This window comes from Pyrgilauda ruficollis, unplaced genomic scaffold (genome assembly GCF_017590135.1).
Source record: "Pyrgilauda ruficollis isolate IOZ18807 unplaced genomic scaffold, ASM1759013v1 scaffold29, whole genome shotgun sequence".
NCBI lineage: Eukaryota > Metazoa > Chordata > Aves > Passeriformes > Passeridae > Pyrgilauda > Pyrgilauda ruficollis.
Genome location: NW_024524266.1, coordinates 2,607,837 through 2,752,015, shown reverse-complemented (window position 1 = coordinate 2,752,015; position 144,179 = coordinate 2,607,837). Strand labels below are relative to the sequence as shown.

The 144,179-nt window shown below is 36.6% G+C and overlaps 1 protein-coding gene across 2 annotated transcripts; it reads left to right on the top strand.

The window, feature by feature from the left end:
* The first annotated feature begins 42,597 nt into the window (after nucleotides 1-42,597).
* On the top strand, nucleotides 42,598-98,442 carry PRKX (protein kinase X-linked). Of its 2 annotated transcripts, XM_041472446.1 has the most exons (9): nucleotides 42,598-43,043; nucleotides 68,246-68,414; nucleotides 72,506-72,769; nucleotides 79,418-79,537; nucleotides 85,327-85,422; nucleotides 89,074-89,131; nucleotides 91,211-91,288; nucleotides 94,133-94,281; nucleotides 94,688-98,442. In XM_041472446.1, the coding sequence occupies exons 1-8, from the start codon at nucleotides 42,860-42,862 to the stop codon at nucleotides 94,256-94,258; spliced, it is 1,095 nt and encodes a 364-aa protein (XP_041328380.1). In that variant the 5' UTR covers nucleotides 42,598-42,859; the 3' UTR covers nucleotides 94,259-94,281; nucleotides 94,688-98,442. The 2 variants fall into 2 exon arrangements, with proteins under 2 accessions (XP_041328380.1, XP_041328382.1); XM_041472448.1 differs by lacking the exon at nucleotides 94,688-98,442 and having other exon boundaries at nucleotides 91,211-91,359; nucleotides 94,133-94,245.
* The last annotated feature ends 45,737 nt before the right edge of the window (nucleotides 98,443-144,179 follow it).

Genomic DNA, 144,179 nt, shown 5'->3' with positions numbered 1-144,179 from the left:
TTTTTTTTTAATTTTAATTTCTTTTAAATCATTGCAGGATGAAATGTCGCCTTTTGGTGACCAATTTGCAAAGCCTTTATGGATACACATACATTTATGCATTTATACCAAAATAATTTTGTTTTAAATCCCTAAAGTAAAAAGAAAATATCTGTGCTCAAAAGAGACAAAGAATATTCCAGTTTTAGAAAATAGGCCTTGATTAAAAATCACTTATTTTGATGCTCTTTTTATTGGCTTAGGAGAGTTGTGAATCCTCTCTTATGGAACACATACAACTGAGACTGACTTCAGGAACATTCACATTCTCTCAGTTCAGTGCAGCTCTGCCTTGCTTACATATGTGACCATGTTAGTTTTTAGGAGGAAAAATCACATCAAAAACACCCCCAAACTATTGCTCTTATAATTCAGCCAGCATTGGAAGGCAAAATCAGCTTTTCATGACCCCAAACTAATTTCCCTGGGAGTTCATAGAAAGACTTGGGACTTCTCAGTGGTCTTTCCATCAGATGCAACAGCTGTTCAAGTAGAGCCTCCTGCTCCCTGGGCCTCATTCATGTTCCCCCTTACTATGTAGTTCTCCTGATTTTAAGACTGAACACCAAACTCTGCCTTGATTTTCTCAGTTATTAAACTAACTAATTAGCATTAAATCTGCAAGGTCTTCTAGTAGAAAACACTGTGTTAGCATAGTGTACTGTTATCTAGTAGGAGGAATTGCAAAATAATTGTCCCTTAAATATGAGTTTAACTCAACGATGATCTTTTGAGATCACTCTATATCTATATATATATATCTAAAAGAGATTCTAACTATAGATAGATTTAATGGAAAAAAAATTTTGCAGGGTTTTATTTCAAGCTTTTACATACAAGTCCTTGAAGGTGAAATGCACAGTTAGGCAATCACAAGGCAAAGATTTAATGTCCCTCTAATTAGGAACATGACCACTTCTGTTCATTTACCTGAAGGAGAAAAGGCTGTTCAATGGAGTGAGCATTAATCTGAGCCTCGGGAAACTGCAGCTCAGCCCCCTGCTTTTCCAGGTGTCTCCTCTGCGCCTAGGTATGAATCATATATACCCAGATTCTGACAGGTATTTCATTGTCTGCCATTAAAATCTAGCTTAATTTCAGTCAGTTGCCTAATCAAAGAACTAAAAATAGCCCTATGAAAATAATCAAGGATGTTTGATATCTCAGAATATTCCCTATCTCACTTAAAAAGACCATCTGTATCTATAGCATTGCTTACTAATGTCTCCTTGGTGTTGCCACCTGCTTGATCTGCTTTAATACAAAGCTCAGTTCTTTCAAAACCTTATTCTACTACTTGCTTACTCTTAAATCCTCATTTCTGTGCATCAGAACTAAAATCTTCCATGCTTTATTTATTCACTCAGGAAATGGCATGACTTTAACTAAATTGTTGCAAGAATGAAAGCACTTAATTCTGAGAAATTTATATTAATGAAGTTGAGGTGGTGAAATCAATGCACTTCATATTTGAAGAGCTTATGTGAATAACTAATCAAAACTAAGCACTAAAATTCAGGAAATTTACAAATAGTCCACACAAAGTAACTATCTGAAACATTCAAGCAAAGCCAAGTAGTAGAGGTTTTGGAATAAATAAAATTCTGTTGATGGCAACAAATAAAATTTTTCAAAATACAATAGGATATATTACTCCATAGAATTTTATGAGGAAAAAAAAAAGGACTAATTAATTTATGTTATTCAGCTTTATTTGATTGTCTTCACAAACTCTGTTACAGTGGTTGAATGTGAAAATACTATATGCAAAGGACACACCCCAAAATAACTATACTCTGTCTACTCATCAATGCTCAGCAGTGACATTCTTTTCAAAATTAATCTCTGGAAAAAGTGTTACAGATGTTGAAAAACATGAAGTTTAAAAGCAGACATAACATCATGTTTCCACAGTTTTTAAAATTTATAATTCAAAGTTCATATTTTCAGTAAAAACTTCCTTTTTCAGATTCAGAATATGATTTTTAAATTTAAATTTTACATTTATGAAAAAATGTAAATACCTAGCAAATTTGGAATTCAGGACTTTCAAACAATCAAAATGAAATATTGTATTGGTCAATTACAATTTTCTGATTGATTACTGGATCGTGCAAATTCTTGGAAATTTGATTTATTGTCTTGGTGGAAATATTTATTTAAGACTTGAAGTATGAGAGAAATTTTCTTCCTACTTTGCCTTCCTAATAACAGTTAAAATTGATGTTTTGTTTTTTTTCACTAGGAAATACCAGGTTTGATTTATTTGGCAGCTGGCATTCAAATGGCAGTTTAAATTCAGCAGCCTATTGCACAAATTTTGGAAAAGCATGTCTACCTTTGTCAATGCTCCATTTCCCACAACAGATTTTAAAATTTAACACGTGAGTTAACAAGAGAAGTCTTTTTCTATTTCTTGTCAGCATTTTATAACAGAGTAGGAATGTTTTTTTCTAAAATACAGAATTTAACATTTACTGTGGACTAAATTTGTTCAGCTGTAGCTACATCAGGCAAAACAGAAGAATCAGGACCCTTTCATCATTGTGCATTACAAGACAAGGAGTTTGCACTGTGACTTCATTCCCCACCACCTCTATAAGTGCCAACTCCGTTCCTTACTTGTGTTCACCTGCTTTTTAATTAGCACCTTGCAAATCTGCACACCTGCAGCAGCTCTGTTCTCACCTCACTGCACATTGCCCATTATGTTTCCACAGCACACCCTACGCAGAAATAATTTTGTCACTACATCATTACACCTCCTTCCCTTTCAGGGAATATCAGCAAAAGTCACCCGCTTATAATGATGTTGTTCTTGGGGAATGAGAACTATTAATTTTCTTTTTAAAAAACATTAAACCTTTTCACATAAAAAATCTTACATATCCAATACCAGTTTTGCAACGGTTAAAATCAGTGTAAGGTGTTGGAAAAAAAAAACCCAAACAAAACAGAGAGTTTTCTCTTTGGACCTCATTAGCAAGTATGCCAAACCACAGCCAAAGGTTTTGAAATGTTCCCACTGTTGAAACATATAATTTTGCATTAGGTGTATTTCTTGCAAAGTCACACCATCCCTGTTCTATTGGGTGGTTGCTGCTGATGAGGGGTTCTTTTACTTTTCTATGTTGCGCCACATTTTGTGTAAATCACATGCACATGCAAACACATATCACACTCACCCATGAGCCCAGCTGCTCATGAATAACTTAACTGAGAAGTAGCTCAGCAAACCCCAAAAACCTTGAGAACTTCAGGGGAGTCTGATGCTTGGCCACATTTTGAACTGTAGCAAGGAACACTGTTTTCTTATGCATTTCCTTACAGTGGAAGAGCTGTGCTCCTCTGAGCCTCTGCCATATGACAAACACCCTGTCCCAGAGTGTATTTTCCTCAGACAGGCGTGCACATGTACATTTGTGAGTGTATATCTGCAGGAAGTGCAGAGAGTGATAATCTGCCCTAATACTATTTAAATCACTGTGATTATAAATGATAAATTACATGCAAAATGAAACTTCTTAAAAATGTCACGGTGGCTTTGTATTCATAAATAATTTATATGGCCTCTCCACATATTATGTCTTAATTAAGTAAAAATACTGAATATTCTGTGATTTTTAATCCCCTAGAGCCTGTAATTCTGTTTCTAAGTGTTCACTTATGTATCTTTGAAGCAAGTAGGACAGGATGCTAAGTGCTACCCAAGCAAAACTGTCATGTATCACTATCATTTTGTGGTCATGTTGCAGAGTTGTAAATAATTTCACCAAAGCTAGCAAGGACTTCTTAGACACTCATATACACTTAAAATCAGAGTATTGCAGTCTTTACAAAACACAGTAATGGAAAATTGTGGTGGGGAAGAAACTGTGATCAAAATTACTAAAATGAATATACCTACAAAAAAACAAGGAACAAGGTTTATGTGGAATGACATTTTTTACCTGAGCCATATCCTTTGTTTAGCAGGATGTGTTTGTGGTACAGTGGTACATCACTGATATACCAGCTAAATTCTGTGCTGTTTACTGATATTTTTAAGAAAGGACTTTTGCAATTAAATGCAATTGATCTTTGTAGAATAGAACAGTCATAATTCATTTAATTTAATGGCAAAACAAAGTTAGGACTAAGAAAATATACAAACAATTTAAGAGCAAAAACGTCAAGGAAATTGCAGAGTATTTGAGATCACAGCTTTCAGCACTGAAAAATCCTTTAAAAATTAAAAAGCCTGTTGAGGGGTGTAAATATGCAATGAAAGTTAACTGCCATATATCTATATGCAAAATCCACAGACATTTGCAATGTAGATATGATGTTGCATGCTTGCAACTCAACAATAATCAAATATTAGTTTCACAATGTGCTTCTTCTAATAACATTTCTGTGAATTAGCATTAAAGGATTTCTGTCAATGAAGTACACTTAGTTAAAGCTCAGGTTGGTCATATAACATAAATATGTGTAATGACTTAATTTAAAATATTATTTTTAATATTAAATGAAAATAAAGGTAGAGTGAAAAATATAATGAATTTGGAATTTATCAATTGAAAAAATATCTTTAGAATGGGAAAACTCCATTCCATTTCCTGTCCTAATTCTTGTTCTAACTTGCACAGAATATTTTGTTCCAATGATTGCACTACTTAGCAGATACATTCCTGCCCAAGAAACCCAGCCAAGTGTTGAGATTAAATCTTTATTTAAATTATAAGATAAAAATAGTGCCATGTGCTTTTTTTTTCCTCTGTACCCTGCGGTATTAAGACCTAGATATCAATCTCTGTAACAATGAATCAGTGAAAGAAGCCATAACTCTAAAATCCTGTTGAGAAAACACACATCATGTGGTCCCAGAGTCACAGAATGGCTGGATTTGAAAGGGACATCTTGTGGTCATCTGGTCTAATCCCTCTGCCCTTGCAGGGCCACCTAGAGTTGGCCCATATCCAGGACCATGTCCAAACAAATTTTAAATACCTACAAGAATGGAGACTCCACAGCCTGTCAGGCTGTGCCAATGCTCAGTCACCATCACAGTGAAAATTGTTTCCTGATATTCAGAGGGAGCCTCCTTGTTTCATGTTGTGTCCATTGGCTCTTTCTCTGTCACTGGGCATCTCTGAAAAACAGCCTGTGTCTGTCTTCTTTATATCCTCCCTTCATATACTTATACATATGAACAAGAGGCCCCAAAGTGCCAATTCAACTTCATGTATCACAAAGTTTAGCCCAAACCTGCTTCGTCACTCAATCAACATTTAAAGGCTGGAGCAGCATGCAGACAACTATTGCAATACCTAAACCATGGACATCTGTCCTTAGGAAGGTGAGTCCTGATGCACCTAAACAGGTGGGACTTTTTAAACTTTTTTCTTTTTAACACTGCAAATCATCCTGACAGCCCCTCGACATGCCTTCTTGGTTAGTCAGTAGAAAAGCTCAGTACCAGTTTAAAAGTGGCCCTCGCCCTGTGTGTTTCCAGACACCTCAGAGAAGGAACAAAGTAGCTTAAATATATGTACTCACCCATATTGTCACGACTTCAAACACAGTTAGGCCTCCATACATACAAAGAGTTAAATGTCTCTCATGAGGCACTTCAGTAGTTACTCACACTGACAAGGAAACACTAACAAGGAAAGTGCCTGAAGCTGCCTGGTAGGTATGTTAAGCCTGTCCCATTTGGTGAATCCAAACCAGAGTGATCTCTTGGTCTTTGCCCCAAAACTAGCATGGGGTCATGCTTTGTAAAAAGTAGGAGAATGTAATTTTGGCATGCATGTAACCATTCAGTTTTTCTCTACCTAATGGTTAGAATACTCAGATGAGATTCTTGTCTTTTATCAGTGATGTCTTCTAGGGAAGTGTCAGAAACCCAAATATAGATTTGACCAATAGAGAACACTCTTTTCCTCTGTCTTATGGACAACTATATAGCCAAGGGACAAGAGCAGTTATTTTTCTTCACAAACATTTCTTCTGTTACTCTATTGTTATTAATCATAAAAAATATTGTTTAATTATACTAATCGCATATAATTAAATAAACTACTTGTCAATCTACCTCTATTCTTCGTTCTTTCTTCAACAAATGCATTCTGAAATGTTTATATGCAGTCTGAGAAAAATTGCTTCTCATATGTCAAATAAATTAATCCTATAGAAGACATAGATTATGAAAAGTATCAAGCACACATAAATACTGCAATGAATGTGCTTATTTTGCAGTGCCAATGCAAGTAAGTCCTGTCATTTTTGCATACAGCCTTGGGAATGACAGCATCAGTTATCATCAATCAGAAGAAATAATAAAATAAATACCAATCTGTATAAAGAAAAATAATCTGCACTGTTCTGACCACTACCACAATAAAACACAATGGGAACATAGGTCATTTATACTTAGAAGACTTACAGGCTTATATACACAGAGAATTTAGCCTTTTAGCTGAACTTGATTGATTAAAAATCATGTCCCAGTAATTAGTCAAGACCTGTACTCTGAAAATTCACACATGGTATCTATATAAAATATATTAGCAACACAACTGGGATACTAGTTCTTAATAAAATATTTCTTGAAAGAGCTAATCTGCTAATGAATTACATGCCACATTCTCAAAATACATTTTTTCTCAAATGCTTTATTACCCTCTACCACCCCAGATGAGGGGTGGCAAGGGTGGGGGTTAGATCTTGCTGAGTCAGAGCTGACAATGAAAACTTGTGAGGAACAATTGAGTGTTCAATCTGTTACATCTTTTGGCCACACAATCTGGTTTCTGAATTGTAAATGGAAGATTTCATAGTCCCTGTTTGATTGAATTCTTACACCTTCAGGCATAAAAAAAGATGCCTTGAACACCAGTGCAAATAATTTCACAATTTATGGTAACGACGATTGACTACAAGATACTCACACACACAAAGATGAGAATTTTTCTGTCAAAAACACAGCAAACCGTTCTCCAGCACAGAAACACTTGAATCTATTGAATGAACTCATAATTTTAAAATGTCATTCAAGTTTCTCTGGAATCTCTGAAAAACTTGTTGAAGAAAATATGCCTAGCACCTGTGGGTTTTTTGATATAACAGACTATGTTCTACAGAACCTATGAATTACAAAATTTTTACAGGCTCTTTTCATTGTTCCTTCAGCCTCAATATGGTTTCAGTATGTCTGAAAATGTACTGGTATATCCAGGCTCCCCTTAAAAATATATGTAGTTTGGGTTGTTCTCGTTTTTTAGGCTAGTGTTTTACAGCTTCTCTGTGAAGTATCTTCTGGATGTTCTTCATATTTTAGTTCTACAGAGTCATAAATACAGAAAGGAAAATGATAATGTAAAAATCCATGGATTATGGACATATTTCTACAAACTTTCTGCCAGTCAGTAGCAGAGCTGCTGCTGCAACTGGCAAAAAATGGGTATGGTACTCCCAGGTTTCAGCCATACAGAATGGTGTACTTACATGCTCTTAGCATGAAAGTAGTTTTAAACCAGTTACCTTGGCCAGAGAAAATAGAAATTTTATTTTCATGAACATAGAGTCACACAATGAAAAAAAAAATCTATAGAAGTCTATATGTAGCATTCCAAACGTGTAAAAAACTCATCTCCTAATCTCCTCAAAGACTGCTGATGGGCAAATATGTAATTAAAATATAAGAGTTTCTGTGATTTTACTGTTTGGGAGGACCATTATTTTCTTTTATTATTATCTTACTGTTCTTACAGTGAAAAACTATTTTGATAAGAAAGGGGCAAGCAAAACAAAAAATTTATTTTATTTTAAGAGTATTTCCTCATCTGTGAAACTGTTGTAACTAGTTGCTTATTCAAGAAGAACATATTTTATCTCTCCCAGTTTAAATTAGTGGTATTAATATTTATTGGGTCAGCTAAATATATCATTGCATAGTGTACAGATCTACCCAATGTTTGGGGCTTTTTTATTTAAGGAAAATGAATTATAGCTTCACTGGTCCTTTAACACTGTAGATTCATGTTCTCTACACACCAGTGTGTTGGGGAAGTGTAAGATGCATTGTGTCTCCAGAAGAGCAAAATATTTCCATATTTCAAATCTGTGAAGTTTCATGGATGAGCAAACAAGAATAATCATTGCTGCACACATTTGTGGCAGACAGCCTTATGGATACATATTTCTGCTGCTGTAATCTTTATTTTTTTAATGTGCCAGTTTATTAGATCATGCACAAGGCAAAGTACTTGAAATAATATCTACTAAGCCAAAATAATTGTGGCCATTGCTCCCTCTTAGAGGTCTCTTTGTGGGATTTTATGGTTCCTGAAATATAGCTGTAGTCAGAAAAAGGCCATATCAATTATTTCAAGATATCTCCTAAGAAAATGCATTTACATATTACCACAAGAACAGCTGAACAGATTTAGAAAGTCTAGCTTTTGGGATTAGGATGGTTGAAAAGTATTTTGAAATGAGAAGGCCACCATTTTGTTACTATGGAAAAACAAAGAAACACAGAGGGTTCTACTGGAGCAGCACAGAGGCTGAAATGAGCTTTTTGACTACAAAGCAGCCAAATAAACAAACAGAAAACCCAAACAATCATTTGCATGGCCCTGTTCAGAAATGCCTCCCAGCTGCATATATTCTTATGGGAGCTTAGAATATGTGGAATGTAAGAATTAATCAGTGTTTCATTTAGGAGCTTGCTTTGGACTTTATTGTTTATAAATAAATCAATCTGTTTGTTTACTCCTTAGTGTACTGTGCCTTAGAGCAAAACCTGATAAAAATGTCTTAGAAATTAAGTATATGTGTTTCTATGAATGCTAAACATATTTTATAGCAGTTATTAAATCAGTTCAGATTTAGTAGATAACTGTTTCAGCCAAAAAACAAATTGTGGGATGGTTTAACAATCCTATACTAAATGATGCAATTCCATTAAATTATGTGGAAAATGAACATAAGGAAGAGAGTCAGCAGAGCTGAATTTCTCATACATTAAAATCCAAGTGTAGAATTTTTTGGTGTTTAAAAGAAACAATAGGATTACTATGCAGAGGTCATTTTTCATTAAAATGCTGCACATGTTAGTACCTACTGTACATGGATTAGAGGTGTTCTGTTGTTTAAAGAAAAAAGAAATCCTACTGATTGAGGATTTTTAAAAAAACATCTGTCATGCATATAAGGCACAGACGATGAGTCCATAATAATATGCATTGTCATGAAAATGTTGTAACAGCTGTAAGGAGTTGTGCTGCCAGTTTGGCAAATGAAAAACAAAACCTATTTCAGAGCACAGAAGACTGAAAAATACAGCAGGCTCTGGCATGCACTATGCATCACATTTTATACTTGGATTGGTCAAATGGATACTTGCCCTTACTTCATACAAATGTCACTGAATTAAGATTTTTGAAGCAGTGAAATAAAGGAATAGTCTGCATGCAGACTCACAAGTAAGAATATTCAATATTCATTTCCTCCAAATTACTGAAATGTGCATATACTCATTTACAGCAGCAGGAAAGGTGCTGAACTTTTATTATGCCTTTTCCTCTGAAAAATGTCTTTGGACATAGATGGAAATTTATAATTCTGCTTTGCTTCTGTAAATATCACTTAATATGGTAATCTCAGATTATTGCCTATTTTTTCTGGCATTGTTTTTACCATTAGAGGTCAGAATATCTCAATTCAGTCAGCAGTATTGTTGAAAATTTATCAGATTTTGCTGTATTTCAAAATAAAGATTAACAGTATGAAATACTTATCTTAAATACTTTCAGAAAAGGATAAAACAAGAGCACACAAAATCCAAATAAATGCACCAAATAAACAGTATCACACTATCACTGTAACTGAAATATCCCACTGGGATGTAATTTTCCTCTAATGACTGCAACACTCTGCATAATTTTAGCTTGTATTTCAAGACCTATATTCATCCTTAAATATTAGTCTGAGGCCATTCTTTTTTTAATGCAATGTCCAAAATAATGTAACACCGCTTATGTAACATCAGCCAATACCTATCCATGGAGGTTCAAACTGCTGATGAATTAGAGCGTGTCCAACTGCTTTTTCTCACCTGTCAGGAACAATCCACTGTCCCAGTCTTAAATTCCATCTTTTACTTTTATTAAAGAAGTTTACTTTTAAGCTACAATAATTTTTTTAAATATCTTCAATATAAAAATTTAAGCAGAGCTTTTATTCAATAGCTAAAAACTTTGATATATAAGTTTTCCCACCTAGTTTGTGCATGTCAAGGTCACTACAACTGGTAACTGTGGAGATGTAACATGTATCTACTATTAATTTAAGAGAGCAGGGGCAAGAATGGAGAAAGGAATGAGGGGGAAAACTTCTGCATTAAACTTTGTAATAAAACAGAATTAGGATTTGCCTTGTTTAGAAATACAGCTCTGTGCTTATTTAATTAGAGACAGCATTACATTTCACAAGCAGATAGAAAATTGAAGTTATAGCAGCCTACCTTCATCACCGCCTTTTCTACTTTGGAGATTTATTTTCACTTCTTATTCTCTGACAATGAATTTTCATTGTCATTTTCTCTGACAATGAATTTTCATCAAAAAATGTTGTTTGTTTTTTTTTGTTTGGTTTTTTTGTTTGTTTTTTGTTTGTGGGTTTTTTTTTTTTTTTTTTTTGCACCAACATGGAGTGCTGTTACATCCAGTTTATTCTGTGCTGAAAGCAATTTGGAGAAGCAATAAAAATGAAATGTCATCTCGTAAGAGGTGACATAATAATGAAGCAGGCGTCTTCTACCCAAGGACTTCTTGCCACTCAGACATAATTTCTTTCCTTTAAATATCTCTTTCTGTGACTGCCAAATCAGCAGGCTAAAATCTTGTATTCCAGAAAGACAGTTATCCCTATACCATAAATCAGTCACCTTTCAAAACAGAATTAGAAAAAAGAGATCAATTATCAGCTTGGCAAAAGGACACGTACAAAAAACATTGAACAGCTTGGGATGATTCCTGTTTCATACACACGTTTAAAGAATGGTCTCATGGCACTCTTTTTACAGACCTCAGGACTGGCAGCATACTATTGTCCAATTACTAAATTTTGTAAGAGAAATTCCTGTGCTGCAGAGTTAAGTCCCCAAGTACTACTTCTTTGAAATAGTCTTTTGAACTACATAGCCAAAGTGTCCCTGTCTGTGGTCTCGCATGACTGAATAAAGGCAACACCATTCTTAAAGCTGTAGAAATAGTTGGAAAGAATGATCAGCAAAAGTAGCAGAACACTATTTGTTAGAAGACTAGAATGCTAGTTGGATAGCAATGAAGAGCAAATACAGAAGTAGCTAAAAAAACAAAAAAACAAACAAAGAAACAAACAAAAAAACACCCCCCCAGAAAAAAAACAAATAAGCAAACCAAACCAAAATGAAACAAAACAAACCAAAAACAAACAAACAAACAAAAAAAACCCAAAAACACCAAACAAAAAAAAAAACCAAAAAACAAAAACCAAAAACCAAAAAAAAAAAAAAAAACACACAAAAAAAAAAAAAAAACCCAAAAAAAACCCACAAAACCCCTCCTGTATTAAACCTGTATTTAAATGTCCAGATATATACATAGTTGAAAATGTGGAAATGTGAAAAGTCTGATCATTAGATTTCTTATTTTGAAACGATGAACACTTAAGAAATACACACACACATACACATATATATGTGTATATATAAGTGCATATAAATGTAAGCATGAATGTAGAATGGAAGGGAACTCTGGAGGTCCCAAATCTGTGAAGTTCTGAAGTGGGTGTGGTAGCTCTGGTTTCATCCAGCCCAGGTTGGAACAGCTTCATGGGTGGAGAGCTCAGAATCTCTCTAGGCAGTAGGTCTGGTCTTATGTTCTTAACCTCTCTGAATCCACAGACATGTATTTATTATTCATCTGTTATTGAAGTATAAGACCTTTATGGCAGAGAAAAACCATCGCTGTTGTCATAGGTATTTTCTTTATAATGCATTGTTTATTTTTACATAGAGAGTAGTTAACTCCTTGTAACACAAACTGAAGAAACTAATAGACACTATATAGGAAAATCTTTCTTTCCGTAGTTAAGAGTGGAAGGATTTGACCACAGAAGATTGTACTGATATTTTCCCAGGTACTGACAAGAATGAAAGCTTTGTAATCAGCTCTTTTTATCTAGCACTGTATAATATCACACTCATTGCAAAACTGGTCTCCAGTATCACAAGGGCACCTTGAAATCCATGTTCCTCTGAGCTTAAAGAAGTCCCTGCAACACTAGCTGCAATCTGTAGCAATAGTCCAGATATACACAAAAACACTCTGGGACAGTCTAACCTGGATTCACATTCATGACTTAAATTGAGGCGATTTTTGTTCAAATTGCCCATCAGTCCATTTGTGTACATACTAAAAGAAAACAGAAATTAAGGAAAATAATTAAAACCAAACACAGAAAAGTTATATAAAATAAAATTTGAGGGGTTGAATAGGATCCTGATCTAGAAAACTTGGGGTTTGCATGGTCTTTTTGAAGGGGCAGAGTGGAAATTTATCTACACATTATCAGTGTGTAGGTGTCTGAAGACCATGATGAAAGGGAATTTATTTTTAAAACAACATGCTGTCAAACTGGCATATGCAATTTGATCAGGGACTATTTAATTACAAAGCCTTATGACATACGCTAGTACAAAAATATCTATTAGAGTGATATTATCCCTTCTTAATTCATCAGGATGGCAAGAGTTTTTGCCTAAAGCTTTCTGAAGAGCTTCCAATACAAAGTTAATCATGTTTATAATCTATTTCAGAATTAGCTGGATTTGTATTATATTGTAACACAAATGTTTTGAAAATATTTTGGAAAGCATTTCAAAAGACAATCCAATTCTGTCTGGCAGTGCATCCACATGCTGAACCTTGAAAAACCACATTACTGCATGAGTCAAATTTCTCTCATCCTTTCACCTAATTTTGTTCTCTGATTTTTATGCCAGTTATAAACTTAGAATTATTTAGAGTCAGTGTAATGTTTAATGGAAAAATCACTTTTCTATTCTAGTATATTCAGTGATTTAATTGTTTTCTTTTATACACAGACAGAATAAAGCAAATTCTTCACATAAACTGTAACACAAATGTTTTGAAAATATTTTGGAAAGCATTTCAAAAGACAATCCAATTCTGTCTGGCAGTGCATCCACATGCTGAACCTTGAAAAACCACATTACTGCATGAGTCAAATTTCTCTCATCCTTTCACCTAATTTTGTTCTCTGATTTTTATGCCAGTTATAAACTTAGAATTATTTAGAGTCAGTGTAATGTTTAATGGAAAAATCACTTTTCTATTCTAGTATATTCAGTGATTTAATTGTTTTCTTTTATACACTTCACATAAACACTTCAATTTTGATGTTAGTGAAGGATATAGTTAAAGACTTGGATGACTTAAACACACTCTGAGTACCGTATCACTGATTTTTTTCCTTCTTGTGACTAGAAAAAGGCATTTAGAAGTGTCAAGACCAAGCAGTTCCTGTTGATTTTTCTCTCAGGCAGCTGCAAAATTACACGAGAAGAAAAAAAAAAAAAATTGAGTGTTATATTGAGAAATGTGCATGTTCGTGCATGAAGTTCAAACAAAATATGCTGGCAACACAGAACAAAGTTCACCGGCTAATTCCAAATACATTCTTTGGGTAATTTTTCAGAGGGCAGTGATCACAGAGTTAGCATAATAAGGGCTCTTTCAATAAGTAAACTTCTAAAGGAGCTAAAAATTCCCTTCTCTTGAAACATAGATGCAATGCCAAGCCCCTGCCAGCACATTGCCTTTCTGTGTGTCTGATATGTTCTGTATGCCTGCTACTCTGCTCCACAAGTTCTCCTGACCTGCTTTTTTCTGTTTGCTTGGGTCCCCTGTGCAATTTCTTTCCTCTCCATGCCACACCTTGGAGAAGAGAGGGTCATCTACTCTGTCAGGCTGCATCCTGATTCCTGTTAGAGTTCCTTTGAATAATAAGGATTCTCCTCATACACCACTTCTGAAGGACAAGTCATATGCAGAAAATTTTGAGTTGCTGGAGTGCTCTCATTGTATTTCCAGGTCTAGAGGTGTGGTCTGGGAAGTGAATGTATCTGGCACTGGCAGGATCAAGATATGCAATTTAGTTTAACCCCCTTGAAGACCTCAAAAAAAAAAAAAAAAACCTACACTAATGCAGAACCCCAAAAGGAGAAGGAAGTTTGGAGATGTCCTCAAAAGGTAAGCCACCACCATAAAAATTAGAGAATGTGACTGATGCCATCAGGATTCAATCTCATTGGAAATGCTGATATAACAAAGAAAAGTTAGAGTTACACTGGGAGGTATATCAGAATATGCAAATTTATGCTAACAGAGTTTATTCTGGTACTAAACTGGAAGGAATAATGCGTGGAAATATGTATGTACTTAAACAGTCACCCTCATATCTTAACAGGATGACCATGAACTGATCTGTATTGCACCTCTGATGTGGTCTACCTGCCTATACCACGCAGCTATTTTCTAGATGACAATCTACACATCATGAATTCAAACTTCCCTCTATTTGAGTACATTTTCATCTATTTTTGACTATATTTTGCATAATTTTTTATATATTCTTAATATGCAGTTTCTTAGGTCTTCCTGCTTTAATCCACGCAATAATAGTTAGACCTAAAAAAAGAGTATCTGGTGGTAAAGATCCACTGTACACAAAGAAAGCTTAAAACCAAAACACATACACGAGATGGAGAACAGCTCTACAAAATGCTTTTCAGTAATTCTCCATAGAATAGCCATAAAAAGCATTAAGTGTAGAGATGGGTGAACACAGCTGTGGATTCTTCTGTGATCCTGTATCACGGGCTGTTCTGTGGATAATCCTTTTAGAAATTCTCTTTGACCTGAGCCAGCATGTGCCAAGTTTCTGCATCAATCATGACATTCTGCCTTGCCCAGATAGAAGCCAGTCAACAGCTAACACGATTACATGGCCAAGAGAATTTTTAACAGGAAAATGGTTTAGAAACTTGAAATTGGATTTGAACTGATAATTCCTTGATTGAAAGGTAGCTTTTCATGTACTGATGCTGAATGACTATTTCTAGCAATGAAAACAGAGGACATAAGTAAAAAACTATTTGGTTTTCTCTTTTTTTTTTTTTTTCCCTTAAGGCTTCAGTTTGTTAAACTACATGTCACTTGGTTTAGAAGTCATTTAGAAGTCAAACATGTCTCTAAATACAAAGAAAGATCAATGTGCAGTGGACATATGCTGATTGTCAAGATATTTACAGTAAATGGGCTGTGAGCTTTGCAATCCACATTGCAGCTCAATTAGAACAATCAAAGACATCCATGAAAGTGTAATTACGGTATAGTGAAGATTATCCTATTTGCAGCTGAAAATTGCTTATTAACTGCATGGGAAAATGTAAAATATTATATCCTAGTAGTTCTATTCTATTTCATTTTAGCAGAATTAATTTTATCTCAATAACCAAAATTCATTACTTTAGACCACAAGCTGAATGTAAATCATACTAATTCGCTAATTGTTCCATTTCATTCAACTTGTTGACTGATTTCCCTGTCACGGGTTATTTCCCTGTCATTTTTTCTGAGTTTACTATGGAAAGATAGGAAACAGACCACGAAACCTGAAAGTTTTGCCTTCTGAATACAAGGGCCTACCCCAACACTGAGTTTTAACTGTCTCACTGATCAAGCACAAATTGTAAACTCGATTGGAGCATTTAGAAGGCACTGTAAATCCAGAAGAAGATGCAGTATGACGATGACCCAAGTAAAAACATGCAGAGCCTACATTTGCTTATTTCCTTTTGCCTATCATAAACAGCACTTTAAATGGAAAATGTTGGAACTTTTCCTGGGTCATCTAACTACAATTTATCAGTTAGCAAGTTCTTGATAATTTCAGTTAATCAATATTTAACTATTTTTGATCTCTCTGCAATTGCAAGCACTTGCATTTTACCCACATTTCTAGCTGTGAGAACCTCTTAGGGAGTTAGCTGGCTGCCTGTGATCTGAGGAGCTTTAGTCCTTACACATACTTAGGCTGACGCTTGTCTGACTCTCAGTATATCCAGGCTATGGTGGAACATTGTGCCTTCTCTGCAACACGATACATAGGGGAAACCCCTCATATTCAGTTCCATTCCTGTCTAAGGTTGGATTTATCTGTTGCTCCTTCATCACTGGAGAAGACTAGAGCTGTTTTTCTATGGTGGCTATCTATCCGTTGGACATCTCAGCATTCCTTGCTCTGCTACTGATATTAATACTTCTTTCTTCAATGAGTTCGAGGCAAGTATTTTTCCTACATTTTTATGTAGGATTTTTAATACTCCTTACTAGGTTATTCTCTTTTTAACTATTGCCATTAAATTTATTGTTGGCAAAGAGGTTGGATTTTTTTGCATTAAAAACTTATGTAATCTTTTTTTTTAATAATTTATTAAGACAAACCCCAAGAGTACCTTAAAAAAACCTGAAACCATACCTCTTATGAACATACCACACCTACATCCACAAATGCTGATCACTCTTCTTACAACCTCATTAGTGTATCTAAGCCATCTGCAGTGCCAAAGTAATGTATGACCAAAGATTCAGCCAAACACATGTCAACTCTAAGTGTTTTTGTTGATTTGCATCAGACCTCAGACTACGTTCAAACACGACTGATAAAAATGGGTTACCTTTTCGTAAGGAGGGGAAGGTAGCAGCAATGTGCAGGATTTTTCCTCCCAGAACGCCACTGGAGATTGCCTCAAGATATAAAGGGAGAAATGTGGGCTCAAATTGAACAGGGTAGGTGGCTAGTCCTTAAGAGAAATTAATCAGATTTAAACCTCATCAAAAGTTTCAAAGGGCTGGTTCACATCCAAGAACTCTGTTTTGAACTGTGCCAAAACAAAACAGGGATCTAAAAATAAGACTGCATTGTGTCTACCATCATCTCCCTTGTTTGTTTTTTTCCCAAATAAAATTGCAATGATACAATCCATTAGTAAACAAGGAAAATGAAGGAGTTTTTTAGACCCTTTCCCAATGAACAAAGAGGTGATTCTAATGAGAAAGGATAAGCAGACAACTGATTTACAGTCCACATAAGCCAAAGGAAGAAAGAAAATAAGTCAAGTCCATCTACCCTCCTGGCTTTCATAATTTGTTAATTTAAAAGAACAGAGAAACAACCAAAGGAAAAAACCTCCTCTAACTAAATTAGGTTGGTTACTGAGGATGCCTGTTTCCGAGATCATCTTAATAATTTTTATTTTCATAATTAATTTTGAGAATATTAACATGAGCTTTAATGTCGAGGTTCCTACTTCTTTGTAATCAGATTAAGTAATTTCAATGTCTTTCATGTGTTTTCTAGCTCTCCTTTCAACTGCTTTTATAACTGCTTGCTTCTATTTATATTTCTCCTACCACAAAGCCAATGTCACTAAGATACTTCTGTTCTTGCTCATAATAAATCTGCTATTTTTGGAAAGAGGCTCAGCACCATTTGTGCTGATTAATTGCTTTCATTTCTTTCATCCTGTCTTCCAATTTCCATCTCTTTTATTTTGCATTAACCCCTTCTCTGGACGGACATCTAGTGGAGCCAGGCTATCATGATGCTGACAGCTCCTTAACAATAGCCAGAGATGCTGGAGTATTTCAGCGTCACAGGCTGAAAAAACACCCCCACCTTCTTGATATGGCCACATTCACAGATAAGCTGTGATGAGTCCCATGTTTTTCTTTCACTACTTGTTGCAGACTAATTGAGCAATGGCAGCAGGGAGACATTTTTCTCTTAGCACTCATCAAGATGTAATAACAGGATTCCTATTGTTAAGCAGGCGAGCTTAGCTTTTGTTGGCACCAATAAGAGTTTTAATGTAAACATCAGCCTCAAAAGACAATATACTGATCGTTAACAGAATACAAAAATGTCTAATAAAAACATAGCTTAATTTTGAATTCTGTCACATGATTCTGAGATTGTCAATATTTTAAGTCATAAACTTAACATAATAAGTTAGAGCAATCCTATAAAAGGCACAGGCATCAGAATACAAAGTGGATTTCCCACCCATAAAGCTTGTTTAAAGGTAATAGTGAAAACAGCCAGAGCCTTGTCACAAAGAAATAGATGTAAAAATAAAGGTCAGGAACCTGGCTCTCTCTGCCTCTGCCTTGGCCAAGAGAACCAGTCCAGCAAAGACATGGAAGCAGCTCACTTTTTTCTTCTGTAATCTACAAAGGGACAGAAAGGGACAGAAAGGGAGACATTGACATGTCACATGTAACCAAATACAGTGCCTCCTGTTCTTTGGTATTAGCTATCAGACTTCATTTTATTTTACTCCAGGCCTGCGGGTGTACAAAACACTTCAAAAGCTCCTAGTCCAAAACTCCTTTCAGCGTGGTATATGCTGTCTCTACTCTACTTGTAAAAAACAGACCTCAATAAAAGATTTATCATTATTTATACCTAACTATTAGTTGTTTAACAGTGTAAGTCTACCTATTACATTTTCTACAGGACAGATAATTTTAGGGGTAGTCAGAGGTGACAGTAAGCTTTGGTATACTGGCCTTCTCTCTCCTGGTTGCAGAAAATTAATGGAACAAAAATGTCACTTGATATTTGGTCACTACTATTGTTTTGATCCGCCAGAGCAAAATTATGCCACAATGAAATGCTAGGCCAGAAATAAGTTTAAAAAGCAGTTCTAAAATGTCAAACTTGTGCACCTAACACCAGTTAATTAGACCCATGCTCAGACACATAACAAACCTGATCACCAGTTACTGAGGTCACAGGACCTCCACTGAGCCAAGTGTCTATTTTGCAGATTTTGGTTCTGGCTTTCAGAGAACTGTCCAAACATAAAGCTTTTCAAAACTTTACTTAGTTTATTAAAAAAGTCATCAGTGGCCTGACAATACTTAGCCACAAGATCCACAATATCATTAGTACAAGAGATGCTGGTCATAATGATATTAATTTTTCTATTGTTCACATAAAGCCAAGGGTTATGACTGCCAGAAATAGCCTATCTACTTTGCCTAAGTCTTAGTGCCAGAGAAAGTTTATAATATGATTACAGATCTGAGCACATTGCTGCATTATGTCAGATGCTTTTTTTTTTTCTAAAATGCCACCTTCCAGATTCATGATTTATATTCAAAATGCCTCTAGTCCCAGGGTTGTAAAACATAAAATGACTGTGGAATCAATGAAGAATGTCTCTCCGAGTTTACAGTCTGGAACCATGGCTTGAAATAGCACAAATTGCCTTGTATTTCCTGGAGGGCTGTTATTGCTGAAGTCTGGTGACAATTCTCTTAACATCAATTATTCCACTACTGATTCTACCATGTCACTACTAGGTAATGACCCACACTGGATGTACCACCAGCTTTTGGCAAATGTTTGCTCTGAGTTTAAAGATATTTACTGCTTTTCATGGTGCCTACCATACAATTTGAATGCAATTTGCGTGACAAGGCACTGTGTACCTGTTGTATTTAAATTGTCAGTGATAGCCATGTGTTATTCTGCACCAGAAGAGGTTACTGCTGGGTCCAGAGAGACAGAACATAAATCTTCTTCACCTCCCCAGAAAGCTTTCCAGCTTTCTACTATGCAATGAATTCTGCAGCATAAAGACAATGTGCCACAGTTATCTTTCTGTTTTCTGACAAATTATGACCATGCTTTCCTCAAGAAAAGTTGAATAGGTTACTATGTTGTCTGGAGAAAAAAAAGAAAAAACCAGAAATAGTATTATTTACTAAAAACAGATGCTATCACCTTCCTGAAAATCATTTTGTTTCATTTGTTTAACATAAGGAAAAGAGGGGGGAAAGGATGGAGCAAGCAATGTAGAATAAACTGTACCCTGCCCTCTGAAAGTTGCATTTGGCACACAGACAACTCACTAACCATTTCTTAGTAGTGATAATTAGCAAGTCAACTTCTGTCTGTTTATTGGTTTTCCTGTTCAGTTGTTTTTGCTATCATGGTACATTCAATCACTTTCTTTCTTCCCACACAGCGAATTTACCAGTAAATGAATTATTCTGGCATATATATATATATATATATTTTTTTTTTTTTCTTTTAACTGTCCACAGGGTTTTGATGTAGCTATTTTTTGTAATATGAGTGAAATTGCATTTACACAGAGTATTTTTGATCATTTCTCATGTCACATCCTTTGCAACCCTAATACTTCTGTTTGGTACATTGAACAAAGTAGTATACAAGCTAAATATTGTCACCAAAATAAAGCACTGGCTCATGATTGGAGCAGACTTCTGGGATTACAGTTCCAGTCCCATGGTAGTAGCATTCCCAGAGGGCGGAGAGATGTTCAGATGAAAGAGGAAGGCAATAAATCTTGGATACGACGGCTTCTTTTTACAGCTTCCAGAGAACAGTTCTTTTTTTTTTTTTTTGGCTTTTTTTTACACTTTCCAGAGAAACGTTTTTTTTTTTTTTTTTTTTTTTTTTTTTTGCTAGGCTGTGTTTCTGATTTACCTGTATTGTCACAACAGCTCCAAGGACATATCATGACGGATTTTCCCCCAGCTGTGTACACAAGAAATGTTCAGGAAAAATTAAAATTAATGTTGCATTCCGCAAATGTTGAGGCCTCCAGATATCAGAAAAGCTCTTCTATTCCCCCTCTCCATGAGACACCATCTTTTCACTAGGTTTCTTTCATTTTATTTTCCTCATCTGCACTCTTACTTTCTACTTGTTCTTACATTTTAAAGGAAATTTTCATTAATTTCTGCTATCTCTTCAATCAATTATACTTTTTTTTTCTTTCCTTTTTAACTGAGGGGATATGATGAGGGACTTTTTCTGCTAAATGTACAGATAGATTGCTTCTCTCTTCCATGATGCTAGGAGGGCAGGTCAAGGAAAAGTAAAGACCATAACTGAATCAAAAATATGTGCTTTGCACTCATGAATACAATCAAGATGCTCATTTCAAGTACAACTAGTAAAAACTCTGTAACTAGAGCAATAAAGCTGTAAGAATAATACAAATCAGACACTTAGGCAAAATTGCTCTGCCAGACAGAGTGCTCTGGTGAAACTTGAATGAGAAAGCAGCTTGTAAAACAAAGTTTCCTCTTCAGCATAAAAAACGCAACAGTTCGACTGCGGAGAGATATTTATCAATGATAATTCACACTTTTCTCAGGCAATTTTAAACTGCTGAATCTAAGGTCAAGGCAAAGAATAGTCCACGCTAGAAGAACTCAAAGGACAAAATCAAGTTGTCAGAAAAGGCCAAGGAATTACATTAAGGTCAACTCTGCCATCCTGATTCAGTCTTCCACCATATCATCTGCATTAGCATTGATGTTGTTACATGTTCATTATTCTTTGGCTACATACGGTGTATAACTGCAGTACATAGTGTAGATGGTGTTTATTTAATAGAGAGAAAGGCAGTAATTTTTCAAAGGCTTCAGCTGCAGTTAAAATAAAACTTAAGGCACTGTGAGGACAATTGCCTCCATTACAAGAGCACACCCATGGGACCAGGTCCTGGGTTATGCAAATAAAGGTAATACGTTAACATAAGACACAAGCCTCTGCTTGGTACCTCTTAATTTTGAGTACTTGAAAACTTTGTATTTCCTTAATGTGTAATTGTCTGCGTGTATTTTCTAAAATGTAAACTGAAGCAACACAAAATAAAACAGAAACTGTTGCACCATGGTGATGGTCTGTTGAGGTCATCAGTAGAAGGTTGATGACATTCGATGTGTGTCTACTTCGACATTGATTTCTGAAGAAGAGCACATGACTGTGATCACAAAGCCTTTTGCTGTCTTTACCCACTACTTTCCTCCTTCTCCAATTTTTCCAGACCAGGTTTTTCCCCATGAGTTACCTGTTTTTTCCTTTTCAATTCTCCTTGACTCCATAATGATGATTTCTCCCTTTCAGCATCTCACTCCCAATTTGTCCATTTTGTCTCAATACTTCCCTGATAACCTGGTTTGTCCCTGATGATCCTGGCTGACAAGTTTAGGTTCCTCCCTACACTGGCCAAGGTCTGCTGAGCTCAATATCACAGTCTCCTCCTTTGCTTCCCACTGACAGTCCAGGACTTTCCACCTCTGTATCTGAGGCCAGAAGTCAAAGACAGTTTTTTCAGAAGACTATCCTGTTTCAGAGAAGAGGCCTAATACAGACATTTTCTCCCTTTATTAACTACACAGAATTTTCCAATTAAATGCCTTCTTATCTTGCAAATCTAATTCTAGCTGGTAAATGCATCATCTATAGTGCCAGAGCAGTGAGAGAAATGATGGGAATTCCCTTATTTATCCTGTGATAGAATCTTAAGTTTTTTACTGATGAAATCTGGGTAATCTACCCAGTGGTTGTATATGGCAGTCCTTCAAAACCTAAAATGTCTGGATTTTGAAAGGGATAGCAAAATATGAGGAAAATTTAGCACAGTGCACTACCTCTATTTTCATAAGCAAATGTTCATAAAGGAACATTTTGAATATTGCTATTGTATTTAAACAATTAGCCATGCATATAGGTGGAGCGCCTGTAGGAAATAAATTTTATAGTATTTTAAGGATAATCTCTTCTTATTACTTTCACACCCTATTACTAACAAATGTATTGCTTTTAAAACGTCAGTTATTTATCATAAAAATAAATGTCCCTAATGTTTTCTTCTACATGACAGATGTTAATGATTAAATTATCCTAAATATGTATTTTAATGTGATCTTTCCCCATATCTTATACAATAAGAGTGCACTAATATATCACTTATTCCATAAAGACCTCCACTCTATGAAATTATAATTTTTCCATTTATTCAGAGCAAAGCAACAATTAGATCCTTGTATTAATTATAACCCTGGCTATGTGCTGGTGGCTTCCATTGTAAAGTGCTAACTCTTGAGTGATGGCATCTCAATAACTCATGACTGATATTTACTTGATAGGGAGATGTAAGCAAAATTTTCTTTTTACACTGAAAATATTTAAGATAAAGAAGGCTCTAGAGTTCAAATTTTCAAAGAATTTTCATGAAATTCAGTCTCTCTTTGATATTTAAGGTGTGTGAGGTTTTTTTATTTAGAACATTATCTGATCACCAAAAGTATAATGTTATATAGCTTTATTTATATCTAAATAAATTAAAATTTATTTCTGATAATTTCCACATTTGCTCACCATGGTTCAAATAAGATTGATAACGTATCACTCAAAAGAATAAATTTTATTTGAATAATTCATTTACAATTTGAATCTGAAGGTAGGCACTCCAGTAGACATTACTTAATTTTAAATTGTGAGCATCAATGTGAACTACCATAATTACAAAAATTTTCAAATACCATGATGTAATTGAGCTATGTGATTTCATAGTACACACTCAGTGTATTTTCCATCTGATTATGTGGCTTCTGGTTATATACTATATCCCATGATTTAATATAAAAGCTGGTAAGAGCAAAGGAGGCATAAAGCTCACTCATGTATTCTGCCACTCCATTTTCCATGTATTTGAGCTAGTTTGTAGATCCACTTTTAATCATATTGACCTCCTTAGGAGGTAAAACACTCTCCAAAGTCCAAAGTGTTACTGCCATTAATTAAAAAAAACCAAAAAAAAAACCAAAAAAAAAAAAAAAAAAAAAAACCCCAAAAAAAAACCCAAACAAAAAACAAAAAAAAAAAAAAAAAACCCCACCACAACCAACCTGGAAATATTAGAATGGTGTAAGAACAAAAATGTTACTGAGTTTATCTTCCTCTACTGAAGGAGGCTGGACCACTCTTAATGCAGGCTTTTCTACACTCTCTTTCAAAACCTCTAATAATAGAAACCCTATTTATACACTAGGCAGTTTGTTCATGTTATTAATTATCAATGTGTTTTAAATACTATCTTTTCCCATTTAACTTAACCCTCTCTTGTTGCATATTTAGTCACTATTTTCTTTGTCCTATGGTGGACATGGAAGATAGATGAAAACCACAATGAAACAGCCCGTATATACTGGAGGATTTACCCCTAAACAGTCTTATTTTCCTAAATGAACTCAATGTTTTCTAATTGTCCTCTGAGATCATACGGTCTAATTCATTTGGCATTTCTAGCTCTACTCTGAACTTATCCTAACTTGCCTACATCATTCACATCAGAGAAAATTCCTAAAAGTAGACATGCTATTTTAGCAGAGCCCTCACCAGATCTGGAAAAAGCAGAAAAACTACTATCTGTATTATGTACAACACAGCTGCTAATACCTCCTAGAATGAAATTTGCTTTCTCTTTAACCACATCAAACTATTGATTTACATGTATTATGCTGCATATGCAATCTCTTCAAAATGCTTCTCTGCAATTCTTCTGCCTAAAGAGTGATTCCTTATTTTGTCTTTGTGATTTTTTTGGCTTTGGGTTGGTTTTTTTTGATCCTCTAGTGTCTTACTATGCATTTTTCTTTACTGGATTTCATCTAACTGACTTCAGATAATTTCTCTAATTTATCATATGCATTAACGACTCACTTTTTTTTTTAATTGAGATATTTAGCTGTAGAAAACTTTAACGAATTCCTTAAATAAAAGTTATAGCTTTCTACTATGACAGTTATCCTTCTTTCATTCTATCTTCCCATGAGATCCTACCTAACAACACTGAATTTGCTATTTTCTTTGCTGAAGTATACTTCCATCTTTATCCTCCTCTTCCATACATGCAGCCGCTTCCTAGAATCATATCATAATCATTTGCATCAGCATGTCTCCTGTCTTTAGATTTTCAAGTGGTATTGTCTGGCTAGTTTGAATCACACCTAAAACTGCTGGAACCAACCATTTATTCGAATAAAAATATTGTGTCCATCTGACTAGTTATTATTCCTTGTGTGAAAAGCAAAATTACTCTTTCAAAGATACAAGCTTAATTAAAACCATCTCCCACAACCCTGCTATTTTGATGCATTACATAGCTGCACAAAAATAGCCTCATCCACACCTACTCCTTCTGTTTGGCAGTTTATAGTATATCCTTACCATTAAATTAACCTTGTTTTTTTCTCCTTTCATCTTCACCCAAGTATCCAACCACACTGCCTCCTCCTGAACTTCAGAGCAGGTATGTGTACATTCTTGCTCCACAGAGCAACAGTTCCCTGTGTTTTTCCTTCAGCATGGGCAGGGTTTCACCCTATATTTAAACTAGACAAGAGCACTGTAACTATTTCACATAAACTTGCCTGGGTGCTTTTCAGGGAAAACAAAGAATGACCTGTTGTAGTGACCTGTCTGGGTGCCAGCCCAAGAACAATGCAGGCTAGAAGTGCATGCAAGGAGAAGCTGGCTGGGTATGGATTAAAATGGTTGAACATAAAAAGGCAGTATTTTATTAACACAACAAAAGGCCGCACAGCATAGCCAAGCGAGTAAACAAGAAAAATTGTTACAGCCCTATAATTATCATGTAAATTGAAATTCATAATAGTAGAAATACTCATCTCATGCTCTTCTAATCAACAAATAGTAGATTACAGGGTAATTAGTAGGGAATTTATATATGATTATTAAGCTCTAGATTACATAGTGACTAATTACAGTAGCAATGTGAAGGCCTTCCATGCCAAGGACCACAGAATCTTCTGGCAAAAATACATAAATTAAAGGTGGAACATGTCCTACAATTGTATACATGATCAGACATGGGTATTAAAAAAAAAGAAAAATTATCTGCATCTCTAAAATAAGGCAAAATTAAGGCATCTAAATAATTTAAATATTAATTAAATATTAACAATTTTTTAAAAACACAGTAACTTATCAACACAAGTTTTAGCATAAAATGCTAGTAATGATTTATTGAATAACTGTGATAAAAGTATCTGCTTTATTTCTGTTAATTTGAAAAAAGGACAATTCAGTGGAAATTTTAAAGCCTAAGCAGTATGATGAACATGGTATTTTTGCAAGTGTCACTTCCACTTAATTCCAATGACCACTGCATAGGACCATCTCTCTCCAAAGTGGTCACATCCTTAAAAATTTAAGCCCAGTGTGAATTCTTCCTGAAAATGCAAAAATAAAATGTAAGAGATTTTCTATTTCAATCAAATCTAAAACCAGCTTCCTATGTCCACATAGGAACAACAATAATATGATTTTCTGGTGTTGCACGGTATACAGCAACTCTCTCGGGTGGAACTGACAGACACTGAGCATTAATAAAACTCAGACCTTAATTTAGGAGCACAAAGTGAACTTTCAGTCTTAACTATAGCAGCCTTAAAATCAACCCTCATAAGAAATTACCTTAAAGCACTATTTTAGTACAATTATGTTAAAACAAGGATAACTTATTCTGTGGAAAAACCAGAAGAGTAGATAACTTCTAGGCTTTAGGAGGAAAACATGTGTCCAGCCACTGTCATAGCCACTCCATTTATCAGTGTCTGCTTTCTACTGCAATCCAAAGCAGTAACAATGATCTTAAAAATCGATCAACTCTGTGACAAGTGTGAAAATAGAGCAAAAGAGGAAATGGAACACAGCATTAATTCAGCATAACTTAATCAGGAGAATATAAAAGTTAAATGCTAGTAAAAAAAAATCAGGTCTGGGGGAAAGAACACCTAATTAGAAATAATATTAAAAAGTCTAGAACACTCTTGCAGCTGCCTAAACCAGCTTCACTTTTAAGTTCTAGTTATAAATGCTAAACAAGATCAAAGAATTGTTCTTAAGCAAACAATTTGACATAGGCTTAATTCTTATATTAATAAGGACCTGGGAATCTGCTAGACAATGTTAAACTGTCCCGTGCTGCTAAGCCCTATGGAAGATGTGTAAGAAATTGTGCCTGAATTGTGCCTGAATTCTGCTTTTCAATTAGCAAATTGAAAAGTTTTGAGAAATTTTCAATTTCTCAAAAACTGTGAAGATCACTTATAAAACCAGTAAATATATAATTTGATCTGTGAATCTTCCATTACTTCAGGCAATAATTATTTTTGAAACCCTACAACTTCTTGATTTCTTTAGAATAAACTTGGGAGGATACCTGGCATGTATATTTCTACCCCTGTGCAGTGCACGAGACTAGCTTTGTGCTCCTCTGACGTCATCCAGCCTCCTTAATTTGGTACAAAAATGTCATAGTCAGAGGAATCCCACAGAAAAGAAGAAATAATTATTGAGTAGTCCGTTCTCTCGTGATTCAGGGATCAAAAAACCAGGGCTGTTCTCAACATGAAAAGAAGATTAGGAAGCCTGAAGCTCTTTCTCTTAATTATTCGTATCTTCTGTGCAGGGCTGTTCTTCAGGGATTTTTGCCAGACAAAGCTTAGGAGTGAGGACTCCAGTCTTGTGAAGAACACAGTGAGGCCAGAGGGGGAAATGGATACCTTGGGCTGCAAGATGCACTTAAAACAGCTGACTTTATAATAACTCACATAGCTTATAGCATACTCTGTCAGCATATTCCTACTCTTCAGCTGAATTTTTAATTAATATAATTTTAATTAAATAATGATTAAATTCACCTGTTGAAACACAGAAGCAGCATTGCTGCGCTATCCATCATTGCACCACAGGTAAAAAAGACCTGTCAGTGGGGTACTTGTATGTCTTCACTGTGTTCAAAATCTTGATTAAGGGTAAGTATGGATTCTCTTTCATACTTCACAGCGAAAAAAAAATTTAAGACTTCTGTATTTTTATACTTTCTTGGAAGACCCAGCTGTATTGTATGCTCATTTATCATCAATCATAGCAATAATTAATCAACCCATTAATCACTCAAGGAGAATTTTGCCAAACATTTGAAAAAAACCCAAAAAAAATGGTTTCAGTTGATAATATACATATATGTGAAATAGATGAGGACAGAAAAGGACCAGGGCATAGAACTCCTGTTAAATATTTATATTCTTGCAAAATAACTAAAATATTGAATCTTCATTATATCAACACCTTTTAAATACACATATGCATTACAAAAACTGATACAAATGCTACTACAGAAGGTGAAATAAATTTAAATCAGCAGAAGGAAAAACAGTTGTGAGTGGGAATGAATGAAATATGCCAGAAATTGTTAGGGTTTACAGAACTGAAAAATAGATGGAATGCAGGGTACTTTAGTTTTTAGGCTACTAAAAAACAGTGACAAATAGGTCTGCAACAAAATGTTTATATTCCAGAATAATGAAACAGATGAAAGTTAAGGAGAAATATAGAGAAATATAAATGCCAAATATGTCCTAAGGAAGAATATAACCTAACAATTAAGTTCAGATGGGTACCACGTATTTTAAAATATAGAGAAATATAAATGCCAAATATGTCCTAAGGAAGAATATAACCTAACACAATTAAGTTCAGATGGGTACCACATACTTTGGTCTTCAAACCAACAGCCATGAGAGATTTCATATATTATGTTCTGCTATGTTATGTCATGTCATGTTATTATAAATAGTGACATGCAATTGCAGAAGAAAAGAGGTTGTTAAATAGAGAAAAAACAGAGACATTAAATAATGGAAAAAGATTGAAAAATGTCAAAAAACCCACAGGAATAGCACCTTGATAATGAATGTTGAGAAATTCATATGGATATCTGTCCAATATTTGTGAAAATGTGTTTCAAAGGAAGTTAGTAAAGAACTATGAACAATAAAAAGAAGTCAAGATTAGCAAAATCTTGAGTTAAATTTGGCTCTAATGAGATACTGCTGTAATAGCACTCCAACAAAATAAATAGATGTAAAAATGTGAGTTTTCTTTTTCAATGACATGAAGACAGGCTCTTTGCAAATACTTTTGACAATAAGGCTAAAATAAGAAGAAAAAAATAAAACACCATGTCTGTGTTGCAAAAGGTAGATAATGTACCAGAGTAATGCAAAAGAAATACAACACAAGTGAAATCACTTGGAATGAAACCATGGAGTTTATTGTCAAAGACTACAGTTCATAATTCAACTGTGAATACAGTCCTAAGAATGCTAGAAATCACTAAAACCAGGTTTCACTACTTTTGTGTCTTTTCTGACTATCATTAGTTTTGATGAATGAGATTATTTCCTAGGTACAACAACCAATTTTGTAACCACTGTCAATAAGCAAAAATAAGGTGTTCCGTTTTTAAGAACACTGGATCTTAAAAACACCTTTGGTTTACATCTAGATTTAGAACACAGGTGTTCTGCCTCCACTATATCCTGTAGTGGGTCAATGGCAAGACATAATTTGACAAAAATGGTCTGTTAGGTCATTATTTTATGTGGGTTTCTTCAGCTGCAGCACCATCACATGTGGCTCACCTACCTCCTCTTTTCCTTATCACCTCTTCCATCTTTCTGGGAGAGCTATTATTGTAAAAGTGTGGTGTCCCACACCAAGGAACTAGTGAGGCTGGGAAAAGCTTTCCCTTTCAATGGCTTCACTTTTCAGTCTGATGGCTCTGCCAGGACTGTTCACTGCGGTTGCACAGCTGAGGGGAGAAGTGGAAAGGAAAAAAGAAACAATTAGCTGACAACTGCTTAACTTGGCCTGAATCTCATTTTACACCAATGGCTGAGATGACAAGGCACCTGCATTTCCATCTTGACTTTGTATACTAATAATTTGCTGATCAAACGTAAATTCTTACCTTGTCCACACCACACTTGCCCTTGCCTCCTCTGACCTGCACTCCCTCATAGATGACTACTAGTTCCTGGCTCAGCACACTGGGGTCAGCAACTCTGCTTTCAGTATTTTGTTAGTGTAGTTAGCAGTGCTAACACTTTCTTCTTTTTATGCCACAGAAATAATCATGTTCTTCAGGGAGAAACAGAGAGCATTTAAAGAGGAAAAATAGAAAACAGGTAATTCACACTCACAAAGTTGGGGGTTTTTCAGAAAAATGTTTTTTTATATGAAATAAATTCAATAAATTCAATTTTCCATGAGATTTCTAAAATATAAACAAAGACACATCCTGGCACTTTAGATCATAATTATGTGGTTTTTAAAAGTGGAATGCATAACTCAAGAGGCACTCAAGTAATTAAAATATATTCAAAAGGAAAATATTAGAGCCTTAATAAATGTTTGGTTTAAATTTGAAACATGTCTGCAACATGACATTCTAAGTTGTGATTCTCATCTAGTTTTAAAGTTGCCTGGTTGGGTAAATGAACTACTTAGAAAACGTCTAATTTTCACTAGCACACACCTAGATAAAACCAGGAAAACTGAATGAGAAATAAATAATTGGTATACTATTTTATGTCCATGCTTACATTTTACAAAAGCAAAAATCTAAGAATAAAACCATGAGTTAATAATTTGAGTTATTTTTTGGAGGCACATATAAGACTCTCACAAAAGCTATGATATAAAAACTTTTTACTGTAATGATATACAGCTTTGCTAAATAAAGACAAACAGAATTTAGCAGAAATCTTTCTGTGGTATATGATAAGAGGTCTTGAAGGGCTCCAAAGGGCTCCAGAGGTCATAGTATTCCCCATCTTAAAATAATTCCAGACTTAGGATTTATGAGGCTTTACCAGAGTAGGTATTCTCATGGACTTGACAGATTGTCACAGCTTCAGCAGAAACACTTAATGGAATTGAGGAAGACCTTCATCTCATGCAAAGAATTTTTTCAGGATATTTTTATACCTGATGTTTTATTTTGAGGTATCTGATTTATAATCACTTCTATTGACAAATTACATTATACCTGTAATAAGAGGGAACCAATTCTTTTAGATTATATTAATGTGTGAACTAATAGAAAATATTTTAATTATCTGGGAGGCCTTAGCACAGATATCTATATGTACCAGTACCATTTGCCAGCATTTTATTTCTGCACTGCACTGTAAGGTTCATTTGGCAAGAAATTAATTCCTATTTTCAGCAAATCTATAAAACCACAGAAATACAAATTTCTAATATCATATTTGCTTTGCATCAATAGTTTGACTTTTTTTTACTGCTTTATAAAATCAAAATTTAGTACTCCTTTGGCAAATAATAAATTGGGGTGGTGCAAAGGGAATTTTTTAGTTTGCAGCAATCCTGTGTCATGAGAACACCTTTCCCTTAATCATTACGTACTGTCAGAAACCATCAGTGTGGCACTTTATTTCTATGAGATATTCCTTGCTCAGTGCTTATTTCATGCTTTTTGGATTAGCAAAAAACAATTTCACACCCAGTGAAATTAGCGCTACATGTAATGAGGATCTGCAGTTTGAAGCTTCATTCTGCTGAATTGGCCTGATTTGGTACAATAGGTTCCTAGAGAGCCATACCTCTTTTTTTAATGGTTCAGTGAGATCAAAGGTAATATTTTTTCTTCTTTCACTCTACTCTCATCACAACTGGCAAAAACATTAGAAGAGTTTTGTTGTGGTGTGGGCGACCAGACTTGAGGAGCAGTCTGGCAAAAAGGTAATTAAATAAATAAATAAATAAATTACCTGAAAGGTAACTTATTAAGGTGGATAACAAAAACAGAAGCCAAACACAGTAGCCCTAGGAGGTAACACCTTGTGGGGGACAGCCAACAGAAGACCAATATTACAGGGAATAGAACATTTTACAACCTTGGTAACAGAACGAAGAACCTATGAACAACAACATGACTATATATGGTAAACCAGCTAACCAATCATTAACACATAACCTGATATAGAGACTACGGCTTGACCTATATTAACATAACATAACGCATAATCCCGTGCTTTTCACCATAACATATCTAGATGTTCTCTTTCTTAGCATTCTGCTTCCTAAGTAGGCCTTAAGTTGATGCCTTCTGCATCAGCTTAAGGGCTAATTCATTGCTGCTTTCTGCCTGACCTAGTCTCACAGAGTTTCAATTTAGTAAAGCACTTACTGTTAAGTGTATGCTTAACTTTTTGTTAGTCAACAAAGCACTTTAACCTTTCTTTTGTTCCTACTGACTCCAAATCACACACAAGCTTAAATGGAAAATGCATATAACTGATTTCATAAAACAAGACCAAACTGCGAAACACATTTTAAATGGACTTATCCAAGAAAAGTTGTGATCTGATTCCATTACAATTCATTAAAGATTTTTCCTTCTTAAGGTCCCTGGGTATGGCTTGGGAGATAAAATTTTCAACCTTTGAACCTGATCTGAAGTTAAAACCTTTCTCTCAAAAAACTTTGAACAAGTATCAAAGTTTTCATGTTATGTTCAGCAAATCACTACTGATTTTAAGAAATAAAAATCCTCTGTAATGTATTGAGATTAAGATAGGCACTATTTGTAATATTGCCAAATAAATGCTATCCATTCTCTTCAAATCATCTAGTGAAAATCACTTCTCACTGAATCTTGAAAATAATATCACCAAGTATTTTCACATTTCTTCTCAAATGTGTAAGTTATCTTTGGGCTTTTTTTTTTTCACAATCAAACACTAAAACTGAAACATTTTTAATAGAACAGCCCATCCAAGAGTAAACATCTTGAATATTTATAATGAATGAAAAAGGTACCAGCAGCAATGTAACTTTCACTCCATCCCAAATAACAGAGTAGAAGAGTACTGCAGAAACATATGATGTCTCCATCGTCCAACTTAGCCACTATCTCTAACACTGTCACAATACGATTGTCACATTTTCAGCTTTTAAATTCCTAACTTCTGAAAACCTCATGCAGGCCCCTTCATTAAATTCCTCGCTCTTCCTACGTAACAGTCCCTGGAGGCACAGGCTGGGGCAGTCAAATGTTACTAGTGATAGAAAAATGAGGTGATCAGCTGTCCAGACTAAAAAGCATATGCTCACTCGGAAACACCTCACCTGTGTTACAGTCATCTGCACCCTAAAACTTGTACTTTGGCATTCTTAGGGAAGCACTTTAATGTCATTATTGTGAAATCCCTATATCACCTTACCCACATTTCTTTCTGAATTACAGTAATTTTCTTCCTTTCACTATTCCCCAAGTTCCAGCTGTTCAAATGCAGATACTAAAAACAACTGATGAAGCTAGCTAAATCATTGCTAAAGAACTTTACATTTTTCCCATTAGATTTAGAAACAGATTTATATAGTCATGCACTACCACATGTGCATTTATTACCCATTTCTCCTAAGGTGCTGGAAAAGGACAGAACTGTCCAGGAAAGTCATGGCACAAGCCATGATATGATCAAATCCAATTTCTGTTTTCAGTGGTTTCTGTAGACTGGGTTTCTCAGTCCCCAGTGAAATGTAAATCTGCTGTCCCCCCAATCAGAAGTTCAGAAGGAAGCTGAAAAAGGAAACTCTACAAACACTCTCCTTCAAAAGGCTTTCCCCAAGGCTCAGGAACCCTCAGCAGATTTCTTCCTTAGCCATGATAGCTGGAAGTGCTACCCCGATCCCCACTATCCTGCCCACCCCACATGGCATTCACTTTTCCAACAAAAAACATTCTTTCTCCTTGGCCTATATGTCTGCTATTACTTATTATTTACATATTTCATTTTTCATATATTGTATGTTCTTATAATGAATTTGGGAACCATTTGTAATGGAGAATATGACAAAGGTGAAGATATCTGGCAGAGTTTTCTATTAATTTTTGAGTAGTAACCTTTGCAACTGTACAGGCGTCATTGAGAGATATGAGCCTTGTTGAAAGCAATGAGACTGCTTGGTTGCCTGATGAAAAAATTTCTAAAAACAGTAACAGAAAAGAGACCCACAAAATATAAACATCATTCTTATACTCATGAAAGCAGCACCACTGATAAAATAATTAAGGAAGTCAAGTATCTGAATAACAAGAGTCACAAAAAAGGAGTAACAAAATACAGATCAAAACCCCATGCCCCTGTTACAGGACCTACCAAGTAGTTAAATGCAGCCCAGGTTAAAAGCGGACTTATTTTTCTTTTTAATAAAAATATATAGTCAGAGACATTTTAGTAAAATAAATTGTATATATCTGACTCTCTTTCATATACAGAGAAAGAAAAACTAAAACTGGAGGGAAATACCAGCAAAGATCCTTTTCCTGTAATCTGAGACTCCCCAAAATTATATATTCTTTTACAAAATTAATACATATTTTTTGATATATTATCCACTAATCTCAGACATCAGTAAGTGCATGATTCCTGTTAATTTCCGCTAGCTTGGAATCAGTATCTAAGCAACCATTTTCCCAATACTTCAAGTATGTCACTGTTAACTAATCCCAGCAAACAAACAAACAAACCAACCAATCCCAAGTGTGTGTAGATGATACCTGATGCAAAGCCTCTGTCATCCCTGTGCCTATGAGAAGTAGATGAATGGATGATGAAAAATAATCATTGCAAACCAGATAAACACATTGAGAAATTTTGCAAAACATTGGTATAAACTTCAATAAAGTGAATTTATTAATGATGAGACATGATTTCTATATATACTAAAATCAAAACTGGAAAAGAATGTTTGCAATTATTTTCAGATTACTTAAAGCATCTTTTGTTCCTAAATCAATATTTCCTCTGATTCAAGACACTGTCTTCCTCACTCCCCTCAGACTGGCAGGGAATGGCACTGACGCTGTATCAATTGATGTAGTAACCTATCCCCTGAAATGCTATTAGCTTTCATTTGAATTCTTGGGCTTTACATTTAACTAAATAATCCTAATTTCATCTGTATAAAACTTTTAAAATTACTTAAGTCTGAAAACTGAAGAGAAGAATGACTGTGTGCCAAATTGCAGCTTTATAAAAGTTTACATCTTCAATAAAACTATGAATGAGAGATCTATTCCAGCTATCTAAAGAAATTATCCATTTCCTTCCAACACACACAAAGTTGACTCAAAGGCCAGAGATCAGCTGCTAAGTATAGTAGGAAAGTTATGTAATTAGTTGTTTTGCAAGATCAATGAACAATTGGATTTCTCATATGCTGCTGAACTCAGCTGCATCCATATTCTGTACTGACCAACATTCATGATATTTAATATTTATGTTGACTACTTTGCAGATTTTATACTACATCAAAGTAATACACAATGTAAAAAAATAAAATGTACCACAAAGGAAAAAAAAGTGAGACCATTGAATTAATTCATATATAAACTGATGATGAATTGCCCTTCTTCTTCAGGAGTTATTGTGACCAGCTATGCAGTATATATGCCTGGGCATATCCTAGAGTTTGCACAGTTGTATAATGATCCCATATTAAATTAACCCTTGACTCTTCCTAAATGCCACAATGCTTTTATTTTTTTTTTTTTGGCTGAAGTTCATATTAAATGAACATGATGCCTAAGAAATTTCATTTTATTCTATTTTATTTTTATATTTGAAATATGTTTCCTTCTCAGCTTCGTTGCTTGAGCAGTTTCATGCTTTTGGTTTATGCTCCCATCATAGAGCATGTAAGTGTATGCATGACTTTGACCATGCATGTAAACTTAACAGCAGTTATTGAATCACTGTACCTTATGACTAATTCTATTGGCTTTAACAGAATCTAGGCACTTGCTTAAAACTAACAAAAATCAAGTAGGTGCTTAAATACTTTGCTTAATGAGTCTGCAATGACTCTCAGGTACTCAACAGTTAATGAACTGAACTGTAAACAGATGAATGAATCACAGTTAATATCACTTTGGAATTGTTCAGTAAAACATACTTGTTTACCAGAAAAAGTCTGAATATCATTCATAAATTTTATTTCATATGTAAGTATACAAAAATGAATTATAAGAAATCTAAAATCTATTTCCTCAGCTTCGGTAGTAATCAGATTGTAAGAGTATCAGTAGAAATCTGCTTTAGCCCATGTTTCTGTGAAAATATTACTTGACAATAAAAGTATAAATTAGGCCAGCTTGAAGTGTTAAAGTGATAAGCATGACATTATAGAATGCATTTAGTCTTTACAGTATTTTAATTTCATTAAGAGCAGATTAAGAATATATTACTTCACAAAAGATACCAGTTACAAATAATAAATGCATAATTCATATTGTTGTATTTAACAGATAATGTTCTTCCTTTTTGCAATTCAATTCCAATTTTAAAGATGTTGCTATCATGCATTCAAGCATTTTTCCTTCAATAAAAAAAATAACAAGAATTGCTTACATTTACCCATGAATATAAATATTTATAGAACATCTTTGTATACTATTTGTAAAAGTTTGGGGGCTGATTTCATCTTTGTTTTAGAGATAAACTGCAAAGATTTGAAAATATTTGTCTAAGCTGGAAGTAAATAAGGGTCAGATTTTGTTTAGCTGATTTTAAGTGCTACAGAGGTAAGAGAGAATGACAGTCTCATCTGGAACCCACGTGAGTTAAATCTAACTGCTTTTTTTCTGATAGAGCTAGTCAAACAAAGGAATCCAGAATACTACCTACCATATGACATGACAATCTAAATGATGTGCCCATCTCTGTCCTCTGATTTTACGGCCAGTTTCAACACCACTGTGAAGTGAGTTGTCATGCAGAGCACAAAATCGTTCAGGTTGCAAAAGATTTATGAACAAAGGTATCTTTAAAAACTATTAATGTGAACCTCATGTTATATCCAGCCATGTATATTCATTCAGAGCGCTGATTTTTTTTTTCAGGGGTCAGTGTGTGAAATAGTAAAGGCATAAGCAAATAAAAGGTTGTTTAAAAGTAACCCAGCTTGATAGAAATGCAGTCTGGCTCAGAATTCCTCGTAGCTGTAAATGCCCTAAAACCTTGTTCATGGTAAGGGTTTGGGGAAGTGATTTGGCTAGAAACCCCAATAACTTTATTTAATAAATTATTCCCTGAACTAATTCCTGAACTGGCTCACCAGGAAGTTACCTGAGTGTCAAAAGCAAAAGCAAGGGCGTAGGTGCTGATGCGAGAGAGGGAGGAGAACAACAGAGTTGTGGCAGCCCGGATTTGGATCAGGTTAAAATGAACCACACCTGAAGCCCACATAAATTGGGACACAGGGAAAATTTAATGCTAAATCAATGCAGATACGATGGACTCTGAGGCCTGACAACATTGTCACCTTGATGCCCATGACTAGAGGAAGATTTTAGCTGTTTCTTTTTTCTCACCCAGTCCTTAGTCTTGTACATGAAGATACCAATGTGAAACCAAATAAAATTTTTAAAAATGTTGAATAAGAAGATTTATTCTGTTCATGCATTAGATGAACATGCCTTAAAAAAGATGTATACAATTTCACTTTAAAAGGCTTTTAATTATGCTAATACAGGTGAAAAAATATTTTGTCACAGAAATTTTACATTTATCTAAATGAGAAGTCCCTGTTGAGATAGCTTAATTCCCTGAAGCTGGTAGCAACAGATAGAGTTTATTATTCTGTCTGACTACCCTGAAAGCTATGAAGTTCACATTATATGTCTTGCTAGGAAAAAAACAACCAAAAAATAAAATAAATTAAAAAAAAAAACAACCAACAACAACAACAACAAAAAACCTCAAAAGCTAAAATTAATTTACTTGTTTGTGGAATTTATTATTTTATATTAATTTTTCAGAAATGTGGTAAAATATGTAAAAGTACACTACAGCTACATACCATAAATTGTATAAATAAATGTGAATAAAGTTGTATTTGATTTATATTCTGCATAATTCCACACAGCAACGTAGCAAACACGCCCTTTCATTGGCACAGTAAATGTGGAGTATCTGTAAAGTAGAAATGCACAGTATGGGAGAATAGGTCCTACAACTGCATTCAGTAGCTTAAAGAAGGGAGACTAGAATGAGAGCTCTTCTCATACAATTAAGAGCAAAAATTCTGGATATCCCATTTTCTGGGTGACTGCTATAAGCAGCATAGTATCCTGAGTATTGAAAATGAGATATGCCAGTGTCAAGGGACATAACTAGTTATCTGGGGAAAAGATGTCCTAGTGAACTGCTACTTGATTCTATCTTTGAACTGAAGCAAATATCACCACCTGACTTCAAAGAGCTTGTCCAGCATGCTGGTGCTTCAGGGTCTTCTATCAGCTAAGACAGTGTTCCTATAACACTTTTTTTTTATATAAAAACTGGTCACAACTTACTTTTGTGAGGGTAGCAGTTTTGCATGTATGTGAGATATACCTTCAGAATGTTTAACAGAACAAGTTCCTCAGCAAATGTAGGCAAAGCAACATCTTGTTTCCAGATCTCAATCTAGTTTTGGCAGAAGCGAGACACAAACTTGCTCAGACTGGGCAGAAAGTCTAGACACCCTAGTAACAGCATTTCCATGTTTGAACTGGCTACACCAATGCATTTCCGAAGCAAGGAATCAACTCAGCAAGATTCATCAGAAACACGATTTTGGATGTAGGCAATGATGTTAAATTCTTTGTGTTTAAATTCTCATTTGGATACTGCCACTATACTCATCATAATATAAATGCTTTTAAAAAAATGTTAAACATAATCATATTCAAATAACAGTGTGATAGTTGCTTTATGAAGGTGTAGATACATGCACATGCTGTGTGATTGCTCATTATACAGATAGGCTTATTTCCATACTATGAAGGAACTGCTTCAGATGGGTGGAATAATTTCCCCCTTCCTCTGTCACAGGCCAGGATTTTTTGCACGAAAGGGTGCTGGTTTACATCACAGGACTTGCCTGATCATGAACTTCTTTAGCAAAACAAAACAAATGAAAAACACATACCAGTACTAATTATCTTTACTAGTTATTCTTCCTCCTCAGAGCAGTCCCACGTTTTTAGGCACCGTATGTAATGTGACTAAAGGAGATGATATGGAGCTATTTATTAGTAATAACCACCACTGAAGGACTTCTCCATTTCCTCCCTACAGGTTTGAACAGGTTCTCCAGCAAACTTGTTGTAGTAGTTTTACTACTGTGATGGCGATGGTAAATATATGCTTTAACGAGATTTGTAAGGAAAATTATATATTTGCAGGGAAGAAAGAAGCAGGCTTTCAGGAAGACAAACGCAAACCTCCTCAAACTACAGGAAAGACACTTTTGTCTGCAGCCATGGAGACATTTAAATGACTGATTCCTTTCCCAGAGAGTGAGGTGCTTAAATCATATTCCATTTGCATGGAATGTGTACCACAGTGTCCCCCCAAAATGACAGAAAAATTATCTACTATATCAATTCATTGATAGGTAGAAAGTTTTGGTATCCTTTACATTGGTTTAATATTGTTAACTAAAGGTTTCCTGGGGGAAAATAAGAAAAAAAAAAAAAAAAACCAAAAAAACCCAAAACCAACAAACCTACAAACCAAAAGGAAGGAATGGGAGGAAAGTTAGTCATTTAGGACCCAAATAAACATTTAACTACCAGTATGGTTTTATGTGCTGAAGTTTGGCAAATGCACATATATGAAAGGCCACAGGGAACAACCAAACTGACACCTGTAACCCTTCTGGTCCCTGAAAATTCTAAATTCATGAAGAAATGTAAGTACATGGAACATTTTTTTTGCAACTGAAATAGAAGACTAAGCCCTCACTAAAACAATGAATCGAGAAAACCGTTTAAACTACAGTTCTCTGTTTTTTGGGTTTTTTTTTTCCTAAATAAAATCTCTTTTAAAAAGATCTTCACTCTCTTTGGAAAGATTAATCTCTAATATCTGGAACTTTTAAGAGAAAATTAAACAGAACTAACCCTTGGTGTAAGGACCTGTAAGGTAAAGGACTAGAAACATAAAGGGGGAAAATTGTTTTACAATAAAGAAACCTGGCATTAGGCACCTAATGCATGTGTGGGGAAAGTGAAAAACTGAGAACTATGAATTATTGAGAGCAAGGGAAAAGCCAAGATTATTCAAAAAGTACCTGTGACCAAGAGGTGACATTTTAAGTTAAAATAAAGGCAAAGAAGAAAGAAAATAGGATTATAGTGTTGCAGGCTTGCCTATGAATTGTGCCCAAATTGGGAAAGAAACTATGTTTCATATCCATTATTGCAATCTAGTGGCAGCTCTACTTCCACTTGCAATTTATGAAGTTAGAAGCTTTGATTGTATGTAGAAAGAAAGACATTTTCTTCCCCTGAAGTATTGTGGATAATAATCAGTATCTGGACAACAAATTCTGAGATGGTTATAGAGAGGTGGCAAAGCACACTAATAATATGTTGACATTCTAAATATAAACACTGCAATTATGTTGCTACAACTACAACTAGGAAATGCCTTGCACTCAAAGGAAGGAAGCAAACTTAAATCTTAAGAACAGACACTGCATCGAATGAAACTAATCCTGTGCTTAGGAGCCTTGCTGAATCACAGCTCTTGTGAATGGGTGCTGTCATACAGGCCACCAACTGTTGAAACATGGCACTAGGAGGCTCTTTAAAAGAAAGTTTTATGGTCCTGGATGCAAGTAATTTAAACATTAGGTAAAATTTGTAACATAAATGGAAATATCAGTTGAGGACAATCAATACCTTAAGTAAAATACTTTATGCCCTTTTTAACATCTGAGAAGTGAATGATTTCTTAGTTTTTATTGAAAAGGAAAGGTTTCAGGAAGATCAAATATCAATTTTCTTGGCTAGACAGAAGTTAAAGAACTCTCTCTTGAAAATAATTAGCACAATCAGCTTATACCTTTTTTCTCAATTTGCAATTATTTGGCTAGAGAAACAAAGTTAGATTTTTAGACACACTAAGATTTTTTTCAATGTTTTGATGTGTATTTTTCAAACTGCTATCTTAAACAAAATTTTCAGTTATTGTTAAAAGAGCTTTGTTGGCTTGCTTACCTTTTGACCAAACAGAAATTAGATTTACAGCTTGCCAGAACATTTACAATTTGCAGTTCAAGCAATCTTCAAAATATATAATTCAAGGCCTAAACCATGGTAAATCTGATATAGAATGTACAGAACATAGTCACAGACTGGGTAAGGTGGGAAAGGACCACAGTGGGTCATCTGGTTCAGCCTCCCTACTCTAGCAGGGTCATCCCAGAGCACATGGCACTGCATTGCATCCAGATGGTTTCTGAATATCTCCAGTGAGGGAGATTCCACAACCTCTCTGGGTGACCTGCTCTAATGCTCAGTCAACCTTGCAGTAAAGAAGCAGAAAGGAAAGTAAAGCAGTAAAGTAGTAAAGCAAAATAGAAGGGCATAACTTGCATTCCAAAGAGTTAACAAATGAAATCTGAAATTCTGGAGCAAAAGTGATGTCATCCTCCTTGACCAGTGACTTTTCAAAGGCTGACAGGAAGCAGAGATGACCTAATGATTTTCTGAATTAGTCATAACCCTTCATGTCAGCAAGCTAAAAGATAAAAATGCATTTGATATCCTCTGATATTACAACTATTAATTTGACTTCAAGGATACATTAAAATTCAGGATAAATGTACATATATTTGTAAGTCTTATACATAATTTATATATTTGTACTCTCTTTTTTTAATACACATAATAATTTCTCATTATTATTGAACTTACTCCACACAGAAACTAATAAGCCTTAAATTCTCACAATGTCACATTTAATAAAAAGGAGATGCCAAATGTCACCCGTGTGACTTGATTTACACATCAGCTTTGCAGATATTCAGCTCACGGGAGCATAGGGTAGTAGTTGTGAAAAGGGTAAAACTGGGCCAGAACAAGGCATGGAAAAAATTAGGATTTCCTTCCCAGTTTTGATGTGAACGCTTTACAGTGACTTGATTCACATACCAATTTGCCTTGTCTTTCAGCATAATCGTCAACAGCTTCTTGGCAGCTCTGGAAGGAGCTATATTCGGCACTCCACTGCTGCTGCTGCATGAGGCGGGTGTCTGCTCGCCTCGGCCGAGCGCAGCCCAGCACTACCCCCAGCCATCCCCTGCCACACGAACACCCTGCAGGCTGCAGCAGGGGACGCGGACGGGCTGTGACCGGTGCGGAATCCACACCTGCTTGGAAACGGGGAGGAAAATAAGGCGTGACAACCCCTTTGGGACGTGCGGGGGGAGCCACTCGAACGCGCTCCCACGTCTGGGGAAAGACCAGCTCCTCCCAGGGCTGTTCCTGTGCAGCCGAGGGGGCCCCGGCTGCCGCTTCGCAAGAGCTCCACCGCTCATTTTTAACTTTCTGCGGGGAGCGGACGGGACCGCTCCAGGTGTCCCTACAACACTGAGAGAGCGCGGGGCAGGCGCGGCAGCCGCCGACACTTCCCTCCACCCCGTTTCCCGCCGCCGAGCCTCGCTGCCCCTCGGGCGGGACGCAGGGTGGGGAAGGACAAGCACAGAGCACCGCGGCTGTCACACGGTTCCGGGCCGTGCCCGCGGCGAGGGGCGAGAGCCGCGCTCCCGCTGTGCGGCGGGGCCGCGCTTCCCCCGGCCCCGCCCCGCCCCGCCAGCCCTCAGCGGGACGGTGCCGCAGCGGCAGCGGCAAACCCCGCCCTCCGCCCCGCGTGTGGCGCGGCTGGGCGCACCCTCGCCATTGTCTGCGCGGCGGTCCTTGCCTGCTGCGGGCACCGGCGGGCGGCACGGCGCTTGTGGCCGCGATGCTGAAAGGCTGCGCGCCCCCTCAGACGCGGCAGCGGGCTCCAGCCCTGGGGAGCAGCCACCCCGCCTGCTGAAGACTGAAACTTTGCGTCCCCGCCGCTCCCTCTCCTCCCTCTTCCTTTTGCCCTTCTCCATGCGCTGAGCGGCCGCGGGGCGCCCGCTCGGCCCCATGGACGCCTTCAGCGCTGCCAAGGCCAAGATGGGGGCGAAAAGCGGCGGCGAGGCGGCGGCGGCGGGAGTGGCCGCGCCTCAGCCCGCCGTGCCGGCCCCCAGCCCCGCCGGTCCCGGCTCGCCCGCCGCGTTCGAGCCCGCTGCCTACAAGCTGGAGGACCTGGAGACCCTGGCCACCGTGGGTGAGTGCGGGGATGAGGGGAACAAAGGAGCTGCCAAGGTGCCTGTCTGCGACCGTGCCCGGCGAGAGGAGGTGCCCGAACAGCTGGCTGCCCCCTTCCCCAGCGCCCTCTTTTTTGTGTTCTTTTCTCTCCGCCTCCCCCTCCCCGCTCTGCTCCCGTTTGTCCCGCCGCGCCACCGCTGGTCGGTGTGAGGGCAGCTGGGGTGCCTGCGGTGGCTCTAGGTGCCTGTGGGCGGCTGACGGGGACGCGCCGCAGCCTCCGCGCAGTTCGGGAGCCGCGCTGCGGGAGGCTGTGGGCATTGTAGGGCCCCGGTGCTGCCGTGTCACCGGCTCCGGCTGCGGCATCTGCAGCAGAGCAATCCTGCACCTAGCCCTAGGTTTGGCTTGTCTCTGGGATGGGTAGTGTCACTGCTGAAGCTAAAAGACCTTTTAGTATAAAGCCCGGTTTATCTGGTTTAACTTCATTTACCTGCATCATGATAAAAAAGTCATCATTTAAATTAGCTGTCGGGCCGGGAAAGAGATCAAACAGGTTAACCGAATGCAACTGAGTGTATGTCAAACCCCCGACACGCTGTTGCCCTGAATATTGATGCAAAGATGCTTTGCGTGTGCAGAATTTTGGTAGAAGGTAAGGTCTCATCTCACAAGTACCACGCTTACTAAAACTGCCTGTAATTGGTGGCATTGCAGAGTAAATGCATGTGTCTAGTAAATAGGCATTTCAGACATCCGTGATGTTCATAGTGTTCATGTGTGCTGTATCTCTGCATTGCATTTGAACACACATACTGACAGTTGCATATGTTTTTGCATCTGTTTTGAAAGCTTGTATGTTCAAGTACATGAAAGTTTTATTCACTTTTTCATTACCGGACTTTGAAATTATTTTGGATAGATTTGTTCCAGTAAATAGTGTATTGTAAGTCTTAATTTCCCCTAAGCTCTCTTCAGCCAAAAAGGTGTGATATAAACCCTTTCTTAGTGAAGTTAATGGCTTTGAGCATGGAATTGGAAAGGCCCAGGAGTATTGTTGTCAGTGAAGAATGCATTATCTTCTCTCAAAGCGTGTTGTGTTTTGAGATAATGTTCCAATTTGAAATGTAGGCAGACGTTTTACTGATAAATTATTTGAGATTATTAAGAGACTGCTTGAAAGGTTTGTAATGTTTTTTTTCCCTCCAGAAGTGCTTGCTTTTCTTCATTACATCATGACCATGTGGATACAGTAGTCATCACTGAGGATTAAGACTTCGGGTGAAACACAGATTGCAGAAAAATAGTAATTTCTAACGAAGACAGAGTAGTCATGGAAATATTCCTGCGGCCAGTGAAGAAATGTGGAAATAATCCTGGTGTCAACCTTAAGTATTAAGCAGTATACCTTTGAGAGAGTTCATTAAGATGCTCTTTAGAGGCTAAGTAAGGGGAAAATTGTGATTCCACAGGATTTAAAGAGAGACTTAAAAAAAGTGAGGCACTGCCTGTTGACTTTATTTTAGAGAAAGAAATAAAAGGCAAAAGGAGCAGGTAGCTGCCTGTCAAGGCACTGACAGAATACATAGTCTCCCTTTATTCTCTGTCTTCCCCAGCTTGATTTTTTTTTTCTTTTTTTCTCAGATAACTCTGTCTCAAAATATGACCATTCTCTGCATCTCTGTTGAACTGTGTCGTTAGGCATTTAATAGGGAAGATAAAGATAAAAAAGATACGACTGGAAAGATGTAAAAGTGTGCACAGATAAATATATAAGGCCTTACCTTGTCAAAGAAACTGAGCTGGCTTATTTTAAGTTGGTTGAAAAAAGAACTTACGACATACCCCTGTGCATCTTGCTCCTGACTAGGAAGCAATGTTGCAGCCTCAAAGTGATACTGAAACTGAACACGTGAATACCTGCTCTGGGTGGCCAAGTTTATAAAAGATGCAGTGCCCCACTAATGCTTCTGTAGTGCATTAGTCGGGGATCTGAGTCACATTTAAGTCTGCCTGAGGTTGGGCAGCTCTGTGTGCACCTGCTAACATGAAGCATTAAACCTGATTTAAATGGGCTGCAAGTTAAATCAGTGCAAAATACTGCAGGGTAGAGTAGAGTAGATTTGTATTTTAGCTTGAGAAACTTTTTTGCTTGGCTTAGACCTTTTTTAATTCAGTTAGTTAAGTACACTGTAGGTTTATATCACGTGTACTGAAAGAGTATATCTACTGTTCTTTTTAGCAGTCTTTTAAGTCAGTATTACCTTATCCTCCATTTTGATCTCCCTGCACAAACAGATGGCATTAATGTCATCAGTTTCACTACAGCAATTTAGACTAGTCTGCAGTTTGACTGCTCTGATAAGGATAACCATTTTCTTTCTGCTGATGTTCTTGAAAGCTGTATGCTCTGTCTAAGATAATTGGAGATGTTTGGGGATGGGAGGGGAAATACCCAAAAATTACATAACAGGAAGTTCTGGTATCTCCTTTACTAGAATCATTGCTTATAGATATACCCAGGCTTAGAAGTAGTTATGGCGTTGGAAACTATCAACTTGAGAAAGTTGAAAGTCAAAATAGGGAGGTGAGTTCCATGCTGTTGCAGCTGTTTATGATTAATATTTAAGGTAACAGAGCTGTGTTGGTGTCTGTGAGATGGTCGTCATCCATGACTTTATGCAGCTTCTCTCTAAGGAGGGAATAGAATCCATGTAAAAAAAAAGTTGAACGCAATACCTGCTTTGAATATAGCAACTACTGTTTGAAGTATCCTTCATAGTTTCAGAGGATTAAAATCTCTCTGTTAACCTGACCACCATAATGCAGGCTGGATTTTCTGTGATCTGTGTTTTCTGTGATTTCTCTTGGGATGCTGTGCCTGGTTTAGCAAAGAACTTCATGTAAAGGTGGGAAGAGCAAAAGGGAAGTACAATTGAGTGTAATGACTCAGAGGACATTTGTCTCCCCCAAACATCCCAGGACCCAACCTTTGTTTGGGTGTTTGTGGGCTCTTTGTTAAAAGGCAATTGGAGCAGAGTCTGGAGTACAGGTTTGCTTTGGAGGGAAGTGCTTTAATATTTAGTTGATAAAGTGAAGTTAAGGCTTTGGGGAGGACACAGGATTGGGGCACATACTGGTTTCTGGCACTAAGAGAAGTTAAACAGGAAAAATATTTCTTTGAAGGTACTTCCTGAGGGGTTGAGCATGTGGCTTTGAACCTTTGAAGTGTATGGGTTTTTTAACTAGTCTCCTTGTATGAAAGTTGAACGCTCTTGCTCTGGAGCCGTTGGAGGTGCCTGGCTGTCCTCATCTTGTTTTGAATTAATTTTCCTTTCAAAGGAGGTTGAAATACAAATGTTTGCTCAGCATACTCAGAAACTGCTGTTCAGGCCAGGCTGAAATACTGTGTGAATCTCAGTGAACTTATGTACTTAAAGATTTAGTTCTGTGCTGTACAGAAACAAAAAATTTATATGCTTTGACCACCATGTTCATTCAAAGTTCGTGGCCTGTGCTTTTCTGCACCTATTTCAAACTTGTAAGTCTCATCAGTGGAAGAGGGAGACTGAACACTAGTGGCATAGTTTCTGAATCATCCTTCGTTGTAATGGGCATTTAATGTGGGCAAACTTCCTGTTCCAGTAGCCGGAGTGCCTGCAGTTGGACACCTGACACGTATCTTGAAACAGAGATGCTAAATTTTTAATTATGCCGTAATGAAAAAGTAATTCAGGTAAACTAGAATAAGTAATGCAGGAAAATCAGAAAGTACTTTTTCACTTTTGGGTATGTAAAGGTGGGAAAAGTGTTACATTCTCAGTTGAAATGCATGGTGATGGGAAAGGGAGAAGGAAGAGAACACCAGGAGGAGAAAGATGACAATTTTTTTCTTGCCTCTGTCCTTTGAGATCTGTTTCTTACCCATTTTTCAAGTGCAGTAAATTCCATAGCAGACTATGTAAATGTAAATTTGGAGTTGTGAATCTGTTCAATTGATTGAAGTATTTTTATGCAAAAAGATTCTTTTAAACTACTGTTCCCATGAAGTGCTTTGCACTAAACAAATGCAGAATAAAAAATTGGGCATACCAGTATTTTCATTTTTATGCACATGGGAAAATTTAAAAAAGTTCATGGGAAAAATGAGGTGCTACATATTTTCAAATACTTAATTTCTCTATGTTCACACACAAAATATGCTAGCCAAATATATTTCAAGTGGCATTGTATCAGCATGACAGTAGGCACACAGCTGTAGTCTAATGCCAGGGAATTGTCTAAGTTTTTTGTGCCCCAGAGTAGCTAAGGTCTTTACATGAAAAGAATGCTGGTGGCTTTTTTTCCTTCTCTTGGAGGCTTAAATTAGTTCACTTTCTTACCAAGTGTTATTTTTGGTTTCACTACCAAGGTTGTCACCTATTTTAAATTTTCTAAGGGATGTATGAGCATTTTTTCCCTGTTTTGTCACATTTTCTTGATACTGAGATGATAAATAATAATCCATGATTTTACTTGGCAATGTTCTTGAATACCACAAGTTTTGAAAGAAAACATGGTCTGAATGTTGTGACTGTAATGGTGACCTGAATTCACCATTACGTTTGTACATCTTTGAGGCTTTAGTCATAAAGCTAAATGACTTGGATTTTGTTTTCACTCTCTGTATTTCTTACTTCATTTTTCCCTCCCACAAAATGACACTTGTCCCAAAATAAATCATTATTATTATAGCTGCTGTTGGAGAGAGAAATGAGCAGGTGTGTGGCTCAGCTTTCTTCCCTTGCTTTTCCTGTTATCCACTGCTGAGGTGAATTCCAGTACCATAATGTTTATTGTAGATTAGGCAGCAACAGGTTCTTTCCCATAAGTTTCTTGTTCTCTTTAGGATTGGAAAAAAATGGATTGAAACAAGTGTTCTCTTTTATCTTTCAGAGAGGTCAGAAAAGTGAGAGTGTATGGAAGAAGTCTGAACATGTGAAAATTGAAAGTTCACATTTCTGCTTTTCTGTCTTCAGTGTTTAAGTCAGTCTTGAGGTAAATTGTTAGTGTTTGCCTGTCACCTGTTTCTTTTGTCTGAATCTAGTTTAGATATTTAATTGATTGCAGAAAGAAATTCAGTATTCTTTTTCTGATGTTTTGAATCTGACAGTGTGTTATAGAGTAGGCTTCGACACTCAAATATGCTTCTTAAAGATAAGTAATTTGTAAAGTCCTATAAATAGCCCAGAGATGCCCAGAAGTGCTTTTTGCAATGCAAATAATCAAATAATCTGGAACCTGACTAGTATTAATATTTCGGAAATAAGAAGCAAGCAAAACTTACCCGCAAAATCAAAAGCACCTAACACCATACTTTCCTCTGCCAAGTTTACACTTTAAAAAACCCTGATGTACCAGGTGAAAATACTTCGGAAAAATTTCTTTGTTAAGCATTTTCTTAGCCCAAACTGAAGAAGATAAGAAATCTGCAGAGAAATTGAGATTTTAGCTTTTTTTTTTTTTTTTTCTTTTCCCTTTTTCAGTGGTAAGAAAAAGAAACTTTAAAGTGCTAGGGGTTGAAAGCATGTAGGCTCTTAGGGCTTGACTCAGTTTTTTCTATGTTTAGTTTCTTGAGCATGCATGTCTGGACTGTTTGTAGAGGACAGCAGCCTTTTGGAGGTGACTGTGTTGATGTTTTGTAATGAAAACTTAGTGAAACAAATCCCTTCCCAAAGTGTATTTAGTCCTGGTTTGGTCTACTTTTAAGGGTGATAGTGTAACTAGAAAAAAAAAGACAAGTGTGGTGAAATTTATATACCATTTTGTTTATTATGAGAGACATAGAGGTGCATACAGCAATGAAGAGTGATTTTTTGTAAAGTAAAGATAGGAACCTGTTTTTACCTTCCAAGGTCTTGTCTGGGCATAAGCTGTTTTTAACCAAATTATTTAGCTCAGTGTAATTCCCCTCCTGTTAACTCTTAGCAGTGTAAAACATTTTCAGTATTAGCTTGTACTGCTCAGGAGTAATTTGATGTGTTTTGTTTACCTGGGAAATCATTCTTTTAACTCTGCAATATTTTAGAGGGTTTTTTAGCAGCTTCAAACTGGTACGTAAAATTTTGCTGAGTATTGTGTTTTAGTGTGCGCCTGGGATATTTAGGGTAGAACAATTCTCAAAATTAGACTATTTCTGCTCTCCCATAGAAAGACTGTCTTTCACTTGACTGAACAAGTGTTGATTTCTTTTTTTAAAAAATAAAGAAGGGAGAAATATATGATACAACATTCTTTGCTAATAATATTCAGTTTATGAACTGTGCTGTTTGCACTTCACATTAGAGCACTGGTTCAGTTTCTTGTATGAAATACAGATTTTTTTAATTCTTATTTTTAATACTGGAGCAGATCTGTAGAATTTGGTCATGAAAACTTTCCACTTGGCTGCTCTTTTTCTTCTGGCCAGTTTCTTCACTCACATCCCAGCTTGGAGCAGTTGCTAGCTGGTCTGTAATTGATTGGTCGTAACTTCTGTGTGTAAATGTGTTGTCTTTTTTCTTCAGGCAATCAGTTGGTCCGCTTTGATACATTTCAAATCAGACAAGTCGTGTGTTGTGTTTTATTTATTTATTGATAACTAAGGCACATTAAATATAAGTGAAGGAAACATCCTTTTCATGTCACTGAACTGCATGGTACAACTTATTTCTGTATGCTACTGATGGTGATGAGAGAATGGAATGTGAGACTTGTCTGTTAGGTTGATCTGGTCATTGGAACCATTCCCAAAGTATCTGATTTGCTACTCTTGTGACTCTTTATTCGTTAGGGAGAGTGTTTCATAGCGCTTATGCCAGCCAGCTATCTTGTCTATATATCAAGAGACTAATTTTTATGTGAAATTTTTGCTCTTGTTTCTTTCCTGGATATTTGGTTTGAGTATCACCTACAGATTTCTATATTGGATATTTACATATATACATTATATATGTAAATATGTGTCTATATTTAAGTTTACACAAACGCATAAATTAAGTTTTATTATCCTGCATCTTGATAGAGGAAGAGTGAGAATATGTAATTATTCTGCTCTTTTCCTGTCAGCATATTTGGGCTTCTTAATGGCTATCACACCAGATCTTGATTTCTAGAAACTATTCGTACAGTACCTAGAGTATGCAGGAGTGGGTTTTTTATTCAATTTTTCAGTAGGTATATTTTTTACTTCCTTAAAGGATTGCTTCTGAGCTAATTTTGCATGAAAAATCATGTACCTATTATTTGTTAATTTGATTAAAATATGCAATTTATATATTCAGGTGTAAGTATTTATATTTCATATTTATTGGAGTGCCGGAGAAAGGGAACTCAAAGCAGAAGAGCTATATATTATAAACAGTTATCAGCAGTTGTAACCTGTGACTTAGTCTTGTTTTTTGTATGTAGTCTTGATGTTGTCTAAGCCATATTTTTAAAAGCATTAAATCTAAAATGCAGTAAATTATTTTGCTTGGAAAATGTGATTATAGAACCTCTGACATTGTCTAATACAGGAGGAAATCAAGTTAAGGTGCCAAGGTGTGGGATTTTTTTGTTTTGTTTTCTGTTTGGTTGATATCTTGTTTGTTTGTTTCTTCATTACATGATTCTTTCCAGGGAGGTAAGGGATGATTACCAAAATCTTGTAAAATGGCAGTTTGAGTTGTCCATTATGCTATATTTTTTATGAGTTTTGGAATTGTTCTTTGCTAAAATGTAGCTTCTTACAGAGTGTTCTTGGTATTTGTTAAAGTATTGCTATGTTTGTTTAGGGGAATATGGTGACTCAGAGCAATTTGAAATATTAATAGTAATGACTGCCATTATTGTTGAAGGTGCAGGGTGCTCTCTGGATGGAAACAAAATGTCTAGTTAGTAGTGCTTTTTATGCCTCTCAGGTATTACGCCTGTCAGTAAATTAAATACTCTGAAATGCTTTAGGTAGGTGTTAAGGGAACTATCCCTCCACAGACTCTTCCAAAAACAGGCTAAACTGGGTATAAGATTTTTACTTTGCTGGTCTGCTAATGAGGATGCACTGTAATAGCTGTATGTATGGCAGATATAAAAATGGAGGGGCTGGTGGCTGACTGTGTTCATCTTGAACTTCTGGGTGCTGTAATAGCAGACTCTTTGTGCCACCTGCCCCAAAACTGATGACAGACTTCTAGCCTCAGAGCTCTTCCCTCCTGGCTTGGAGTGGCTTCCTGCAGCTCTTGGGTGCAGGAGATGATAGGCTGTACAGTTTTAATTTGCGTGGCCTGCCAAAAGTAACTTCAGAGTATGCATTGTAAAATTTTTGTTTGTTTTCAGGAAAATTAGTGAGTAACTTGTTGTCTGTCCCTGGAGAACAAACAATGAGGACAATAGTGGTCAGTCTGTTTCTAATCTGGGATTCTTGTCCCCTCTTTCGTGAAAATTTTTCAGGTTGCATGTCACTATGTTGAGTTTGTGTTCTGAGGCCATTAAATTCTCCCTGACTTCTGTGACTTTCAAAGGCCTTTAAAAACTTTGGCAGTATGTCTGTATTTAAGCCACCCAGTTGTCACACTCAGAAGTGGTGAATTTAGAATTTATGGTGAAGTAGCAACATTTTTTTTCGTCTTTTTTTAGTAACCAACACAGTTTAATTCCCATATTTGTAGAAATTGTTCATTTTTTCATATATTTGGAAACAGTGGAATGTGGGTTATAATAAATTTATAAAACATTTGTAGCATTTTCCCAGTATTGCACCTTAATACAAATTATTTTTCTTGAAAGCTTTTCTACATCTGCATCTCTTCCAGTATTTTTACAGTGAGTAGCTGTGGTTCCTTGGATTTGTTTATGGAAAGTTTTTCTTGATTAAATGTTTGTTTTGGTTTGGATTTTTTTCTGCTGCAAATGCCAGCTGGGAAGAAGCTGTGAGAAAGAGTGTGTCCTACAAGACAGAGCCATTGGAAGGAAAAACAAAAGTAACTGGGAAGAAATTTGAAAGAATATGAAGAAAAACCATAACAGTTGGTGCAAAGCAAAATATTTTCAAAAACATGAAGATATATTGGGGGGGGTGGGGGGAAGAAAGAATTTTTTTTTTAAATTTTTTTTTCATTTCAGTTTTGCACATTCATTCTGGTTTTATACATTCATCAGTTGAAAAGTAGAAATAAATTGGGGCACATCCAATCCTGATGATGTAAAGCTTATTAAGTCTATCAATTTTTAGTATTTTAATAAAATAAATTATATTCTTTGTTCTAATAAGTGAAGTTTCTAGATTTATCTTAACTCTTCATCTGCAACACTTGACTTACTGTAAGGCAAAAGATTTATTTTGGTGGCAGTGGTGTTAATTTTTTTTGCTTCCTTGGTGCTTAGGCAGACCTAAATTTTTCAGTGCTCCTAGACTACTGTTGGTTGAGGATTAGACAAGAGTACAGCCTGGTTTGTTTTATTTGGCATAATTCTGTGAAAACAATTTTTTAAAAATACTTTTGAACATGAAATACATATGATTTTGCTGCCTGCAAGTGATGTTTCTTACCAGTGAATTATTGATCTGTTGAGAACAGCTTGCAATACACGGTAACCATAAATAGAGAGGCCATACTGTGAAATGATAAATGGGGAAGACAACTGGTTTTGTGACTAATTAACCAGTGTCTCAGCAAGTAGTCTTCTTTTTTTTCTTTTTTTTTATCCTGACAGGTTTGCAGGTAAACCCAGCTAACTGAAGGATAAGGCTGGAGTTGGTTTCATAGTTGTCCATTTCATAGCTTAGTGTCTGCCTGTTTCACACTGCTTTAAGAGTTTCCTATGAGTGTACCTGGGTGATAAAAGCATGCAATATAGATAATTTTGTCTTTGAATTGCAATTGAAATGCTTTGGCATAGTATTTGGAGACAAGGGTTTGCACTTCTGTTAAATATTCTTTCAGAATTTTACTGACTTTGTGTGGTTGCTATTTTTATTTTTAAAAAGAGGGTTCTTGGTGAAATGGGGAATTAACAAGATAAATTAATAATAAGAGAAGGTTGGCAGGCAGTGGAGATGAATGCATATCTGAGGCTATATCTTTGATATGTAGAATGTTGGAGTTCCTACTAAAAATGAAGTTGGAAAAATAAGGGATAAGGGGGCTTAATGCTGTTTTGAGACGCTTCCATTTTGTTTGGGTGGATTTGTATTTCTTGGATAATTGCTTCTTTTCAGAGCAAAACCAGTAGAACTGAGTGAAAGTGTAGCTAGGAACACAGTTGGGTGTTCTATATGATTGTAAGTGAAGAAAATGATATCACTAGTTCTTGATTTCATAAGTGTATCTAAATGTGTAGTTTTTTGCTAGGTAATACTGGGCGTGCAGTGTCATCTATTCATGTGGAAATGAGCTATGGTGCCTTTTTTATGGATTATCTGATATGCTCAAGTTGGGCACTCCTGCATGAAACATGGACAGTTTATGTCCTGTAATAAAATATATTGATAAACCTCTCTCTAATCTTTGTATGTTTTGGCATTTAAAATATTTGTACAAGGGGGGAAAATCTCCTGTTGGCAGCTGGGTCTAATACCTATGGAGAGATTCAGAACTCCAGGTCCTCCCATGATAGTTGAGATTTCTAATCCGATTGGCTTTCATTTTTGATAGAAATGTTAAGAGCTGCATTGTGTGAGAACAAGCACAGCTTTGTTGCTTAGCCTCCTTTGCTTCTCTGAAATATGAATATTGATATAGAATTAAACAATGATTCTAATAATAGGACAAAAAAAAAAAGCCACCAAGAAATGCAAGGCCACTTGAGGGAAGGGGGAGCAAAGAGAAGGAGAAAAGCCATGCTGTGTTTGATCGCTCCACAGACCTCATTTTAAAGACTGAAAGTAAACTTGACTTAAAAGGGCACTATAGTGAAAACAGGTGTATAGGGACTCTTTAAGCATTGATTGCACTTAGCTTGTGTACTGTCTTACAACAGATAGCATTTAGTTTTTATGTCAAGAAGTATGAAATTTCATTAGTCATTGTCAGAGCTTTTTTCTGGTACCCTGTGAGGAGGTGTATTTTATATAGTGCAGTGCTAGTTGCTTCTTCCATTAGTGATGTATGAGGACCTCATATATAAGACACAATAATTTCATCAGTCTCTGTTTTGTCTACTGAGACTTGTTCCTAGGAAATCTGCAAGCATCTGAAACAAGCTTCAGTAATAGTAAATACCTAATATGCCCAATAATTTTTCTTGTTTGGCTATTTCATCTGTCTTCAGGAAGAAATATGCCTTTTAGCTTTGCTACTGAAAACTTAACATGCTTCACTTTTTGTAAAAAGTGCTAATGGATAATAATATAATAACCATTAGATTACCAGTAGCTTTCCGTTACAATTGATTTAAATGAGCTGATGAGCAGGCCTAGATAGATTTAGTTTATTTCTGATCTTAAATTTGTCCCTGCCTTCTAAGTTTAGTAGCTTTGAGCTTGTGTACTGTTTCCTTAAATGTAGATTCTGAATTACAAATGATATTGAACTGTTTGTTCTTTAAATTGAAAACAAATATATTTCTGTTGAGCTGTGTGCTGTGTCAGCTATAGTAGTGAGTGACCCTCAGCAATGGTGTTTCTATTTTGGAGAAACACAGTCTACAAAGGGCACATCTTGTACTCCTGGCGTGTGAACTGTAGCTCATGAATTCAGTTAGCTGTAATTTTAATCTATCCTATCAAAGTGGTGTTGGATCTGCTATTCATTACTTCCTTTACTACTGACTGTGGTCTTGTTTTTAAGTGTATCAGACTGGGTGCAGGTAATTCTGAGGTTGTATGGAGTGAGAGAATTTTAGAGGCTAGAAGTAAGAAGCAACTATGGCAGTAAACGACAGAATAAATTAACCTGAGTTTTGATAAATGGGTGCATGTGTATATGTCTGTTACTTATGTGAGCAGTTCGATGTATGATGAAGACATACATAGGATGAAGAGTGAAATAGCAGTGAAAAAGCAGAGTGAAATAACAAAAAATCTGAAAGGAAATGTTGATTCTTAGGGAAAAAGTGAACTTGGTTTTATTTTCTAGGTTTGAGGAGTCATAAAATCAAAGAATGCTTTGAAATGGTTGAAAGGTACCTTAAAGACCATCTAGTTCCAACTTCTCTGCTCTGGGCGGGTTTGTTCCTCTAGGTTGCTGAAAGCCCCATATGAGCTGAGCTCAAACACTTCCATGGATGAGGCATCCAGATCTTCTCTGGGCAGCCTGATTAATCTAACCTAACATCTGGCCTAAACCTACCCTCTTTGAGTTTGAAGCCATTCCCCCTTGTCCTGTCACTATCTGCCCATGTAAAAAGTAGTATTTTATTTTGGGATTTTTAAGGCCTCTTTAACTGCCAGAAAGCCTCAATAAGGTCTCCCCTGATCCTTGCTTTCTCCAGGCTGAGCAACCCAGCTCTCTCAGCCTGTCTTCACAGGAGAGGTGCTCCAGCCCTCTCATGACCTTTGTGTCCCTCCTTTGGACCCATTCTAACAGGTCTGTGTCTTTCTTGTGCTGAGAACCCCAGACCTGGGTGTACTACTCAAGTGGCCTCTTACTGTAGCAGACTATAGGGGAGCAGAATCCCCTCCCGTGACCTGCTCACCCACATTGCTTGTGATGCAGCCCAAGATGTGGTTGATGTTCTGGGCTGCAAGCATGCATTTTTTGTTAATAATTTCAAATCTGATAAATTCTTTATTAATCACATATATATTTACTCCTTAAATATATTTGTTCAGGGCAGCTAGTCATTGCATATAGGCTTTATTCTATAATCTTCTATGTCAGTCATCCTTTTGCGTGGAAAAAAAATGTATTCTGTAGGGAGTTCAAGTCTATCCTTGCCTGTTTGTGACATATTACATCTTTCCACCTGTCCCTTCAGATGTATGAAATTTGCAAACTGTGTTTAATACAAATTTTTTAAAAATAAATATTGGATCTTAGATGATGTTATGCTTAAAGAAACACAAAAGGAAGGATTGTACAGAAACAGTGTACAGCACAGAAATGCCATCAGGTTATCAGCCAAAATATCTTTCCTTACTGTTGCAAAATTAATGATATTGTTACAATATATGCCATAGCCTCTGAAATTTACTCTGATATTGACTTGATTTCCTTTTTCTAGTAGAGTTAGTTTCTTAAGAGTCATTTGGAAAATCAGGGTTGTTTTATGAAAGGAATTCACTTGTAGCTTGTTTCAGTGTTCTTTTTAATAAATTCTCAAATGTTCTCATCCTGGTTCATTTAAATAATGTCAATTTTGTACAGTGTTCTATTTAAAGTCTTATTTGGATTTGGATGGGTTTCCTTGGGCATGATATTGAGAGGTGTAATAACTGAGAGAGATTGGATCCCAGTTTCGATACAGGAAGGAATGCAAAGTGTATACATAAAACTTGGGGAAGGTGAAACTGTGAAGGTTTGGTAGAGTGGCTTTTCTTTCCTATTAAGGAACTGCATGGTAAAAATAGAAAAAACTACTGCATCCATTCTGTGTTTCAGTCACATAGCTGGCTGATATGAAGTTAGAACAGAATTTAAGTTTAGCCTTATTTTTCTGCACTGTAAAGAAAAAACAGTGACTGGTCCATACAGCCTTGAATAGCATGAAAAATTCAGAGTATGGTCCTTTTCTGATAGAGTATTTAAATGTTAAATTGGCATTGCCATGTCTTCAGTAACATTAGGTATTAATACAAGTGATATTTTCAGTCTTTAATTCCATTAGTAATGTAATTCTTGGGTACTATCAAGATTTTTTCCAATATGTTAAATTGATATTTGAGAATGCAATTTGGAGACTGGGATTTTGAAACTTAATATTTGTGTTAGGGCTTTTGTTCCAGTTCCATATCAAATACAACTTTATTTGGATATTCTAGACTTACTTCCTCTTTCTTGGATAATGGGTCTTTATGTGGAGAATATGGTGATATTCATCCTAGTATCGCACAATGGTGATTTTGTCACCTTATCTTGTACAGAGTTACACTAATTTTTGTAAGGTGTACTGTGTGAGAATTTGGAAAGGTAATGGAACACATGAGGTAAATTCCAGATACCTAAGGCATTGTTGTTCTGTAGTCTCTTAGGAATATCAGTTGATACTGCCTTCTGAATATAAACAAAGCCTTCCCTTTGAGGAATATTTTGTTCCACTCATGAGTTCTCAGTGTATTAACCTTTAACCAAATAAAAATATATTTGCAGTGCTTCTTCCAGATTGAGATAGTGTTTTAGGAGAAAATTTTTGTGGGCTTGTAGTTTGTTTTGTAAAATTTCATTTATAGAAGATAGAGTGCAGGGTTGTAGAGGTACTGCAGCTGCTCATAACTTGTAGATGCAAAGGAGTTATTTGAGTCTTTTGTAAAGGCTTTCCTTTTGCTGTGGTTACAATGCAGAGTCATTTGTGCATATTATAAAATCTCTAGTACTCACTACAATCCGTTCAAAACAAAGATCTAACAAAATAGATTTTTTAGAAAATGTCATAGTTGTATCAGAAATATTTTTCTCTGTCAGTATAATAGCTCAAGTGTGAGAGTAAGGTTTTAAATACCTTCTAAGACTTCTTGTCTATATAAACATGAATAACATATGTAAAATTACAGACTACAGAGATAAATTCCAGCTTGCAAATCGGATGTGGTTTGAACCATGATTATGTGTACACACAGTATCCTTTCCTGTGTGCAGTGTTAAACTATATCAATATTTTGAAAAAAAAATGCCAGATGAATGAGCTGACATCATGTCACCACATTTGTGACACTGGGTCAGTAAGTTAGAGTGCTGAAGATTATAAAGCAGTATAGGTATCATTTTGTAGGCACACAGTTTGTGGTGATTGGCAGTGGGGCTGCAGGTGAGCCTCATCCCCAGTGGGCACAGCTGTGAGCAGCACTGACAGCAATGAGCCATGGAGTGCCCAGGGGCACTGGCCAACCACCAAAGGGAACAGAGGGCACACAGGTGCAGTGCATGAACATGGGGGGTATAAAAGGTTGGGCTAAAGAAGGAAGAGACCACATGCTTGAAGCCTTCTGAAGTGGTGTTGTGTTACTCTGTATGGGTTGGAGTCTTCTGAAATGCCACGATGATACTCTGTGTATTGTGGCTCTCTCAACTGCGACATAAGATGTGGTATGCTGTGACATCATTTGGCATAGGTTTCATGACATGGAGCCTGAAGAATTCAGTGAGTTGCCAACAATTCTTTTTCAAGCCTCACAAATTTATATACTTCCTTACACAGATTAGCATCTTCTGTTTCAGTCGTTTCTATGCCATGATAAATGTTATGCACTTATCAGGCCATATAACTTTGAGGTGGTCTCTTCTGTCTGAGTGTAGACCTATGCACTGTAAACAATTATCAAATTTATGTGTGTAGAGTCAACAGAGGGAAGTAGGTACTTCTGTGTTCATAAATTGGATGTGCAAAACTACTCTATTGAATACAGAAGTGCCTTTTTTCTCCTCTGTTAATTTGCAGGGAATTCCACTTGGCTGGTCCAAAGTTAAGCTGTGCAGTAAGTGAAGACATTCCAACTCTGGGTGTCTGTGGAAGCTGTTGATTCTTGGCCTAAAAGATGGGAGAAATTGTGTCTCTCACCTTGTGTTTGGGGTACAAGGACAGCTTGCATACTCTTAGCCTGCAACTTTGCTACTTTAATTTTTTTGTGTTGTACAGAGTTTTTGTAAGTTTCTACCATAAATTGGAACAGGCCAAGACTAATGGTATTTCTTTCAAAGCATACACTTACTCTGTCTTTTAATGTCCAGCGATGAAGATGGTACGAGCTACATGGTGCTTTGTGGTAATCTATCTTTGAAAGTGGAAGTTTTACTCCAGTTTTCAAAAATACGAGTCCTAAGGTTTTAACATATAATGTGAAGACAACTTTCTGATGCCTTGAGGTCTTTAACTACTACTCAGTGGTCAGGCTTTGTCTTCTGTGAGAATGCCCAGAGGTTTTGTTTGTTTCATTTTTCCATATCCTGAGTTAGCTGTAGGTCAGTTTAAAATCTAAAAATAAATGTGAAAAGTTTGATTGGAAAAAAAAATAATGAAAGGTGGCTGTTGACCACTGCTGAGCTTTGATTTAATTTTGCTTTCTGAATGTTAGTGTATCAGGTATTCAACCTGACCTGTCCAGCTTTCTCAGTTGTGCTGGTATATGTGTGCTCACGTGTGTTTCTGGGCTAGGGCCTTCTGTGTTTAATTGTGTGGTAACACAGAAAATAGCAGGGAATAGGTAATCTGGGAACACTTTTCTATTAGTTGCCTGTTTACTCATTTCCTGAAACACGTGAGAGAACTAAATGTCCTGAGTGCGTTTAAATTAATTCCTAAATGTAAGTCTTACCTGTCTTCAACCAGAAGCTCTTCAACATAATTTGAGTCTTCTACTTCACAATCACTGTAGTGCATACTAAGTAATAAATGGACAATCTGTTTGAAAAGTGTTTAAAAATACCATTTTTGTTTACTGTGTGGAATGCCTCCTCTTCATTTGTGTCTGATTTAGTGCTGCTTTCAGTGAAGATGCAAGTGAAATGTAATTGAAAGGAATGTATTAAGAGGTACTAGTCCCTCAAAGGCTTCTGTCCAGCACTGGTGAAGGAGGAAATCGGTCAAGTACAAACAATGTGGCTTTTATTACCTTGGGTGAGCAATAATGAGCCTTTGTACTTCACAAGACTTTATTGTTTGCTTTTTAAAAGGACACTATCAAGGGTATTAAGCTCATGCTTTCTTTGCATTAACATGGGACTGACTTGCAGCAAGTAACTGTTCAGGAAAAGCTGAGTTTCAGGACAAACCAAAAGATGATGATTGTGTAAAATCATACAAGTATGTAGAGACGCATATTTCTGTGTTGAAAGGTTGCTAATCAGATATCAAGTACCCCTATTTAGACTGCTGTTAAAAGGGGCTGCTGTTAAAGTTTTGATCTGTGCTGTTGCATGACTTGATTTTTATTAGACTCTATATAGCATGAACTTCTTTGGAACTAAGTGCTTTTAAATCCTTTAGGGATTATTACATTGGTTAACATTGGTTAATTGGTTGACATTACATTATTACATTTAGTCATCAAAATTTTATTTTTACTGGAATGAAAACATGAGCTTTGAGCTGTGCTTTGTAGTTGTTTGGCTGGGCAGTTTTATTTTAAGGTTTTCTTTTTTCTTTGGGTGTAATTGTAAGCTTACAATGATGATATGTATAATTGTTTGGTGGTGATATATGCGACATCATAAGTTCAGCTGTAGCAACTGAAAGAGCAAAAGATGTTGGAACAATATTTCAAGTACCTGAACAGTCGTGTATCTCCTACAGAGGTGCTGTTTTAAGCTTTGGAAGACCTTAATGGTTGTTACCTGAAAAGGATTTTGGTCTAGTAAAACTTGTTATTGCTGTGACATGGCAATTTGTTTAGCTTTGGTTGATTTATTTTGTTTCGCAGGTTTGATTTTTTTTTTATGGTTTTTGTTTTTTGGTGTTTTTTTTTTTTTTTTTTTTTTTTTTTTGTGGAAAAGGAACTAAATTTCTTCAGTCTGAATTTGAGTAAAGCAACCAGGCAAAACAGTTCTGTAAATACTTCCTGTCACCAGGGAAATTGAAGGTGAAGATAGAAGTGCTGATAAATGATGAGAGAGAGCTTTAGTGTCCTTGTGGGTAAAAATTTGATTATGAGAATGAAACTTAGAGGCTTTTATTTTTTTCCCAATATGAGATGTCCCTGCTTAGGTTTGGTGGTTTTTCGGTTTTGTTTTTTTTTTCCCTACTTACCGTTTTTGGAAGGGGGAAAAGAAATCACTGAGAAACACTTCTCATTAGCTGAACACAGAATACATGGAAAATGGTGTGTTAATGATTTGCTTGAATTGATTCTTTATGTACTACCAGAGGTAAACTGCAACTTATTCATCCTTGTAGAAAATTTGAAACCTTTTGGCTTAGGCTGGTTCTGGGACATGCAGTTCAAAATACTGAGTGTACTGCTAATCCCAGCTCAAGAAGCAAGAGCTGTGTATTCACAACTCTCATCTATTCACAGATGCAAAATCAAAGAGTATCTGAAGAAAGATCAGGATTCATTCCTTTGGATTGTATTGGAAAATGTTTCTGTCATAACTTTTTTTATTACTTCTTTTAAACAATCAAGGCAAATCTTGTAGACTAAAATTTGGGGTTTTATGATGCCTGGCGTAGTACTCATCTTGTTGGTTTTCCTTCTTTTTGCTTGAATGTCGGTTATTTTGCATCTCATTTTGTTTGTGGTAACTGGAAGTGTAACCCACTTGATTTCGATGTAGTAACTTTTGTGCTAAATTTCTGTTTTTGTTAGTTTTCATTTTAAGGAAGCTGTTTCATAGGGGGTTTAAACACTTAAAGATAATTAACACCAGTAGAAAAGATTCATTTTGAACACAATTATTTAGTAAGAGTCCTGAATTACTCAAAACTTGATGGGAATTTTAAGCATTAGTTAATGTACAGGAGGCTAGGTGTAGGGTTTGCATACCTGGCTTTTGTTATTTGAGAAATTATTTGGAAAGAAACCAATAGGTTAAAAATTCTTCCCTTTTATATTTACCTTTCAGGAAGTAGTTTGTGTGCTTGTTTTAACCTCTCCCTACCTGAAAGAATCAATTCTGTGAATAGGATTTGAATGTTACAACTTTTTAAACTCCAGAAAAACTTCACTTCTAGTAAGTGTTTGGTATCATTTAAAATAAGCTGTCTGAATAGGCCTCCTAATTTAGTTAAGGAAGTAATATTAAACTTTTTTTCTAGGTGAAAAAGGAGTTCAGCATTAAAGGTTTCTATTTCAGCAGTTTTTATTAAAAAAAAAAACACTTTTGAAGTTGTGATCTATCTGTACTTCAAGTGTAATATTTAAATAGGTAAAAGTAGGAGAAAGAATGATTTTTGCAATGTCCTACTTTCACCATGGAAGAAAAGCTTTATCATCCTCTCATCTGTTCATCTTCTTTTTATCAATGTTCTTTTTATGTTTTTGGTGAATGTCACGAATTGCAGGTTGTGGAAGACTTGATAGAACTGCAAAAATACCATTAAAGAACCAAGTAGGGAAATACTGATTTTATGATAATTGTTCTGAAGATTGTGGATATTAAAGGTTTTGAGACGGGAGATGCATTTAGAATCACTGTTCTAAAAGCTGTTTATAAATTGAGAGGATTTATGGCTATCATAACCAGCAGTCTGGTTACTTTCTGGTTTCATTTATTTATTGGTCTCTAGTATTTCAAAATAAATTAAGAAAGAATAAAGAGAGGAAACTTTCAAGAATTCTGCATATTTTACTTAATGGCACCCTGATATTTACAATATTTTTGTAGAGAGATAATAATTTGTAAGCAAAAAAAAAAATAAAAAACCTGAAATTACAGAGTAACTTGCATCATTGATGTTCAGTTGATTGGCACTTTCTGGAAATCAGAAATGTGTCTCTGAAGTATGTGGAAAAACAGGAAACTTAACTGATGGGTGTTAATTAGCCTGATGATTCCCATGTCCTTCGTTCTTAAGGATTGTAGTTCAGTAAGATTTAAATGAGTGGGTCAACAACAAGAGTTGTTGACACAACTTCTTGGTATTCTCTGGCGTACTGAATCTTGTGTGAAACTGAAAAGAGACTATACTGAATGTAAAATGTGGCTAAATGTAATTTTAGTGGTGTATTGTTACAGGCTCCTTGTATACCAAGTAAGAAGGGACCTAAAAATTGCCAGGTCTTTGGGATCTTTGGAAGTTTTTTGTAGCATCCTCTTTGAGTCAAAAGGTAGGCTGTACTTTGAACATGCATTGCTATTTTCTTTTTAAGTTCAGCTGAGCTGGGATAAAGAATTAATGATACTGAGCTTTCAGTTGGTTTGACAATGGGTGTGGCTATCATCCAAAACAGAAGAGAAAACCAGTGGTATGCCAGTGCCAATCAAATTTGTGGAGCACGTAATCCAGTGATCTTGCCTGGAGTATGATTGGCATAGTTCTTGCTGTGTACTCTCTCACGTTATTGCTAAACACAAAGTCATTTTCTCTCTTCAAGTGTGCTGGATGGAAATGGAATCATAGCACAATGGTTGAATAAAAAGCATAGAAGCAAGCTCATCTGGCTGGGCTGTCCATGGTGAACACTACATCATCTTTCTTTTCTGTGCTGTTAAGGTCTTAATCAGACTGTCTGATTTCAGTGCATATCGTTGAAGGATACAAAAAAAGCTTTACAAAAATTTTGATCTGGCATCTTTTGTTGATTTAGCAGTATGACATAAAAAGGCATTCTATAAAACCTCCTCTAACTTCTCGTTATTTCTCTGATATGTTTTTCAGTGTTAGATCTGAACCCTCTAGAGTAATGCAGATCTGTAAATTCAGTGATCCAAGATTTACAGTGAACAATCCACAGCTGGCTTGCAGAACAGTGAAGACACTGAATTTGGCATTTTCAGTGACATTGGTTTATGGGTTGACACATTAATAAAAACCTGAACTTGGCTGCTGTGATGTCCAAAATCATTGTCGTCCTCATTTTGAGTTGCCCTGTTTATGTGCCAACCCCATCTTTTGTTGTAGAAGCCCACAGTTGCTTGTGCCTTGTGGTGTCCCTAAATCATTCTCCCAGCTGTTAATCTTCTGATTACCAGTCTGTTTGGGCAGGCTGGTTTTCCTTTGCTCTGCCACTTTTCCACTTCTTAGTCAAGAACTACTGACAACCCCCATTTCCTAGTCTAGGCAGTTGAAGTTCCATCCCAAAATAAGACAATGATTAAATGGCAGACAAAATTTGGCATTCAGTAGTTGGTTTGCAATCTGATACATATCACTTAGTTAATCTCTGATATTAAACAGAATAAAGTCTCTTGTGCTTGTGGGTATCAGTAAAGACTAATATGTGTCACAGTAGGAAATGTTTCTTCTAATTGTAAATCAAAGTGAATGCATCTGATGATTTTTGAGGGCATCTGTTGAAGTCAGGGCCAACCCTTCTGGGACTCAGAAAGCAGCCCCTGGGGTCACAGAGCTCACATGACCTAGTTTATTCTTCATTAAAACAGATGGTATCTATCTGAACAAGGCAAACTTGGTTTTAAGAAAGAGCTGGGGATTAAAAGGATGGGAAGCTGAAACAGCTGGGTCTAATTAATGGGAGCAAATAAAAAGGCAATCTAAGCATTAAATTAGTCATCTACATCCATAGCAAAATAGTCACTACATGACTACTCACTAAATTGTTTTAGCTGATCAAAAGTTGCAGGATTGGTTTACCTAGCATCAAAAGTATCAGAAATTGCATCAGAAATGTTCCCACATTCTCTATTCTTTTATGCCAGGCTTCAAAGAGAGCAAAATGGAAACTGGCTATGGTGTTTTTGAATGGAATTAGGGAATCCAGCTTGTTTTGTAAGACTGAAAATACCCTACTTGGGTTTGATACATGGGCCAAGTTGGTCCTCTGCAGATTTTGGCCTCATCTCTTCATGTTTAACATGAGAAGGTTACCTAATGGAGAAGATTGCAGGCATTCCTTCAAGCTCTTCAGCCGCATAAATTTTGCAATGGGATCCAAGAATTTTGTTGTTTCTGTTGTAAACAGATTATACTGGATTAGTGGTTAGCATTTTGCATATTTTATTCTGTTTGCCCATTTAGTCCTGAAAATCCTGAACACAGGCACTCTTGTTGCTGTTGTTACTGATGGCCGAAGACCTTCACTTACATATGCCTTAGCAGGGAGAAGGGGCCTGTGCAAGTGAACTACAACTCTTTCTTCAGACTTGGAAAGAACAGCTGTTTTCTTGAGGTATGATCTTATCATATAGGTGCTTTGTTTTGCGCTGAAACTCTGGTAACGTGTACTAAGTTAAACAGATAGGAATAGGTATGTAGGGAGTGTATGAAGCCATTGCTCTTCCTTCAGCAGGATAGTACTTGGTAGATCCCAGGCCTAATCCAGAATGGTATGATGTCCCTCGAGTTCTCTTGGTTTGAGCCAAATATGAAATAAACATAAGTAGGACTAAAGTGCAAATCTGTGAACACTATTTCCCTTAATTCTTACAGACCAGTATAGAATATTTCCATTTCAAGGTAATCATAAGGAATGTTTACTTACCTGTCACAAAAGGTCAGCTTCAGTTCACACAGCTGGACTCTGCAGTCATCAGGTGGAAAAGTTGAGCAGTTCTTTCATAAGGATTAACAGAAATTGTTCCATGAGTTAGGTGTCACCTCACCTGGAGTGGTGCTTTGATGGATAATAACACTGCCTTTTTTGCTGCCAAAAATCTTCCCTCAAGTTTATGGAGCTGGGCCTTTGTCTTGCTCAGTGCCACTTACTGGTTCAGGTTTTTAGTTTTCTTTTTATGAATCTGAGGGACAGAGTTTCCATCTAGTCACAGCACAGCAACATATTCTTATAAAAGAGATTTACTTGACTGTGCTAGACAACACAATAACATCTTGTTGCAGCCTCCTACCTTGACTGACATCCTGTTTTTCTCCCTCTTCCCTATCAATTGCAAGGAAGAACACTTAACGAATGTTAGCAGAAATGGCTAAAAGTATGAGCAGGTTTAAAGTGAGATTTTTAATTGCAGTAGTTTATTTATGCAAATTTTATCTGGTTATTTGAAGACTGGCTGAGCATAAAACAAAACAATAAAAAGGCATAGCAGTTAGTCCCGTGGAAGAGTGGTGGGTGTGTGGGTAATGCCATTTAATGCAGGCCTAATGGATTTTCTGAGAAGACTTGATGGGGAGAAAAAGTATATTTTGAGAGATGTCTGAAAACAAGTGTTAGATGGCTTCTTGGTCTGTATTGTCTTGATTTTCATAGTTGCTTGCAAGTGTGCTAAAGATGTTTGAAAATAGACTGCCTGGGATCAGTTCAAGAATAAAACTGGTTAGGGAGGTTCTCTGTTCTCACCTGTCTGTGTGGTCGTCTGGTTTTCCCAGAGGCTTTGTAGATTAGAGCCTTGCCACTATTCTGGAATAGCCTGCCAGGCTTTGCTGTTCCTGACAGATGTTTTTAGGGAAGAAGTATTTCCAAAGTTAGAACTATTGCTAAATAAGTTTGACAGGTTCTTCTTGGAAATTAGGTGGAACTTGTGATTTCTGTTATTGTTGTTATTTCTGACCAGTGGTTTGTAAAGATTAACTAATAGCATAAGGAAAAGTAGAGCATTCTAAAATAAAAATTTCTTAAACAAGTAGAACAAGTCCTGAAACATGTAATCAGTAGAGATCTAGGAACAATTAGATATGTGTTCACTTCTGACTTTCCTGTTGGATATGTCTGTGGAAGCACTTCATTTGTACAAGTATCAAAATGCATGCAAAACCACATTTGCTTATGGGGTTAGTATTGTTAATTTCCCTGAGTCCACATTTGGAAGGCTCAAAAATGAAAGATGGTTTCTAGTTTTAGTGTGCCATATGACTATCATTATTCTTCCCAATATTTTTACTCAGAATTTAAATTTCAGCTCCTAATTGAGAAATAACCAAGATAATTTTTTTGTCTGTGCATGCAGTGTAAATCTAAGTAATCAGTATTTAAAGTAGCTTGAACAGATGTCTCTGCTTGGAAGCTTTTGGATCTTTTTTTGGTGTTTGTTTGTTTGTTGGATTTTTTTATGTTATTTTTTTTGGCTTTTTTTTACTGCGGAAGCCTATCCCTGAGCAAATAAAGTTGTTTGCGGGTATAGTCATGTAATGTGACTACATTGTTAAAAGGATTTCATAGCATGATAAATTTTCCAGGGTGACCTGATGGTTTACTTTGCTATAACAGCAGGCTTTTTCTGAAACCTGTATATAGTTTTCATGGTTAAAGAGCTGTAATTCAGGACAGGTGGGAATATAAAACGTCTTTGATAGAATCTTTAGTGCTTGGACAATGGTAATCCTTGATGTGTTTGTGCAGTGAGAACTTTTATCTTGAAAACTGGCTTTGAAATTGTATTGGTAGTGGAGCTGCAAATTACATCAAACTGGATTGTTGGAGTTAGTAGTTTTTGGTGTTCTTTAGTAAATGCTGTGTCTTAAACAACATTTCAAGTGATTGGAAAGAAAAACTGTTAAATAACCTAAACATTTTTAGCTGAGAATGCATATACAGAAAACAAATACTTCAGACATAAATTGAAGCTACCAGAGGCAAAAATTCCCTTGTTTTTTCTCATCTCCCCAATAATGCAATTTTGAAAGTTCATTTGTTGGTTTCTTGCTTCTACCTATCTCTCAAAGAAGTATTTCCTTTCACATACATACTCCTTTCCCCATACCTGTTGCACATCTTTGAAATTGTCTTTACTGTAAATTGGTCATAACTGGTCAACACAATCTGAAATCAAGTAGCAAATCAGTTAATAATACTGTAACAGGTCTGTGTGCTGCCTTTCCTAGGGTATGTGCAAATAAGAGGATGATAGTGAGCTGAAGTATAAGCTTTTGACTTTCCTGGAGAGAGTGACCTTTCACAAGTTAGGTGCTTGGTTTGAATGCCAGGTGTCCTTTATAGTGGTACATATTTCTGTCTGAGAATGGGATTAAAAATATCAGGTGCACTGTTGTAATGAGCAGAAAAACTATAAGCAATCACCCAATGAGCTGAAATTTGTATTGGTCTTCAAATGTGTAAAACTGTGCTGCACAACAAATGGCAGTCTGGCTAAATGTGCCAGTTTTGACTTTTCAAACTAAAAGAGATACTCAGTTCAGTTATATATTATTGTCTTGAGTGCAATGCACTTAAAAAGAACTTTAATGACTGTTGAATAGAGAAATGCTTAATGCTTTTTTTAAAAGTCAATACATTTTAATTTTCCTTCTTTATTTTTTAGAGTGCGTTCGAAAAGGAGTACATTAACTGTAAAAAAAGGGGACCCACACAGCTACTGTTTCCAAGTGATATAACACTGAGCACTATAAGCAGATTTTAAAAATGTATTAATTTTTAGAAGGATCAGCAAATATTATGTATTTTTTCCATCACTTCCTTATCCTACTGAATCGCTTTGCCTCTCTGTGCACATTTAAGTTATAATCTCACCTGAAAAATTGGAGTTCCTGAAGATTTTAATTTAGCAAATTATCTTTGTTCTTTTTCCCTTTTTATGCTAAGTTGATGTTTCTTGTCCAACTTTTCAGGCACAGGTACCTTTGGACGTGTTCATCTGGTGAAGGAAAAAATGGCCAAGCGTTACTTTGCACTGAAAGTAATGAGCATTCCTGACGTCATTCGACTGAAGCAGGAGCAACACGTGCACAATGAAAAGTCTGTCTTGAAAGAAGTCAACCACCCTTTTTTGATCAGATTGTAAGTTGTTCTATTTTTTAAACTCATTTCACTCACACAGAAAGTACAGTTAAAGTACTCCAGAGTCTCATTGCGAGTTCTTATGTACTTAACCAACACTGAGTGTATAATTTCTCATATGTAATCTGGATTAAAATAGACTTTGGAATGAAGTATGTATTCTAGAAGAAACAAGAATTTAAAATAAAGAGGCATTATTTAAACATTCAAACAATAATTTATTTTAAGGTATTTTCTTTCTCTTCACACTGCAAAAGAGACATTTCTTGAAGTGAGAGGAAAACACTAATGACGAATTGTTAGGATTGGCTCATCAAAATGACTTCTAGAATGATTCTTGATGTTAGAATTGTGATGAAAATATTTCTACTTGTATGTGCTGTAGATATTGGTAAATAGCTAAAGATATTTCTGGACTTAAACAGCTAGTTTTTAAAAACTTAAGTGAACTTTTTTGGACTTTATTTTTAAAAAATTTGAATAACTGCACTACTTCTTGGACTTGGTAGTCCTGTATTTGAGGTTGTTAAGTGATGGAACCTATTGAGAAGCATTATTTAAACACAGAATAATTTAAAGAATACTTCTTTTTTTAGTGGAATTGAGGTAACTAATGATCCCAATGGTCCCATTGTAAAAGTATACTTTTCTGTTCACAGCACCACAGCGCTTCTTGTGTATCTGAGTCTGTATCTATTAATGGCATAACTAAACCTCTGGTAATTGCAGGTTAATTTCCATTTATCTTTTCTCTTGCATGGATACATGGCCATCTATTAACTAAGACTTGTTTCCGTTTACCTGCCTTAATCAGTTTTACGTAAAATTAGACAAAATTAGCATTAGTTAATCTAGCTGCAGGGAGTGCAGCTTCCTGCCAAAGTTAGGCAAGGAGCAGAGGAAAAAGAAGGGAACAGCATGGTAGTCATTCAGAAAGTGGAATAAGCCCTGCAGGAGGATGTTTTTCCTCTGCTGTGGTGTTGGCTTTTTCCAGCATCATGATGTTGTTAGTTTCCAGCTAGTGTTCAGAAATCCTCTGTGTCGTGTGGTATCAGTAACACAAGTTCTAGAATATGTAGAGATTGAGATTCATGGAAGAAAGCAAGATGGAGAAGCTGAGTACATCTGGTTAGTCTGGTTGAAGTATGGATGGAATAGGGGGAACCAGATTTTGTATATGTATCTATGTACATCTGGAAATTCTTTAAAAGAAAGCCCTACCAAAAGCAACAAGCAAACTCCCAAACAAACCCCATCTCAGTAGGTCTGTGTGTCAGGACAGCGGGAGTAGAGAAATTTGGGTGACGTGTCAGAGACAGGGAGGATTCATGTTCGTACAGAATATCCAAACAGGAGTTTTCCTGGATTTCGTTCACACCTTATTTACAAAATACCAAATTTTTCAGGTTGCCAGAGGACACAATTCAAATAGTTCTCTTTGTATGTATGCAAAGCCAACATTTTTCATGTCTTCTAGAGCTCTGCTTTTTCTGTTGAAATGTCCAATGGGATGTTGCATCAGCTATGCTCATGTAATTGTCCATGTGATGCCTTTTTCCCTTGTCAGAGGAGACTCCAAGCAACATAGCTGAAGTGAGGTAGTTAAAATTTAGGTCACAAAGATGTTTACGTGCTTCAGGTTAAACAAGCCTTTGCGGATGATTATCACTGGATTGTATGGCAAATAACACTTTCTGCAGCTGTTTGTGTGACTAAAAGGTTTTTGCAGCCACCTCCTGCCCAGTAGATGTTTGGGTTTTTTTCTGTTAATTGTTTTACTGTAAGTGTTTAACAAAACCAGGGAAAAATGATATAGTTCAGCTTTAATGCCTTTAAAGTGTGTTGTCTACATGGTCTGGCTTTTATGTTTTCATTTAGCTTCACCATCTTTAACACAGATAGTATTCTTCTTTGGTTGCAAAACAGGGAATAGGTGTCAGGGCAGCATAATATTTCAGGATTTTATGATGGAAAATTATAAAGTATTGCTGCACATAATTGTTTTCTGATGTTTGGAAATTCCATATGTTTTCCTATATGTGAAGAATGGAGGTTTTTTCCTTTTTCTATTGCTTTTGAGAAATACGTATTCTAAATATAGGGAGGCACAGTTTTTCTGTAGACAATGGAGTTATTCATCTATGTATTTTTTTAAACAATTTTTTTCTAAATGCTTTTAAGGTACTTTTGCAACAACTGTTCACTGGAGATTCCTAGGCAATCTTTGCTGATAATTGAGTAATGTGTCATACTTACTGTGGTGCAGCTCTTTATAGTGAGATGTAATGTTGACATGTTTTTGAAGAGAGAAAGAATTAATAAAAATCTTGTTAAATTAATAAAATGTCTTGTAGTTGTATAAGCTAAAATAGGTTTTTTTCTCTGTAGGAAGTCACAATGGCATCTAAAGTTCATGTGGTAAGCTGAGTTGTAGAGTTAATGACACCACATGTTACTCTAATCACAGCTTCTGTGATTTTTTTCTCTTCTTTTTGTGTTACATTACCATTTAAAGCAGTCTGAATTGCAAGTACAGAAGTTCTTCATTTTGCTCTTTTTCATGTATACTAAATAATGTATCCATTTTTTAGTGGATAGACAAACCTTTAAGAGTCATTTTTTTAAGAAATTAATTCCAGTAAAAATCCTGTGCTTAATGACGTTGATGTTCAATTTTTTTCTCCTCTGTGTTGTCAGATTTTGGTCTTCCTCTATATTTGGTTTGCTTTGTTTCACCCACTTCTGCTCTTCTTTCATTGTTTATTGTAGGTATAGCTTTACCTCATTACCTAAAATACACTTTCAGAGTGTTTTTGTGTAGTCTGTAAAGATACTGTGAACATCATCAATAGCCAATTAATGATGTCGATGACTGTGATAGAGAAGAAGTTCCATAAAAGCAGAAGACAAGCCTGGACTCTGCTTTCTCCATCTCTGAAGGAATCAAGGAGCTGTAGCTGATATCTGTTAGTTGGTCTTATTTCCTTGGTTGCCTCAGTGCCGCTGTCAAAAATAAAATCTTCCAGAGTAAAAATTACTCATGTCTTGGGGAGCTCAGTTTCTGCTTATCTTTTCCAGGGCTCTATGCTCTGATTAACCATGAGGTACTTGTGATACTGCAGAAGCACTGACTAGAAGCTGAAGTAGCTTCTGTTCTTGTATCACTGTATCATTAAAGTAGGTAAGAATACAGTGTTGCCTATCTTTTGTAGTGGAATTAGGGTTAGTTCTTAGTTTTAAATAGTAGTGTTCTTCAGTTGGTCAACAATATTTGTTTTCTTCTTGACTGTTGAGCTACATTTAGAGGTGTGGTGAGTTGTTTAATGTAGATAGAATTAAGTACAACATAATTTAGGAGAATGTGGAAGACTCCTGTATTCTGTAATGAAGCATTTTAAAGCTACGTTCTATATGTGAGTCTGACTACCACAGAAGTACCAGTTAAATTAAAGGTGGTAGTCTCAGGAATGGAAGGTACCAATCCTTAGATTAATTCGGAGGTACAGAAATGAATCTTGTTTTGCTATAATTTTTGCTTTTCTATTACTTTTGTGAAAGATGCCATAGAAGAGCAAGCATTGTCATCTGGTGCTTTAGTTGGGATTGTGTATCTCCAGGGAAGAAGGCATAGGAGAGCAGAAGGACAACTCTCTGATGTCTAGTTGCAAGGATATTGTCATGAAAGTCTTTACAAAAGCAGATTCTGCTTACCCCCATCGCTTTGCTAATGCTTGATAATGTAGAATGTAAGATGTGTAAAAAAAATGTCTGGTCTTTATATCAGGTCAGTTGTTTGGTGCTTAGAAGAGACCTGTTTTGCATGGTAGAACAGAATCTATCAATTAGTTTTTTTATTGGCCTGTGCTGTACTTATCCTCAACTGTCTGGTTTTGTATTGTAGGTTAAGGTGGTTACTTGAATGTTTTACATAATCCTACTGGATTCTTGGGGGTTTTAATATTTGCAGACTAGGAATCAGAAATTAGTTATGTGCGTGGTTGGGGTGGCAGAGGCCGTTTTACAGACATTTACTTGTAAAGCAAATCAATGACATAATTTCTTTACTCAGTAAAACAATACTTTTGTTACAGATTTTGGACCAACCACGATGAACGATTTTTATATATGTTAATGGAGTATGTGCCAGGAGGGGAACTTTTTAGTTACCTGCGCAACATGGGCCGTTTCAACAACAGCACAGGACTGTTTTACTCTACGGAAATTATTTGTGCAATAGAATACCTGCACTCCAAAGAAATAGTTTACAGAGACTTAAAACCTGAAAATATATTACTAGACAAAGAAGGACATATCAAGCTTACTGACTTCGGATTTGCAAAAAAACTGGTGGACAGGTAAGTTGGGTTTTGCTCTGGTATTTACATTTTGCATGCTAAAAAGTTAGAAAAAAATGTTTGATTTCAGGTGCCCAGCATTTGATTTAGCACTCCAAGTGGTTCACACGTATCAAATCCCTTAATATGAAGGAAATTACAATCTTAAAATGGCTGTATGGAAAGTAGTATTACCCCTTAGTTGTAACTAGGAGGAATATCACACATGAACGATGACAGAAAAATATTTTTATATGGCTGGTTTTGTATATTTCAGTTTTCAGCAGTCATGTTGTAAAAAGGGAGTTCAGGGAAATAATATGAACAAATACTTAGATACATAAATTAATCCTCCATACATACTGAGTATGTTTTGTAACTCATGTTGCCTTTTAGTTTCCTTTTAGAGATTTTTGAAGTGTGATTTTAAAACCGGATACAGCATTTTCACTAGCCTGTGGCGAAAATGAAACTGCGAAAATATAGACAGACACCATAAGGCCAGCTTCAGCAGAACTGATTATTTAAATCTAGCTTCTATATTACTGTCAGCATTAGTTACATATGTAAGTTTTGATAAGGCAGAGGCTCCCCCCATCAGTAATTTCTCTGTTCTCTCTGTTTGGACTACTCTTCCAAGACCATAATACATGTTTTTAAGAGTAAGCAAGAGCATTGGGATTCAAGAAAAGGGAGGTAAAAACCAGCCTGTTGTATCAGAAGAGTGGTGTGACAAGGCTTGATGTTATGCCTTTGAGTCATGTCTTGAAGGAGACCATATTTGATTGTTCTGATTAGGGCAGCACAGTGCTATTAGGTGTTACGTAGGTGCTCATCCTCTTCAGTCATCAACCCGTTTGATGCTGCTTTAGCAACAAACAGGTCTGTGTATGAGGAGATTTCTGCAAAGTCAGTTTGAAAGGAGAGCATGTGGGTGAGGGTCCATAGTGACACAGTCCCTGGGCAGGGGCGAAGGAGAGGTACTTTATTGCAAAACCCAGGCCTTTGTGAGCAGTTATGCGATTATCAGCTGCATACTTTTAAATCATAACAAACATAATTCAACCACCATACACCACAATGTAGACACACCATGGTTATGTATCTTGTTTTCTACCCCTAATTCAGCTGAGTCTCTTTCTCACTGTCCTTTTCTAGTTAACCAAAGTAACAGGCCTGAGCCATGATTTTACAAGGCCTTCCTTTTGCAAGGTTTTACTTATCAGTAACAAGAGTGGATCTGAGGAAGCTGCTTAATGCATCCCTTATGAACTAAAAGTCAGATGAGACCAATGAAATCACAAAATAGAATCAAATGTTCTATTCACCTTTAAGGTCTGAAAATCTGTTTTAGAACCATAGAATTTTGTTATGAGTATATGAATTCTGTTTCCACTGGGCAAGCAAAAAGGCCTACAAATGCTGGCCTTTCATTTTAATACTTTTGTTTTTAAAGCAAAAAGACTTTTTGCAGGAAGTATTAAAGACATTTTCTTACAAGTACTTATGACTTGCTCTTAATATGTGAATACTGCCACTTAGTGGAAATTCTCGTTTTGTGTTTCTGTGGGTTTAAGGCACAAGAGAAGTAACCTTTCATTAAATAAGGTGATAGTTCATATCAGAGTACATTTTTCAACCTGGTAGATGAATCTCTAAGAGTAAATCAGTTCAAATATATTTTAGGATATCAAACTTTCTTATCACTACTGGTTTTTAATTAGGTTTGTATTTTCCATATTGCTTGGGGGGCAGTGGAGTTGATCAGTTTGTGTTGAATCATAGAAGGTTATAATACTTTTATTTTCATAGCTGATTTGCCTTCAAATGTACAACAGGTAAATAAATGCAGAACATAAAACTGAAATGAGCAAAAAAGTTATCAATTAGAGCACAGGTGGCAAAGATTGCACAGGTTGCACCTCTGCAAATCTGGTTTAGTTTTTTGTGTTACTAGTTTGGTTTTTTTTTTGAAACTACATAGTATTCTCCCCACTAGCTGAAGTCATCTTCACAATGTTGGTTTTGTCACTGTAAAAATACACAGTTATCAGCCCTTTATTCACTACTGCACTCCAGCAGGTGTTTTTGTTTATGGCATAGCCTATTTGATCAAAATTACAGGAGATATTGTCATTTTTATGCATGGCAAGTGTCTGTACACGTGAATCTTAAGTGTATGGGTGTCGGTGAGTGTATAGATGTGAACATATACACAGCATACATGAATGGCAAAAAGAAGACATGAAGGATTTATGTTCTTCAGACATTGTGAGGTAACCTGCTCTCAGGATCAGCAGAGACATTCCTAGAAAGAAGACATAATACGTAAATGCAAGCATGATCTGCAGAAGACTTTGGACATGATCCCATATTCCATATATATAATACTTCACATGAACGATTCTGTAGCTGCCTAATAGAGGCTTTTCTGTAGATGTTTTCCTTTCTTCCCACTGCCATGTGTGAAGGGATGAAATATTCACCATGTCCCTCTACAGTTAAGCTGCTCTTCAGAGTGTCTGGCTCGTAGCTCATGTTCCCACTGTGGAAAGCAGCCTGCACCTATACCTTCTTGTTAGTACAGTTTCTGAAGTGCTAGACTCTTAATGTTTTCTTTTTAGAAACAGAGGAAAGAGAGGAGGTTTTCTTTGCTCCTTCTATTCTTTGTTGGTATGTCCTTCTGTTTATCCTTTTTCCTCCCTTTTCACTCATAGTAAACGTTTAAAAATTCTAAATTTTTCTCCAAAACAGTGTGTCTTTGCCTCAGCTGCTGTTTATTTCTTCTCTTTTCCACCTTGATGTTGCTTAACTGAAGACTTAATAACCTTTTCAGTTTCTTGTAAGTACATTCATATAAAATAGATGAGCCACTGCTTTTAAAAAAGGGCAATGTCAAGAACAAAGTTGGGGAGGGGGTTTTTATAAATTACTGTTAAGCTGAAGGCTATAAAAAGAATTTCATTTGAACTTCACAACTGTTACATTTGTAGACCTTTTGCTTTTTGAAACGTATATACCACTTTTTGGGTATAGTATTTTTATTGGCTTTTTTTCTGTTCTGATTTTCTTTTTTGTGTGGTTTCTGGTTTTTGGGTTTTATGTTTGTTTGTTTGGATATTTGGGGTTTTTTGGGATTTTTTGGGGTGTTGGCATTTAATTCCCATGTTCTTTCAGAGAAGCACAAAACTAACCTGCATGGAATTTTATCGGTTTTTTTTATGGAGAGATTCCACTCAGAAAGTTAGAAACATTTTAGGTAAAATTAAGACCTGAGTGATTTTTTTTCCCCAGAATGTTATTCACTGTTAATTTTAGTTTATTCAGGTAACATTCCTAAAAAAGAAATTTACCTGTGAGTCTTTCTACAAACTTCAGAAGTGATTAATTTAAACATGTTGGGGGTAGTTATGCATTGTTGCATTGGCTGGATGTGCCTCATGGCTGTTCTACACAGTGGACTGAAGAGGGAAAGACTGTGTAAGACACAGTAAGTCTTGTTAGCAAAGTGTGCCCTTTGCCACTGTAGAAGCAAGGAAGAATGTCTTGCAGAGCAAATTTTTGTCGGCTGGATGCAAAGGAATCTTTGTTAAATACAATTATGGAGAAACTGCCAGAATACCAAAACAAAAGTTGTTAATCTGTCTCATATGCAAAAAGTTTGTCAGGTACACAGAGATGGATGCTGAAACACATTAACCATGAAGACTGAACTTCTTCACACAGTCCTCTTCAAAACTTTCACAAAATTATTTTGTAGCTTACCTTTTTAACCAGAGTAGATTCTGTATTTCATGTTTTAAAATTACATATTCAAGCTTATCAATTAGCACTTTCTTGTATTTCAGCTTTTATCTTCAAAACTCAGAAGAGTGAATATTTTGTAGCAGTTTGAAGGGAACAGTCTATTCTTACCTTTTTTCATCGTAATTTATCTTCAAAAAAAGTTATCTGGAATTTCAGCTAAATATGCAGTAGGCATAATATAGTAATGATAAAAAATAATATAAAATATTATCTTTTGTAGCATCTACTTGATGTGTTTTCCAAAATATTAGTCTGTTTCATGACCAACAAAAGAGGAAACACAAGTCGTGATCTTACAGCACAAATGCACACCTTAAAAAAGAGCATGAGCTTCTTCCAAGTTTTTGTGTAGTTAGTAAACACACATTTCTCAATTGAAATTAAGGAAGTAGTTCATGTGGTGGTAATAAATTTTATTTCCTAGTGCAGCTAGGAAACTTCAAGTTACATTGGCAAGTTACATTCACAGTTCTCCTCTTGCTTGAATAAAAACACGGTAAAACTGTCAGCTGTTTCATTTGCATGGCTGCCAAAAATCAGTATGATTGAGTCACACGACGGATACAGCTTTTTAAGTCTGGGAGAGGGAGAAGTACTTCATTTTAAAAGATGACAGAGCTTTACTGTTATTCTTAATTCTGTAGTCCTGATCTAGGTAGCTGCTAGGTGGCAGTAGTGTAAAGCAGCACTGTATGTAAAAATTCAGTGTGCTTGATTTGGAAAATAAGTGTTCATATTTTTTAGATAAATTCATTATAAAAATGAAAAATGTATTCTTTACACTTAGAAATGTAGTTTCAAGGACCTTGAAGCACATTGGTGCCAAGTGTGCCTAACACTTCTGACAGTTCTTGCTGGAGTAAGTTGGCTTTTGCCATATCAAACTGAAGCTTAAAGAAATTCAAGTCGTAATTCTTCATCTAAAGCCTAAACTGACTGTACAGCTTCCCTTGCTTTTTCTTATTTTTATTAGTCAAGGCTAAAGCTTTAAAAAAAAAAAATCCCAAAAGCTCCCTTTAAAATACTGCAAGGAGTAATAGAATGTGCTGAGTTGGAAGGGACCCTTTAGAATCCTCAAATCCAACTCCTGGCCTGGCCCAGGACATCCCCAAGAGTCACACCATGTGCCTGAGAGCATTTTCCAAGCACTTTTTGAACTTTCTCAGGTTTGGTGCTGTGATCACTTCCTGGCGAGCCTGTTCCAGTGTTCAGCCACTGTCTGGATGAAGAACCTTTTCCTCATATCCAACCTAAACCTCCCCTGACTCAGCTTCGTGATGTTTCTTGAGTCCTCTCACTGGTCACAAGAGTAAAGAGATCAGTGCCTGTCCCTCTGCTTCCCATTGTGAGGATGCTGAGGACCACGGTGAGGTCTCCCCTCAGTCTCCTCCAGTCTGAATAGACCAAGTGCCCTCAGCCCCTCCTCATAAGGCTTCTCCTCCAGACCTTTCAATATCTTCATTGTAGCTTAATGTCTTTTTTACATTGTAGTGCCCAAAACTGCATGCAGGGCTCAAGGTGAGGCCATGTCAGCACAGAGTAAGGTGGAACAATCATCTTCCTTGCATTCTCAGAAAAAAATAAGTTGAATTAGTATTAGTTCTAAAGGTGATTGCTGTTCATCGTAATGCATTTGTTCAGGGGTGTGTTACCAGTTTGATTGGAGAAAATTCTTCCTCTCACAAACACTCAGGTTTTTTTGGTTCAAGTTAGAAATCATATGCAGTGACCATTTGTGATTCTGTTCTTTGTCATATTTTAATAGAGCTCCTTTTAAAATGTGATATAGTTTTCTTTCTTATTCTTTGTGCTGGGGTTTCAGTTTCTCTTGAATTGGTGAGTACATTTTCAAAGTTTCATCTTCTGACTTGCTGCTGGGGAAGGCTAATTTATTCAAAATAAGAGCACACTATTTTCTCAAGTGTACATTTAAACCTAAGTCAAGGGAGTGAAGCCAGGAAAATTCTACATGGGCATTTTTACAAATAAAACTTTACATTTCTGGAAGAAATTATTTCAGAATATTCTTATTTTCAAATGTAATTTGGTCTTTGTAAACATAAATGCTTAGCTTCAGTTTGTTTCATGTGTTTATAGAACTTGAACTTCAATTAGTTAGCAATATAACAGTTTTATTCTGACCTTACCATAGAAAGCTATGACTAAAAATGACTTTAAAGTATATCACAAAAAGTATTGCCTACTTATCTCACACTTGCTTAACTACACCTTGTAAATATTTTAAATAACTAAAAATGCAAAATGTTTCCCTTTTAATGAAAATTGTGGAAGTGGTGGCAAGTTAGATTTCAATACTATTTGAAAAACTTTACTTAGACTGTAAAACAAATGTTCATGTATGTGCTATTATTTACTGGTTTAAACTACTACTGCTTTAAAAATTTCCTCCTTCCCTTTTTTTCCTAAATGAAACTTTGTTTTCCTGGAAAAGGCCATTAAACTTGTCTTCTGCTGGGCCTGTCAGAAGTAGTCCATGATCTCCCGAGGTCTGCGGCTTACAGAGTGAAAAACACTGTTAATAATTCAAAACATTGTATAGTCTAATGGGTAGAGTACCACAGCACCAGCTGGGAAACTGTGCACAGGTATTTTCTGAGATAGGTAGTTTCTTATTTTGCGTGTATCTCTGTTCCAGGAGAATTGGAGAACATCATCAAAGCAGTCTGTTTGGATCTTGTAGAGGGCTTTCTTATTTCTTTGTTTCTTTGTACAGTAAATACATAGGTATGTGTTGGGTAGTTCTTATGTGTATGTTTGGTTTTTCCTGTTATTGTTATTTCAGTTCCACTTTGATCTGCATTTTTTGTTTTGTGGGGTTTTTTTTCTTTCTTTTACAACCAGAACGTGGACTCTCTGTGGCACTCCTGAGTACCTTGCACCAGAAGTTATACAAAGTAAAGGCCATGGAAGAGCTGTGGATTGGTGGGCCCTGGGAATTCTTATATTTGAGATGTTGTCAGGGTAAGTGATAATTACTGTATCACAGCAATATTATGTAATACGAATTTTTTGCTAGTTCTCTTTGCCATATTTGGGTTACCAGATTTGGGCTAAATGTATTATTGATTTACTGGTTTAATTTTTGCCTTTGAAGAAAGGATTTCGGAAGCTTTACAAAACAAGATATATTACAGTTGTTGTGGGAATGTTTTAGGGTTTTCAGTTTGTTGGTTTTGTTTCTTGTTTTGGGTTTGGGTTTTTTGGTTTGTGGCTTTTTTTTTTTTTTTGTTTTGGTTTTTTTTTTTTTGGTTTTTTTTTTTTTTTTTTTTTTTTTTTTACTTAAGACTTTTTTTACAGCTTCTCTTTATGTGTTTTGGAAATTCAGGTTTTGCTGAAATTTAGATTTTTATTCACAAGGTTCTTTATATTTAAAGGGTAAAGAACAGGACTACTTCTGTTAATTAATTTCCAGCATAGCGAAATCCTAATTACAGTGGGAGCTTTAGTCTGTAAAAATGCACAGTGACAAGCAGGAAGACTTTTATTAATACAATTTGTATTACAACTGAGCACTGGTTTTCTTTAAACCAGAGGAAGAACAGTAAAAAGCTTTATAGGTCTGTTTGAAACCAGTTTGTTCAAATGGTGCTTTTGCTGTTTTGGAAGTTTTTTGATAAAGCAGTATTTTCAGAAGATGCACATTCAAACTGAAGAAATGGTTTCTGGCATTAATATCATTAACTGTTCGTTACTTGTTAGTTAGATATAAGTAATTGCCTCAGTTTGCTCTGATTTGAAAAAATAAATTATGTAGAATGTGAAATTGTGCTTGTGTGCTACACAAGGCATTGCATTGTTTTCCTTTTACTTTTTTTTTGTCTTGGCTGTGTTGTTTGAGGGTACTTGAAAAAAGGCTTGGATTTTTGAAAGCAATTGGCTTTCCTGTGGTGGGTGCTATAGGACAAATGCAGATGAAAGCAAGGTTTTCATAGCTTCTGAAGAAACATAGTATATTTCATCAGTTTGATTTCATAATTCTACCTTCTTCATAGTTTCCTCCCTTACGCCTGGTACCTGGCTCAGTGTGCTCTGCACCTTCTCGGTCCCCAGGTGCGTCAGGTGTGCTCTGTGGCCTTTCTTAATAAATCTGCAGCCTTGTAGGATCATCAGAACAAAGTGTCCTAGCTTGGATTTAGTAATCTTTTTCTCTGTGCATTTCTGTCATTTCAAAGTGACACTCTTCCTGTGTTTGGACAAGCTTGTAAGTTTGCCCGAGCAAGTAGCTCCCCTGATGGATGGGTGGTCACTTCAGAGCTCTAATCCCATTGCACATACTGCTGTGAAGTTCACTCAATAGCAACGCAACTTTACCCAGCACAACATTGCTACCCACTGCTTGCTTTTGTAGTGTCCTGAGGGCTTGCTTATACATTGACTTCCAATCTCATGGCAATTTTTAGATAGAAAAGCAATAAAAATAGTTGCTGGCTGACCCAAGCAGGCTTGGCTGACTGGTCTAATATGAGGTTGTTATTTATGTAGGCTGATTTGTACAGAGACCAGGCTTCACCTTTCTTCCATTGCTTCCTGTAAGGTGAGCAGCTCAAGTTGGTCAAAAGAGTCCTTCTCAGAGAGAAAAAAGGTATTCCCAGCAAGCTTGTTGCCACTAATCTTAGTCCTAGACAGCAGGAAGACTGTAGATAAGTGTCTGGGCTGTAATATGAGCGCAGGTGCTACAGTCATCCAGCTGTGATTTACCTTCCTACCATGGGTTTTAGTGGGACCACTCTCTGTTAGGTGTGTGTGGTCTCAGTGTAAGTGGATACTGGACCTTTTTTAGTTGCATGCCTTACAGAGATGTTGGTAGGATTCTCTCCACTAGACCACTAATGGAAACATCATTTACAAAGTTAACATACTGACTACGGGTGGCAATCAAGCAAGATATTGGGACTCATTGAGACCTCAAGACTGCCGGGTGCTGAAGTATGACTTCTGCATATTCTACTGAAGTATGACTGGTATATGTTATTCATGAAAAAAGGGAGCAGCTGCTGTTTCTGTGAGGGATCTTCTGCATCATGACACTGTCTGGCTCAAGGGATGAGACCTGGATTTCAGAGTGGGGGGATGGGAAGGCAGTGGCTTAATATGAACGCTTTGGCTTTTAGAGACTTTTAACCAATGGAGATACCTTACACTGTCCTGAAAATCAAGAGAGGTTGTATATAGGCTGATTGACAGAGCAGCTGTCTGCTGTGTGAGATTTTCTAAGGTTTTTTTACTACAGTACTTGTATAGACATGCTCTTCATAATGACTGAATGCTGCTTTGGATAGGGACTGCATTCATCACTAAAAAATTAAACACAGCAGCATTGAGTCATTTTCCAAAGCTGGAATAAGGACTCCATACAAGCTTGTTTTTTTGGGGTATTTGCGTTTTGAGGCTTGTTTTCTGGGGGTTTTTTTGTTTGATTCGGGCTTTTTTAAGATGGGGGTATACTACTTTCTTAGGATTTTTATTTTAAGGGGATTAAAGAAGGGCAGGGATTATGGCTTGTATGTGTTTTCTTTAGATGGTAAGGTTGTCACAATGAGTGTATGCTTTTAGCATTTTATAAACTTTTTGCTGTTCTTGGCAATAGTGTTTTGAAGCACTTTTCCTCACCAACTCAAGGTCTAGCTAGGTATTTACTATCAAGGGTTTTATTAGAGAAGCAGTCTTAGTTCACTTTAGCAATTGAAATTCAAAGAAGATTTAAGAGATCTGAAAATATTTTGAAGGTGAACAAAACTTGACTTCAAGACTAAGTTATTATGTGCAAGTAAAGTAATGTAAGACATTTGATAGTTATTTCCTGAAGTTACTCTCTGAAGCCCAAAAGCAATTGGAAATAATTGGTAGGTGTGTGTATAAGGAAATGGCCTCTCTAAAAACAAACAAACAGACCCACACCTTCCTGTTCCACAGTGTCTTATTTCCCTAACTTAATCTCTGGAGGCCCATTGAATTCTTCTTCTGCTCAAGCTAGGTTTAAGGCAAGGTCCTGTTTAGGTTTAGCATAGCAAGATACAGAAAGGGGATGGAAGAGGGAGAAGCAAGGGAGAGAAGAAAACTTAACAGATGAATAGCACCAAGTTCATTGAGTTAATCTAAACAAGCTAAACAAACTGTCAATACAAAAATATCTATTTATTTTGAGTAAATGAGTTCTGTTACAATTTAATGCAAAGAAAAATATACTTGTTATTTAACACTAGATAAGTTAGGTTGTAATTGTATGCAGATATGCAGCTAACATGAATTTTGTTTATTAATATGGGATTTGTGGTTTTTATTTTTGCTTTGGTTGTCATATGTGATGTGCTGATCTGGCGTTTCAGGTAGGCTAATGGTTCTTGTCTGCAGTTTCATATTCTCAGACCTGGGTGTTTTCCCTTGAGTTTTTGCTACTTCTGTTCTTTAGATTGTCTTGGAAACTTATGTCCCTGCCATTGTTATGCTTCAGTTAGCAAAAGGAATGGTTTGCAGCTGTTCTCCCTTTTACAAAGATGATATTTTTGTAGCTTCTTCTCAGTTGGTGAAAAGGCAGCTGTTTGTATTAGTGTTGTGGTGTGAAGAAAGTCTGAAACTCAAGGGGATTTTTGTTGATTTGTTAGGTAGCTTCCAGCACAATACTTGTGTTGTTTTGTCTAAAATCTGTTCTGTGTTGAAGATTGACATTTACAAAAGCGTCAAAATCAAGTTACTTGGTTTGTCCATGAGAAAACTGCAATCTTTCAAAGCTGTTGTCATTTTGCATAGAGTTCAAATGCACTTTAATTGCCATAAAATTACTATACAGCCAACTGTGATTTAAATTTTTCACAAGAACTCTAGACATAGTAATTTTGGATTTTCAAAGTGGGAAATCAAATTAAAACAATGCAGTGTAAATATGAAAAAAATTATGTGTACTTCTTGATTTCACACCTCAGTAATATACAGTAATCGTCTTACTGCAGCTGGTAGCTTTGTAATACAGAGTTTAAAAATATCATTCTAATTGCTTTATGCATTTGTAGATTCTAATAGGTAGTAAATAGAAAATTGGGTTTGTCAACTTGCTGTGGAGAATGTGAATGATATTTATGTTACTTGACTAAAAAAGAAACTTTATATGATAGTCTTTCTTGTGTGGGGAAAAAAAACTTGTGCATGTTAAATAGCAATCATGTTTTCCTTGTTCTTTAGTGTCAAAGCAGGAATTTTTAATAGCACAAGTATTATTACTGAGATTCTTCCACTTTCCAGTTAGCTGGGAAGTAGTTTTTCATAAAGAATTTAACTTTCTGAACACCAACAAAAAATGTCCTTTAGTCTTTCCCTAACCAGTTAGTTTAGTCATGCTTTTCAGTGCTTTGAATTATTATGTTCTTTTGCCATAAGCCTGCAGACGCCTTTACTTATCTATTCTGAAGGAATTTGATTATTAGCGTGGCTGAAATTATGGTATTTCAAAGGGAATGCTAATCCACTTGATCATCTGCTGAATAATGAAGAAATTAATACTTCTGAAAACATAATGGAAATAATGTATATTACTTGAAGAATAAGCTAGTTTGACTACCATAAAATAAAAAAAGAGCCTGAAGTGAAGAAACGTTGTTTTCATCCTTGTTTTTGTGTTATCAGCGATTTCCAAAGCCACAAGCGCTGCATTTGTGTGTGTATGTACACAGTTAAGCTGAGAAAGTAAGTAAGTTAGGGAGATGTGAAAATATTTTAATTAAACTGCAATAGTGGTTGGATGTTTCTAATATGGTCAACACTCAAAAGCTGTAGGTTTTTTTAATTCTGTGGGGATTTTGAGGCAGAAGCATAGTAAGAGGGTTGTTTTGGTCACGTTACAGAGGACAAAGCAGGACTGAGATTACTGAAAGAGTTACTGCATTCCCTTAGAGGGTTTCCTGTGGTAACTTTTAAGAGCATGACTGACACTCAGAAAGCTGTCAGTGCCTGGGCTCAGCTGCCTGTACTGGCTGTACTGATGCACCTCTTGCAGCAGTCAGGGATGTACTGTACTAGTAAAGAAAGCACAGCAGAAAACTTTCAGTTCTTACTGTAGCTGTACAACAAGAAGCAGTCTCTCTGTTAGCTCATAACTTCATGAAAAACTGCATAGAAAACATAAATGTAGAATTTCAATTGCATGTTAATTTACTGTTCATCATGGAGAAGATTATGCAATGAAAACTTTATCTGTCCCACACAGAAAGGCAACTGCACTTGGAGAGTTGTGAGCAGTCTGACTGTTTCAAAAACCTTATCTAGCAGAACATAGTTGAATTCAAGATGCACAACAAATAACTGAACTGGATAATGTATTCATGTGAAGGTCCTTTAACACTTTAGAAAAAAACTGGTAAATAAGGGTGTGCCGGCAGTTACAGGACAAGATCAAAAATGGTAATGCTCTTTTGAAGAGTATATCCCTGGGTTTTAGAGATAAAAGCAAAGCACTTTTTACTTTTAACTCTGAAATTTTTTTTCATAAATTATATTTTTACTGCAATTATGTAGCAATTTTATATTTTTCTATTCTGTTATATTTAAATTTTAATTCTGCATTCGGTGTGTTGTGTACAAAAATGTTCTATTTTACAATGGTAGCCTTAAATTATTCTTCAGGATAGTACTTGATTGGTAGTGTCCTACCAAAAAGAACAACATAATTATTTCTGAGGGAAATTGCTATAATGTAATACTGCTAATAAAATTTTAGAACTTTTTTTTCTAACATCTGAAAATTTTCTGTATTGAAATAGGTTTCCTCCATTTTTTGATGACAATCCATTTGGTATATATCAGAAGATTCTTGCTGGAAAAATAGATTTCCCGAGGCATTTGGATTTATATGTAAAGTAAGTCCATGACTCCCAACACTCTTTTCTATTCTAAATACCTCTTGAGCACTGTTTCTAAAAAATCTTTTTAGAAGACCTGATTTCAGATTCTGATTTTCTGAAATATCATGTTGGAAAATATTTTATGTACACTTTCGGTCCGAATAAACTTGTATATTTGGTAGACTTCAAGGTGGTGATACAGTTGTAGGATAATATCTGACTATCTTTTCTGTGTATTATGGGTTATTAAATGTTTTTCCACCTTGTGGAAACCCCATTGGCATGTCCTGTAAGAAGGTCAAGAGGAGAAATACGAGGAAATAATCTGAGCAAAAATTAGGAGAGCAGGAAGAGAACACTAAACTGTTTCTATCTAAAGATACATACCACTTGAATCACTCTCAGCATAATTACTTGAGCAAACTCTGGTACTTCAGAAGTTCTAGTATAAAGTCAACTTAAATTTATGATGGCAGGGGCCCAGTTCAATATGGAGTATTACATACACATGTAATGTGGGTTTAATTCTCAGTATTTAGCAATTGTTAAAAGTGTATTGTAGATGAAATAAGGTATTTTTTCTATTTGAAAATTCCATAACTGAAATAATTTTTAGTAAACATTGAAACTGAGGAAATGCAATTATAAACATGAAGTTTCTGGAGTGAGGGAATGAAGACAGGAAGTTACTCCTAGGTTAATCACTCACGATGTTTTGATGGTGACTTCAGAGAGGCACTTGCTTATTGTCACTATTGGGTAAACAGATACACGGAAAACTAATAATTTGAGAAAGATTTTTTGTTTTGTTTTGTTTTTTTTTTTTAACTTCCACTGAATCATTGGATGCACTGAATGAAGCATGTCTGCTTCCCCTTAGGCTGACTAGAGTCTCATATTTTTGTGTCTTTATAGCAGTTGACTCTTAGTAGCTCTGCACAGTTACCAGTTTAGTGTAGTCTCATTGTCTGGTCTTCCTAATCCACTTGGTCTTGGAAAGAAAACTGGTTATCTCTTGTGGTATTCTGTGCACTGAGCTATAATCTTGCTATCAGAAGGTGAAACACCTCAAATTAGGTAATCATCACTAGCAACCCATCCAATATAGTGAAAGCAGTTACAGAGACTAATGAGGTCACCCCTTAGCCTCATTCTATCCAGGCTACACAATCCCAGCTCTCTCAGCCACTCCTTGTAGGACTTACCCTCCAGATCCTTCACCAGCTCCATTGCCCTTCTCTGGACACACTCCAGCATCTCAATGTCTTTCTTGAAGTGAGTGGCCCAGAACTGGGCACAGGAACACGAGGTGTGGTCTCACCACTGACAAGTAGAGGGGGCCAATCACTGTTCTGTCCTGCTGGACATGCTACTTCTGTGGCTTCTCTTGCTTTCTGCAGTGAGTTGTGAACACAGTGTCTTGGATCTCAACCCCTCTTCCTGCTTTTAAAATATACAGAACTGGGTAGTCCTTGAACATCTCTGCATCATTAGCTTAAAGCAAGTGCAAAGGTTATTTTGTCCAATACAGGCAGTCTGCTTCTTACCTTCTAACCCATCTGTTTTCTCTTTCTTCTTCCAATAAGTCAGTATTTCAGCCAGAAAGAAAGCTGTCCTGGGTCCTGTCAGACCCAGACTGTGCCTGAAGTATTAGTGCTATACAATGTTTTAACTCTCTGTTCTGAGGCAGCAAAACCCTTTCTGAACCCTGAGAGCGCTTCTCTCCCTAGGGGTATGTACGACCTGAGCTTACAGGTATTTACATTTTTTCCTCACCTACCCCCTATCACCCTTCTGTATGCTTTACTTTTTGAATTTGTACCACTTCTGCTTTCCCTCCTGATGCATGAATGTCACTCTTTCTTACTGCTTTTTTAAACTTTCTTGGCAAAACCCAGTTTTGGAAGCCTCCAAACAAAATGTCACTGCTACAGCATTTTACTAATTATTGGTCTGCAGAGACCTTCTTGTAGAATTTGATTCTCAAAAAAATACACCAGCATATCTATTGAAATAATTTTAACATAATTTTAAAACTATTTTTTAGAACCAATGTAATAAAGAACTGCTAAACTATCTATTTGTTTCAATGCAATGGATATTTCACTGGTCCAATGCAGCAAATGTCATATTTAGTAACAGCACTGTATCAGCAAGTAAGCTCATCCCTTAACTGTTTTATGATGAATTTTTGAAGCGAGCCAAGAATGATCCATGAAATGTTTTCTGGTTTTATAGGAGTTAGAAAGTATCTTTGGCCATAAACTCTGTGAATCTCTTTTTGGGCTTCTGGATTTCTTTGCAGTCCTGCTTCTGTTTTAAGTGTGTTTATAGTCCTCCTTGTAGCCTCTTCCATAGTGAATGGTCTTCTTTGTGAAGTAGAAAGGGATATTTCTGCAAAGGTGACTGAAAGGAGTTGGTGACATGATTTAATCTAATTGAAATATTGATTGTCTGGAATAATCACCAGAGTTTTAAAAACTGTTTTCTACATGGACTTTTTTATTTGTATATCTGATAATTTAAATTTTTTTCCAGTTGAATTTTAGAATTGTATTTCTGCCAAATGCAACCATTTTTTTTAAACAGTCTAGCATATTCAGTTCATATGTTCTTTCTGCACACACTCTTGTGATTGCAAGGACAGGTGACACAATGCTATTTTTGGGAGGCATAGTAGACATTACAGGTAGGACTGGAGAGAGGCAGGTGTGTCATTGTTATGTTTGTGTTCTTTTCTCTAAATAAAACAGTTGACTTTTTTAACCTTTGATATTGTTAAAAATTTGAACTAGCCATACTCTTTAAGTTCCATCATTTCATGCTGTATGTCATCTCTCAGGAATACATGAAATTATAGAAATAAGGATGGTTAAACTTTTGTTCTTTCTTGTCATTGGTACTTCATGCAATTAGTCCAGAATGTCAGTTCTCTAAAATCAAATAGCACAATAATCTTTGAGGTAAAATGTAACTGCTTATAGAAATATGAAGCCATATTTTTCTTTCAACTCATAAGTAATCAAGCTAATTATGATACTTTTTGTTTATAGTTGTTCATAGTTCATACTTTTGGTTCATAGTTGTTTGGGGCTTATTTGAAGTACTTTGCTATTAATACGAAAGAGTTTTATGTCTCTAAACTTCTTTTAATCTCTTAAAATGTTGATTTAGTTTTATGTAAAACTGTTCAGTGAGCCAGTATCTCAGTGAGGCTTTTTGTTTTCAATTAAGTAATAGATATTACTAGTTTTAAGCAGATGACTAGCTCTTCCATGGTTTCCCTGGATATTTAGCATAAAGATGAGGGTGCAGCTTTATCTGCTTTCTTAATATGTATTAGTGTTGAGTTCTGATAAACAGATTGGAGATCCATTTTGAGATTTGGAATGCTGAGCAAAATGCAAAAATACAAAGAACAAAATGGGGCTACTTGGCAAGGGGCAGGGGAGGAGAGAGGGAGTTTTTTTCGTATGTTTCTTGGAAGAATCTAAAAGAAATCTGCAACAATTCTGTTAGATTCTTTTTTACTGCTTACTCTTAAATGTCCTAAAGTATGAGGAAATGAATGGTCAAGGGGAAGCATGTCTATATTCTGTAGCACTCAACAGTCAAATATAAATTACTTCTGTTTAACAGAGAACATGTTTTCTTTCTCTACTTCAGAGACCTTATTAAGAAGCTGCTTGTGGTTGACAGAACAAGACGACTAGGAAATATGAAGGTCAGTGTAAAATCTTTCGTGTAACACAGCACAAGGTTAAAAGAATTCTGTAGGAAAGATATAGACCAGCTCTCCATAGAGGTTTTGGTCTTATAAGCATGAAACACATACATTTCCATGTACATTACCTAGGTTATGCAATCCTAAGTGCAAAGTTTAACCTGTTTATTTCTGTATTTCTGAAAATTCATGGTTTTCCTCTCCTCCCCACCACCCCTACCACCACCCTTTTTTCATTTTCATTTTTTCATTTCATTTTCATTAATATGAAAACCTAGATTAGACCAGAAACATGGTATTAAGTCCTCTAGTGCAGGGTGCCAGCTCAGTTGGTTCTCTTTTTGTGGCAGTGTTAATCCCAGAAGGACCACTAATCAAACTTGGAAGTTCAAAAATTATTTTAAAATTATAAGGATTGTTGTAGTACTGTGGTACCTGGTCATTGTCTTGGTGGGTCTGATTAAGCACAGTCAAATGCTCTTCCACCAGGAAGAATTATTTACCCTAATCCAAACAGATTTATGAAGACAATAGATACTGCAGTTAGCTTCTATAATCTTTTTCTTTAGATACATCTAAAATTTTTATTTCTCTGGGCAAGGGATGTTAGAGGTTTGCTTTTTGAGTGGTACAAAAAAAAAAGCACATTCAAAAGCACATTGAATGGTAAAAATAGGTGAAGATGATAAAAGGTGCACAATCATCCAGGGTTTTCTTAACATATTAATATAAATATAAATGCTTTAACCAGCTGTCCAGTGTTTCTGTTTGGAGCCTTTTTATGGCACAAAGTTCAACTCGTAAGAAAAAACAGGAAATAATGTTTTTCTGATCCTTTAAAATCCTTTGTAGTCTTTTTCAGGAGGATTTCTTAAGCTGAAAATTTTTTAAATCGTTTACCAGTGAAAACTTTTATATATTTGGATGGTTTTGAAGGAAAACAAGAACAAAAGCAAATCTTGACTTGTTCAAACATGGGCTTTAGTAAATGTGTTTGGCTGAGTTTTGTGTTGTTTTGGGGCATGTTTTTAGACCTTGGTTGCTTAGGTTTGTTTTGGGGTTTTCCCTACAAGTGACTAAAATTCTTTAATCAAAAACAGTTCTAATTAAGAGCAGATTTTGGGGTGGGAGCACTAGGTCAGACTTGTGTCTGATCCTTTTCCATTGTCATAATTGTTTTAAAAATACGTAAATCCCACAAAACGTTTTCTGGTGAAGCATTCAGTCAGATCTGCTTTTGAGGGAACTACATGATACTGTTCTCCTGTTCTTGATGCCTCATTGGATATGAGCATGGCTAGTTCCACTCCACATAAACCTGAAAAAGCCCAAATGTTGTGTGATAATGCTTGGTTATAGTCTTGAGTGCTGTGCTTTGATCAGGCCTGAGACAGAGAACCAGCTGGTTTTCCCCAGTGCTTAATGCCTAGAGAACAAGTCTGTGCTTGAAACAAGATTAATCACGAAAAAAAGAGATGTTGTTGTTCCTTATGTACATAAATAAAACAGGCACCCCAGAGAGAATAATCATTACAAGGCAAATACACCTTTAGCTGCATATCTAAAATGAAAACAAATGTTTTAATGTGTTTACTTTGTAACAGTACTGAGAACCTCTTGCTGTCGGCATTAAATGTCTGTAGTATTTAAAATAACTATGTGATTATTTTTATTTAAAATGCCATCAACCCTGAGTTATTTTTTTTATAGTGCAAGAATTAGAAAGTGTATCTGAATAAAAGGTATTCTCTAAAATGTTGGTGAAAACAAAAGTAAATGGGACTGTAATGAATGGTTTTGTGGGTAGTTCAAAGCCTTTTCTTGATCTCCATTGTGTCAGAAGAACGCTAAAAAAAAGCCCAAAGAAACCCCAACTTAAAATTACTTGGGTTTTATTGCTGGAACTTAGGACCTATTAGGCAATTAACACTATGAGTTTATCCTTTAGAATTTTTTAATGATTGTCACCTGAAAAAAAGAAAAAAGGGTAGACCTGATATCAACAGTCCTTGTAATGAAATACATGATTTGGCATACATGTAGCTTAAAAAATAGTTATTTTGATTTCTTTCCTTAAAGAATGGAGCAGATGATGTGAAGAGACATCGATGGTTCAGGTCTATAGACTGGGATGCTGTACCTCAAAGGAGACTAAAGGTACATTCTGCAAATACTGTATAGGACATCACAAGGAGAAATCATTGTTCATTTAAGCTGATCTGTTGAAGGTTTGTTGGCTGTTGCATCTGTGTGTTTGTGTGTGTATAACCACATGTCTATATGCACACTTAGTAATTAAATGCATATTTGCCTTTTTGCAGTGTGGAGTTAATTATAAATTGAGTGTCTGTTTGCATTTTTGTCTGTATGCGATCTGTCTAAAAAAATCGCTGCTTTAGTTTTCTGCAGATGATTAGTTAATACAAAATTTAGTTTTCAGGTTTGGGGTTTTGTAAGTGATTACTTGTTGTAAGTGGCTTTTGAATTAGAGATTGCTAATTTATTGGTTTGATTTTTTTTGTGGTTTTTTTTTTTTTTTTTTTTTTTTTTTTTTTTTTTTTTTGGTTGGTTTTTTTTTTTGGGTTTTTCGTTGTCCTTACCTACATGGAAGTATTTTACTCTGGGCTTTAAATTTTTGTACCAGGTTCAATTCAGGTAAATGTTTTAATAAAATGTAAAGCACATGGGAGTAGGAGGAATAGGGAAGGTGAAAGAGAACTATTTATGAATGTAATTCCAACATACTTTTTTATAGCACTGAATTCTAGTATTGTATGATGGCAGATGTTTGCAAAAGCTATCAACACTACAAAATGCTTTTTGAAGTCCTTTGGAAGTAAAACTGCCTTCTTTCTTTCCTTCCTCAGAGTTCTGACTTGTACAATTCCTTACAGCAGTGGTTTTCTGTAGCAGAGGTTGAGTTACCACATGCAGTCAATCAAGTACCAATTAAACATTTGGGTTTTTTCCTTTGCATTGGTTTCTTGCACTTAAATTCCAGGTAGATACCTTGAGTTCTTGCAAAAATGAAAAAAAAAAAAAGACAATATTAAAATGTTCTTAGTGTATTCTTGTAAACAATATCTAATACAAAATTGTAGATGACTTTTCTCTTTAAGAAAAATAAGTTTACAGTGTTTGAAATGTGTGGGTTTGTTTTATTTTTAATCATTACTTAGGTGTTTACTATAAATTCTGTTTACCGAAACCTTGCAAAGAACACAAACTGGATGATAACCTGTTTAATAGTATATGAACTCTGAAGTTTGACAATCAAAGCAATAAAAAACAAATAGTATTAAAAATGATTGTTAGATGTACAATCAAATGTCTCAGGTCCAAACATCCTTTGTGTGGCATTTTTATTTTAAAAAATTAATCAAAAAAGAGTCACCGTAGCATTCAGATTATGAATACAAAACTTATTTCTTAATCTTTGTGGTGGTTAAATTAAGCTCTTAGAAGATGAGATGGTGCTTAACTAAACTTAAGAGTAGGGATGTGATGTGGATCAGAATTTTACTTGGTTATTTATAGAGACAGCTATATTCTTCAGGATTTGTTTGCACAATTTCATACTGATGAAGAGATGGAAAATATGAAATAATGCACACAATGTTCTATTTTCCCTGTAAAAAACAAGAATTTGTCTGTTGTATAAATTATACATTGATTCATGGTCCAAATAAGGTCTTGAATATCAATATCATATAAACAATAGCAATCACCATTGTGATCATCAGTTCATTAATCATCCTTTCTCTCTTGTTTTTTTCTTTTTGTGTGTCACTTCACAAAACTGTTTTTTCTGCCAAATGCTTACAGAGAGGAGGGGTACTGGGTGCTGCCCACAGTGGAGCCGACATTTCTCAGGGGCAGAGCAGATTCTGCACATTTTCCTCAGCATCTGGGCAATATTACTGTGACTGCCAGACACAAAATTAGGACTCTGCTTTTGGCTGAATGTTAGAAATACTATCATACAGGGACCCATCTTTGCCATTGAAAACCTACTGATGATGACATCATCTTGAAAAGCCCAAAAGATCAGATAAGATCTCATGAGCTAGTGGAAGCCAGACTTTTTATCTTTTTGAGGATATGCAGAATAGCATCTTGCTATACTTGATAGTTCCGTCTGTGGTATAACTTTGAGCCAGTTCACTGATCATCCATAAGGTTTTCTCATTCTAAAGCATTCTGTTGGATTCAGCATGATAGTAAAGCTCTCAGTAGCTCAGTAGAAGATAGGGAGATGAATGTCCCTTGAGAGAGGAAAAGGGGTTTGCCCTTCATTAATACCTGCAATTAATGAAATGTTCCTGAAGGGATCTTTATCTCATAGTCTGTGGCCAGAAGCACAGAGCATTCTCAATGTTAGATTTCTGACAAGTTAAAACTACAGGTACTGTGAAGCTGACGAGCAAGACTAGAAATTGAAAGGATCCTCTGTGAAAACAAACAAAAACTGATACTTCTCTTGGCACCTTCAAGTTTCATGAAAACAATCAGTTTGAATTAAGAGGCTTTTATAACCATCCTTCTGAAATGAGTTATGGTGAAGCAATTTCTTTACGTGCTTGAATTTATTGCTGGGTTAGGAAAAAGCACAGTTGATAGCCAGAAGTTAGTAATTTCAACTTCTTTAAAAAGCAGTGGAGACTTTTTTCCCTCAATATGGTAGCAGTTTCCCATGCTGCTATGAAGATTCTTAGTTGAAAAGAAGCTAGTGCTCAATAAAATAAGTATCTGTATTAAGTGTATTAATTATTTAAGTGTTTTTTAACCACATTAGTGTAAAATTGACAAAAAGTAGGAATGTGTATGTGTTGCTGCAAGCTTCTCTCTCTCATGCCATTCATTATTAGGGAAATGGGTGAACTGTAAATCTGTACTCCATTTGTTTAATAATTTGTTTAATACATCTTTTACAGAATAGTATGATGGAGAGGGGCTCATTGAGGGAATCACTAACATTTTTGTTGTGCTTCTTCTGACTAGCCTCCCATAGTGCCCAAAGTATCCAATGATGGGGATACTTCCAATTTTGAAGCTTATCCTGAAGATGACTGGAACAAGACACCTCCGGTACCTCCTAAAGATCTAGAAATTTTCAAGAACTTCTGAGTGTTACATCTACACTGGGCAAGGTATGTCCAAATGTCAAGAGTGCCCTTGAAAACACTGCAGACCTGTGAGTGAGAACCACATGCAGAAATTACATTTTCTGATTCATAATGGGTTGAAGTGACAAAAATCATCTCACAGGATTTGGTTGTCTACATTCATGAAGGTTTATTTGCATACAAATATTTAAGACCTTCTGTCCTTGAATTTTTTAAAATAGTGTGTAAAAAGAAATACCTACATTGATTTGAAGATAAGGAAATGTGATATTTCTTAACTGTAAAGTTTTACTACTAAGAATGCAGACTCTAGTAAGTTTGTCAGGTTAATTCTATACTCTGAATATTCTCTCATAAATATGATAGGTTGATACTTTTTACTGAGTTCAAATAGTCCACCTTGAGTTGTGTTCTCTTTTTTTTGTCTTAGAAACTGGAAGGAAATTGAACTGCTAAGAGCAAGTGTGAAGAATGATGGAGTTCAGATATAAAGGAAGATTTTCTTTGTGGCTGAGAATGATACTGCATTCAGATATGTGTATTAGTAAATGTCATAAAAGGTGGAGGCAGGCAGGAATATTTTTTTGCTGTAAACATTTGACTTTAGTTTATTGTAATAATGATAGTCTACTCTAAAGTAGACTAAGTAAAATGATATTTTTAGGATTTTTTTTTTAACTTATGGTTGAATTAAGTTTCCTGCTATTCCCAGATCCTTTTTGCATAGTTAACTCATAGACTTAATTTTATAAGTTTATACTAAAGTTGTGTAATTAAAAGCACAAATTAGTATATATGTATATAATGGATACAGTACAACTAAAGCACAGGAATTGTGCAAAGATGTAAATTTTTGTACTTTGCAGAGTCTATGATTTTTATTTTTCAAATAATGTTTTTCAAGAAGTTCTTTAGGAATAAAAGTCTTAAAAAAAGGATAAATGAGTTTTTCATCATCTTATATACATTTTATAATTCTTTGTAAAAAAACAGAAATAATTAAGTTTTAAAAAAGATTTGTACCTAAAATTTAGAATGCCTCACACTTACAACCATAGTACTTGAAAGCAGAAAGACCAGGGCATGTTATATTGTTGTTAAAGATGTATCTTATTGGCTAATTTATGAAGTTCTGTTACAATTATGTCTCTTTGAAAACCAGAATTTTGAGTGATTATACACTGTCTGAAAAGATTCCTCACATGAAAACTCACTGTAAACATGCAAGTCAGTCCATCCTGATAAAAGGGCTGTAACTGGCTCTCACAGGAATTGTTCCCTCACAAACTTGTTGTCTTCTCCAAATGTAAAGCATGAGCCATAACAGATCTTTTTCGTTAGTGAAATAGTTATTGTAGAATGCCGAACACCTCATATTATCAGAGGGAAGACTGAATATGTAGTACAACCTTATTTTTCTGCTCCTCCTTTTTTGAAAATGTCCCAGTCCCTGCTGCCAGCAATTTCGTATGTACAGAGTTCAGACCTTAGATGCACAGAGTCTTTTTTTCCATCCTGTGTTAAAATCTTTCTAGCAGCTTGAGCACACTTTTTTGGAAGTACTTGCAATATTGATTCATTTTAAGTAGCACTAGATACCAGTATGTGCGTATGTATGTATCTCTATATGTGAATGCACAGAAAGATGAAGGTAGATTGCATACTAGGCAGAACCTCTTTTTTTAGGGTTTTTTTTTTCATGTTATATATTGTGATACCTGTCTTAATATAAGGGAGTTGATTTTGAAGTACTTCAATTACAAAAAACAAAATGACATTTTTTAAGATGTTGTCGGTTTTAGGTAGCTTCTAGTGAAATTACCATATTTAGACTTTTTTTTCTCAGAACACATCAGCTCTCTGGAGTCTGCTACTATGACTTACGGCTCTACATGATACTGTTTAATTAGATCATACAGACAGTTTTTCCCAAAAACTATTCTCTACATTTTTGATCTGAAAGCAATAAGAAATGTAGGCTGAAGATTTGTTTAGATTTTTAAACTAAGTCCAAATGCCTACAAAGCAGGCATTCTAGTAATTGCTACTGAAATTATCATATTTATGATTTTATGGCAGATCTGTTACTGGAGTCTTCTTGTGGAAAAGTGGTCTCAATTTTTTTTTTTTTTAAACAGTACAGAAGTGCTATTGAGAACCTGTAACTTCTAGGGTATTAGATTATTTCTTCATAAAGCAAATCTTATGAAAAGAGATTGCATAACTCTTGTCAAAAATGCACAATGTGTAACAAAATCAGGACATTTCAGAATGATAATTCTGGAATATCACAAAGCTGTCGTGATGTTTTGCAAGTTGGTGGCTCCAGCTGCCACTCAGTAAATATTGTGTAGGAATGTATAATGAAATACAAGACATTCCATAGGAAATTACAGTTTAAACCTAGTGTGAGTACCTTATTCTCCTGGAAAAATGAACTTGGCCCACTGTATTGGTATCTGTTGAACTAGTTATTCTAAATCAGTTGGAAAAACTGAAACACATAAAACACAGCTTATTTTGTGTAAGGGGGAGCAAACAGTTGGTGAGTTTTCTTAATGTGCAAGTGTATAGTATTTTATGGACTCTGAATACTATATACATCAATTTCTTATTTGCAAATTTATGTACTGCAAGAAAGTGTGCTATATATAGGATTTTTTTTTCAAATTTCAAAGCTCCTCTTCAGATCTGAGGAAATGATGTTGAAATTGAGTAATTTGCCACAGTGGCAGTTAGAAGTTTTGAATGCTTGAACAACAGGAGATAGTAAATTTTCTTTTTATGACTCTTATCCATTGCTGGCAGTGGATGCACTGACACTCACTATGATGGAGACTAAGGAAGCAAATACAATGCTGTTAATAATGATAATCCTTTGACTTTACATTGTGTCCGAGCCATGTGTACATACACCTAACTACTGACCTCGTCAGCATGCTTTCTAGTACAAAACTGCTTTCAATTTTTTTTAGTTAAAATACTGAAGTAAAAAATAAAACCAAGACATTTTTGAAGCATTATTTTAAGTGATCAGTTATTTTCTCTACAGTCCTGGACTTAATGAGGTGTTATCACCTGGCTGTTTTATTTATTTGCACAAGTGAGTCTGCTTTAAGTCTTTACTGGGACTTCATGCCCCACTAATGTAGTTCTGTCAGAGTGCTCATGCAGGTAAACACTGCACTAGGAATTCTGGATTTACGGATTTTTTTTTTTTAAGAAGGCTAGAAGATTTTTTTTTAGTTCCTATTCAAGTAGGGTGTTACCTGAAGTTCATTTTATTTTAGTTCTTTCTGTTAATGTGTACTTTTGCGTATAGACTGTTGCATAAGGACTGTTGTCTTGCAAGAGAGCCCATAGGCCTTTGATATTTTACATCAGTGAACAAGAATGTTAAATGTTGATAAAACAACCTTTATTTTTGAGTTTTATATATATATATTTTTAATTGCCCAGTCTGAGGTTTTAAGTGATAAACATGAATTGTAAACTCAATTGCCTTGTAACCAAATGATATAAATGCTTCATGATTTCAGTGAAGAACATGCTGTAGATTTTCCTGTAAATGAGCTTGATCAATGAATATGTGTGCTACTGAGCTTTAACTAATGTGATCTTCCACTGTAGAAAGTCATTGTTATGGATCAAATATAGGTACTAAACTATGTTTAAATGGATAAACAGGGATTTTACAGTTTTGAAAGCAATGAAGATACGGCTGTTCCTCAGCCCATCTGCTTGCCATTCAGAAGAGTTGTAATGCAGTGCTTCCTATGCTATAGAATTATTTTTCAGCTTTCAATGACTGTAGCATGATTCCTTTTTGTACTGTACTGTGTACAGACTTCCCATGTTTTGCACTTTTCTATGGCAAACCTTGACTGCTTTATAAATACTCTGTTGTGTAGTAAGTAGTGGTAGTGGTAGCAGGCATTTGTGTGCTGCATAATCAGTTTGGACTGCTCCATTTGCGAGGTTCACTTGGGCTAATGTTGTGTGTTGCTGGTTGCTTGTTGTAGCTCACGTGTCAGTACTGTTCAAAGTTACAAAGTCAGCCCTCATTGCACAATGAAAAATCACTGTGATCTGTACATAAACCCTAGTAAAACTTTATTGCTGTTTAATTTAATGTAATATCTGTCAAATCTGGATTCATTTAATAAACCTTTATATCTTTTCAAATGTTTAAACCTCGTGTGCTTCCATTTATGCTGGAAGAAGGTTAGGGTTTTTCATCCAAGAAAATGGTGAAGGGGAGACGAGAGGAGCAGAAAAACAACTGTTCCTCCTTTTCATGTTTTAAGCCTTTTCAGAGCAAGACACAAGTGTTGGAATTTCAGATGGTGTCAATGAAGCACCAAAAATTACATTTTCAAAACCATTTCAGGTAGTGCACCAATAATCAGAAGTGTTAATTTGAACTTCTCATTAAACTTTGATTATATGACCCTAATTGCTTTGTCATTTTCACAACTTAGTGACCTGAACACTGTTCAGAACACTCAGTTCAATCGGTTTCTTTAAACATTGAAAAATATTCTTACAATGTCATGAAAAATATTCTTAAAATGTCAGGCACACCTAACTTGCCCTTTATTTCATCTTCCATCAAAACTTCAGAAGTTCATTTTTAACAAAATTTGTTTAGCTGTTTGTCTTAAATTCCTTCTCTTGGGTCAAATGTATTTTATTTCTTATCTCCTAGATATTGTAATCTGGTGATAATGACATGGTCATAGGACCTACTGGATACAGTTTGGACTAGTTAAGAGTTCACTTTTTTAAGATAGAATATTTCTTGTTTTCTACCTGGTTTTATTCTAAATTCTGTGCATTGATGTTTTTCTCTTGTAAACCACTATGTCACGTGCTTCAAGAGACTGCTAATGGAAAGTGAAGGAACACTGCAGGGGCTCACATGGCAAGCTTTTAGTCCTGTCTTTGACGTGAATCAAAAGGACTTTTCAATTAAAACCCAGGAAGTTTTTGAATGGTAACAAGAAAGAATTTTGTTTGGCATCTTGTTCATACCCCAGCCATGTGGTGGAGTTTTTCTTCATTTGTCGTGAGTGCTCCATCTCTTTTGAATGCACATGTAACTCTTTGTCTTTTCCAATAGAAGCCATTTAAAATATGCTTTTTCACTCATTCAGGACAGGTAGGTTTTGTTCACTACCCCCAGATCTCTCACTTCATGCTTCATTAGGCCTTTTTAGGTCAAAGCACTCTTAAAACAGCATTTGATAGTAGCCCACTGTTCTGTGACCCACTGTTAACCAGTAAAGGTATGATACTATAAGGAATGGTAGAAAGCAGCTGGCATTGTTACATCTGGATCCTGCCCAGCACTTTGTGAATTCTTATACAATTCACAAATTGAGCCCTTCCACATGCAAACTCCTGCTAGCTGCTTCAATCACAGATTCAGAATTCAGGCAGCTTTTCACAGGGAAAGTAAAAGGCTCTTCTGCTGTTCTCAGTGGTAAAAAAACCTCCATTTTGTCTTCCATGTCCCCTTTCCATCTACCCTTTGAAAATCACCACATATGAATGTATGTCAAGCTTTGTATTTATCCTTGAAACCAGAAACACTGTAAAATTTTAGTAAGCTGAGTTGTACAATTTTCTATGTATCCAAATACTTTCCTAGTTTTGTGCAATCATATTTCAAACTATTATTCTGAGACTAATAGTCTGTGAAAAGTCAGTGGGGCTATTATATCAGCTTTGACTTAAGGTAGGTTTATCTGATTCACTGCACTTGTTTCAATGCCAATGAGTTGATGGGGCAGTCAAGAGTCTAACATATCTTACTGTGTAGTTCAGGCCACTGAAGTCTCTGAGGCACATCCCAAAACTGATATGTGACCTTAAACACCAAAAATGCAGGCCTTTCTTACTTCTAGAATGCAGAACTCTAAAGTGCCATGCAGGTGTGTCTCTACTGTACTGGTTTTTACATAACCAGATTACAGATAGTTGCCTTGAAAAGTGTAGTTGGTGTCAGATTAAACAACTAACCAACTTCAAATTTAGGTTTTTTTAGTTGTTTGTTATTTTGTTTTTTAAATGTCTCTCTAGCATATTGTCCCTATTCTGTACTATTGTAATGAAGTGGGCAAATGAATGGGAGAAAAATATTTTTGGGGGAAAAAAAAAAAAAGCTTTATTTGGACTTTAATCCAAGAAAAAACTTGATATGCCTGACCAATAAATACTTGCAAATGCACTTTTTCAGTCACTAAATGTTGTAGAAAAAATGGTGTCATAGGTTTATGCTTGCTTTTAAGCTAAAATTCCTGTATTACTCAATACTGTATCCAAAAATGTAGTTTTGGGGGTGAGAGTTTATTTCAATTTAAGTCAGTGATCAGTCCAGTTTACAGAATCCTTGATACTAAAACCAATCCCTTGGTTGGAGAGGGACAGTCTTTACAATCATCATGCTCTTAATTTTCTGCCTATTTCTAAGCTGTGCAGAGGAGGTGGCCATGCTTTCATTGCCAGTACTGTTGCAATTCACGTGAAGAAAACAGCAGCTTGCTTGAGCCTGCAGAGCCTAAAATTAAGTCTTTTCGCCTTGAAGGACCAAGTCTCTTCTTTGAGCAGCTTTGTGAGAGTATAACTGAGCAACTTAACTAAGACTGAGGTACAGAAAAACTCTGCACTTTACAATGGCAACTCTTCAGAAGTTAAGCATTAGAGAGCTCAGTTTTTGATTTGGAATACAAAAGTAAAAGATTCTGTGCTATTATGTGCTTCTGAAGTTTGGTGAACAAATGCCAAAAATATGGAGTGTTTCAAATTGTGTATATAATATCTAGTAGCTTCTTCAGTCTGCTTTTATTTTATCAGTTACAAAGAAATTGTAGTTGAATTTAGGACCGTCTTCTAAATCAAGATGCTTGTGAAGCACCATTTAAGTTGTGTTAATATAATAAATAAAACATTCACAAGTGGCATGTCTTCCATTTGTAATGATAGCCAGTTTTCTTTGATGCATGTTAACTAGATGGCTTAACATTCTGTTCTTAGTTTTTGGTCAAGCTTTTACCTACTCTACTAGCAGGTTTTGCAAAAAAATAAGCAGGTAAGTAAACAGAAGTAGGTAATTTTTTTCCCCAGTTAATAAAGCTGGAGCTGTCAGTTGATAATGTAAATGTATTGTCAAGAAGCAGCAATCTGATGTAAATGCATTACCCAGAAACAGCAACCTCTTCAGATTAATAAATTCCTGCTTTGAATGTGTTCAGATTTAGAGTTTTCATTTTTTTGCTTTTATTTTTCTCTTAATTTTCTGTGAATTCTTACTGGGCTGTGCCTTAAAGCAGCACTGCAGTCCTGTGCTGTGGCTCGTGCTTCTCCTGCCACTGCCATTATCCATGTAGCAGCTGTAAGTGAGCCTGCTAACCCAGCTGATCTGTCAGAAATGTTTTCCTGCTAGCACCTGAACTTTGGATCAAAAGCACTGCTTCCACCTAGTTTATCTGAAAAGGAGTTTTCAAAAGCTGAGTGTGACTGAAGTCTTTCTGTTCTCTGCAGGTACTTGCCACCAGGGAGTGTGACTATTGCAATGTTGTGTGAAATAAAACAAAATTCTAAGAGTGCATTTTGAACCTATATTCAAATATTTACATAAAGCACCTGTGACTCATGTAATCCCCAGCAGAATCTTGATGATTCAAAAAGGAAAGTGTTGTTAGGGACTTGAATCTATTATTTAATATCACCATCTGTCTATTGAAGAAAGGGAAATATTATAATAGTTATAATAATTAATAATTATTTTAAAATAGATTTTCTAGGCATTCTATCAGAACATGAGTGACCATTATGCTTGAGTCAGGTTTTTTGCTGACCTTTGATTTTGGATTTTGAAGACATCTGAAGTCTGTTTTAGGGACTAGATTCTCCCAGTAATTTTTCTATTTTTTTCCTATGCAGCTGGTGATTATTTACATGTGAAATATGGCAAAATTGAAATTATTATGTTGATCAGTTTAAATTTTTAATTAATACACTGAACTGGCAACCAAATAAGGCTATGCGTTCAGTTTAGGAATAAGATATTTAACCATACCAAAGCTTTGGGTGCAAACTACTTTAATTTGCAAACAGAGTAGTACTGTTTGAATAAACAAGTATCATGAAGTATCATTAAGGTGGGCTGATTTGAGTTCTTTAGCTGGGGGTTAACACTGGGAGCTACCGGATGAGGAGTAAAAAGAGGAAGTTTTTTTCAATTCCTCTCTTCCAACCTGTCAGTAATTATGTGGTAGAAAAAGTGTAGCTATGGCACGACAGGAGTATATTCAGGAGTGAAGCTGGGATATGTACGGGGCATTTCTCCAAACTGCACTCTGGCTTGTGGTGATGCTGTGCAGTTTGTCTTCTGTATCAGGTTTTACTGGGATGCTTTCATGTTGGGAGTCACTTCCTGAGAGCAGATTATTTCTTGTCACTCTAAGTGCCTTTTGTATCACCTTGAAGTATGTTTGATAGAAGTATAAAATCTCGCTTATTACTCCCAAGTTTCATCTCAATGGAAAAGAAGGAGCTGAGTTAATAGTATTAACCCTATCTTTTCTTTTTATTTGTTACATTATCTTCATGAAATATTAAATGGTTTGAATTTTCACGTGATGTCACATTTCTTAAGCAAAGGAGGCTTTGCAGCTTTAAAAGACGTAGCTTTTTACTGATTTTGTACTATTTATGTGACACATGGAAGTTGCCAATACAAGACAGTTCTCAGCTTCTGAGGTTGCTGTGGAGTAAAAATCTTTCGATTCATGGAGTGAAATAGCCTTCACTAAGACAACATCAGTCAAGGAAACAAACTTCCATTGGGCTTGTGGTGACAGACAAGATTTGGTGAATATTTTTTATATTTCCAAGTATAAAATAAGAAGATTGAATGATCAAACAGTGAAGTGATTCTTTTTCTCAATATAATCAAAAATTAAAACTAAATCAACTTTCTTATCATACCAGTGCCAAAACCATGAGCAGTACTGAAAGTTACTTAATTTTTTGTGGTCTGTGTACTGGATTTTCTGTTTTCAAACTGTCAAAAAGAATAGTAATTAATACAATAAAAAATGCAAATGAGGGGTCATTTACCTCGTATTGTCTTCAAGCTTTTAATGTATTCTGTACATTGAGTAGAGCTGTCATCCTACTTGAATTAATTCATTCCATAAGCTTTCTCTCTCTCTAAATCTCTTTAGTTGATCTGAGATTGGCATAACTTCAAGCAACTAAAAGAAGAAAATCTGCAAGAGGAATATAGAAACAGTCAATGACATTTAGAACATATGTTATCCAAAAGTGTAAGGGTTTTGTTGGGTTTTGGTTTCTTTTCTCTGCATAGTGCCATATGCATATGATATATTGGAAGCTAAAACAAAAGCCACCTTGAGACACAGCTTTGAGTTACAGTATAGTTTTGTATATTGCCAATAAAGTTCTCGCATTTACTTTTCTTAGGTAGTTCCTTTTAAAGGCAGCAATAGCTGTCTTTTTCTGTAATGTTTTGCAAGTGCTTGCTTCATGTTCGAGCTTGTTTCCCTGTTGCCCCGAGGGTGACATTCAGTGGAGTTCACTTCTGTTTATTCTATTGAAAAATTCCCTCATCCTGGATTTTTTTTTGTCAAGGTGTTATGAGCGATAGCAGCAATACATTACAGATTGAAACAATGACTTATTGTGAAAGACAATGAATGAGAAGACAAAAGAGAGAGAACACATCCTATCATGGTAGAGTATTTAAAAGGATTTCTAGTAGCATGGTTAAATTAAAATTCTTTCAAACAAGGTCTTACAGATGCAAAGTTTAAGGAATAATAAATAAAATAATAAATAAGATTTCTCCTCTTAATGTCAATAGTTGCATTTACCCAATTTATCTCAGTTTGCATGTTTTTAATAGTGGGAAGTTAGTAGGGCTCTATGTAAGTGTCTGGGAAAGCAGAGTGTCTGGGTTATGTGAAAACCTTACCTTCTACAAAATGCCCTAATAGAAATGTAACACTGCAGAACAAATGTTTACCTGTGGCAGGAAGGGGGAAAAAATATATCAGCATTGCATTTATTGCCTGGTATCACTGCAGCACATTTAGGCAGTGTGCCTTTCTTTGCTTGGGGGTTAAAAGTTTTCAAACTGGAAAAAGGACCATGTGAAATAAAAATCTTCAGTGCTTATTTCCTTTGATACAGTATCCCTTTCTATGAGAATAAAACCAAAACCAACTAAAAAAACTCCACCACCCATGCAGTAGTTGATTTAAGGCAGATGCTGTTTCTAGGGGTGGAGAGAGTACTTGAAACTAAAGAACAGCAATGTCTTGGGGATGGGAGAGGAAGTGTTATATCCTTGGGTTTGAAAGTTTTCTGTCAGAATCTCATGCGAGTACCTTATGTTACACCAGAGGAGCTCAGGACTCCAAGGATCAAATTAGGTGGATTAATTTGAAGCAGGGGAAGGAAATACTTACGAAAAGTTTTGACTTTCACTTGACTATCTCACAGAAGCACAGGGTGGCTGAGGTTGGAAAAGCTCTCCAGAGGTCAGCTGGCCCAATGCCCCTGCTCAGGCAGAGCCATCTCGAGCCAAAGCAACAAAACAGTATTTTGTACTCATCTTAAGTGACATTCTTAGAACCGTCTTCAAAAGCTGAGAAAAGAAAATATACACTGCTCTTCTTTTTCCTGTATTTCACTGAAAGATAAAGCATTTATTTTAAGATTAATATTTTTTTCCATTTTAAAGTTTTCTAAGCAGCCACTAATAAAAGTTATTATTTATTAGTAATATAATTCATTGTTCTCACAACTTAAACTTTAGTGGAATTGAAATTACAAAGTACCAATTTTTTTCAGTTCCTTTTGTTCTCAAATGCTGCAGAAGGACTATTTAATGTGTCTGGACTTAATTCAGGTCTGAAGTTGTGAAAGGGACCATGTGTTGGTGCCAGCTGCTGCATGCTGGTTACTGATGACAAGCAAGTCCTGATTAAAAGTGGTGCTGGATTTGCTGTCTATAGACAGCTTTGAATTTTCATTTGGAAGAAAAATTATTTTGTTGGTCAGCAAGTTCATGGTAAAAAATTGTTACCTCAGTGGCTTCCATGTTAGAACCACAACTTCCAGTAGTCAATAAATCTTTTTACCTCAGAGGTGTTCTAAATGGCCATGCCATTCAACCTCTGTTCTCTCAAGTCTGAAAGCTAGCGTGGCCTTTCTGTGGATTGCAGAGGCAAGTTGAAGTTAATGCAGGACTCGGTTCTTTGCAAACTGCGGGGCAAAACCTGGTGTGCTCACAAGGTGCTGGGGGTGCACTGAATCCAAATAGTGCTGGTTGCTGCGCAAAACACGCCTCTATCAGACAGAGAAATTTCACAAGAAACTAACTTGCAGCCAATCCTTTCTGTCGTGGTGTGACAAGCTGACAAATAATCACATCTTGTGGCATTGTGCTTGCATTTTCACCAGACACAGTCTGTCTGATTAATAAATGCTGATCCTACATGACTGGCTGGAGCGTGGGAAGGGAATGTGTCTCCACAAAAAAGCCCATGAAGGAACCACGAGCCCAAGCATGATCCTGTTTGGCTTGCCAGCCAACATTTATCCAGACAGATGGAAACGAAGCACAGCAAGACCTCTTGGAAAAGAGGTTTCCTGGGTCAGGGAAGTTGTTCAGGATGGAGGCTGGAGCAGCCTCACGTCTGTTCCTGGGGCTGGGTGACAGAGCTGTGCCATACATCTGAAGACAGACTTGCCTGCTCCCACCTGGTTTTATTCAAGCACCCCAAATGTATAACTTCCATATTGCTCATGCAGGGGGCCTCATGTCAACAAAAGAATTCCCTTTAATATTTTGGCTTTTGCTAATGCACAGAGTACATCTTCTTTTCTCCTCCCCTGAAAACTGCGCCATGGGAATTGGCCTGGAATACATGTAATTGAAAACAGAGAAACTGATGCCTTTTCCAAGTCATGCCTTGTGATATACTCCTCATTTACTTAAGCATCAGTTTATGTACATACATTAGTAACACCATATATTTTTTAATCCTCCTCTTTTGAAATACCATGTAATAGTTCAATAAATCATTTCAAAGTCAATAAATACTTTTCCACTGTTAATTAACAGAGCCTGACTTGTTCTTTGTCCTTTTGGTGACAGAAGTATAAAGGAAGAATTGTTCTCCCTCTAAACAAAAAAAAATAAAATTAAAAAGGAATAAAATAACCACAGAAGTACTTTTAAAGTATACTCTGGAGTCATATTTATTTTTAAACAATAGTAAATCATTTAATTGTTTCAACTAGGTTTAGTTCCAAGCAGTTCTAAATTTGGAGTTAAAAGAATTGATCTTAAAAAGATGTGCAGGAAAATAAAACTCTCTTCCTCTCCCATTTCCTGTTTGAATTGATGGGAATTTGGACTCTTTAATTAATTTGACATGCATTGCTCCCCCATGAACCCCTCTAGTCAAGGATCACAGAATGTCCTCTTCTCACAAGCAAAGCATGAATTTGTAATCCAGTGTGTAAATTTTTTTTGTCTTTAAAAATGAGCCTATTAAAAACAGAACCATTAAAAACATTTCCGTGGTTTTGTGCTACAGGGTACCGAGGCGATTGCACTTCCACCTTCAGTGTGTTGAACATGTTACACGTTGCCCTCTAATGCTGCTGATCACAATGCTGGAAGTGTAATACACAGCAGCAAAATGACAGCAAGATAACAGGAGCATCAGCTGACACACACCAAGTGCTCTGGTTCCTCCCAATCGTCCTGATTCGAAAAGGAGGGATATAACTGGATCGGAGATAGAAACTCTGCCCCAAGAATTTAAGTAAATGGCCAGGGGGCTTCAAAATGTCCTTAGACAAAAGGAGATTCCACAGATCTCTGGAGGGGCTGTGTCTGCTTGCTTGGGGCATCAGAGGGTTAAGACATTAAATGTACACTTGGAGTATAGAGGGTCTCAAGAGTTTTGAGACTTCAATCCCAAGATTTTTTATTGTGTTCTTGTGAGTGTGGAAAACTTCACAGAATTGAAATATATAGTTTATGGTATTTATGTCTGCAAATACAGCATCACTGGGTCAGTGAGGGTAATAATACAAAACATAGTGAATTAAACTGGGAGGCATCTCATAGGACTATTTTATAAAACAAGGGTAATTTTTTTCTCTGGGTTTTATTTCCTTTTTTTTTTTTTTCTTTTATCTTTCTGGGATTTTCCAACAAGTTCTAGCCTAGACCTACACTTGTAGGTTTATCCAGATGAAAGCTACGCAACTGTTTAACTGAGTAACCATTAAAGACTCCCTGTTCAGGTTGGCCAAGATCATAAAAGTAGCTCTTGTGATTTAAAAAGGCTGTGATGTTGCTATGCTCTGCTATCCTTTTAGGTTGTCTTTACTCACTGAAAAATAGTTTTGTCATCACATTAATGTCTAGAATTTTGGCTAATACTGGAACATGGTCATGAGATTGGAAAGATTATTTCTCCTATAATAGTTTAGGAGTTTCCAAACACTTAAAAAACATCAGTTTCTTTGTATGTCTGCAAGTCTGTCTCCCTTAAGCCAGTCATAGGGGGCTAATATCATAATATTTCTGTTTTAATTGAATGCAACTGTCATTATTAAATTGAACGTATAAGTCAAGTATTTTGAGGGGGGAAAAGTATGTCATGTGGGCTAGCACCAGAGAATGTGAAGGAAAAAAAAAAAACCAAAACAAAGTTGAATCGAAATTTCTGGGTTTTTTTGCTGTAAATAGTCTCACAGAGAAGTAGCTGGGAGAGAAGTTAAGGACAAAGTGATTCAAGTCATTTGATTCATGAGAATGCCTCAACACATGATTTCACAGACAAGAAAATCTTTTACTAATACACCAAAATATTTTCAGATCCAGGTCCCATATGGAGTCATTAAAAGGTGTGATTCAAGAGGCTGGAAATGTGTCACCTTCACGTACAAGTGTGCCATGATCCAGTAAAGAACTTCTGCAGACTTGTCCCAATATGATCTTTCCATAGTGTGCTACAGACACATCCAAATAGTGGGAGAAACTCTGAAGGCCTGCAGTACACTGGATTTTTGATTGTTGTCAGACACAAGTGCAGGGAGCCTGGCACCTTGAGTCATCTATTTCAGCCTGAGTCAAGGCTTTGTACCTTCCAGGTGATTATCCAGCACAGTCACTGTAAATGACCTTCTGGGGTCAAATTTGTCCTGAAATTAGTACAATGAGTACTTCAAATTCTTTGATACTTTTTTCTCTGTGAGTGTGGTGGAGGTGTCAAAGCATCCTGGAGTGCAACGTGCAAATCCAAGCAGCCGCACGTCTCTTCTGCCTCTCCGCAGACTTTCTGTAACAGCAGCATAAACACAGGAGTCAAAATGAGGAGGGCTCTTTTTCCACTGTGTTTTAGTAACATGAGAGTCTGTAAGCACAGTCCAAGGGGAAGAAAGGAAAAAGAGCTTGTGGGGTAGAGACTGTGATCTGGGGTTTGCACTAAGTGACAGCCAGAGAGTGAAAACAGAGCTCTGACAGCTCGTGAGGGGAAGAGGTGAGATCTGAAAGAGCAATGGGACAGGAAAGGGAAGCTGTCACACAGCCAAAATTAATTTAAAAAGGAATGAGGCTGAAAGAACTTGAATGGAGAGATTTCATTTGCCTTGCATTCACCTTCACTCAGATGAAAAAGCAGCCTCTTTAAAAAGTAAAAATATTTAAGGGTTTTTAGCATGTTGCTCCCTCGGATTAAGCTTGTTCTTACAGCCTGTGTAAGTCAGCAGAAAAATCCCCTTCTCCTGAGAGGACTGTGGAGTGAAAACAGACCTGGCTCACCTCAAGCAGCTTTGCAGAGCTGCAGTCCTGTTCACTGCACAGACAGGGCTCCTGCTCATGGGGGCTGCTGCCATCATTTCAGCAAAGCCCACTGTCCTGCTGGGAAACCCTGGCTTTTGCTTTGGAGGCTGTAAATATATACAGTTGTTTGTCCTCTCCTTGCAGTCCTTTCTTTCTTTCTTTGATTTTTTTTTTTTTTTTTTTGCTTTTAGTGAATACTATTCTATTATATAGTGAGTTACTTAAATAAACTTATCTATTACTGTAGTTTTGTATGAAATAGCATGGATTTTAATCTGGAACACTGTGGAGGAACTTACTCTCCTTTCTTGAGCTTGGGTAGGCAGACGGATGTGCTCACAAGATGCAGTGATTGAGTGAAAGCCTCAAATCCTCTCTTACAGATTGACAAGACAACTATGAAAACACAGTCTTCTAATTAAGTTTTTGGTTTTTTTTTTTGTTGGTTTTTTTTTTTTTTTTTTGTAAAATAGTAGTTATTTAACCAGAATATAAAAAAAACCCAAAAACCTCCAGAAGTTCAAACACCACTGTTTACTTTCTCATCCCTGACCATGCATTTTTTGAAGCTAGGTGATACTATAGGGGCAAGGATCAAGTATGGATGGGGTTTTGCAGCCTGCAAAAGAGTCTAGTATTCCATCCCTGAACCAGAGATTATTGATGTGCAAGGTAAACCAGTTTAGCTGGCAAGAACACATCCCGTCTTTCTCAACATCCTACCTACTTTTGTAGTAGTCATAATTTGTAGTTGAACACTTAGGAATTTGCTCTCTTTCTATTCCTGTGCCTGCAGGATAGAAGACCTTGGAAATACTTTGGGTCCCTGTCTTTGCTTATTAAATTTCTTTTGTTCCTTTCTTTCCTGAGGAAATTGAAAGGATAAGGAATAAATAATGAAAACCAGATTATTTTTGAAATTATATAACAATCAAGTAAATAAACAAAATACAAACAGCTCAGATAATTACAGCTGTGTTGCCAAGCCTTGCAGTCTGTCTTAGTGAGTTTGACTGGCTCCATCCAGCTGAGTTTGCAAAGAGATAGTGCTCATGGAAAGGGGGCTTGCTTGCCTCTCTGCTCTTCCACACTTAACAGTTTCCAAGAGGGAAGGAAAAGCAGGATACCAGCACAAATCCCATTTCCTTGCTCTCCATGTATTGGTAATCCTCTTCCTGAGCAGGAGCAAACAGCTGTGAGACCAGTGTGGATCATTTGCGCTCGGTCGTATGTGGAAGAGTTGCTGTGCCCTTTCATGGCTGTGAGCACAGTGATGATCAGCACTCACATGCAGCACAGTTCTGGTACAGCTGCAGGTCCTGGAGTGCTGCAAGTGATACAGATGGCCAAAGCCCCTTCTATCACAAAGCATTCTCCAGCTCAGGGGTTCACACTTGTATTGTGTTACAAAGGCTTTGGCCAAACTCCTTTCTTCCCCAAGGAAACTCAGCACAACTCCCTCACCCATCACAAAGTCCAAATCAGAATCACATTTCTGGACAATGAGCCGGACTCCTGGCCCCAGGCCCAGCTCCTAGGTCTGCCTCAGGAAGCATATAACAGCCTTGAAATCTGCCCTGAACACACTGTGGAGTAAGACAGAGAGGAAAATGCCTTCTGCCCATCCAAAAAGCTCACAGAAGTAAATGGAGATGGATGTGCCAGAGCTGCATGGAGCTCTTGATGGTGTCTAAGCTAAAGGAAACATAACTCTCCTCCCACTCCTCAAATCAGCTACATTGATTTTGTCTGATTTTTCTCTAGCATAAAAAATGTAGGGGGTGGAAGCTGAGATAATTTTCTGATAGAGCAAAACCATATGTTAATCTTGAGTACTATCATGTTTGCCTCCAGCAGCCAAGAAACCTCCATTTCTGCTCCACATTATCACTGGGCAATACTTTGATCAGCAGAAAAAGACTAGGGAAGTTCTCTGTGGAGAACAGAGGTTTGCTGGTGTGAATCAGAAGGGTGGCTGCTCTTGCTCAGCTGTGAGGTCCCTTGAAATGCAGGTCCTTGCTCAGTGAATAAGCTGTGTATGGCCAGTGCTGCTCATGGAGGGAAGGAAATTCTGATAAATCAATAGTGGAAGTGGACTTGCAGAGGATGCAGATGGCAATCCAGTGTCTTCTCGGAGTTATTTTCAGCGACAATATTGGCAATATTGGCAGGGGTTGTTTTTTGGGGGTTTTTTTGGTTTTTTTTTTGGTTTTTTGTTGTTTTTTTTTTTTTTGTTTTTTTGTTTTGTTTTTTTTTTTTTGGTGTATACAATGATTCCAGCTGTCACTGCATGGAAGTTTTGCATTGTGAAAGAGAACATTCGACTAAACAAAAAAGCTTGGTTTTTTTCAGTTTGAAATTGTGCAATCCTGTACATGTAGGGATTAAAACTGAGAGTTAGTTACATTAAGAAAATAGCAACAAGAAAAGTTGTCATTTAGGGTATCTGTGACAGTCATACCAGGTGTTTCTCTCTCAGACTTGAAGGGTGGACTCTCCCAGGACCAAGGCAATCTGTACTCTGGCTTTCACTGTATAAGAGAATGGTAGAAAGGCTTAAAACTTGCATCAGTATTTTTTTAAAATATATCTGTTCCTCAATCTTACCTCTAAATTACCTGAGATGGTATTAATTTTTCTGAAGCCAGTGGCCTGGGACATGGATACTCCCCTAAGTATCTCTAATCAGAAACGTTTGTAATTGCTATCTGTTTGTGTACTTTTGGTTATTGAGAATGCAGAGCAGAGAGACATCTACTAAATTATTTTGATTAAATCCTGGATACTGTGTTCTAAATGGAAAGTCAGGCATTTTGCAGAAAGGTCTTACATATCTAACAAATCACCAATGATGTAAGTAGGATTTTCTACCTAATATTGTTATAGGTATGTAGTTTTGCTTTTTGAAGGTTCTTTAAATATATTTCAACAGGATTGTTGACAGCTGTGGATTCAAGAATAAAGAATGTGATTACTATTCAGGAGAGCCAACTGAATTTGGAAGTTTTCCTTCCAATTTACTGTAATTAAGTCACTGGAAGAGGTGCTGTTAAATATGTTAAGGGTCAGTGAGAGAGAATTTAATTATATCATGCTGACAGTTCTTTTGCTTTCCATGCATAAAGTATTAAGTGTTAAAATCCTTGGACTGATTAGTAGAAAAATTAAGATTAATGTCTTATACTGTAAAGAGAAGGAAATCTGCCCATTGTTGGCAAAAAATGAACCCTGATAAACTAGACATCTATAATCCTTTTATGGGAAGGACTAGGATAACAGAATATGACATTTGGCTTTGTTAATGAAAAAAGGCTTATGAAATAACACAAAACTCAGAGGTTTGATCACTTCAGGGTGATATCATGTAGACACTCACTGCCTCCACATATACTCACTGAACACTTTCCATGCACAGTTCACTGTGGAGGGGGAGGACTAGAAACAGCTGCCTTGCCTCAGATATTCCAGATAGCAGCTTGTCAAAACAATCTGCTGGTGAGCAGGGAACTTGTTGTGACTGAGTAATTTTTAGTGGATGTTTCATCAGTTTATGTAATTTTCAAAGCTCTGCTTCCTTCAGGATTTTCAATGAATCATGAGCAAGAGTCATAAAAGACAGCTAATCTTAATGTTACTTGGCATTATGGATTATTGTTACTCTGCCCCTAACACACAATTTTACAGTCTGTATATGTGTGTTTATCAGTTTTGTACTGTGGTCAATGCAGATGTGTTTACTGTGTTCTTAGATGTGAGTCATGCAAACAATTAATACAAGTGTCATTTACCCAGAAATCTCAGTGTCCTGGATATTACAAATGGCAGTTATAAGGGAAAACTTATGTGCAAAATTAGATTCCTTGCTAGGGGTCACTTAAATGGTCAAATTCAGCCTGCCATCCAAGACTCCAGACCTCCAAAGCCTGTTTTTTCTCTAACTGGTCCTTTGGTAATATCAGTGATGCAGAAGCACAGAAGAAAAAATAGGCACCCTGTAGCTTGTGCTCATGTCCACCTAAGTTAAAATTAAAAGCAAGAAATATGATGGAGTTGAGTTAACAAAGACTACAGGACAGATGAGATAATTCTCCTAAAGCCTTCTAAGAAGGTGCTCTGCAGCAGTAACAGTACTTCAGATTTTTTAGAAGACAAATCCATTGCATTTACAGGCTGTCTGAAAACATAACTCAAAAGATTGGGGTGAACACACACTGGCTTTTTTTCTCACAGAAAAACAAACACAAACTTGTAGTGTTTCTTGACTTTCTTTAACTATGCATTTGAGTATGAAGTATAATTGAGAAAAAAAGTGTTTGAGTTTAATAGAAATATTATTGGGTTTTTTTCAACAACTGTGAAGTTACACAGCTTCGTAATCCTGAATGTTTTTTTTTAATATCCACCTGCCCTTTTTTTTTCAATATTGTGATTAATAAGTATTTCATCAACTCCCCACAGCTTTGTACTTACAATATTTTATCCAAGCCACATGATGAAAATGTTTATCATTTGGATGAAATAATGAAAATTATCTTATTTGATTTCCTCATGTATTGCTGCCAAAGTCTGTAACAATAATGAAGATAAATACAAACTCAGAATATTTTAGCCAAGACTTTGTAATGAAAAAGCATCAAATACATTATATTCAGCTGTGTAACTGCTTTGTAAGGACTCTGAGACAGAGCAGCTGGTTGGAAACAGAAATAGTTCAATTTGCCTCATTAGGGTGTGTGTTTATACAGTGAAATATTCTTGATTTGTACATCAAAATTGTGCAAGAATTTAAAGACACCCCCCAGGCACCATATGTGAGGGTGTAAAACTGCAATATCATATAGAATAGAGCCACAGAGATATTTTTTTCAGAAATAAAAATCTCTAGTTATAAAAACATAATAACCTTCAAAAATAGCAAACTGCAACAATAGCTGTAGCCATTTCCATGTTTACCCATTAAAAAACACTATTCAGTCATGCAAATCAATGTGCCCATAAATACATCCACACAAAACTCTGCTCTTTTCTGGTATTTGTGTGTCAGACACTTGAACCTGTTTTAGCTGCTCTGTTTGAGACTGTCTGCAGAGGAAGAAAACAGGAGCTGTGGGAAGCAGCCCACCAGTGACCTATTGGGTTTCACTGAAACTGCTGTGTGGGATTAAGCAGAGAGATTTTGAATAAAAGGAGAATGGAAAAATCTATGCATCTTTGTGTCCTGAGGCAATGTCTGACAGTTAATTCAAGCCTCCTTAGTCCCATATATGCAGTGTTATATCAGCTGAGAAGCAAGATTTTGCTGCTGAGTTGGAGCTCCAGGATTGCTGGGCTGCTGAGAGGACATGAGAACTGCTGGTGTTCTCAGCTGACTTGATAACAGCAGCCCTGGTGCCTTCTGCTATTGCCTTGGTTTCACAATAAATACGTAGTTGGTGGGTGGGTGTTTCCAGTCAGTGGTGTCTACAAAGCTGTGTTTAGCAATACTCATGGAGCTGTAAAAATAACCATGCCAGACTTTCCCAACAGCTCTCTTTCCCTTGCACTGAAAGGCAAAATATTGCTTGAACTTCCCACACCCTGGACATATTTTTTTTAATTATTTTTAAAATTTATTTTTAAAAAAAATCTTTTTTTAACTCACACATATTACATTCCTTTCACCCCCTTTCTACCCAGAAAATACTGGATGCATAAGAAAAGTTTTCGGCAAAGACATGGGTGATAGCAAGTCTGGAAATAAATATTACAATCCTGTATCATCCTCTTTGGCTTTTATCAGTGCAAAGATGGCCTCATATCCCTCGTGTGGTTTTGCCATATTTGTCACTATCAGCTCAGCTACACTTTCCAGTAGCTCATAACATATGTTAAAAAGATTTTTCTTCTGATTATAGCAGACATGGCATGAAGCCTCAGATTCTGGAGTCTGGATCTGTTGTGCTTGGGGCTGTTTTCAGATCCAAGGGTGCTATGTGTGGAGAGAAAAGCGTTCTGCACGTCTCTGCCAGGTAAGCGTGTTCCCCACAGCCCATTTTCTGGTGTTAAGTCTAATTTTAAATGTGGTTTCCTCCACCTCCTTGAACTAGTCTTTCATACTGAGTTGATCTCATTGTCTGGCAGCTTTTCCATATGTTCAAGTGTTTTCCTTCTCAGTTCCATCCTATTACTCCTAATAAACTCCCTCATACCATGTTTAATAACTTCTCCTCTTACTACCTCCAACTATATGCAGACAATTATGTTTCCCTGTAGTCAGAACTTAATCAGTTTGCACATGCTGAACACATTAGGAACTTCCAGAGTTTTGTGTGTAGATTGGTTGGCCACATATCACCAGGATTTTCTGAAAGAGGCCAGTCCCTCACATGTGCCAGTGACTGGGGAGCATGAGTCCTAGGATCTGCTGAAGGCTGCTCTGGTGGGACAATGGCCAGGGGACATCTGTCCAGGTAGGAAGGGAAGCAGGGGGAAAGAGATAAAGAGAACAGGAAAGAGAGGCTTCATCCCCTTCTAGCATCTAGAGGAGAGCTGGGCGTGGGTGGCAGGAAAGGAATTTTATTACGTACTTCCTCCACCTCTCCCTGCTTCCTGGTGCCTAATCTTTATTTACCACTGCCCAGATACTTTTGTCTCCTAACACCTCCAAGATGTGTGTGTTCAGTGTGTTCAGCCTCAGTTGGGGCAAGGGCCCCTGGACAAGTGCAGTGTGACCCAGTGGACAGTCCTGCGGGACCAAGAGGTGTTTCCTCCCAGCTGTAGAGGAGAAACAAGCAATAGGGAAGGAAACAGTGAGAGGGAAGAGGAAGTTTGGATAAGGTCACTGCTAATCCACTAAGTAAGGACAAAAAGGACCCCTCACGTTAAATTTAGGTGGATCTAGACAATGCTTTACTATACTATTTGTCTGGAGAGATTAGGATAGCAGATCTTATTCATCCCACCGCATACAGATTTCCCCAGCCAGCTTGCACCTCCTTACCATGACAGAACTTACATCAGCATCACGGGCTCTTGAGCTGTACGAACCTTCCCTTCAGCTGCCACCTTATCTCAGACATGTGAGTTCCACTGCCTAAACAGGACAGGTGCATTTAGTCCATCACAGCCCCAGCAGACACAGTAATCAGGATGGTTTTGCTAATGCTGTCCAAGGGACTGATTTTACAGATGTATGCTGATTAACTAAGACTGTGCCCAAAACAGTGGGTCCTGGCTTTCCTAGTATTTCTGTAGACAGAATAGTCATCCAGTTTATGCAGTATCCATTCAGTTTCTTCTCTTCTTGTAAAATGTGAACAAACATCATCTCCTCTCCCAGTGAATGTACCACTAAGGAAAGTCCTTTCCTGCTCACAAATTTATGCTATTTACACTTGGTATAAAATTCTTTCATGTTGATGAAAATGAGGAATGGAGTCCAGCTTATTCACTTTTATGGAAGAAAGCTGGTTCACAAGGACATCCCTCTTTATAACTTTCAGTGTAAATGCTGAATAACAAAACCATTAGATAACAGATGTTATATTTTTTTCATTTTGTGTAAAAAGGAGTTATTTCAAGTAGCTAATTAGATTCTAAAAAAGGGGATGGGGGAGGGGAGGGGGGGAATCCCAGATATAGCTGGGACAGGTGCTTCCAATGACAAGGGACAGCTCCTTAGTGCTGGGACTGATTCCTGGGTAGCTAAATTAGTTCACTGCAGGGCTGTTTGGATCTCCTGCTTGAGTGTTTGTGCTTTTAGGAGTGATCTTTGCTGGGGATATGGATTGGGCTTTGCCACCTGGTACAAAAAATAAATCAATGGCTAGACTCCTGCCTTCCAGGTGAATGTCCTATCGGTGTGCTATAGATACCCACCTTCACTCTATTTCTCTGCTCCCTCTTAGAGGGAGCCTTAAGTGACTTCCATGTGCAGCTTCACTGGAGTATCTGAGGCAAGTTCCCACCCATCTTCATGGGAACTTTGAGTCTGAATCTCTCTAAGTGGATGGAGATTTTCACTGCTCCAGTACCAAGGGAAATTCTGTACAGGAGTGTGCCCAAGAGAAGCACTCTTTCTTTATATCTTCCATGGACTATTCTTAATGAAAAAACTGTGCCTGGGCTAACATTTAGAAGAGCCTTTTGGTTCTTAAATTTTTATAATTTTTTTAATAAAAAAGGCACTTAAACACCAGAAAGCAGAACTGAAGATGCCTTCGTATTTAACATTTTCATGTAAATACTTTCCTACTCACTGGGTTGGATTTTAAAAATAATTTTATTTCAATCTAACTATTTTTTCACTTGTCCAATGGCGGGAAGCATTAGTAATTTGCTCCCTGTTCCACTAGAAAGCAAAGCACCAAAGTCTGTCTGACTTGCCCATAGATATTGGGCATTTCCACCTCTGCTAGTTCATCATAGAAAAACCAGTATGTTGGGGTTTTTTAATATGAATAAAATTTAAATTAATATCAAGCAACAAGGTGTCCATGAACTTGTGAGCCCTTGTGGCCAAGAAGGGCAATGGAATCCTGGAGTGCATCAGGAAGAGCATTTGCTCAAGGGAGGTGATCCTGCCCCTTTGCTCAGCCCTGGTGAAGCCACATCTGGAGTGCTGTGCCCAGTTCTGGGCTCCTCAGTGCAAGAGAGACATGGAGCTGATCCAGCAGAGAGCAACACAGATGATTCAGAGGCTGGAGAGTCTTGTATGAGGAAAGGCTACAGGAGCTGACCCTGTTCAGACTCGAGAAGAGACAGCTGGGAGGGGACTGTGTCAGTGTCTTCAGTATCTGAAGGGAGGGTGTCAGAGGATGGAGGCAGGCTCTGCTCAGTGGTGCCAAGCAATGGGACAAGAGGCAATGGGCAGAAACTGAGGCACAGGAAGTTCCACCTGAACATGAAGAACTTCTTTCCTATGTTGATGACTGTTGTAGTGGAACAGGTTGCCCAGAGAGGTTGTGGAGTCTCCCTCACTGGAGATAATTAAAAACCATCTGGACACAATCCTGGGCCATGTGCTCTGGGATGACCCTGCTTGAGTAAGGAAGCTGGACCGGATGACCCACTGTGGTCCCTTCCAACCTGACCCATTCTGAGATTCTGTTTGTGTAACATAAGTACTCTCTATCCCTACTTTTCCTTCCCTGAAATACATATGTCAGAATTTGAAAGGAGTTCAAGGCAAGTTATACCTTTTCTAAAAATATATCAATATTAAAAGTATACAGATGTTTGTTTTATAGCTCACTAATTTGACTGGCCAGTTGCCTAGTTTTTTACATCATAATGTCTCCTGGGTAAGGACATGCTCTCTTTTTGGTGTCTAACACACTGGAAGTTTGTATTTTATTTTTAGGTAGTAATTTTAGTAAAGGGACAAATTAAGAAACATAATCAAGAAATAGATGAAAAGGGCTACCAAGATATCTGTGTTAAAAACACTCCCATTCATGACATCTTCCCAGAGCTCATTGTTTTTCTAGCATAAGACTGAGCAAAATTAAAATAATTTATAACTTGCTTGCATTGTCTTGAAGCCCAGAATGTGACTTAGAAAAACAATTTGGGATCACAATGAAAATGGCTCATTACCGAAGAAGCTGAAGTAACACCAGATTTAATCCATCATCTATTTGTCTGCCAGTAAAATTGTGCCTTGCATGAATTTACTGCTCTGCCTTTCCAATTCTGCAAGTTAATACATACGGAAAATTTCTTTTAAAAGATCATAGAAATATTGTGCTGGCATTAATCAGAGAGATTTTGTCCTATCAGAAAAAAAAACCCATCACCATTTCAGGGGTGCTGCACTCAAAAGCCTTACAATAGTACTGACATGCTCTGAGGGTATAGGAAATGTCTGGAAATTGTTCAATGCAGCCTGGACTTCTTTTTTTTTTCATTTGAAATGAAAGCTGAGCTGTTCAATCACAAATGAGAACAATAGTGGCTTTTAAAGGAATGTAGTTGGGAAGGTTGGCTTTTATTGGCAGTTTGTGTAAGGTCTGTGCTTCCAGAGTGCTGTCAGATGCAAGTCTGGAGTGACTGAGGAGCTGGACCCACTCTTTTGTGCTGCAAAATCTCTGATTTGGTCTTGTGGTGCACAGACCATGATAGTGGCACCAGCCCAGCAGTAATCAAAGACAGACAGGAAAGAGAAGAGTCTCCTCTGGAAAGGGCACTGTAAAGATTGAATTATAAAACAAAATGTGCAGATTCCACTTGACTGGGTGGAAAAGTCCACTGCTTCTCTGTTGTTGCAATAAGGTATTAATTAAAGGAAGGTTCTGGTTATAAGTATTACAGAAACTGCATCTGGATGGTACTTAGGGAAGTGACTAAAAGTAGGGCTTTCCCAAGATTTCAGAGGGAAAGCTTTGTATAGGATTTTGTCTGGACAGATTTGAAGCTTCTGTGAAGCCAGACATAAAAAGAAATATTCAGCAATTCATTGACTGCTGCTGACCAAAAATTGGGTTAAAACTGTTCAATCATTTAATGTCTCTCCTAGAAGAAATTCAGAAATATGCATGAAGGAGCAAATAGTTCCCAGAATAGGGAATCAAAAAGCATTAGGCAGGTCAAAGCACATTCAGATGCGCTGCAGTAATATCCTGAAGAAGGAAGCCTGGCAGGCAGAATTGTTATAATTTTATTATTATTTATATTACCATCGCCCCCGAGGAGAACCCATTGTGCTACAGTTCCTCAGGCCCATCTTGGAGCTTTTGACCTGCTCTCCACCAACCTCTTTTCCAAAATCATGTTCTGCAAGAAGGATACTGCAAAAAAAAAAAAAAATTAAATACAAATTAGACATATTGTTACCAGACTCTTCCATGTCATTTTTAAATAGAAATGACTACTATAATGAATATATAGTGGAAAGGTATAAAAGTCAATATTGGAAACTTAAAGCTATTCAAAGGCAATTGTTTTTAAATAGAAGGAATGTTTAGGTGATCTGAGTACATTGCAAGGTATCGAGAATTTCCTTCCTCATCTTGACATTTTTTTTCTGGGACTTAAACTCCCAAGGTCAGTAATCTGTTCTTTCCTAGAAGCCATGTTCTCCCAAAGCATCCTTTGATGTTATAGAGTTTTTCATCCAGTCAGTACAGAATGGTATTTATGAGGACATATTCCAGATATACTGCCACATTTCCACCACATGTGTGTGTATTGAACTATCTTTCTCTTCTAACATGACAGCTTTATCTCGGAACAAGTTTCTGAAACTCCCTCTTACCTTGTAAATTCTTTAGGTGCAGTTGTATGATGTTGAGTTTTATATAAAGAACCAGACATACATTGCAAGATTTAAAAATTCCTTTTATCCGGTTGGGTTGAACACATTAAATGACTTGAAGAAATCAAAAGCAACCTGTCCTTTACCAAAACATTTCTGGAAACTCAGCACGTGCAGGAGTATACATGTCAGAGGTGAAAAAAAAAATCTATGGTTATACTACATTTGGTAAACAGAATAGTCTATGAAATCAATTTTGTGGCTCTTAATTTGGAAAATTCAATAAAATTAAATCCTTTTATTAATAATGTTTATTTTCCTTACAGTAGAAATACAAGTCCTAGCTAGACCCTACTCTGCTAAGTTTCATATAAAAATAGTCTCACGCTAGAAAGTCCTCAGCCTACACTCATGCACAGACAAGAAAGCCACACAAAAGGAGCACACAAATAGGGAAAAAAGAGTGGAGAAAATAAATAGAATGCACAGAAGAGGCCAATTCTCCATAAGCATTAGCTTTAAATCCTTGGTTGTCATTATCTATAATTGATAGACTCAATTACAGCGTAAAAGAAAGTAATTAATTTTAACATCATTATAGTTTGGTTCCTCATGTTTGTCTGATGTTGGCTGAATGGGAGCCAATGGGAATGCATACAGGCTACAAAATCCTGATCAGGATTTTGGGAATGAGTTGAAAGGCGTACATACTTCACAATATGAGGATTTGTTTCATTCCCTTCTCTAGATTCTCTGCATCTGTGGTCCAGTTGCCAACTGGGATTATGTAACCCATTCTGTCCTTAAGCTATGTGACAGCAGCCCGGGTGGCCTCAGCTCCAAGAAGAGAGGGGAGGGCCTCTTAGCCAGGTGCTTGCACAGTGCTCAGAGAAGCTGTCTCTGTCCCTGGTGGGATGAGCCTATGACCTCTTAGCTTTCTGTATGGGCTTGGGCCCCTGATTCTGGAGAGCTCTTGGAGATGTTGATTTACCTTCCTACAGAAGCCAGCTCTTGGGAAATTATATATATCTGTATCTTTTTCCAGAGTGGAACTAAGGTACCTGCCTATATCTGAGAACTGACAACTGTACTTTTAATATGCCAGTTATTAAATCAAAACTGCCTTTTTATTAAACATTATTGAGCACAGAAGCTGTAGACATCTCAATAATTTAGCTTGTTTTTACAGAAACCAAAGAGAAAATCTCTTTTCATTTGAAAAAATACAAATAAATTCAAACAACCTGAGTTATAACCTCTGCCACTAAAGTTAGGAATGTTATGTAATGCATTAAAAATGAAAAGCTTTATCCAACAGAGATGAATATTTTATATGAACATTAAAAAGGGTGTGGTTTTAGTACATTCCACTGCTTTAATAATACAATAGACCCCAAAACATACTGGAGTAGGGTAAGTCAGCATGATGCCTGCTTTATACTGCTGAAATAACTCTCAAGAATAGTAATGAATGTGATCTCAGTGGATGCACTATAAATCATATTCTAATGAATTTTCCCATTTGAATGACCAGTTGGCAGACGAATGTGGCTACATAAAGGGGAAAGCTGGGGCAATGAAAGTACAACAGAGTCTGTTGTTAGGATATTGTTGCTAGCAATAAGTTCTTGCCTGTTTTATATGAAGCCATCCAGAAAATGGTATTTTAGTAGAATGTACTGCTTCACCTTCTGATGTCCCTTCATTGAAAATTGGGAAATTGGAAAGAGAGGAAACAAGGCCTGTAAAAGAATAACAAAAGGAATGAGAACATTTACAGTCTTCAAAATCCAGCAATTTTCATAGTTACCGCTGAGGATCAGTGCATTTGTTGATTTTCTGGGAGTATTCCCTAACTAGTTTTTATAAGGGCATCCATCCAGGATCTCTGAACTGTCATTATGCAATAATTCTCATTTGTGAAAGGGTCTCTTAATTTTCTAAAAGTGTCTTAGTTGTCATTTAAAAATTATTCTTCATGAGTTGTTAAAAATCTTGTCAAATAAGTTGTTGATCTGCATTCCATGACCAAGTTCTCTGCTCTTGCAAATGTGCTGAACTTCACTGAAGACACTGTAATGCCTCCAGTTAAACTTGTTCAAACTGAGTTTGGTAGAGCTCAGGGTAGGTGTTCATATAAACACTGAAACACTAGTGCTTTTCTCTGAAAAGCTGTATTGTAGTTTCAGATATCCTTACTATGTGTGTGGTTAGGACCAACAGCACCTCTATTGATATCGGATTAAATAAAATTGCTCTGATGTTTTTATTCTTTGAAGGAAACTGGAGGTTTGTATTCCAGGTTAAGAAAGTGTGGCTAGACAGACTTTATGATAGTTTTGCCTTTTGGTACTGCCTTTGTTTAAAATTGCTTTTACTGAGAGTGATGCTCAATGAACATAATACCTTGTTTTACAGGCTGTTTCTTAGGATGTTTATGTGCCGACTCTCTTCAGCAGAAAGAATTTTTTTGAATTCAGATTATTATTACAGGAGACAAAATGGTTGTCTGATTCTGAAAATTTTAAACTGAGGGTTTTCTTTTCTGTCTCGTTGTTTTTAAAAGGATCAATATCTCAGAAAGAATGTGGGAGAAAGGATAAATTATATGGATGTTGGAGTTTTGTGTAACTTATTGCTATGATTAGGGAAGTAGACCATAATAAAATGAGAACAGAGCTTACCATTTTTTTCTACCAGTTCAAGACCACCATAGCAGTGTGAGAAAACAGGTACGGTTTGGAGGCAGCACTTTGGAGAGAAAATAAATAGAAAGCTAAATTAAAGCATACAAGTTTCTTACTAATTCTTCACAGACATAATCTCAAAGCCCTGTAAGTCAAAGGAGAAGATAAGAGAAAGAGCGATTGGCTGGCATTCATCCCAGGAACTGAGCTGCATATAATTGGATTTCATTAGTCTTCCTTTCTTAAAAATTGAGGATATAAAAACAAGAAGCCTGTTCTTTTCCTATAACCTTTTGTTGTACATTTAGCAATCTAAAAGTTATCTACTTTCATCTGTTTTTGGGTAGAGCTGTGTGAAGTTATGTACACATCAGCTAAAATCTTTAAGACACATTAAAAATTTTAAGGAGGCATTAGATTAAAAAGATATTTGGACACAAAAGTTTTATTAAGAATTTAATTATTAATTAGAAGAAAAGGAAGAAGACTTTCTACAGCTGTATGTTTCTAAAGTTTGGTTTCCAAACACCTTGTTTTGTTGCTCATGTTAGTGTTTGAACAAATAAATAATTTATTGCCAAATTTTGGTATTAACTTCTTTTAATATGGCATCATCTTCTCCTGACTGTTATGTGGACTGTCTTTTTTTCTTCTCCTGTATCCTGCCTATACTCAACTACTATACATTGTTACTTGACAAATACAGTCAGTGCAGTGAAAGTAGAGGATGTACTATCTCTTGAAAATGTGTTTAAAAACACCCTGGAACTTCTGGAAAGACTGGAGGCAGCTGGTTTTATCTTAAACTGGACACTATAACTTTTCCTGGATGACTTAGGCTCACTGATGTATTATCTGTCTGGAAAAGATATCATCGCTGATCTTTCTTTTTGCAGTTTTGGATATTTTGATATTAAATGGTTCACTAAATATGGAGAAATGGTAACACCCATTTAGGCAGTTCCTCTAGGTTTTGCCAGGTGGGTCAAGCCTTAAAACTATCAGTATACACAGGTCATATGAGAAAATCATGTGCTCACATCAAACTTTTTGCTTTGTGAGAATTCTCACAGATCATTTTTCTTAGTGAGCCTGGCCTGTTTCAACAGTTCTTTGTGTGAGTCTGCACTTCCAGAGAACTATCTGGGAAATAAGATAAGGATACTAAGACATAAACTGACTGGTCTACTGCAGCACCAGTGCTGTGGCCAAAGTCTTATTAGATGCACCACATATTTCTAGCAATTTTCCTCCACACACTCTAAATGACCAAGATGGTGATTCTCTGTCACTAGCTTTCATGGTTTTTTAGAATTTTATAGTCAGTTTCCCAATCCTTTTCATTTTTCTCCCTACAAAATTTTACTTCTTCTAATAAGTTGTGATAAGGACAATTTTCATTTTTATTAGAAGGGAAATTATAGAAATGGGACAAATTTTTAAAGCCTACATTCACATGGCTGAATCTAGAGATGTGAAAAGGTGATCTAAAATGAAGATATTAAAGTGATATTGTTGCCTTTTTACTTGGCTTATATTTGAGGTTAAGGTTTTTGGTTTCTCCTGCAGCAAACAATGACAACACTAACATCTAAAACACAGCAAGGAGCCGAATGACTTAGACAGCTTTGCATTTAAAGAGGAACATCTGGCAAGACTTCCATATGGATTTGACATCTACATGAAAAAAAGGATAAACCAAAAAAAACCCAGAAAAAAACTCCCCACTCCCAGATATCTGGGGTCTGTACTTACATTTACAACTCAGGCCCATTACTAAGACAAGGTGATGGCATGAACTGAATTCAAGAAAGAAATAAAAGATATTTGGTTTTAGGACTGTAAACGTGTTTCAGGTTTTACTGGGATAGGGAGAAAGGAGGTAAGAATAGAGAAATATAAGTGATTTTTTTTTTTCTCTGCAATAAACTACAGAGGGAACCTTTTTATTTCGTTTTTTTAAAAAAAAGGAAAAAAAAATTAAAAAGTCTCAGAGCAGAGAACTTTTTTGCAGGCAAAAGCTGTCCCTTTACTACATTTCTGAGTAGAAACTGCAGAGGCATAAACAGGAGAAATATAGAAACTCAGAAATTCTTCCAAATCTTGCAAAATAAAGAGATAGACAAAAAGAAAAAGAAAACATGGGAAGTCAGGAGTCACACTGTGTTTTCCTGTGCTCTGTCAGTCTCAAGACCACACGAGAACCTGCTGAATTGTTCCATAAACACCCTTAGAAGTGCTGATTGTCAGAGAACTCCACCTGTACCCAACAGGGTCACCTTCACAGCTCAAACTGTATTCACTGTGAATGTGAGGCAATTAAAATAAACTTTTAATGAGCAGCATGAATTTACAGTCTCTTCCTTCTGATTTAATGGTGTGTTGGCTTACTGATTTACTTTCCAATCCAGTTTCAGGTTTGGATTCAGTGTCTGGACTGAGGAAGCAGCAGCAGTTCATGATGTTTTCTTTCTCATTCCTCCCTTTTATTTGTGATCAGCCCTTATCCTTTCCTCTCCCTGATGAAGCCCCAAGTGCAGCGTTAATTGTTTCAAAGCAACGAAGAGATTACTTGACTCAATTAAAACACACACACAAGTCTGGCTGTATTTATGAACTTCTTGGGTTTTTTTTTTTTTTTACTTTCTATTTCAGGAGCTTTTAGTTGATTTTGCCTCAGACTCTACAAGTGAATTATAATTAATTGCTTTATTCTTTTTTATTCAGTGTCTTTCCAGAACAAAGTGGAGTGCATTTGCTTCTTACAAACTGCAATTTTCTCAAAAGTCTGCTCCGTGATGATGTTTTGGAACAGAAGGACGCAGTAGAGGTCTGCCCTGCTGGCAGACATATGACAGCTCAGTATTTTGTAAGATGATCTTTTGCATAAAATCTCAAGCTGCTCCAGCTGGCTTTTTTGTCTGTGTCCATATGGGAAGGGGAAGGAGCAGCTCTGAGAGCAGGCTGTTTCCAAGCCTGGTGTGTGCTACTGCCGAGCACTTGGCCATACCTGTGTCTCAGCTCCCTGCTACCCTTTTGTCTGCCGATGTATTGCAGATCACTCCCATGCCCCTGCATGTCACATGAATAACATAGTGAGGCTTTGGGGCACTGGAGTAGGTCCTGAGAGACCTAAGCAGTTAAGATATGAGCATAAGATAATGGTAAAGTGGGAGCAGCTGGAGGAAGCAGACTGATCTCAGTATCATCCAGAGCTCTCTCCAGCACTGCCCGTTATCCTTTCCTGATACATCTGGCTGTATGACTGCATGCTAAATTTATTGGAGACTGGCTTCTGCAAGGGGAACAAAGCACATTTTTATGGTAGTCTGTCAGTCCAGTGGTGATCTAGATGAACGTGGGTTAAATTTAACAAAAACCACGTAAGCAGACCCTAGAACTCCAGTTCCCTGCAGATAAGGTATGTGTCAAGAGAAGCCAGTCACACATTGCACAAGCTCAGGATTTAGGTTAGATTGGGCCTAGGAAGCACTTGGCTGAGATTTAACCTAGAAGAAAGCTTAGAAAGTTGTGCCAGTTCTTTAGAACTGGTTTGTTTTCAAATATCTTCTGTGTTGTTGTAGGACTATCTGACATATTTGGTACATTATACCTTAGCAGACTGCGCAAAAAAAAAAAAAAATTGACTTAACAGGAATTATGAGATTACCTTTGAAAGAAGTAAATGCTAAATAGATATATATTTGATAGTAAATATTTTATAAATATTTTGTGGTGGTTTTGAGAAGAAAAAAGCTTTCTTCATTGTTCTCTTTTTCATCTTCCCACAGACTGACAGAAAGAAATTGTTATTACTCTGTGGAGGTGTTGTACAGCAGCAGTTGTGGAATATCAATGTACAAGGCTCATAAAATCATTTGCAGCTTTCAGACTCTAATATCTCAGGAGAGGTTTTGTTTTCACTTTTGATTTTTTGAGAAACTGTACTCCACTAAGAGATGAGGAAGAGAACGAGAAATGACCCCTAAAGGCCAGAAACTTTTTTTGATAAGAAATTAACATATTTTTTCTGTTTTCTCAATACTGACACTCAAAATATAATATGTAAATGAAATGTACAGTTGCTTTGGTTGCATGATAATGAAGACATTTTAACAGGGTTAAAACATAGACCTATTTTAAACAATCAAGCCCTGTAGAAAAACAGATATGTTTTTTCTTTCAGCATATGTGAACCCCCAACTGTTTGCATGTGTTATGGCAGAGGAAGATGTTGATTTATTTTAATTTTTAATACATATAAAATTAAATATAAATGCTACTATAAAAATTATATATACTACTACTATAAGTCCCTTCTTCCCAAATTGCATTTTACCAAACTTAAACTAAACAATGATGAATCAGTTTCCCTGTATGGTAAATTCTGAAATTCCAGTTTCGTTCTAAGGATGCTGAATTTGAATTTTCATCCACAAAATCCTCCCAGCCAACACTGGCAACTTTGCAAAAGAATTTTCCATAAAATGTTTTTTTTGAGGGCTGACTGTTTATGAAGTGAGACCTTTAGCTGGGAAGTGTGGAAATGCACAAGAATTGTTTGCCATTGAAGCTGCTTGTCTGTGGCAGCAGCTACTATGGACTCGGCCAGCACACAGCTTTCAGAACTGGTGAAGCTGATGATGTGTGACACTAGTCCATGTTGTTACTTCAGCAATTATGAAGGTGATACGCCCAGCAAAGAACAGGCTACACGGGATTTTCCTTGCACTCTAACTTGTGGAGAATGGCAAAGCAAGGGTTAATAGAGAATCCCTTCAGAGGTATTTCAAATAAGCGTGGTGGACTGATGGTCATTTGGTCCCATATTTATGCCCACCTAGGATAGCCACTGCCCCACTCAGCAGGAAGTTCACTGTGCTTCCATCATGATTCAGTGGTGTCTGACACTTTCTGCTTTTTCATTTAAGTGCTGTAAGATGGAAAGCAGGGAAAAACAGGCTTTGTGCTTTTATTTATAGAAAACTTAATAGCATTTTCACACCATAAAATTTCTGCTGTGGAGTAGATATAAGCCATCAAAATTTTATTGTATATGTTTGTTTAAGTTATATTTATCTTTACCCCTACCCTGCTTTTAAACAATCGAGCTTGTATTTTTATGATATTGGACAAGAAATACATGCATTTGCCCTCAGAAACTGGGTAAATTCATCAAGACCCAAAGCTTTTTGAACAGTACCTCTAAATTTTGTATTTTTAAGCATAATAAGAGTGGAAGCTAGATTTGCATAGAAGTCTTCAGTATTGGTATTTCTGTGCCTGTCACTGGACACTTAAATTTGCACATTTGCAAATATAAAATTCATGTATAAGCAGACACACCCAGACACTTCAGACCAAGATATTTTTTTCTGAGCAGGCTTACTGAAAATGATTGAATTTCCATTCAAGGATGCCAGAAACATTTTCCACATTTCCTAAATAGTGTAAGAGACCACTTTTGAATGATATGGTTCAGCATGCACTGAAAACCTAGTTTACCAGTAAGTTTCTGAATCTGAGCTTTTCCTGGCTGTAGATTTCAATTTTTTATTTGGAAGATACAAAGTTGTAATGCAATAAGTGGTTTCAATTTCTTTCAAGGTATGTTCAAAATCTGCTTTCTTGCATTCCTTAAAAAGGTTTGGACACCCTCCCTGGGTCTGTTTCTGTAAACAATTCAGGGCACTGACACCAGGGGCTGCAGCAACTATATTTTTTTGAAATTGTTACATAATTTACTGACTTTCCTCCTAATGTGGTACAGGGTAACACAATGTGTATGTTCATTTAGTACAAGGGCTAGTGAGTATATGAATTAATCTCAAACATGTTTATATCCAGAAAAGGCTTATATTTCAGAATAACTGGAGAGTTTCTCTGTTGAAACAGAGAATTGATAAGCATTGCAGGGCTTAGGAGTTTGAAAGTGTTTCCTTGGGAAGATATATTTATGGAGAAATTGACAGCCAGTATGGACATATGATAGGGCTGATTTTAGGAGAATATTGACCTACAAAGCTAATTGATTAATGTGTATATACACAAAACAAATCTCAGGAAGGGAGAGGATTCATTGCAAGTGGTGCAACTGAGCAGATATAAACAGACTTCTCATGTTCTTTTAAACAAAAGAAATACTTCAAGATATGTTGGCCCATTTCTGCAAGAGAAAGGTGGGAAAGGAGAGTGGGGGATGTCAGGAGAGATATGGCAGCATATGGCATCCTCTGTATGGGGCTCTGGAGGTGACCAAACCCTCCAAACAGCAGCAAACACAGCTGGTGCCAGGCAGGACATGGCCATGGCCCCCCCTGGGCTTCCAGAGACAAAGTCAGGGCACTCATGCCTCAAATTAAAAAGCTCCAACAGACATGAATCCACTGTGAAAGGTGCAACACTCACCAACTTCCCAGAGGCTAATTTTTGTCACATTGCCAGGGGCTGATAAAGTTCCAAGGTGCCACAAACAAGTTGCCACTTTTTTAATCTCTTGTTTCTACAGATAAAACTTCAGTTTCTCAGCACTGTAGATCCCAGTTGAACAATCCCAGTTAATCAAGCTTTCCAATCCCTTAAGACAATCCAATTCGACAAGGACACTGATGAGTTAAAGTCTTACTTTAGAGGTCACAAAGACAAGTCTTTTTATATTAAAAAGTCAGATCATCAGGTTTATTTATAGTGGGAAAGTATGTGAATTGTTGACCTTTATTGTTAGATTTTTAAATTTCCTCTTCTTCTGTATATAGCAATATAGCAAGACCAAAAAAACTTTAGGAGAGATATGTGGAAAAGGAAGGCAGCAGTACATAACAGAAGGGCCCTTTTTAAAAACAAAAACTTGGAGGAGTGTTTGGCACAAAATGAATAGGACAGGAGTCCATACATAGAAAACCCAATGATTAAGACTGAGAGTAAAGAAAAGGAAGAGAGAAAGCTCTGCCTGCCTCAGTTTGAAGGACCCAAAAGGTTTAGAGTGTGAATGCAAACCTGGGATATCTGCAGACCACAATGACATGACTGGAGGGGGAAACTCCTGAGGGTCAGCATGCCACTTTCTGTGATTATTCTGTTTGTGTTCTAGGATTTATATTCCACAGCCATTAACAGCTGTCTCCTGATAACAACAGTTTTCAGAAATATATGGGACAGTCAATGCCCAGCAGATCAGGGCTCAGTAAAAAGGCAGTAAATGATTTGCCATTTGGCATGCACTGAGAGTGACATTCCTTCACCCTCTCTGCAGATGAGTTTGTCTGTAGACACATCTCATTTCCCAGTTTATTGTTTCACAATTATTCATGATGTGTTAAATGCCATGAAAATTATTCTACTGTGAAATTAAATTTTTAGTTATTTCCATGCTGCAACTCTGAAATTGAGTTAATGGTTATTGGAACTAACAAGATGACCAAAGATGATGTTACCTGCTAAATATTCAGTAAGAAAGCTTTTTGAGAGATACCACAGCATATACATATCAACTCTAGATACAACCAATTACAGTTACCAGTATTTTAGAAAAATTATTAATTTTCTTAATATATTAAATATATTCAGAATATATATATTTTAATAAATAATATATAGATATAATATATAAGTATGTTATATATGAAATGCTTACTGATAAAGCACTATAACAGTCAGTTCAGGACATATCACATTATTTTCAAAGCATAAATTGGTCTTCATCAGGCAGCAGGAAGTAATAAAGAAAGTCTTTTAAAGCCTAGGAAGAATTTTCACATTGTTATATGAATATAATACTATTCACAAAAGGATCCATTTTGAACACAAATGTTCCCACAGCTCAGCCAACTCAATTTGTTTCACTGTTTTAGTGCCCAGTATTATAATGATCACACAGTTATGTTGTTTATTATCTACTTGGGGAATAATTTTTGAACAAAAATTTTTTTAAACTATAAAATACTTGTCAGTCATCATAAAGCAAACAATCAGCCGAAGCAGAAGAGATCCTGTACTGTAATCTGCAATGTCTGTTGCTACAGATCTGTGATCTGTGGTTCTTATGAGGATCTCTGACACATGAAGGATTCAGCATTAGAGGGTGAGAGGAAATTAAAGTGGCTCTTTGCAGAGCAGCTCAAACTCTAGACCAAAGCACAGCTGAAATCCTCATGGTTGGTGTGTGATACTCTTCTGCTTCTCAGCACTACAGGACACAGGTGACTCTGGGTCTGTCTCAAACCAGAATTCTAAAAATCCTTAAATTGCATAATATTAAAGGATTTATGGGTCTCCCAAGATTTATGCACCTCTAGAAGGAGATGAGAGAAAAGTTTGAGGATTTATACTTTGGACTTGGAAACACCTGTAATTTTTTTTCAATACAACTATTCTCTACATCACAATAAGCTTAGGTGAAGAAATATCAAAAACCTATTTGCAGGGAAGATGTTTAGAGCTAAAACCTTTTGAAATTGAACCTAATATTCTTAACTTTTTACAAGGATGTTTAAATTAAGGAATTGGATTCAAGCTAATCTTTGATTTGAATGGATTTTAATATACAGACTTATATAAAATATAATATTTATTTATTTATTTATGGCATGCTTCCTTCCAGAAGATAACATCAGGCACTTACATGCAAATAAGCAAAGCTAATAAATATGTCATTTGCACTTATATAATATGTTTGAAATAAATCATCCCAAGAAGCACGTTTCAAAACATGACAGCTGTCACATTTTGGTCTGAAGACAGGGGCCACTAGGGGCCACCATACACCTCAGAAAAATTTGATTTCTTTCCCAGGGGAAAGTCTTAACACACATTCCACTTGTACGTAACTGACTTTACGTCTCTCATGAAATTTATTTTTAAAATTTGTAAAATTTGCAAAGAAATGGTTTTTAAAAAGATCATTAGGTAATTAAGTTTTCCTTTCTGTGGAAGCCCAGGGCACTGGGAATATTTATCTGTCTGCACTGGTGTGCCCTGTTCCCCACGGGAGCATTGACTTTGACCCTCATTCATGGAAAAACTTTCCTAAACTTCAAGATAGACTAGAATCCATGAAAGTGTGAAATAGATTATGAAGAGTAGTGTAGGTGTATCATTTAGGTGAGAAATTTAGGTTTTGGGATTTTTACTATGTTTTGGATGGAAGCAAGATGGAGAGCACAGGGTGTTGTCCTGGGTTTCTTCTTCGTGCTTCTTCTTCCTCCTTCTTCATGGGTTTGGGTGGCATTTTGTAATTGGGCAGAGAAGTCCACATTGAGGGCTCTTTGGGATCAGTCATTGGGTTAAAAGGGAAAATAATCTAGATGTCAGTTCTTAACTGTCTTTAAAAAACCTTGTACCAAGAGATCGTTAGCCATTTTTGCGGTGCTTTTCCAGTGCACTGAGCCTGGTGTGGACAGCGTGCAAAACTTAAGATAATAATAAACTAGAACCTGAAGACCAAAAAAATCCAGTGCTCTCTCTTTCCTGACACAAAACTGCTCCAGGAGGGTCTCCCGAGACAGGGGAGCACCCTGGGAGAGCCCAGCCTGAGACCCAGAAGTCGATGAGTCGGCAACAAGAACCCCGGTACTTTCTATCTCATTCACTTCCATTGACAGAGTTGTATACAGGAGGTTGGGAAGCACCAAGTGATGAACTAACTCCATGTTAGTTAGGTGTTTTCTCTGTGAACTACTTCTGGATAAGATGAACTGTGTTCAGCATTAGTTTTTAAAGTTATGAAAATAGCAAAGTAGTCTGATTTGTGTTTTCAAATAGATGTATTTTGAGAGAAGGCCATATGATTTCAGCAAGGAATCATTTATGCTGGAGGTGTAATAGGAGTTACAAGGCATTGCAAATACCTTCATTGGAGTTGGGTCTTCACTTGGGGTTGTTATCAAATAAATACTTACTTTCAAGTAAAATGTCTGGTTCCGTCACTCTGCTAACTACTTATAGTAGTTACAATTTCTGCAGGAATCACGGCAAAAATAACATTTAAAAAGCTATCTTGTTTCTTTGGCAAAGGCTACACATACATAATTTCCATCTCCACCCCTTCTGTTTACCCGCACAATAATCCCAGTTGAATAGTAATAGACAACACAGAGCATCCTGTAAATTTGAGTCGTCTGTTAGTGTTAGAAGCAGCAGATCCCTGAAATCCTGAGTGGAAAGAATTTGTTTTAACCAGTAGACCACTTACATTATTATATCTACATATATAAGCACAGTTGCATACATGGGCAGATATTCCTTATGTATGTTGACACTATGATTCCATTGGACCCAGAAAAACTATCTGCATGGGTTAAGATTTCTGATTGCCTTCACATTTCTTCATGGGTTTTATGTCAGAAATTATAGCAAATTTCTAATATAAGCTGCTAGAATTCAGACACCAGATAAAATCTTTTTTCCTTTTCCTTTTCCTTTTGGGATATCCTGCACAGATTTTCCATTCTCTCACAATTCTTACACTTAGGGCAAGATCTTAGCCACAGTGGAAGTTTTAAAAATACTAATTTATATCCATTAATATTTCTCAAGTAAGTTTGTGTGGCATACACTGAAGTCATAATGAGACCCCTATTAAAATGAGGACGAACCTTGCATTTTTTAATTTCTTCCCTTTTTTCTTTTTTTTTTTAATTTTTATTTTCTATTAAAAATAGTTCTTTAACTGAAAGTTACCTTTCTTCTGGTTACTTCTTGATCTCCATGTTCAACCAATCACTTTGTAGAAGAGAATAGTGTTCAGTGCCTTTACCTTACTGGAGAATCTTGGAGACAAAGATTATTTAGGGACCTAGATGTGCTGTTACGCTATGATTCATACTTGCACAGCATATCAGTTTTCAACTGCTACTCCTTTGACAGTGTGAGAGGGTCAAAGAGGGTGGTGAATTTTCCTTAATATTTATTGTGTTCCTCCTGATGTAAGAAAAAAGTAATGCATCAAATTAATGACAATTCTAAACTTGCACTGAAGCTTTTAGTCACTAAGGCTTTGTTAAATCACTGATGAGCTCTACGATGCAGCATCCTCACATTCGTGATCTGTGCTCCCACAGGTAAACTTCAAGGATCAAATATAATGAAAACAGACTGCCTCTAAGAAGAGTGGGTGATTCACGAGAGGGAAAGAGATCAAATATTGCTTCTGCATGATCCTTATTGTCTCAAAAGTTAGAACATCAGTGTTAAATCATAGCCTAAGAGTAAGAAGTATTAAACTGTTGCCAAGTGTATTACTCCAGGACAATTACAGACTGGTGAATTCTGGCATAAGGTACTGTTCAAGACATAAATCATAAGGGGAGGTAGCAAAAGCATTTATGATTTATTGTAGAGTAAATGCTGTTTTTCAATGGGATAGTACATCTATCAGAAACGATGTCTTGGATTTTCAAAAGATCCTCTGGATATTAAGCATCAAGTTCTTGAAAGTGCTCAGCAGGATTTGAAGATTGTACTCCCCTGAGAGCCAAATGTTGCTTGCATATTGGAAAGGGTATATATGTGAGGCAATAGTTGTGGGAAAAGCAAATGACTCTAGCTTTTACTCAGTAACTTTTCAAATGCCACCTTCTATCTCTTGTTTTTCTCAACTTTCTACAGCCTTTGTTTTTGAGCCTTTTCCTCCAGATATCATTTTTATTCTTTTTCTACCCCCTGTTTACCAGAAACTGCTCAGCTCATCTACTTCCCTTACATTCCTTTTTCCCAGACTGACCCTTTGGCTTACTTGTCTGTGTACACCATTATGTGTTTCTACTAGTTTTTCTCTTTCTGATTCCAACAACTTGCACAGGTTTGATGTAAGGACCAGTGAATAATTTTGCATTTTTGCCCCCATTAAATAACTCCTGTGTTCAGTGTTTCACTGCACACCAACTTCCCCCATCCTCTCTCTGCTGTTCCTGAAGGGTGAGATGACCCTCTGACCCACATGCAGCAAGCTGGAACTCCCTTTTACAATCATAGCAAAACATTCCTCTTTTGTGTTTCCCAGAGGAAGTGAATGAGTTATAATAATGAAGGGAAGGGAGAAGCTGCCAGTTGTTTCCACCTCTGGATATTTTGGTTGGAAGGAGGGGGGTTACTGTATTATTAGGAAAGGATGCCGTGCTATTCTGAGATGTCAAAACAGAAAGAGGGTAAATAATATAATTTTTTAATTTCCGTATTTACAGATATGGGAGACAATCTGTCTCATTAGTCCTCTGGACTCAGAAGCTAGTTATCAAAATCCACATTTTTTCAGGGATTTGAGTTTGCACTTTGGGCTGGAAAAAACCCACACTGACCTTTCTGAAGTTGTCACCTGCTTTACTTGTGGCCACATCTCAAACATGTCTGCAGAGAGTCTGTATTTTTCCATTGATGAACCCAGGGGCCCAAAAATCAGCTGCTAAGATTGTTTCTAGGCCCATGTGAGTGGACACTGACAGTGTTCACAGTAGGAGAAAGCTGTGGAGCAAGGCTGTGTGTGATACAGGCAGGGACTAACAAGATATCCTACTGTTAGATGCAGTTTTGTCTTTGCTGTGTTCACATATCCTCTTAGAATCGCTTCTCAATTTCAGATAGGGATGAGGCCCTGCAAAGTAACAATTTTCTTCACATTTTGTAGAGCAGATGAATCTGAGATGTAGATCAGCTCCTTCCTCCCCTCTGGTGAGGTAAAAAGTTCAACATTTTTCTCCTTTTTTCCATTCATCCCTGCACTGATCAAAATTTGATTTATCAGTTACATACCACTGCAGCCAGCCTTTGAGCCAGGTTTATTCAACTGCTGTCAGAGCAGCATGTGTTACCTTCACCTCCTACACACTGATCCGAGCCCCTGCTGCTGTGGGCAGCTGGGACCCATCAGGTACCACTGCCAGGTCTGAGCAGCCAGTAACAGGACCTCTCCCAGGGGTAAAAGGCACTGTGGTGTTACTTGATTCAGGAGGCCAACATTGCTTGGCTCTTTCTGCATTAAAAAAAAAAATAAAAAATTGTGGTACTCTTTCAAATCACTCTTAGAAAGAAGCTATCAGATAGACAAAGAAAAAGGATTAAGTATTCTAATGCAAAAAGCGTGAAGGTAAGACAGTGAAAGTAGCCAAGCAAATTCTTTCCCTTCCCTTCCCTTCCCTTCCCTTCCCTTCCCTTCCCTTCCCTTCCCTTCCCTTCCCTTCCCTTCCCCCTACCTGCTCATCTGCAGTTTTTTTCTTGATTTTTGAGAAAAAGTCACCTGCAAAGTGTGTGTGTCCAGCAGAGGTTGTGGTCATTGTGGCTATGATGGCTGCTTACAGCATCTGCTTTATGCTGATATGTTAGCTCATGTCAGAAAGAGCCACTAAAATTTCTATTCAGATAGCACTGAATAAATAAAAACACAAAAGGCAGAAAGAAAAAAAAAGGCACACCAACAAATAACAAATTTGCTCACCCGATCTTAGCTCTTGGTACCTGAAATTGAAGACAAATTTTGCAGCGTTGAAGAGTGCTGAATTAATGAAATTCTGCAATTGAACACCATGTTCACAACAAGCTGTTAAGATGGCATCACCTTGTTATCACCTGGGGACTGAACTGTAATTCCTATGCATTTAAGCTGGCAGACAGGATTAATTATGTCAACCTATGTAAATTCATCAGTGCTGAAGGATTACATATATTTATATTAGGCTGTTTATACCAGGTTAGTTTTAATACTACACCATGACATGAAACCCTCCTCCTCAATTAAGTTTGGTTGTTGAGCTAAACTGGTTAGAGATTAAATAAAAAGGTGTTCCCAATGTTATTTTGATCTGGAGATAATTTTCAGTAATGAATTTGACACGCTATATGTTGTACCTAATCGGTGTTTATTTTCCCTGGGTTATGGTACATTTTCTATTAGTGTATTGAACAGCACCAGTTGTTAGCACTATGCAGGGGGTGGGCAGTGGCATGATTTAAGGACTGCATATATGAATGCAAATACTCAAATAGGACCATGGTCCCTCTCAAACAGTGGACAGCAAGGAAATGAAGGTAGTGCCTGGGGAAAGAACTAGACTGTGAGACACTTCAGTCAGTCTATGTATAAAAAATATCATACATGTGTATAACTGGCAAGGAGTGCAGAAATCTTAGACTTGTTGCCCTGGTTCTGACAACTCCATGGTTATGAACTTAACATGTGGTATGCTATTCATAAAAGTATTCTGCCATTGTCAAACTTCTTTGCACAGACAATGAACAAATTTATTGGATGTGTCCACTGAGCATGAAAATTCAGTCTCTAGGGATTACTTTTTGTTTGCCAGAACCTGATCTGTTTCCAGGACATTTGAGGACTTTTTGCAGCTGGAAAATATCTAATTGTGGCTATGGGATAAACAGGGGGAGGAAACTGTTAGGGGGATAAACAGGGGGAGGAAACCCCAAACCTACAACTGTTAAAATTTCCACTACTACAACTGAAAGCTGGGAGTAAATGTGCCTGGGGTGGCAAAAAGCATTTCACAGAATATCCAGAATTACCTATTCTTTTTTTCACATGTAGCAGATTTGTGGCACATACAGGACAAGATCCCTTGGTATGCATAGCAAGGCTTACTGCAACAGAAGGAACACTTCAATACATATCATGAGCCTTGGTGCACATTTAAAATTTCAAAGGGTATTGTTTTTTTCAGTTGCTGATATAACTTTTCTGACTTTCAAAAGTTCAGGGACAGTAGAAGTCACTGCTCAAAAAGAGCATTGGAAATATAAGGTGATATAACAAAGGAATGCTGTATGAGCTCCTGTTTTCAGGCTACACTTTGGGTACATGAGCTACTGCTCCTCATTTGATGCATAAATATCTTTATGGGTAAACTCTTCCATATAAATGTAACGTACTTCTTACTAATTTACTGTTTGGCTTCTGTAATTATTCTCATGACGATAATGCAAAGTCCTCAAACCTTCAATTTTACTTTACAAAAAGAATAATCATTTCAGTTTTACATATGAATGGACAAACAGAAAGAAGTCTGAATGCCAAATCAGTTGCATAACTAAGCAAAATATTGTTTTCATTGCAGTTGTGCAACTCCATTGATTTGATGAGATGAAATGGAGATTTTAATCAACATGTAATGTGATTGTGCCCTTATCTCGGGATTCAAATTCTTAGCAGGAATGTTTTTTGGTCCCAGCTAATTAAATTTTAGGTGCTAAAGGCTGAGACAGTAATGCAAGCAAAAACATGATCCAAAGCCACCTAGCACAGAAGTCCCCTGAAACCATTAAGCATCTTTCTGCTTAGCCTAAAAACTCACTTATAGCTGTATTTCTGCTGCTGTAGCTACTCAGAGTTGTTCCAGTCTGAGCACAGAGGTTCCTACTTTTCCTCCATTCCATCCTGGGATCAGTGCTTGTGCAGCGCCTGGCAGTTCAAGCACTCAGAGGAGAAAGGGAAACCCTGGGACCTGATCCCTGACTCCACTACTATCTCATTTGCTTTTCTTTTGTTTCCAAGTCATGTCTGTATTCTGTCCCTGTTCCCAGAACCATTCACAATTTTTAAAGAAATTGAATAGACATTGGAATAAAACTTTTTTTTTTCATTTTCTGATGTCCAGACTTAGATCCCAGAAGTTAGGTCTTTTTTCCTGGAAGAACAAAATGTGCATTTTTGACTAATTTAGATAAAAAGGGCATTGAATTCTGGCTTGCCGCTTCCTAAAGTACTCTCACCAAGGGCTTTTGAGAATAAAGGGCATAATTTCCTATTGCTTTAACATCAGTATCTTAGAAAAGAGATCACTGCCTTTTTCAAATAGTGTTTTATACGTGCCTTCATCTCTTTGAGGACAATGTGAGAACTCTACTGGCTCTATCCAGTAAAAAATCCTACACCTGTAAAATATTTGTATCTTGATTAGGCAATATAACCTCTCTCAGTCCCCAAGTCAAACGTACAAACACTGAAAAAGGATATGATTTTAGTCCCATTTTCAGCACATCATTTCTCAAGAGATGTAGATAGTCCTCTTCCCACTTCTGTTTTGTGCAGTTGGTTCTGTGAATCTCATCCCTTATAAATCCTCAGGGTTTGATTCTGGGTTGCCAGTTCAGAATGGTAACAAAACGACCAAAAGGCAGTGTCAGGCTGGTAGTAACCTTAAGTCCAAAGGACCTAGGAAAATCGTCGTCAGTCTGCCCTTAGGTCTGAAGTATGTAGGAAAAAGTTGGTCAGCCTGATCTGGTGAGGCAGAGAGACAGAGTGACTTTCAGATAAGAAGGAGCTCTCCTTGAAAAAAGATACTGGTAAGAGATAAAATATGCACATGAATGGTTAGATTTATTTTCATGAAAGAAGGTCATAAAAATTGGCTGTTGGATCTTGACTTTTACGCCATCATTATAGAAAAATAGGGTTTCACAACATATGCAGAGGCTGAATGATAACTTTAATATTTCCCCCTTATCTCTCAGAAGATTCTGTAAATAATCTGTCTAGTCTGCTTATAAAGATATCAATTAATGGAAGCAGTATAACTTCCTTGCACACTTTATTATTTTTATCTGTTCTTTTTTCTAGGATTTTTTTCCTAGCTGAATGTCTTTGTAGCTGAAATTCATGTTTTCCTGTTTTCCTCACAAATCCAGAACACAGGGTTTTTTCCTTGCTACTTGACAGAGTAATGTGAAACAGTTTTTACTTTCTTGGGGACTTTTATGACATCCTCCCTCAATTTTCTCTTCCTTAGTCAAAACAAGACTTGCTCTAAACAAAATTTTTAAACTTCCAGATTAATCTGTTTTTTTTTTTTTCCTCATGTACTCTAAAACTGGACACATTATTCTATATAAGGTCATAACAATGATGAACCAGCTGAAGAGCTACATGTAATTGGTTTTTTTTTGTTCATGTATCTCAATATGCTCTATGCCTCTCCTACAACAGTTACAGTTGACTCATGTTAGCTTCATATTTAGTCTTCACAAAGAAAGGCTTTGTTTTACAGTGTATCTCTGCTGATTATTCCTTCATGAGTGTAAAGTCTTCTCTTTGTTTTTATTGTGCCCCATTTTTTCAGACTCTTTTTCCAGTCTGTCAAAATCAATTTCTAATCCTGTCTTCTGAATTTTTTGTCATTTTACACTGTCTTTGAGTATAAGTCTGTAAATTTTACAAGTCTTTCACTTCTATCACCTACATATCAGGAGAAATATTAGAGAGGACTAGATCCAGAAGAAAAACAATATATTTGATATTAACTATTTTACTGGACTTGAAGTTACTGATGTTTATTATAATGAAACTACAAACTGGAATGATAGCTTGAACTCTAAAAGTGAAGTATACTTAAGGTATACTGTATGCCCAAGAGAAAAATGAAATATCTGGAAGATCAGACTTCATTTAAAATTGCAGAAGCAAGGTAGAATTCAGTGAGGAATTCCTGTCTAATCTTAACTTAATGGGAACCATGTTAACTGTGGCATTTTGCCAGATTTAATTATCACAGATCAGATAGCAATTGGAATTTAAGATCGAAAACTACAGATAGGACTTCTGGAGGATGCTGACTTAAGCACATGTAAAGCTTATGTCAGTCTGCATTAATATGCAGCAATCACCTGAGAGGCTGGAAGTACAAGGAAAGAGAGATGTGTGTGCACTCAGCAGATCAGGGGAGACAGGCAGCTGGAAAACAGATTCCATAAAGTAGGAATGCTCGGATCAAACAGCAAAAATACCAAAAGCAGAGCACATAAGAGATGGGAACATGCATGATCAAATTGATGCTGTTTGGGTTTTGCCTTTTTTCTTTTATATGTTCTCTGTATTATTCACATGTATATTTGTAACTCTGTCACCTATTGTATTAGTAGCTACTTTTCCCAGTACTTTTCCATGGCCTTTCCCTCAGCAGAAAGACAAAACAAATTCCAGAGCTCCAAGTCCTGGGAGGTACAAGGTCCCAGTGCTACGTTGGCTCTACCTGGGGGCCAAGGCTGAAAAGAAATGTTTGAGACACATTCTCAAGGACAGAGCACAGCCAGGGCTGAAGGGGGGCTCCAGAGCAGGCGCTTGGCCTGGGGGGAATTGCACCACCACTTGTCCTGCTAATTGGTACTTTTTATCAATTATGCTAATTTACCAAAACCTATAAATATGTACCCATCCCTATAGGGGTAGGTTTTCATGGGCATGTTTCCATAACTGCTCCTGAACACCTTCAAATAAAGATCCCTTTTTATATTACCTCCTTACTAAAATTATCTCGAGTTTCATTTCCAGGTTGGAAAAAAGGCAACAAAATGATGTCTGAGATTTAGAAATGCTGCGAGAACAGTGAGATATCTAACTACTTCAGAAAAATTCACAAGACAGAGCAAGAGGAGCAGAAGCAGCAAAACACAAAGTAAAGAGGTGAGAGGAATGTGTGAGTGCAGAACACAATGAATTAAAACTGCATAGAAACCCTAAGTGGCTTTAAACTCATCTTTCTTCGGTAGTCAAAAAAGTGAATTGTATTTTATAATCTAGATGTCTCAAGTCTCTCTGCAATCAGTGGTAAGAAATATGTCCTCATAAAAATGAGTATAATATAATCCTGCAGACTGGGATATGAATAAGAATGGGACAGGGCTCAGTGGAACCCCAGTAAAATCATACACAAAGTAAAGAAGGTGAATAAAGAACAATTCTTGAATTGGGAAGCCAGTGCAGAGAGAGATGAGTTTTCAACACTTAAACTCAGGAGCAGCAGAAGTAGAAGAAAAGTCATAAATATGCTGTAATTGTCTAGTGGGAAGGTGCAAATGATGGTCAAAGCTTTCTAATCATGCATTAAGCCCAAAGAACGAGATAACTGCAAGCCAGAAGGACAAGATTCACACAGTAAATATCACAGCAAACTTGTTCATGCTTGAAGTATTCATGAGTTATCCCAGTTGTAAATGTCCTACAGTATAAGATGAAGCTTTGTTCAAGTCTACTGAGGTTGTGCTGCTGTCTGGAGACTACAGAGAAGAATAGTAAATAATAAAAAACTTCCAAGTGTTTTGGGATATCAATAGTGGTGGCCAGGTTCCCAGGAGCTTATTCCATTTGCTGTTTGTAATTATATATTTTTCAGTTATATGTGACCCTTAATGCTCCCACAGGTAGGGGATGCATAAACTGAGGTGGCTGAATACAGAGCAGCAACAGTCCAAGAGGGGAAGGCTGTAAAATGCTGTTCCTACTGGAGGCCTTGCTTAAACTTGCCTTCTTTTAGTATCTCAAGCGAGATGTTGGTTGTTTACATGAACAAATGATATTCTCTACTTTGGCACATCCATAAATGTTCAGTTGACAGACGCTTCAATCTAGCTAGAATTACTCAGACTGGTAGAACTACTCTGTCAGCTCCTTATGTCTGTCTGAGTTAAAGGCATTTTCTGCACTAGTATAAAATCAGTCTGGAGTACCAGCTAAAAGGCCAGTAGAGTTCTAGGTCCACCAAGACTCTTACTGATATTACAGAAATTATCAAATTTCATTGCATGAGCTACCTTTCCACTTAATACCAACCTACATCAGTTTTCTATTATGCATGGTGGGATTTGCCTCTGTGTAGGTGAAGTTAGGCTGCTTATTTTTAAAAGAAAGAAATATTTGCTCAGTTCCAATGTATTATTCTGGTGATTTCCTTTTTGAAACACCAAATGAGTCAAAATAAATACAAGAAAATCAGTGGGATATTGTACTAGGCTAATAAAATGCAATTCACTTGGAAGGAGTTGGCAGCCTGTTACTTGCCATGTCTTACTGGAGGAAGTGTAGGCAGGCTGAAGCAGAGAAAATTCAGAGACCTTTCCATTGCTCAGTGGATAGAGCCAGAAGAGTTCTCAGAGTGTCCTCACAGAGATGAAGGCACGAATACCTATTGAATCACATATGGAAACGTGTAAGATTTTGAAGCAGTCGCAGCTCGTATATATAGGTTTTATGTATATAAATGGTCTGGAATTAAACTTCTAATACTGAGGTGTTGAGCCAACACTGGGTGATCAGTGCAATTATTAATGTTGTTCTGTCTAAAAAGGTTCCTGTTATGTATTTGGAGGTTTAACAGCCGAAACACACTCAAGACTCTAGTATTGGAAAATGAAAGACAGTTAACTTTGTGTATTTTTAAAATACTTTTTCACTAAGAGATACTGTGGAGTGGGCTGGATGGAGTGACAGAAAAGATGTTAGAAAGTTAAACTGGATGAAACTTAGCAGTGAATGAAGAGTGCAAAATGGATTAAAATTAATTATACCCTAAAATGCATTGTCATTATGAGAAAATGCTGTTTGCTCAAGGGTGTGACAGCTCTCTGATGCAAATCCTTGTATAAGCATGTGGGAGAATCAGTGGCATGATCAGGTTTTCTGAAATGACACAGGTCACATAGCCAAAGCTTATTTAATTTTTTTGCTTTGAAAACCACTATCCAGAAAATGGATTAAAATTAATTATACCCTAAAATGCATTGTCATTATGAGAAAATGCTGTTTGCTCAAGGGTGTAACAGCTCTCTGATACTAATCCTTGTATAAGCATATACAATGACACAGGTCACATAGCCAAAGCCTATTTAATTTTTTGCTTTGAAAACCACTATCCAATGGGAATATATGGAACACTCTCAGTTTCTATTGTTATTATATATCCAGATTAACTTAATATTCTGGAAAACAATCACAAGCCAAATAAAAAATCAGATAAAGAAGTATAATGTACTGTTTACTGACTTTAGTTTGGCACTATGGTGCTATTTTATCAATCTTGGCTATCATTGCAGATCAGGATCACAACAGTGGTCAACAAAACCGGTGTTTAATTTTCTGTTCTATGACAGCATTAATACCCAATTTCACTGGATATCCAATGTTTACCAACAAAGTGGCAACCATGTGTTAAATATTAATGAGTGCCATACAATTTACTCATCTTGATTATTATAACTTCCTAAGGTTCCAGCTATGATGGAAAAAAAAGTTGTTTTTTTTCTTGTTGGGACAGGGCCTCCAAAATGTGTTGTGCATTTGTGGTATTACACTAGAGCCGGAAACGGAAAATATTCATCCACTTGGGCAACTTTT

Bases quoted from the DNA above. Each gene is read 5' to 3' on its own strand.
- PRKX (XM_041472446.1), top strand. From the start codon at position 42,860: ATGGACGCCTTCAGCGCTGCCAAGGCCAAGATGGGGGCGAAAAGCGGC. The intron at 72,770-79,417 runs GTAAGTTGGGTT...TTTTACAACCAG, and splicing joins GCAAAAAAACTGGTGGACAG to AACGTGGACTCTCTGTGGCA. The intron at 89,132-91,210 runs GTCAGTGTAAAA...CTTTCCTTAAAG, and splicing joins GACGACTAGGAAATATGAAG to AATGGAGCAGATGATGTGAA.